At 35.6% G+C, this 131738-nt stretch overlaps 1 protein-coding gene across 1 annotated transcript; it reads right to left on the bottom strand.

Moving 5' to 3' along the window:
* Window positions 1-31635: 31635 nt before the first annotated feature.
* Window positions 31636-93575, bottom strand: ABCA5 (ATP binding cassette subfamily A member 5). Its single transcript, XM_079130265.1, is given in 41 exon segments — window positions 31636-31931; window positions 32528-32583; window positions 34114-34193; window positions 34613-34762; window positions 35913-36032; window positions 36749-36843; window positions 36967-37042; window positions 37446-37609; window positions 38354-38445; window positions 38553-38670; window positions 39209-39335; window positions 42507-42598; window positions 43548-43622; window positions 44301-44435; window positions 44819-44932; window positions 45900-46070; window positions 49263-49376; window positions 53403-53540; window positions 53926-54053; window positions 56252-56421; window positions 58718-58919; window positions 65115-65234; window positions 66898-67037; window positions 67220-67310; window positions 68419-68557; window positions 69414-69533; window positions 71733-71908; window positions 73112-73222; window positions 79600-79658; window positions 81544-81712; window positions 81949-81993; window positions 81996-82095; window positions 83367-83555; window positions 84825-84966; window positions 86720-86852; window positions 86855-86891; window positions 86893-86952; window positions 88969-89057; window positions 89947-90108; window positions 92284-92488; window positions 93459-93575. Coding segments are annotated over 41 exon segments (4914 nt in total). The 5' UTR covers window positions 93561-93575; the 3' UTR covers window positions 31636-31823.
* Window positions 93576-131738: the final 38163 nt, after the last annotated feature.

Below are 131738 nucleotides of genomic sequence, written 5' to 3'. Positions count from 1 at the left end.
CATAATATTCTGCTTATATTCCTCTCCTTGGAAATTAGTTCTAGTTTTAAAAGTAGTCAACAGTGAAAGATTAAGTCTTTTACATTGAAAACTGGCAAAAGCAAAGGTGATAGAGGTGTTTTAAAGGTCTCCTGGACTCTGGGGAAGATCACGCACATAGAATTTTGAATCAAAAATAGAACAAAAATTCAGTTTAAGTCAATTGGAACACAATTCAGTTTTCTAATTTTTTTTATTGTTACAGTTACTCTAAGAGCTTTGACTCCAATTTAGGAATCATTTTTACTCTGTCTTCCTTACAATCATATGAGTAATATTATTACATCTATAATATCAATAATTGCTTAGGTTAAATATATTTTCTAGTTTTCTTACTGTTTTGTAGGTGCTCTCTCTTTCTTGACCTTTTTATTCTGGCTTATTCTCATTTCTGGAAGATGAATGTGTTCATTTAAATGTGAAGATTTCCCCACAAACACTGACCTCATATAACACAAAGCTCCAGTTTCCGACTAGAAGGACAGTAAAACAGTGAAATGGGAACTAGAATAAACACCCAAACAAAAGTTCAGATCCATAGCCAAACTTCAACCAAGGAAGAAGAGGAGGGAGTAATGAAGATTAAGAAACAAAGAGAAGAAGGCATATACCCAGAAGCTAAAAATGAAAAAAGAAATTGAAATTCCCTTGAACCATGGGTGCATTATGGGCACTTGAACGGGCCAAGGATATATTGGACTAAGATCCAGGTCTCAGTGTATACTGTCCACAGGGACCCAGACTGGATTCTTGGCAGGTTGGGAAGTGGGAATCCACATCCCTGCTTGAATCCAGCAGCTTTGCAAGACTGTTCAGTACTAAAAATACACCAGAAAATTTCTGCTACTACTCCAGGGAGAGTAAGGACATATTTGTTGCCAAGTCTCTGTGGAATATGGAATGTGAGGCCCCTGAGTACGCATGCCAGGTAAAGGAAGAGGAGTGAGATCGCTCTGCTTCACCACAGGAAGGGTATCACCGCAGTCAGCATATGCACGCTGAAACCAAACTGGGGTTCTAGTCCTGGCTCTGCCATGCCCTGGCTGAATGTCCTTAAGCAATCTTTTCTTTCCCTCTCGGTTTTTTCACCCATAAAAATTGGGAAATAGAGTGTTTATTATACAGAAGACCTCTATGGGGATTAATTCATTAATGTAAGTATAGAACATACAACAATTTATGGGAAATTGTAAAAGCTCAAAACAAAGTGATTTAAAATTGTTAATACTCCTCCTACTACTACCAGCACTGCTGCTACTCCAGAGCCCCACCAGGAAGACAAACAAGTGTATGGCCAGAATCCAGGGCCCAAAGTAACAGACCTTTATAAAGTATTCCTTCCAGAAGTGAATCTCATGATTCACTAGTCACTGAAACACACACACACACACACCCCAGTGGACCAAACGAATGGAACTATTAGAAAACTCAAGAACTAAAGACAATAGGTACTATGAGAACCTATAACATAAATATCTCAAGTATTAAAGAAATAGTGAAATTAGCTAAAACAGGAAAATCACCTATTAGAATATAAGTATATATATGCATATGTGTGTGTGTGTGTGTGTGTGTATAATTTTTTTTGAGACAGTTGCTTAGTTGCTCAGAGTCTTGCTGAGATACTGAGACTGGCTTTCAACTTGTGATCTGCCTGCCTCAGCCTCCCCAAACCACTGGGATTACAGGCATGTGTCACCATGCCTGGCTAGAATACAGAATACACAAATACTTCAACAGTAATAATAGGATTAAAATCAATGGATAAATTTTACAGCCGATTAGTCAGAGTGGAAGAGAACTCCTCTAGTCCTTCATGAACTATGTAATAGATTACTATGAACTACAGTCCCAAACTGTGCTGTTGAACACTAGAATTTATTCTTTATGTCTTGAAACACGCAATTCATTCTTCCTCTGTTTCCCAACCCCCTCACCCTTCCCAGTCTCTAGTAACTACTCTCCTACCTTCAGATCAACTTTTTTTTATTTTTTTTTAAGTTCCACATATGAGAGAGAACACGTGGTATTTGCTTTACTGTGTCTGGCTTACTTAACTCAATATATGGCCTTCAGTTACATCCATTTTGTTACAAATGACAGAATTTCATTCTTTCTCTTTTAATTTAGTACTGGGGATGAAACTCAGAGGCACTTAACCACTGAGCAACACCTCCAGTTCTTCTTTATTTTTCAAATCTTGAGACAGAGTCTTTATAAGTTGCTCAGGACCTCACTAAATTGCTGAGGCTGGCTTTAAACTTGTGATCCTCCTGCCCCAGCCTCCCAAGATGCTGGATTACAGGCAAGCTCCACCATACCCAGCTCATTCTTCTTTACGGCTAAATAATACTCTGTTTTAATAGTATTCCAAATTGGCTAAATAATATCATGAAAAAGTGATAAATATATGCCACATTTTCTTTATTATCTGCTGATGGGCACCTAGGCTTATTCCTTATCTTGGCTGCTTGGAATAGCACTGCAGTAAACGGTTGCAGGTATCTCTTTGGGATGCGGATTTCATTACCTTCAGATATATATCTATAAGTGAAATAGGTGATTCATATGGTAGAACTATTTATAGCTTTTTGAGAAACCTCTAGACTGTTTTCCATAATGGCTATATTATTTACATCCCCACAGATGGTGTATAAAAGTTCCCTTTTCTCCATATCCTTAGCCAGCATTTTTTATTTGTTTTTTTGACAATAGCCATTCTTCCTGGAATGAGCTATCTCCTGGTTTTGATGTGCATTTCCCTGATGACTAATGATACTGAGCATTTTTTCATATATTTGTTGGACTTTTTAATTTCTTCATTACAGAAATGTCTATTCAGACAACTTACCCATTTTTTAAATTGATTGTCTGATTTTTTTGTTAATTTTTATGAGTTCCTTATATATCCTGAATATTAATCCTCTGTTAAATAAATAATAATTTTCACATATTTTCTCCCATTCTTCAGATGCAGATTATCTCTGCTTGATTGATTGTTTCCTTTGCTTACATAAACTCCATTAAGGCACTGAGAGGTCTTATTACAAATCTAAGTTGTTTTCCAGACAGGATAATTTATTTCTAACATAACAGACTAGAGAAAAGGATTGCAGAAGAGATCAGATGTGTGTGTGGAAGGGGGAAGAATTTGGGTAGAAGCAGGAGGGCAGAAATAAAGCAGTAGAAAATATGTTCTAAAAGTATCAGTTAAGATAAAGGAAAACCAGATTGCCAGGGGCTGAATGAATCAGTCCTCAGTGTACCAAAAGGGTAATACTTGAGTCTCCATGCCTGTTTTCTGTTTTCTAGCCTCAACCCTTGGGAAGGGGAGTTACTTCTCTGGTTTATTCTGTGACCTGATACCAATGTGATAACTGCTGATGCACATCAGTTATTCTTTCTCTTTCTTCACTGGTTCTATTTAAGTAGATAATTTTTCCCTCCTCCTGTGCCTTCACTTCTTAACTCGCTCTTCTAAACCTCTGCTCTCCTTTGCTCTCCCCTCTGTCTCCTCTCTGGTCTCAGCTCCACCCTGATGACTCTTGAAGTTTGCATCATCTCCTTCTACTTCTCTGAGCTCTTTTCTTACTTTTTAAATATTCTAAAGAAAGCACCTATTTGGGTGTAACCCCTCCTTCACTTAGTACTGAATCCAAAATTAATACCAATGCCTCCTCCAAATAAGCTTCTTTTATCAACCTTGTGCTCCTTGCAGTAGCATTGTGATTTTTTTTTCAATTCCTTAAGCTACAACAAAGAATCTTCTTAGGTACATTTCTCTCTCTTTTTTTTTTTCAATCTGTCATTAAAAATCACTATTCTTGAGAAAAGATAGCCTCTTCAACAAATGGTGCTGGGAGAATTGGAAATCCATATGCAACAGAATGAAACTAAACCCATATCTCTCACCATGCACGAAACTAAACTCAAAATGGATTAAGGACCTCGGAATCAGACCAGAGACCCTGCAGATTATAGAAGAAAAAGTAGGTCCAAATCTTCAACTTGTTGGTCTAGGATCAGACTTCCTTAACAGGACTCCCATAGCACAAGAAATAAAAGCTAGAATCAACCACTGGGATAGATTCAAACTAAAAAGCTTTCTCTCAGCAAAGGAAACTATCAGCAATGCGAAGCAAGAGCCTACAGAATGGGAGAATATCTTTGCCAATCATACTTCAGATAGAGCACTAATCTCCAGAATCTATAAAGAACTCAAATACTTTACTCCAAGAATTCAAATAATCCAGTCGACAAATGGGCTAAGGAAATGAATAGACACTTCACAGAAGAAGATCTACAAGCAATCAACAAACATATGGAAAAATGTTCAACATCTCTAGTAATAAGAGAAATGCAAATCAAAACCACCCTAAGATTCCATCTCACCCCAATTAGAATGGCAATTATCAAGAATACGAGCAACAACAGGTGTTGGCGAGGATGTGGGGAGAAAGGTACACTCATACATTGCTGGTGGGGCTGCAAATTAGTGCAGCCACTCTGGAAAGCAGTGTGGAGATTCCTTAGAAAACTTGGAATGGACCCACCATTTGATCCAGCTATCCCACTCCTTGGCCTATACCCAAATGACTTAAAATCAGCATACTACAGAGATACAGCCACATCAATGTTCATAGCTGCTCAATTCACAATAGCCAGACTGTGGAACCAACCTAGATGCCCTTCAATTGATGAGTGGATAAAGAAACTGTGGTATATATATACAATGGAATATTACTCAGCCATAAAGAATGATAAAATTATGGCATTTGCCGGCAAATGGATGAAATTGGAGAATATCATGCTAAGTGAGATAAGCCAATCTCAAAAAGCCAAAGGAAGAATGATATCGCTAATAAGTGGATGATGACACATAATGGGGGGAGGGAAGGGTTAGCGTTAGGGTTAGAGTTAGGGTAAGGGAGGGGGGCAAGAATGGAGGAAGGAAGGACTGTATAGAGGGAAAAGAGGGGTGGGAGGGGTGGGGGGAAGGGAAAAAATAACAGAATGAATCAAACAACATTACCCTATGTAAATTTATGATTACACAAATGGTATGCCTTTACGCCATGTACAAACAGAGAAACAACATGTATCCCATTTGTTTACAATAAAAAAAAAAGGGGGGGAGAAGACATCAAAAAAAAAAAATCACTATTCTTGGGGGCTGGGGTTGTGGCTCAGTGGCAGAGTGCCTAGCATGCGTGAGGCCTGGGTTCGATCCTCAGCATCACATAAAAATAAATAAAGGACCATTGACAACGAAAAAAATATTTTAAAAAATCACTATTCTTTGCCATCTGGATTTTCCTTTTTTGTTTATTTTTCTTACTGAATTCTTCGGATCCTTGAATGGCACTGGAATCTGAAAACGTGGTAGGAAAAATCAAGGGGTCTAGATACACAGAAGGTCAGAACTAACCATTGAAATCATTGCTGAGTTTGAATATAGGTGTTGGAATCCCACTGATGAGGATTTGACTAGTGGGACTTATTAATTTGTGAATGTCCTGGTATGTACCTTGATATTTTTATTTGCAACCTGGTTGTGATATCAACGTCAAAAAGCATTAGTGAGAATTAAATAAATTAATGTAAGGTAAAATAATAGTATGGTGTTTGTCACACTGGAGATACTCAATAGCTCAGTAGTTATTTCTTACCTACAAGTAAGGAACTAGAAGTATTAGAATTTAAGATAATCCAGGAAGCAACATAAAGCAAGAAACAACAAGGGCAGATAACAAGGAACTAAGCAAAGAGCACATCTCAAAGTCCAGAAGCATGTAAAAAGACAGGATGAAAAGAAAGGCATTTACCAGACATGAACAGGAGTTGAAATGTGCTGGTGTGGAGGGCTTGCCCTTTTGTACACTTGAGATTGAAAAAGAACAAGTTCAGCCAGCCTATTGAACCAAGAAGGATGACAGCCATATCAAGCAGGTCTGGATCCAACTTACAGGTTGAATCTAAGCCCAGCCAAGCCCTAGACAGATCTGTTGAACTCTGGCATGCCATTGACAAATTAGAATAAATGATAATTACTTGAGATCACTGGATTTTGGAGTATTTTTTTTAATACAGCACTTTTCTGGCAATAACTCACTGATATAAGCATTATAATGCTTATATCCAGGAAATCATAAGCACCATCTTTACTTCTTTCTATCGACATTATCTTAAAACCTGTTACAGGCAATTTGAGTACATGAAAGAAAAACACATGAATACATCCACTTTCTTTTCTAATCTAGTGAGTTTCTCTATTGATTAATGTATGATGTGGTAAATCAGTCACTTAACTTACTGGAAAGTTGACTCTCAACTACCCATCACTGTCATCGATCTCTTAAAATTTTCTCTTTCCCTGTAACATTTAATGATACGAAGTTTAAAAAATAAGATAAACAAGCTAGACAAATAAAAAAGACTATTGCTTTATAATTTCTCCCTTAGAAATGAAATGTCGGTATCCTCATGTTTATTCCAATAAGCGATGTTAGTTTCTCCACCATGGAATAATTTTTGTGAGCTAAATTGGGATTTTAACAAATTTATTATGTTAACTGTAGAGAAAAATGCATTAGAGAACCATAAACCCTGTGTTTCCTTTCATTTTCAGTATTTACATATTTGCATCATTTTGAAATATGGTGAGCTATTGAGATCACCAAAACAATTTTGATAACTTGTGGTATTAACTGACATTATTATAAGAGTCACTTGAGAAACTAATGACTGTCTATCATGTGCAATGCACTGTTAACTGATGGCAAAATAGCAGCCCTCCAGCCTGAAAAACTCCTCACTCTCACGGACCTTTATATTTTGTAGAGAAGCAGGACACAGGAGAGACATTAAACAAATCATTGCATAATCAATAATTTAATTACAATTGGGAAACTGTGCTAAAGGAAGAGCAGAGAAAAATCAGGGGAGGATTCTCTGAAAAAGTGACATTTATCCTGAGAGCTGAAGGCTGTGATCTTTCCTAAATAAAAATTGCATGGGGAAGGTTGAAGATGAAGAAGAAAATTGTGAGCAGAGGGAATAGCATATGCAAAGAAAGAGCACAGTACGTTGGAGAAGAGGAAAGAGCTCCTTGAAGAAGAGGCAAATAAATAGCGTGCAGCTGGGGCTGCGGAACTAGACCCCTTCCACAGTTCAGGCAAGAGATGATGACGGCGTGGACTAGATTTGTTGACTGAGCTAAAGAGAAGTACACAGATTTGAACTTACAATTAAGAGGCTAGATGATAAAGTAAATGTGAGGATTGGGCATAAAATCTTTACTGTTGGTCCTTTATAGAAAAAAGTTGCTGGTTTACTACTTGAAGTAGGGTCATTAGAGTCATCAGCACATAAATTATAACTAAAATTATGAAAATGAATGTGAATGTTTGGGGAAAGTGTATGAGATTGAAATAGCCAGAATAGAAACTTGCTGAACTACAGATTAAAAAAAAAATAAATAAAGTGGGAAGGTATAGTTAGGTAAGCTGGCAAGAAGACTAAGAAGGAATGACTGGAAAAGCATAAGGAAATCGAGTGACTCCTAGGTTATTTGATGGAAAGATCAAGTAAAACATGGAACGAAATACAATAAAAAGGTCAGTGGCTACTTGGCATGGCTATTGTTACTATCCTTAGGAAGAAACATTTTGTCAGTATGATAGAGACAGAGATTGTATTAGTTGAGTTGAGCTAAATGAAGACAATATCTAGAAGCCTAGCAGTTAAGGGAGGGGAGATATGAGTGGGTGGCTGAGAAGGTAGTGGAGATGAGGGAAGAAATCAATCATTTTAAATCTTGAAGAATCTAGAAGAAAGGGAGGGGTTGAAGAAACAGGAGAAAGAGAAAAAGCCCACAGTGCAACATTCTGATGGGGCTGGGAGGGATGGGATCCAGCCGGTGAGCTGAGGAAGGACATTGGCAATGAGGCCAGAGAAGGAAAAGATCAGGGCTGTGATGGGCAGGTCTGCGGCATCACAAGGTTTGCAGTGTGAAGTTGGAGGACATGACCTTCGGATAGCTTCTGCTTTCTTTTTTTCCTTTTTCCTTTTTTTTTTTCTTTTTTTTGCAGGGGGTACCGGGATTGAACTCAGGGGCACTCAATCACTGAGCCACATCCCCAACCCATTTTTGTTTTTATTTTTAAATTGAGGAACAGGGTCTCACTGAGTTGCTTAGTGCCTCACTGTTGCTGAGGCCGGCTTTGAATTCGCTATCCTCCTGCCTCAGCTTTCCGAGCTGCTGGGATTATAGGCGTGCACCACTGTGCCCGGCATGCTTCTGTTTTCTCTGAGAATGTGTTATGGTTTAGACATGAGGTGGCCCCCAAAAGCTCATATGTGAGACAATACAAGAACCTTCAGAGGTGAAATGATCAAGTTATGAGAACCTTTACCTAATCAGAGTATAATCCACTTGAATGGGATTAACTGGGTGGTAACTACAGGCAGGTAGGGTGTAGCTGAATGAGGTGGGTCACTGGGGGCTGCGTGCCTTTGGAGTGTATATTGTGTCCTTGTTGAGAGGAGCTTTCTCTGCTTTCTGATGGCCATGTCCTGAGCTGCTTTCCTCTCTCACCGTGATGTTGCACCTCACCTTGGGCCCAGAGCAAAGGAGCCAAATGTCTGTGGACTAAGACCTCTGAAACCATGAGTCCCAAATAAACTTTTCTTCATCTAAAATTGTTTTTGTTAAGTCTTTGGATCACAGAGGTGAAAAAGCTGACTAACACAGACTATGAGGCCAGGAATTAAACTGCCCATTCTAAAGCTTGGTGAGGTTGGGCACAGAGTACTAGCCCTCGGAGGCACACAGTAATTAGAAATCAGAACTCAGAGCAATCCTGGAAATAGAAATTCAGACACCAAGAAACTAAAGGAAAGATTCTCAGACTGGAGAATATAGAGATCAGGACTGAGATTCTAAGAGACTAAAATGTACAAAAGGATGAAATGACCAACATTCAGACTTTGAGAGAATGAGGTCCAACAACAAGGACAATTTGTGAGCTGAGAGAACTGAGGTAAGGGTACTGCCCTGCTATCTGACCTGTCCAGAGCAGCCAGAGCCTAGGGCTGACAACCAGGAAGAGCACCCCATGGACATGAAGAATGTAGCCAGAGGGTTCACACAGAAGCTGTGACTCAGGTATTTCTATTTTTTAAAATAAGATACCTATGTTAAGCTAATACAGAGAGAGTTTCAGAAGTTAAAAAAGAAAAAAAAAAAACTTACTACTTTACAATCAAGGGCCCTGAATTTGTCAACGTTCCGTAACCAACTTCTGGTTTGATGGCATGTGCATCTTACATATTCTGAGCTATACATTTTAATAATCTTTTAAATGCTCGATGGCGATGGTTTTTCAATGTTTTTACCAAGCTTGACTCTGAATTTAAACACCATTTGTCTACAGTCCCCAACTATTACCTAAATTGAAGACGATTCAACCCTTAAAAATGATAAAACTCCTTAATTATAGAATGCTAACCTGTATAATGGGGGTGAGGGTTGTGAGGTGAGAGAAGAATGGAGGAACTTTAGATTATGTAGAGGGAAATGAGGGGGGGTATGAAAAATGGTGGAATGAGACAGACATCATTACCCTACATACACGTATGATTACACAAATGGTATGAATCTACATCGTGCACAACCATAGAAATGAAAAGATGTACCCCATTTGTGTATTTAGGAAAAAAAAAAGAATGCTAACCCGAAGAGTATTTTTTAAAATTAACTTTGGGACAAGGAAAATTAACTTTCATCATCTAGAACAGGGCCCAGTCTTGTTTTCCCTACCTCAATCATACTTTCTGAAGTGGATTAAACCTCATTTTCACGATAGTAATAAGTCACCAGAGTACAGATCTCAAGGATGAGAAGGCTGTTTCTGAATCCCCCAACTAAATGGCACACCTTGGCACACTTACTATCCAGGTAACCACTAAGAAAAGCAAAGTTGTACATTATAGTCTTTCTTAGACTGCCTGAAAGCTAACTTTTTTTTTTTTTTTTTTTTACATTCTTAGGTTCCCATTTATGAAGTAAGTAGGTAAGATCATAAAGATGAAAACCAAAAATATCTGTTAGCTGTAGAGTAATTGGTTTGTAAACGGGATCCTTCTTTGAAATCCAGAGATAATCAAGTAGAATCACAACTATGGATAAATTCATTTGAATAAGTGGTGATATTTTGTACAGATTACAATGTTTAGAGAACTTGGCTATCTTTCCTTTTTTTTAATAAACTAAAAAGGCAGTTTCAAAAGCCAGCAAATTTAAAAACAGTATCTAACATCTAACTTGAGAAAGTAGAAAAGAAGCAACACCGATCTTCACTGAATGGACACAGAGGTCTATTGGAAGAGTTCTGTGAGCAAACCACAGACATTTTAAAAGAAAAAAGAAACCACAGGGAAAAGCAACTTGTTTCCTCATGCTTATTCATTCACAAGAAGTAAAACCTTGCAAATTCTCAAAAGGATATGCAAAAAAGTGCCAGTTTGACAAATAAATTAATAATATTAACACAGTACGTTTCTGAGTCTACTCATCTTTCATTTTATTGACACACTCAAATATGATACAACCGAGTTTCAAAAATTAAATCACTTATTAGGACTACAACTTAAAACATAGAATAATCTAAAAAATCTGAATCAACTTGTGATCTACTATAAGAAAATAAGATGTGCTGAGAAGGACCTTTGATTTACTGGTCTTTTTCTCCAAGAGTATAACTAAAAATTCTTCAAGGATTCCGCTACAAATGTTTGCTTTCTTTAAACCTATGTTTACTCAGTTTGGTTCTGAAGAAGGTGTGGTCTGTGTGGTGGGCTGACAGATCTGGCTCCATGGGAATGTGATAGGCCAGACTCTAAGGGAAATGACTAAATAGACTCCATTTTGCTCTGAGACTCCATGTTATGTAGGAAATAAGCTTCTCCCATGGGGACACCCCGCCTCTGTACCCATCATCAGTTACTTAGTGTGACACATTTAACAATACAGAATGATAATTCCTATGCAAAGAAAAATTGCTCTCTTTTGATTCCTATTGCTCCTAAACAATGTACCATGTGAACGGTGGTTGTGTGGATGTTAGTGACCATTCTTTAGTTTGTACCTAGGTAAGGTTCATTTTGACCTCATGATGTTAGTTTGTAAATTTGAATCATAGCAACAGACACATGACTGATGTGATTTTTGGTATAAGAACCCCTACCACCCTATGGTTGGGGCTGTTCTCCCAATAGACATTTTTTGGGGCATTGTGTGAGACAGTCAGTCGGCCGGCTTAATGAAGACTCTGGAATTTGGACTTCTCAGTGGTGATCGGTCTGTTCTTAAGTTGTGCCCCATAACAGTCTGTGCGTGGAAAGCCTACCTCACATTCTTCACTTGGTAAGGTGCTCAGTTTGGGTTTTCCCCACGTCCTTCTTCTTATTCAATTAGCTCTTCAGAGAGTGGAATAGGTGTTCGGTTGATCATGTCATGTGGTGTTTGTTTGCTGTTCTTTCTTTCTGACATCAACAACAACAACAACAACAAAGGCAACAAAACAATCAAATTAAAAAAAGAAAAACCCACAGACCTGGAGAGTTACACATCAGCTTTCAATAATAAAAAAATTGACAGCCCAGTCAAACAAAGAGTAGATTAAAAAGAAAGTTGAATGAACAGAGGGAGGAAAAAATGAGGTTCATACATCTCAGAGCTCAGAATAATTCGTAGGAGAAAGTTTCAGCTACCTGCTCTGCAGTTAAATGGCTCCTTGTACTGATTGATTCCTGTGTGTTAAAAAGTATCCAGAGGGTTAAATATAAACTTTCCCTTTTGATGCTTAAAGTAATCCAGTGTAACTGGTACTGTATTTACGGCATTTTACAGATTTGAAAGATGAGACTTAGGCAAAGTCATTGTCAGGGCAGAACAGCGTCTGGACTCCAAGCCTCTCACTCCTACCATTGCAAAAACCATGCCCATCAAAACAATCATATCTAATAACCATTTTAAACGTTTAATAGTTTACAATAGATGGGCACAACTTTAATGATTGTGTCACTTTTTTCAGCTCCAACTACATTGGATGTTCTCAAAATTATAAAGAACTACCTTTTATCAACACTTAAAAACTCATATTATTTTAACTATGATCAACACATTTCTGGGAATACATACAGAAGTTGATATCCATTCATGAAAGTGAAGGACCAAGGATGGGTAAAGGACTCAGACTATTCAAATAATTACCATTTTCATCAAGCATATGGAGTAAACATTTCCTTTGACTATTTTTTAAATTATTTTTACAGACTGCATTTTGATTCATTATACACAAATGGGGTCCAACTTTTCATTTATATGGTTGTGCACGATGTATATTCATACCATTTGTGTAATCATACATGTACATAGGGTAATGATGTCTGTCTCATTCCACCATCTTTCATACCCCTGCCCTCTCCTCCCTCTCATTTCCCTCTATGTAAATTTCCTCCATTCTTCTTTCCTCCCCCACTTCCCCACCACCATTATATATCATCATCCACTTATCAGAGAAAACATTCAGCCTTTAGTTTTTTGGGATTGGCCTATTTCACTTAGCATGATATTCTCCAATTCCATCCATTTACCTTCAGATGCCATAATTTTATTCTTCTTCATGGCTGAATAATATTCCATTGTGTATATACACAACAGTTTCTTTATCCATTCATCTATTGGAGGGCATCTAGGTTGGTTCCACAATCTAGCTATTGTGAATTGAGCTGCTATAAACATTGATGTGGCTACTTTACTATAGTATGCTGATTTTAAGTCCTTTGGGTATAAACCTAGGAGTGGGATAACTGGGTCAAAAGGTGGGTCCATTCCAAGTTTTCTGAGGAATCTCCATACTGCTTTCCAGAGTGGTTGCACTAATGTGCAACTCCACCAGCAATGTACAAGTGTGCCTTTTTTCCCACATCCATGCCAACACCTGTTATTGCATGTGTTTTTGATAATAGCCATTCTAATTGGGGTGAGACGAAATCTTAGGGTGGTTTTAATTTGCATTTCTCTAATTACTAGAGATGTTGAACACTTTTTCATATATTTATTAATCACCTGTATATCGTCTTCTATGAAGTGTCTGCTCATTTTCACAGTCCATTTATTGATTGGGTTCTTTGTATTTTTGGTGTAAAGTTTTTTAAGTTCTTTATAAATTTTGGAGATTAGCACTCTATCTGAAGTGCATGTGGGTAAAGATTTTCTCCCACTCTATAGACTCTCTCTTCACATTGTTGATTGTTTCCTTTGCTGAGAAAAAGCTTTTTAGTTTGAATCTATTCCATTTATTGATCTTTGCTTTCATTTCTTGCACTTTAGGAGTCTTGGTAAAGAAGTCTGGTCCTTTTAAGTTATTTTTATTTGTTCTAACTTGGCATTTTGTTTGTATTCTTTCTTGTTGTTGACATTCATTGTTCTGTTCTACTAAAATCATTGTTAAAAAAAAAATCCATGAACTGGAAAACACTAAAGATTTAATCTGGCTTAATCCCAGGTATTAGTTAATGGGTGGAAAAAACAAGTAAAATCATATAACACAGACATACACTCTTTTTAGAACTAAATTTAAATAATCATTTTCTATTTCTACAATCTTAAGGATTTCAATCTCCAGTCTGATACCCTTAGAAGTCTGAGACCCACATTGCAGACCTATCATTGGCTGTATCCATGGGACCAGGTTGTATAAAATCTCCAGGTCTCTGTGCCTCATTGCTAATAGTGTGGACCTTTTCAAATCGAAGCCTCTGTACCTTGATAATTATGCTGTTTTATTACAGGATTGAGTGCTGAAATTCTCCAGACTTGGAATTGCACACATCCAAGCCAGATTATGTTAACCCAGCCCCTTAAATTCTAATTATTCTCTGTGAGTCCTTGACCCCACTTCAGCACTTCTGCTTTCAGCAGATAAAAGTACTACATTAATGAAAACTCTGAGACCATTTGGTGAGGGCTTTCCTCATCATATCCCTGCCTCATCCTCATTTCCCAGAAAAAACGTGGCCATTGTTTTCTAACCTCAACCCCAGAGCTCAACCCTTCCATCAGATCCCATCACCCAAGCTAAAATCTGGCTCTCCCTGTTATCCCACTTAATTTTACTAACTTCTAACATAATCTCTCCTCTCCTCCTGCCTTTGCCAGACATGCCTAGTAATTACCCGTGGGGAAGTGTTTGTCACCTCCACCATTCCTAAACTAACTTATGACTAGCTCCTTTCACATTCACTGCACAAGTCACCACTGCATTAGTTTCCTAGGGCTTTATAACAAAGAGCCACAAACTGGACACCTTCAAACAACAGAAATTTACTCCCACAGTCCCAGAGGTCACGGGTCCAAAACTGAACTGCATATAAAGCCATCCTCTCTCTCTCTCTCCGGGCTCCTGGTGGTTACTGGCCATCTGGGGTCACAGCTCCATGACTAATATCCGTGTGGGAGTCACAGGGCGTTTAATGGGCCACTGAGGCTGCAGACAGTTTTCCGCTCTGATGCACCAGCTGTCGCATCATCCCCGCCCCTGCTTCCTTACATACGTGTGCGGGACCTCCTCTACCTTGGTGGCCATCAGGGTGCAGAAAGGATGCCTAGAGTGTTCGTTAAGGTGCAGAAGGAAAGACGAGAACGTCTCTTTACATTTCTTTTTCACCAAAAATGCTGATTGACTAAAATTTAGTGCGTGGAATGAAAAGATATTTCGTACTAGGAACGGCACACACGTGTGAGGGTTTGGATGTGTGCTTCTTTAGTTTTGTTATTGCTGTCAACCTGCTGTCCAAAACTGTTTTCGTGTAGCTTTAAGCAACAACATAAAAGAGTTACCATTTCCCTAAGATCTTGCAAATACTTTCCATTATAAGAACTGTTAAAATTTTGAAAATTGTATTATGAAATGCGAGTTTTGCATTTATAATTTGAGAATTCACATCTTTATATATTGAATTTTTTCTCCATTAATAGGATAAAACTTCATTTATTTGAGCCATTTTTATATCCAATAAAATGTTTATATTTTACCCTTAAAGTCTCCCATGACTTTTGCAAGATTTATTTCTAGATACCTTTGAGTTTCTATTACTAACTAAATAGGATCTATTTTTAAAATATTTCCTAATGAATTTTTGCTTGTATATAGGAGCAGTATAATTTTATATCAATTTGAATTTTACTAAACTTTCATTAATTCTATTTGAATTTTTTAAACAATAAATTCATTTATAAATAATGATAGTTTCATTATTACTGTTTCCAAAATTTCTATTTTATTTTTTGTCTTTTATTCTTATTCTTTTTAAGAGATACTGTCTCACTATGTAGCCCAGGTTGACCCCAAACTCCTGGGCTCAAGTGATTCTCCTGCCTCAGCCTCCTAAGTAGCCGGGACTACAGGCATGGGATATAACACCTGGCTTGTCATTACTTTTAAAAGCACACAGCTAAGCTATGCTCAGATTTCTGATCCACACAAAATGTGAGGCAATCTATTTTAAGATGCAAAAGTTTGGGGATGATTGGTTTGCAATAATAGATAAATAATACACCTTTTTTTTTTTTTTTTTTTTGGTGTCCTCCAACATATGATAAGCCATTTAAAATCAAGACTCTATATTGTTTACTTTTGACTCCTTGGCTCCTAGCCTAATGTTTAACACAATGTAGGAATTTAAAAAAGAAAGAGAGAGAAAGAGAAAGAAAGAAAGACAAAGAAAGAGACAAAGAAAGAAAATGTTGACTTAACCACGAAAGTCTGACTTACTTAGTATGTGAGGAAGCCCAGCCCAGCCTGGGTGCAGCGCTCTGTACACTGAGCTCACTTCCCAGCACTCCCGTACACCCTATTTCAGAATTTAAAATTTCCTTAACACAATAAAATTGGCTTCTAATTATGGGGTCTTCCCAAATGTCCTTTCTAAACTGAATTTCATTTTCAGGAGACCTTCTGGAAATGACGCTGAGTACTCCAAAGCCTGTTCCTAAGGAAACATTCCAATCCTTAGGCCACACACAGCTTCTGCTGGGAGGGCTCAGCCTTCTCTGCAATGTCTTCTTAGACCAGGCAATTCTGTTGGCTGGTTGCATTTGAAAGATCACCTCTCTCACTAATGCTGATTCTCACTTTTCCATTTGCTTCCCAGCTGATCACTTGACAAGACAAATAACAAATAGCTAACTCCAGGCACCTTTGGCAATGTACCTCTCCTATGTACATGGGAGCACATGCATCCTCAGAAAGCTACCCATCATACATGCTGCACTTAACTAATGTATTCAATATTTAACAAGTACCATAGGACAGAAGTCAAATGCCACAAAAAGCTAAGTGGTACTCTGTGAGATGAAATGGTCAGCAATATAGGCTATAAATTACATAATATTGCCTGGGTTCATATCCTATCTCTGTCACTTAGGAACTTGGTGTTTCCAGGTAGTCATTTAACCTTGCAGGTCTCTGATTCTCCAGTTCTAAAGTAAAAGGTTGAAAAAGAAAAATTCTTATTTTTTTTAGGGTTGTTATAAGGATTAACTGCAATTGTCAATACCAGTGGTTCTCAAATTTCAACATAAACAAGAATCACCAGAAAGATTTGTTAAAATGCAGAGGGCTGGACCACATCCAGCCCTTAGAGTTTCTGATCTGGTAGATCTGGGGAGAGCTGAGAATTTGCACTTTTAACAAATGCTCAGTTCATTTTGTTGCTTCTGGTTGGTGAACTGTTAGTATACAAAAATTGCATGGAGTAATGGAACACAGTCTTGCACAATGAATGTTAGTGGTTATTCACATTGAGTCTCTTCTAGAAGTGCAAGGAGTTGTTTTAGTTTTCAAATATTCCAATAAAATGACACTTTTATCTTGACACTACCAGGGGGAATTAGCAATGAAATCCTTAAATTATGATTTATATGCAGAAAAGACTGAATTATCTCTGTCAGTTCCACTAGTTTCATTATTTGAAGCAAAAGAACCTGAGGAAAACAGAAAGGTTGGAGAATGTGACTATACCTTAGTTAATAAAGATGCTATGCAGCATCGCCCCTTGGTGCCAGGTAGGGGTGAGGGAGTCCTTTCACCATCTTTGCCCATCCCTGCCCAGTTATTTCAATTATCAATAACATTTATTTTGGGGAGAAGAGCCCATAACAGCTAACGAGATTCTCTGCCTGCCTACCATTCAGAGTGTTGAGAAGTTTCAAATTCCATTTCTCTTTAAAGGGACCAAAGGAGGGATTCAAGATGGATGGTTTAGAAGCAGGCCTGGCTCTTGCCCCTTGATGAATGGTTGGGGCTGTCTTCTGCCCCACCCTACATTTCTTGTTCCTGGAACATTGAGAAATGCTCTTGAACCCTGTCACTTCCTATTTCCCAAGTGAACTAGCACTTGAGTGGCCCTTTAGCTGGGAGGAGTTCAAGCTCTACCTTCCCAGACTGCCTCACTGGCTTTGCCCATTGCTCACGCAGCTGAACCACCACCCTTACCCTTATCAGGTCTGGACTAGGAAGGGGCCCCTTTTACACCACCCTCTGCTGCCATCTGGTGGTCAAAGCGTTTCACATGCTTGTCTGCCCCGGCTCTCCTAGGGCATAGTAGGCACCTGAAGTTTAGCTGCTTCACCAGACAGGATTAGAAACTTGTCTCCAGGCTTCTGAGACCTTAGTAGGGGTATGGGGTGGGGGGCAGTGGACTTTAAGTGTAAGTTAGAAATAAAATATTTTCAAATAAATAACCTTGTCATTATCACTTTTCCAATGTGAGATGAATTCTCCCCCTACCCCCGGCCCCGCAGCACTGCTCTGATTTTAAATTGTAAATTTTGTTGTAAATTCTCTTGAGTCATAAATAGATAAGACCAAAATACTTCCAGTGGTTTTCTACACAATTCAGTTCTCAACTTTTCTCTCGGTGGTCTGCCAGGATGCTTTGTATCCTCAGCTGCATAGGAATGTCCATGAGGGCTAAGATTCTGGATTTGCATCTTCCAATAACAATATGTGTTATTTTAATAGCTATAACTCAAATAGTACAAGTAGGATTTTTAACAGGTTCTTTCTGTGAACTTCAAAGTGTAAGGAAGTTGTACGCACACAGATCTGCCACACAGTTTATGAACAGTTCGTGTTCATCTTGGGCACCTACTTGTACTGTTCGTAATGTAGACTTGTAAACAGTGATCACTCCGACCAAAAGTGAGTATTCCCAAATTGGGAACCTCATTAAGAAACTACTTTAAAACAGTAGATAGAAACAAGCCAGGCACAGAAAGACAAGTTTCACATTATTTCACTCATTTGTGGAATCTAAATATGTTGATCTTATAGAGCCGAAAGTGGAATGATGCTTACCAGAGGCTGGGAAGAGGAGAGGGAAAGGAGAGGTGGGGACAGGTGGACCAACGAGTACTGAGTTCAGTTAAATAGGAGCAAGAAGCACTGGTGTGCTATTGCATATTAGGGTGACCACAGATAACAATAATGCATTTTACACTTGTAAAAGCTCGAAGAAAGGACTTTTATAATATTTATTAGCACGTTAACTATACAAAGAAATATTCCTTTGCAGCATTTTCATAACGCTCATATCACACTTTGATGGTATTCACCCTCCTTATTGCCCTCATGCCTCTTTCCCCTTCCCTAGTAGTCTCCCCTTTACATTCATGTTCTTTATTTTCTAGATTCCCCACATGAGTGAAACATGTCATACTTGTCCGAGTCTGGCTTATCTCCCTTAACATGATGACCTCCAGTTCCCTCCACTTTCCTGCAAATCACATTCTTCTTTATGAAATGAATAATATTCCACTGTGTATATATACCACTTTTATCCATTCATCCAATTAATGGACATCTAGGCTGAACTTGACTTTTGTGAATAGTGCTGCAATAAGCATGGGTATTAATTTTAATTCTCTTGGGTTAAACACAGGAGTGGTATAGCTGGACAGTATCGATAGTTCTATTTTTATTGTATTATATTGTATTGTATTGTATTGTATTGTATTTGTAGTTCCGGGGTCTGGACCCGGGGTTCTCTACCACTGGCCTACGTTCCCAGACCTTTTGATTTTGTATTTTGACACAGGGTCTTGCTAAGTTACAGATGCTGGTCTAGAACTTGGTGATCTTCCTGCTGCAACCTCCTGAGCAGCTGGGATTAATGGTGTGGGCCACCGTGTCCAACTATTTTTTTTTTCCTGAGGGGGAAGAAACTCATACTGTTTTCCATCGTGGCTGTACTAGTTTACATTCCTACCAACAGTATGCAAGGGTTCCTTTTCCCTTGCATCTTTGCCAGAACTTGTTATTCGTCTTGTTTGTTTTCTTGATAATAGCCATTCTGATTCAAGTGAGATGAGATCTCAGTGAAGTTTTGATTTGTATTTCCCATAACATCTACAGATGTTATGCATTTTTCATATAATTATTGGCCATTTGTACTTCTTCTTTTCAGAATTATCTATTCAGATCATTTCCAATTCATTGATTGAATTATTAGTTTCTTTTGGTGTTAAATTTTTTGAGTTCTTTATATATTCTGGATAGTAATCCTCTGATACATGAAGAGCTAGATAGCTAGCAAAGGTTTTCTCCCATTCGGTAGTTTCTCTCCTCCCTCTGTTGTTTCCTTTGCTGTGCAGAAGCTTTTTAATTTGATGTAATCTAACCCTTTTTTCAATTCTTACCTGAGTTACATAAGCCCTGTTCAGGAAATCACTGCTTAAACCAATATATTGAATGCGTTTCCCCTATATTTTCCTTTAGTATATTCAGAGAGTCAAGTCTTACTTTAAGGTCCTTGGTCCCTTCTTGGGGTTTTCTGTACAGGTTAATAGATAGAAATCTAGTTTCAATCTTCTACATTCAGTTCTCCCAGTGCCATTTGCTAAAAAGTTGTCTCTCTTCCAACGTGTTTCTGGCTTCTTTGCCAAGAGAATTATCATCAGATTGCTATTGGTGTCTGGCTTTGTTCCTGGGTCCTCTGTTCTATTCCATTGATGCATGTGTCTTTTTATGACAATACTAGGCTGTTTTTGTTAAGTGACTATTACATGTTCTGAAATCAGGTATTGTGATATCTCCAGCATTGTTCTTTGTGCTCAGGATTGCTTTGGCTCTTTAGAGTCTTCTGTGCTTACATATGAGTTGTTATTTTTTTAATTCTGTGAAGACTGTCATTGGTATTTTTATGGAGATTTCATTGAATCTGTTCATCATTTTTGGTAGAATGGACATTTTAACAATATCAGTTCTCCCAGTTCATAAACATGGGATTTCCCCTCCCCACATCTTCTAGCATCTTAGGAGAAAAAAGATTTTGAAAGTTTCCACCAAAAAGAAATTGCTAAATGTTTGAGAAAATAGGTAAGTTTAACTTGATTTAAGCATTACACCATGTATACATGTATTGAAATACCACGTGGTACACCATTAATAATTTGTTTTTATATATCAGTCAAAAATAAATTTGATTTTGAAAGTAATAACTTCATATAAGACAGTCACAAAATATTCAAAAGATAATCAGAATGAACTCAAAACACCACCAAAAGCATTCAAATATGTACATATAGACCTTCAGACAATCTTTGCAGATATAGTCTATCAAGTTCTAATATATTTATTTAAAACTTAGAATTGCAGCTGGGAGAGGTAGCACATGCCTGTAATCCCACCAGCTCAAGAGGCTGAGGCAGGAGGATCACAAGTTCAAAGCCAACCTCAGCAACTTAGTGAGACCCTGTCTCAAAATAAAAAATAAAAAAGGTTGGGGATGTGATGTACTGGTTAAGCAACCCTAGGTTCTATCCCCAGTGCCCCACCAAAAAAGTCAGAATTGAAAAAAGTCAATCAATTCAATATGAATTGTTATAGTTTAGATCTGAAATGTCCCATAAAGGACTGTATGTTCCTCAGTGTAAACATGTTCAGCCACATGACTTCTGGGAAATGTTTGGATCTGAGGGCTCTGACCTCATCAATGGGCTAATACATTCGTAGATTCACAGCTGAATGGACCTTTGGGAGCTGATGGAAACTGGAAGAGGTGGCATCTAGTGGAAGGAAGGGGGTCCTTGGGGGTATCCTTTTGAGGACAATATCGTCCCTGGCCCCTTTCTCTCACTCTCTGCTTACTAGCTGCCATGAGGTGAGCGATATGCTTTGCCATGTCCTCCAACCATGATTTTCTTTCTCATCACAAGCCTACAGTGATGGGATCAAGCAACTATGGACGAAAACCTCAGAAACTGAGCCAAAAGAAATCTTTCCTCCTTTATCCTAGTTTTTCTCAGGTGTTTTGTCACAGCAAAGAAAAGTTAATATGAGTGAAGCAAAACCAAGAACTCACTTCCCTTTGAGCAGAGTATAAAACATTACTTGTGCATGGGGAAAAAATGTGTTAAAGATACCTTTCCCCTAATACTTTTGGGTTAATGATTCTATTTTCAACACAAATACATGCGTTAAATCAGTGGTTTCAAATAGAGACGATGTTGGGGATGCAGCTCAGTGCTTGCCTAGCATGTGCAGGACCCTGGGTTTGATCTCCAACATCACACACACACACACAAAAGTCAAATGGGAGTGATTTTTGTCCCCACCCTCTACCCCCAAAATATTTGACAGTCTAGGGACATTTTGGTTGTCACATGGGGGAGAGTGCTACCACCATCCAAAGCTACAAATATTTTGCAATGCACAAGAGGCCACAACACAGTATCCAGGCCAAAATGAATCATTTTGATGAAAATCAGATGTTCTAAGAAATCCAGCACACTTTGTACAGTAATGGCGAGATGGTAAAATGTTATTATTCTCAAGCAGATTATTATTTGTGTTAGATTTTGATACATCTCCTCTGCAGCACTCTCTTACCAAGGCCTCCAATGTTTCTTGCTCATGAAATTCATGATGTCCTCAGCAGAGCGGATGACTGTCATATTCTAAAATATCCAGTTGATCCAAGTCTCTTTGGAATATAATGACAAAGGGTAGAAAACTTTAATATAACTTTAGGACAAGAATTAAATGTGTACTTTTGTTCCTTATGAAATTAATGCAAATGTTTGATTCTCTTTCTGCTTGGAATGGAAAATAAATCATTTCCAAATCAGTGTTCCATGTGACAGAAACTCTTGGGAAAACACAGAACACCTATAAGCTGCTCAACTAGAGCTACCAGTTGAGTTTACTGATTAAGGTCATCCTCCAAAATCTGATTTTTAGAGGGATAAGAAGAGTGTATTAAAACGGAAGTATGATAAAGACCACCCTGCCCTGGCCTCATGAGGTCTTTAAGGGCAGCCCTGATTTCTTTCCACTTTTCCTACTCCCTCCCCAAATGAAAAGTTTTCATTTCCTGTCTTTATTGGAGGGAACCCAGTTTTCCCTCTGTACTGGGTTGAATACTGTGTGCTCAAAATAGTTACCATCCCTTTAGTCAATTCAAACTAGGATGGACTGGCTGGAGAATAGCTCTCGTACTCTAATCATTTCACCCCTGAGCATTCCTGCATTAGGAGGAGCTTTGCAGCACATCTCACATCTAAACCACAGCACCCCCCACCATGAGAGTTCCTGCCCCACAAACCAAAAAAACAATGTGGGGGCTGTGCCAATCCCCAGGAATCCCAATTACAAATTCAGGGAACAGAGATGTGAATATTAGATGAGTCTAGAGACCAATAGATTTACTACGTGTCTATGCTAGGATTTTAGTTACCTGGCCCTCAAATGTCCCCACTCTGCAGTTACCTGAGTTGATGCCACAAATTCCTTTGGCAGAGGTCTGAGGGAATAATGCTATACATACTTGCCGAGACGCCACAGGGCTCCTCTTCTTAGAGACACAACTTCTTTTTCTTTGAATGCGTTGTAGGCACATAAAATTGGCTCAGATCCAGAAACTACACAGGAAACGTGACCTATTTTATTGAGACAATTAGAGGCAACTACCTCCTGATCATCCATTATGGCTTTGAATGCAAAACCTAGGTACTGCCCTGTTGATGACAGTCATCTGGCCCCCAGGGTGCAGTCTTCTATTCACTATCCTAATGATTCTACAAGTCACCATCTGCACCCCTCCAACCTAGTTGTCAAAGATAAACATGGCCTGACATTAAAGCCATCAAAACAGACTACAAAACTTATAACTACTGACATTAGGGAAAAAGCTAAATTCCCTTCCAGTTTGTGTAGAGGTTGATTTAGGTGCTTTAAATGGAAAACAAGGTATGGGGGGAAGTGGAGGCACAGCAATCAGGGAAAAGAAAAAGTACCAAAGATAGTCATTGTACATGTGACAAGGACAGCAGTGTGTTGGCTAGCAGTTGTTGAAGTCAGGGGTCTATCCTTCTGAGCCCGGGAGACTGAGCTTCATCCTTTTTGATAATTACAGTTAAAAGGAATGGACAGAGAAGCTTCAGAGCTGCAAAAGACATATTTTCCTGGCAGCACTGAGCTTTCTGACAGCGTCTTGCTCCTAGCAGCCACACTGGTTTGGTCAAGTCTCCGAGCAGGGGTTTGAACAGAGCTGTTATGTGCCTTAAGTTCTGCATTTCTCCATGTTCATTACGAGAATCAAGTCCATATGATTTCTGGTTCTTAATGGCTGCCACCTAGCTTGTTATTTAGGGTTTTATTGTCCCTGTTGCCATCTGAGCCCAGAACCGTGATAGCATTACTTTGCATCAGCTCATAGGACAGCCGCTGCCACACGTAGAGCTGTTGGTGTGCTCTGACTAGTTCGCTCCTTATTGTTTTGAATTTAGTCGTCTACTTTGCTTTCCAGTCTCATATAGTACACCCACCAAAGCCAGCCCAGTTTTCTAAGTCTTCATCCTTTCTTACCTCACAAACCACAGCTTTCAGCATTTATTTGTGGCACTTTATACACAATGGCCATGTGTCACACATGGGCCATTGGTCCTGCAGCTGCTGAGGGGCACCTTATTCCTAATGGTCAGAAAGGGAGGTAGAAGCAGATTCCAGAATAGATCTTAGATTCTTAAGACTGCCCTGGAGAATTGAAGGAAGAAGTCTATTTTCTGAGAGCACCCTCAGTAGCTAAAGAAGAATGTTCTTTATTCATGAGAAAAATATTCTTTATTCGTGAAGGGGAATACAGATGATTCTTTACAGCACCTACTAGAGTCAGAAACAGGCTATTCTATGGACCTGGTACAGGAAGCAGAGGGTTTGAAGCAGTTTTGAAGTGGTTTTCAAACGAGGGCTCTCTTCTGTTGGTACACTGAAATAAAAGTTCTTTAGCGAACAGTTTCATGGGAGAACGTGATGGTCCATCTTCTGACTCTGTGGCACTGTTGAACTTTTGGTTGCCTGCTTTATTTCTGTAGGTCACCAAGCCTTCAGGGAAGGCTCTCTTCAAAGCTATCTTTTTATTCCTCATCAGGACTTCAAGGAAATCAACTGGTCCAGTGAACTTCACAACTTCCTTATGTGCAGCCCCTCAGTAGCTAGTGCTCTGGTCCACTGGATCTCAGACCTGTCCTCAGGACTTCCTTATTTTGGCTCAGGACCCTTACCTTTTGGCAGTGTCCCTCACTGTTAGCTGTGTCGTGCTGTCAGGACCTTACTGCATTTTACTCCACTGCTCAATACCTGCTGACACTCAGCTTTGGAGTGAACTCAGAGCTACCACTGCTTCTGCGGTTTCTTTCCTTTGCCCACTAGACACCAGCACTTGGGTCAACTCTCAGACAAGTCCTAAACTGGATTCCTGATCCTTTCCCCACATCCTCAAACTGCACATCTTTGTCTTCTTTGTCTACTTGATGATACTTTAGAACATGGGTTCTGAGAACATAATCACTGGTGATTCTACTCTTTTAGTAGCTCAGGGGGTAAAAAACTCAAAACCTTGGAGTCCTTGCTCCTTCTCCCACACCTCATTCCCTTAAAATCTCTGCCATCAAAACAACCAGAATTGCACTTCTTACCACAACCCTGACTCAAGGTAGCACCTCTTACCAAATCAAATGCAGTAGCCTCCTAATGAATCCCCCTTACTCCACCCTCTCAAATCCTGTTTATTTTCCACACATTCAGTCATTCCTGTTTGGATGTGGTGAATGATTTCACACCTCTATGCGGCCTCCGATCTCACTCGTAGTTCATAACATGTCCACAGGCAGTTCCGGTATCTCTCTGACCCTCTTCTACTCGATTCCCCCTTCATTTTGCTCATCTTACTAGTCCCATTTTGTTCTCAAATATGCACAAGCTTTACCTCAGGGTCTTTGTACTTGTTGTTCCCTCTGCTTGTAATTCTGTTTTCCTGTGTGCTCTCGCATGAGACCAGGGTGCTTTCACCTGCAACACTGACTCCAAGAGTCTTGATGTGCTTTTTTATTTCACCATCTAACACAACATACATTTTATGTAGGTAAGCAGCTTGTCTCACTCTACTATAATAAAAGCTCGGTGAGAGCAAAAATTTTTGTACATCATTTTTTAATAATGTAGACTCCCTGGTGCTTAGAACAATGCTTGATTTATATTAGGCACAGAATAAAACATCTGTGAACACATGAATGACAATAAGATGATTTTGGATCTGAACATTAAAGGCTGTCGGGAATGACCCTCTTAACATGAGGAAGAAGAATTCTAAAGCCAGCGTACTCAGTGCAACAGTCACACATTTTAGATTGTATTTCTTTAACCAGCTAAATAAAACTTGCATTTTCATGTTTGAAGACCAGAAGTCCCATTTGGGCTTTGCAGGAAGTTTACTCTCATCCTAGGAAGTAGGTCAGGATGACTTAGCTTTTATTCTTGAGTACTTTCAAATTTTCAACCATACTGCATGTATTACCTACCTATTAAAGAATTAAACATAAAAATAATATCTTTAAAAATTAACAGTGCTAATGCTAGAATTCAGGGTTTCCCACCAATTATAAAGCTTGACTTAGAATAACTCTACTCTCACTCAATTACAAACTTAATTTCACATATATTTATGTGAGTTTATAAATTAAGTCAACAGAAAATGACTAAAAAATCAACTATAATTACATAAAAATATAAGTAGTATAATTGGACCAAAGAAATTACTAATCATTACATAAGCAAGAGAAGTAGCACTCAATATCTTTTCCTCCAACTATGTGACAAAAATATATTAATAAATAGCAATTAGATAAGATGATCCAAAACAATGATATCATTCTGACAGTAAAATGATCATAGTACTGTGGTTAAAGACACTTAAAAGCATACAGTTCAGTGAGAGGGTGTGTGTGCTTGCACAAGGCCCCAGGCTGAATCTCAGTTACCATAAAAAAGAATAAATTACAAAACAATTGTCACACTGTATCCCATAAATAGGTGCAAATGTTATATGTGCTAATTAAAAGTAAATTTAAAAGAAAGAATTATAAAATAGAAAAGGAAATGAAACTGCAACCCAGGTGAGGGATTCATTTAGCTAGTATTTAAGAAGATTATACTGTGGTCAGAACAAAGAACTCGGAAAGTTCTATTACCATGAGTTTTGATGAAATATAACAATGAAATGAAGTGATACCCTGTTTTAAAGGAAAATAGTGGTTTACAAAAATCTGAAACTAGCCTGGATTGAGTTATAGCAGCAATCTCAAAAATCAAAGTCTGAACCTAAAAGTAGCACTACCTCAACAATTACCAGGTCATTCCTGGAACGGGACCCAGGCTCTACACCTATGAGAGCACTGAGTTTACACACAGGCCTGGATCAGTGCCACACATGATTTAAGCTACCTAATTAGCATCCATATTTTGGTTTCCAGTTATTGCAGGAGAAAACTGTGGTGCCTGATAGACATTTTACTAGCAAGTGTACCCTGGGAAGATACACTGTAGGTGAAAGAATATATTATGATATTTTATTAATGCAAGAATTTGTTATGCAACTGCCATAGCAAGTCTCACAATCAGGTAGTTTTGTATATGTTTTCTAGTTTTAAGATGCTTAAAACTTGATTTGCTTAATTTTAAAAGGCAAATTTTTTGATTTGCAAGAGTTCTTTAGGTGCCTGAGAAGAAAATCTATTCATTAAATTTAAAATATTGCCTAAATGTTTATAACAAATTTATTTTTAAAAATTCTAAGGAAGGCTGGGCATGGTGGTGCTCACCTATAATTCCAGAGGCTCAGGAGGCTGAAACAGGAGGATCTCCAGTTCAAAGCCAGTCTCAGCAAAAGTGAGGTACTAAGCAACTCAGTGACACCGTCTCCAAATAAAATATAAAACAGGGCTGGGGATGTGGCCCCAGCCACACTGCCTTGAGTTCAATCCCCGGTAACCACCCTACCCCCAAAAAAGATTCCTCTATATTTATATAAAATAGCTGAGATAAAACTATCAACAAATAAACTAGTTTATGTTTAAAGTCTAAATGTGAATTAAAATCAGCCCAGGTACCCATCAACAAAATTGATAAAGAAAATGTGGTACATAAACACAATAGAGTTTTACTCAATCATAAAGAAGAATGAAATTATGTCATTTACTGGTGAATGGATGGAACTGGAGAACATTATACTAAGTGACCAAATTATGCTATGTATATATATGAATATAGCACAGTGAATTTTACCTTTATGTAAATCTATAAAGCACCAATTTAAAAAAATACATATATACAGAAAGAAGACCAGTAAAATAAAGAAAGGAAAACAAGGGGAAGGAAGGGAGGGAAAGAGAAAGTACTGAGGACTGGAGTAAATTATATTCCACGCATGTCAAAATAAACCTCAAAATTATGTATAACTACAGTGCACTAATAAAAAAAATTTCCAACTTTAAAAAAACACAACTACTGTCAAAGTTCCTTCTATACTTGAACACTCCCCTTAATACTTAAAAAATAACAATTTTAGTGCCAGATTTTTTGCTTCAATTTTAATATGAGCCACTCATTCAGTTATCAACACTAAATAACAAAGAATCCATTTCAATACACAAAACAAAGTGTGTCTTAAATTTTCAGCTTCTCAAAGCTTATTATTAATAATATAAGCATATTCACTTTTCTTAAAGGGCAGCATTGAGAAATACATATAACACATTATGAATAAAAAAATAAGTAAACTTTTACCTTATAAGAATAGCTGATATAAAAATAATTCACCTGAGAATAAACTCTCATTTATGTGATAATGCTACTTCAAAACAAAATGAAAAATCCATGTTAGCGATATTAAAAATACATTAAGAATAAGCATTTCTAGTTCTAAAAAACTTAATGCCTATTTATATGTTACACGAAAATACAGGATGGTATTTTAACAAATTGGAAGCACAATCAGAATAAAATGTTTAGTGACCAACAAAACAGCAATAAAAACAACGACCACACTTACCCTAAGAATTGTGCCCCTAGGAAACACTGCTAGTACTACGAGCAAAGCATCTGACACATCACTGCTAGTTACAGAAGGATTGGCTTCCTATTAGATTATCACAACACCTCAGAGGGTCAAAACGGGTAGTCACCCTTCTATCGGAAAAACCTACTGCTGGCAACATTGCTGCGAAAGTGTTCACTGAATTAAATTACCCTCAAAATGTTTTAATGATTAAAAAACAAAATATTAAGATAATTTTTCCTCATTTTAAAAGTAAAAAATGCTATTTGAGAAAACCCCAGCTTTTTGCTAAAAATGAACTGGGGAAAAAAACAAATAAACAAACAAAAAAAACAAAGAGCCTGCAAAGTGAAATGTAAACTATACTCAGAGTGCTTCTCATTGCTACCAAGTGATGGGCTCCTTAGTGCTCAGGCAGAGGTCTGCCTACCCAGTGATCACAAAAAGCTCAGCCTTTCTTCTACTTTTTAAAAGAAATTTTTACATGTTGACAGACCTTTATTTTATTCATTTATATAATATGTGGTGCTGAGAATCGAACCCAGGGCCCTACATATGCTAGGCACAACCTCAGCCCCCTTTCCTCTACTTTCAGAAGCTGATCATGGATGGAAAATATAAAGTAGGCAGGTGATACTATTTTTCCATCTTCTATTTAACAAATGTATTTACTGACTTACTGGTATTAATATGGAAAAATTTAGAGATTAGTAATTTAAAGACATTTTAAAATATGAATATGTTCAAAACCATGAACTGTGTACACTATAAATAAAGATAAACTTGTTATTTGACTTTGTCTCCTTTTCAAATTTCCAGTTCACTTACTCTTGCTTTTCAAAGAATTAGTTTAAATATCTCCCAAATCAGAGATTTTGTTACTATGAACGAAGGAACAGAACATTGCTACAAATAACTTAATTTCTGACCAAAATATATTCTCTCTGGGTACATAAAAACTAAAATAATAATAATAATATTAATATTAATAATAACAAGTTAATTCTAATGTCTCAGGAGCATTTATTCATATACAATAACAGTAATTGAACACAACAGAGAAGACTATGGGTAGCATAATTTCAATTTTCATTTGCCAAGAAAAAAAACTTTTACTTTGCATTGATCACATATTCACAAATGAGAAGTCAAAGTGACCAACTCTGTGGAGAAGCAGGTAATGCTCTGTTAGTCATGCTCTATTTTTAAATAACACATTTCTTTTTTAGGGTGGTCAGGTTTTTAAACCAAAACTACCTTTTCTAGCAAACTACCTTAGAAAATGATATGTAATTTTGCTTCTTATATTGAATGTAAAAGTTCAACGCTACACATAGTTACAAAATCACATTCCATAAGAAAGGCCTCTGGGTACTTATATGAGTATTAAATACTAGAAGGTTTCTCTTTAAATTTATGGCACCATTTAGCAATGACTTATTTAGAAAATACAATGTGCTATTAATTAATCTACAAATGTAAAGATTTTCTTTGAAATGTGTCTTGAGTGTATGCATCGTGCAAGAGTCATTAGCCAGATGCAAAAGTAAGAGTCTCAGGCAAATAATCCAAAATTATAGTTTGGTATCATGAGGCAGGCTACTGCCAACTAAATCTTACAAGAACGATTTAGCTGTGGGTTATAAAATCTCAGCAGGGGCTTGTAATATGGCTCAGTTAGATTAGTTAGATTAGGATCTCTGAGATAGCTGGTCAAGTAGATATTTGTAGGATTGTGTACAGCAACTGCCAAAGCAATAGAAGAAAGTATTGATCATGTACCTTATACTGAAAAAGGAACACTATTTTAAATCAGCTGCTAGAGCCTAAAATCACAGATGTCTTATTACATAAAAGAGATAAAAGTTCACTAAGTCTTACCTACATTAAAGAATTAATAATCATTTCATTTTAGGATCTGGTTATTTAAAGTAAATCAGTACCAAATCCTCTGTTATTGTTCTTTAATTCTCTGTAAGGCATTAATCACACTCCAAATATTATTTTTGCAAAGCTCATATTTTCACGCATATAGTTGGAATTTAATATCAACTATTATTATTTAAATTATTTTATACCTATGATACCTATAGCCATACATGGGTTACATAAGTATTTTAAGATTACATTACCCATACTTTACTTTAACACTGTCATATAAGACAGAGAACTCTGGTTCTTATTTAAAAAATTACACACATTCCACCTCTAATCCTTAATTTAACCCCTAAGAGTTTATTTATATTCTACCATGTTTCAAACTGATTACTGTGAGTTACGAAATAAATCTACATAATGTTCTACTTAAAACTCTGTGAAGAAGAAAGAGAAGTCCAAAAAGTAAAACTTACCAATAGAAATGGTTATCCAACAAATAATGATACCCAAGAATAAAACTAGGGACTGGGGATGTAGCTCAGTGATAGAATATTTGCCTAGTATGTGAGAGGCCCTATGTTCAATCCCCAGCACCACAAAGTAACAACAACAAATGTGCTTTTTGCAAGGAAGACAATAAAAATTATATCTTCCACTGGAGGTTGGGGAGGAGGTATGGATTAATTTTTTCACCTCTAGGGGTATCTGTCATTCTAGCCACAGTGAGTTAAAAAATCAGATTATTATATAATAAGACTCTAGAAATGGTCTTCCTTTAATTATAATTAAAACAGCTCTGAAAGAGCAAAATAATAATAATAATAATAATTTAAATACCAAGTTTTTTCTATTACCTGTGTCTAAAATTGCCAGTAGGAACAAGGTCTCCTTTCTTTGTTATGACTGATGACTGCCACCTAGTGGATGCTACTTCCCTCCATTTCTACAGGGAGGCTTTCTAGGGTTTACATCAGCTTTTATGGATGCCCACCTCCTCAGCTTCTTTTAGAAACTGAAAAGTAGAAGCAAGAAGCTTTCACACTGCCTTATGTCACTTTTCCATGTATTAGTTATTATTAGCTTTTTGAAATTTAGACTGGGACATTACATAGTTACAGAGTAAGATGGTATAAACTTTAAAACTGAAGATCCCTAGTCAAAATACAGTTATTTATCACATTTCTTTATAATCTATTTTTGGAAATGAAAAATATGACAGAAAAACTACAGTTCAATATACTTCAGATACAAACATGCAAGTTGACTTAATTACACATGAATTTTATTTAAGGTAAAGCAAAACAACCAACACAGCAGTTCAATGGAGGAGCTTAGGAAAATCCCAATGCTTTCACATTTCTCTAGTTGCCATTCAAATAATAAACTTTCTAAACCAGAGTTAAAATGAAGTGAAGAAGAAATAAGCAAACAGACTGAGCAATACAAATTCAAAATACTACTCTGTCTTCCTGTGTTCTTTCCCACCAAAGTGTGCTGTTTAAAGTTCCACAGCTATTATCTTCTTCCTCTTGCTCTTTGGTGAGTTCTACAAAAACCTGAATGAAAGGAAATAAGTGAATGAAGTATCACACAGCTCTAAGACCTTTTAACAAAATGAGAAACGAGATAAGGTCACATCTAATTATATTAATCAGCATCAAAAGAGATTTATTGATATTAATACATTTAAACAAAATAAGTTATCTACATTAATTACGTGAAAAGACAAATGCTTGTTCAGAGGATTAATAAACTGTTGATAATATGTTAAGCAGCACAGTCATAAAAATAATGATAAATATTTAAATAAGATTTTCTAATATGAAATGCCTTTATCAAAGAGAAAAAACTGAACTATTCAAAATAAACAAATGGAAATTAGCTTGACTTAACTATTCCATATTATATATATGTATCAAAATATCACATGGTTCCCCATAAAGGTGTACAAATATTATCTGTCGATTAGAATTTTGAAAAAACTGAAAACACTAAGCAAATGAACCTACAGTTACTTAAAATTATACAAAATTCAAGATTATTCTACAATTTTCTAATATCACAATTTTTCTTTCTTCAATCTAAACCTAAATAATTGCTATTAGATACTTCATACTTTAAAATATTTTTTAAAAAATTAACTTTAAAGTACCTGTTCCAATGTTGCTTGAGAAAAGCTATATTCCTCAATGGCAAAAGTATGTTTAGCTTTTAAAATATAAAAATAGGATTTTAATTATTCATTTCTTAAAAGATAAAATAGAAATCACTACTAACATAGCTAAGGATCAATTTTAAAAACTCATGTAAACAACTCATTTAAAATTGAAGATCCCAAAATTTGCTATTGCCTTTCAGTCTTACTTCCTTTCTCGTCCCCATGCCAATTCCTCTATGATCCTAAGCACTTCATGTTTATTATTTGTCTTATTTCACCTTTACTAGTCTCCTGCTTCCCTCCCATATCCCCTTCTTCTTTATTCCTTTGATTATTTCCCATTCCAGTATACCCTGATCTTGTTTCTGGGACTAGATACTGAATATTATTCTTATTTCCATAAGCCTTTTTTTTTTTTTTTTGTACCAAGGATTGAACTCGGGGGCACTTAACCACTGAACCACATCCCCAGCTCTTTTTTAAAATATTTTATTTTGAGACAGGGTCTCACTCAGTTGCTTAGACCGGCTTTGAACTTGGGATCCTTCTGCCGCAGCCTCCCAAGCTGCTGGGATTATAGGTGCACCATCATGCCTGGCTCCATAAGCTTTTCTATATTTATTTCACATCCTTTTGCAATTTAATCTAATGCCATGAGAGCTACTATATTTGTTTCTTTAATGCTCCCAAAGTAGTTCAGGTGCTATTTTTTTTAATCATAAAGAAATCACCAGAAAAACAAAAACTTTACTTTTATACTCTTAAGTCTAAAAACGTTAATCCATATGTTACATGGGGTTATGTGGGGTATAAGGAAATCTTTTCTTTACTGAGCAGTCACATAAGAATAACCACAAAAATTCTATATTTATCATAAAAGATATTAATAATAACCTTTATTCACAGATTATTTCACAGCTTGTAAATGCTATAAACTAACCTATATATGAACATTTGCGCAATACAGGACATTGAACCTCTCTCTACTGCCACCAGCACATATTTATTATATTTACTGTACTTTCACTTATTTTTTAAATGCAAAATTTGACCCCCAGTATCACAAATAGAAAAAAAAAAGATTTAAAAATAAAGAAAGCTAGTCAAAATACAATTGGTTTTTAAAAAGAGTACAAATTCTTTCAAACTTCTTTAAAACTTTGGGGAATGCCCATCCTCCTGCACCATGAATTCTCCTATATCTCATCTCCTGCTGCCGCTACAGTACTAATGCCATTGCTACTTCCATGGCCCAGTAGGAAGTAAAGATTCAAGAAATACAACACCACTGGATGCTGGACAAAACCATGAGAGATAAGCTAGCTGATCATTTATACAGATGTGATAAATTATGCGGGTTGGTGTACACTGAAGATTCTAAAAGGTTTCCGCCACGATATAGTTGTTCTACAAAATCCTTAAAGCATTTATGTGTATCGTATCTTTCCAGATAACAATAAAAGACTATGCCCTTATTTGCCATAGTTTCAAAAATAAACTGTCTCCAGTTCTAAACTTTTTAAATAAAATTCTTTCATAATTTGAAAGCTACCTTATAAAATTTTTAAAATATTACTTACCTTCTTCCAGCTTAGAAAAAGACTGTGAAAGAGACTGAACATCTTCCTTGGGAATTTTATAAGCCAGAATAGAAGAAAAACTGAAAACAAAGATAAAATATTAAAATTTTTTTAAATTACAACAACTGTGCTCTAATGTTCAAGTTTAAAATTTTTTAAATTCAGAATTAAACTCTAATAATTTTCTTTGAAATTTTTTTGGATAAAAATTGTTTGAAATGATAAAATAACTCCATGCATAGTAAAATAATTATCATTACTACTAAATAATAACTTTTAAAAAGTTTACATACTATTAAATATTGAAAGACATTACTCTAAATAAACATAAAACTCAGATTTTATTAGTCCAGGATTGGTGATAATACGTGTTCAATGTAAGATACACAGAGAGATACAGATATAACCAATGACTAAAGTTTTTTTGCTAATCCTTAATATAACCTTTTATGATTATTACACTATTAGGAAATATAACTACATTTAAAAAATTTTTTACCTTTCCTGACGGATTGCATTTGGAAAAATATACTGAATTTCTCTGTGAAGGCGGTCTATTTCTAGATTTTCTATCCAGTCCTTTAACTTAATTTCCAAAAAGTAGCCTTTTCCAAATTTACTCTTTAAATGTTGTACTGTCCCAATACATCTAAAGTAATTTTTAAAAAAAAGAAATAAAATGACTTGACAATTTCGAAGAATGATTGCTCACTTAAATCTTTATCATTTTTTGAATAAAATTATGCTGGAGTACTTTTACATTTACAGAAAATGAAAATTGCAAAGATAATAAATACAGCATCCCCTTATAGTCCTTATTCAGTTTCAGCTCACCTAACAGTTTCATCTTATTTCCCATGGTACATTTGTCAAAATCAAGAAATCAACATTATTACACTAGCATAAACTGAACTGCAGACTTCATTTGGATTTTACCGGTTTTCCACTAATGTCTGTTTTAGTTATGGGATTCTATTCCACAAGGCACTTAGCTGTCATGTCTCCTTAGTCTTAGTCAGTGACAATTTCTTATTCTTGCCTTCATTTTCATGACTGGGATGGTTTTGACAAATACTGGTCAGATGTTTTTTGTTAGAAAGTCCTTCAGTTTGGATTGCCTGATAATTTTTCTCATAATTAGATTAGAATTTTGGGTTTGGGACATAATATCATACAGCTCAAGGATGCTTCACATCACATCATATCATATCAGGGGGTACATGATAACTGTACGAGATTGCTTAGTTAAGGAATATGTCAGGTTTCTCAACTGTAAAGTTATTATTTCCCCCTTTCCATATCTTATTTTTTAGAAGAGACTAGCTAAATCCAGCCTAAACTTGGGTGTGGGGTAGGGGAATATTAAGCTTCCCTTTATCAAAGGGTTAATATCTACACATATTGTATGGAATCATTCCATAAGTAAAATTTTCTTCTTTATCCACATTTATTTATTCAATTATTTATTTATGTAAGTATTAACTCATATCTATTTTATACTGTGTTGTAATCCAATATAATGCCTAACAATTCATTAAAATAACAAATATCATACCTGAAAATAACATTTAAAGCTACTGAATAATTAAGCCAATTCAAAATGCAAGTAGCCAATCTTTTTTTTTTTTGGGGGGGGGTAACATTTCCAAGTAACTCTATAGAAAACTGATTCAAGAATTCAAACAAACATTTTATATCATTTGAACTAATGCATCTGACTATAAGTTCTTGAAAGAATGACATTCAAAATCCACCACCCAACTCTCTTTCCCCAAAAGGCATACTGTGTAAACATGTACCTTAACTGCCCAGACACCATAATAGCCACTCGGTCACAGACAGCTTCTGCCTCCTCCATATAATGAGTGGTCAGAATTGCAGCCCGCTTTTTGTTTTTAAATGCAGTTCGGATTGCTCGCCTATGAAACATAAATAAAACGCAAAGAGGAATATCTGTTAATGAAAACAACGGGTGTTTTAATCTATCTGGTTACTTTGGTTACTTAAAACTTATCAAATATCAACTGCTGTTGCTATTATTTCCTGCTCAACTATGATCTATTCTAATTTATTTTCTCTTGGTTTTTGAAAGCTTATCAGATGAAGAGAAGTCTCATGATTTCAAATGTTTATGTGGGATAAAAGTTTAATAAACAATTATAAAAACTGATGCCTTTTCATGTTTTAAGAAAAGTAACCATAGAACTCAAACTTATATTTTATAAACATGGAAATCAAGGTTCAGAGAAATATCCAGCTATTAGTTCTTTAAATTACCAGGCAGAGTTACAACATAAATTGAAGACAATCTATTATTAGAGCAATAACTCACATGTTAAGTGCTTAAGAAAAACCCTTCTACAAACTATTTATATAGCAGAACAGTTTAATAATTACTCATATACTAATTTCTGCCCTGGAATATACAAAGTATTTATCTTCATGAAAAATTATATAGAATTTAAAAAGAATAAGGTGATCTCTGGAACTCTAAATATTTAATTTTAACCATTTTATTGTTTCCTAGGGTTTTAAATCAAGATGTACTGTAACTAAAAATTACAGTAAAAGAAACCACTTTTTCCCTTAACATCAGGCAGTGCAGGGTCTCAAGCGTTGTGTGCCTCATACTCACCACATGTGCTGTTTGGCTTTAGGATCCATACCTGTGGATGGCTCATCTAGCAGAGTAATCAGAGGGTTCCCCAGCATGCTCAGAGCAAAACATAACTAGATGGAAAGACAGGGAGAGGAGGGGGACTGCTAAGGCTTCACGGCGGGGAATTTTGTCAAGATAGCAATAGGCACTAAACTATCAATAAAATAGAAATATCTGTTGTTTCACGGAAGTACCTTTCGCTTGATTCCAGCAGGTAGTTTCTTTATAGTTTTCTGAAGATGTTCTTTTAAATCAAGGGCATTTGTTATTCTGAAAAATGGACAATATCAAATGAGTGTATCAAGATATGAACAAGTAAGTATAAAGTGTGTGTGATCACAGACACTGTTTTCTCTAAAACAGTTAACTCAATTGAAGCTTGGTATAATGAAGAACAAAAATCTTCAATCTACATCATTTTAAACAAATTACTGTCTTGATAAAATGATTCACTTTAAATGAAAATGTTTTGTGACAGTTATAGGTACACATTCATTCTATTAGAAAACAGGCCCTTTATTTTCATAGCTGTAACAATTTTGTAAAGAAAACAAAACCAAGTCATTATAATTTTCTGTGGAAACAATGATCCACAGAAATGCTTGTTAAGGAATTTTAAAAATGTGAAATATAAATCTCCCCAAATAACAAAAGAAACCTAAGGCCATTTTACCGACTTATTATTTCTTTCATGTCACTTGCACTCATTCCTTTCACAGCTCCATAAATTTCAAAATGTTCTTGTAATGTAATATCTGGCCACAGGGGGTTTATCTGAGGACAGTAGCCCATACACTTAATGGAGTCATCGTCTGAAGTATAATCTCCTAGAAATACCTACAGAAATACAAACCAATTTTAGTAAGTATTCTTTGGTTGATATCTATTATGAAGAAAGTGGAAAGTAGAATATTTCAAATCCCTTCCTATGATCAAGAGTGATATAAGGTTAGATTTTTTACTGATTTTTGATGACAGAAGGACATACATAACTAAGACAAAGGTTAGGTGACATGGCCAGAAAGGTTACTACACTGCACAGCCACGTAGGAAAGCAAGCCACAATTTTAACTAGGATGATCAGGGGGCCTCAATGGAAGGTGATATTTGTGCTAAGTGAAGTTAGCTGTTTGAATTTGTGGGAGATGAGGTATAGCCGAGACAGGAAATAGTTCAGGTAAAACCCCAAAGAAAAGAGTGTACCTGGTATTTTTCCAGGGCAACAATGAATTAATGTAGCTGACGTAAAGTGAGCAAATGGGGGAGAACTAGGGACTGTGAGCAGGATAGTATTGTGAAGTTACTACTAAGTGGTGAGTGACTTGCTTATAATCAAAGACTAATCAGTGGCAGAGTCAAGACTAGCTCCCTATCTCCTGAAATTAATAAAACTATCTTCCATTAATTAGGTAAATTATTCATGCATGAAATAATTATAAAAGCAAAATACCATATATGCATGTCTGCATCTATGTATGGAAATGTTCAGTAATTTCATCAAAATCCTAATGTCATTAATTAACTTATCTTAATTAAAAATTAAAATCCTACTTGACAAATTCCACACCCTTGATATCATACCTGGCCTGAAGTTGGTTCAATATCACCAACCAGAATATTAATAACTGTGCTTTTTCCTGCACCGTTTGGACCCAACAGTCCCAAGATCTCTCCTACAGGAATTGAAAAAGGAAAAAAAAATCATCACAGTCGAATGAAACTGAAAATGGAAATTACTCTTCTGGAAGAGATATTTAAGGAAAAATAATTAAATATCAACCTTTTTTCACAGAGAAAGAAATGTATTTAGCTGCCACTTTCTTTACTCTTCTTGAATGAAGAAAATCTTTCTTGTCATCATATTCTTTATGTAAATTGCTGACCATAATGGCTGGTTTCTAATAAAAAAGGATTCAAAAAGCAAGTTATAAAACAGGTATGGGTCATTCGTTTCATTTCATGACAGGCTACACTTTCCCTTATGCCCATAAGAATAACTTGCTAATAAGTATGAATTATGAGTAGTGCACAAGTAAACTTCTATTCATGACTAAAATCGTGGCTTATTCAAGTTAGTTGACAGAGCCAGGTATGGTGGCACACACCTGTAATCCCAGTGTCTTGAAAGGCTAAGGCAGGAGGGTGGCTGGTTCAAAAAGCCAGCCTCAGCAATAGCAAGGCACTAGGCAACTTGGTGAGACCCTAGTTCTAAGTAAAATACAAAACAGGGCTGGGGATGTGGTTCAGTGGTTGAGTGCCCCTGAGTTCAATCCCCCCATCCCCACAAAAAATGTCAGTTGACAAAAATACCTTTTCCAAGAAAAACTTCTTTCAGACTGATTCATAGTCAAAGAAAAATATTTTTCAGATTAAATTCTATACATTGGTAACTTACATTTCACATTTAATATGACTTAGACATAAAGTCTGAATTACCTCCTCGCAACACTGGCAACTCATCAGCTCTTTGACCTTTAGCCTCTCAGCTTTGACATCTTCATCTTCATCCTCATTGCTTGGTGGTTCTGGAAACTTCCTATGTTTAGACTTTTTTGAAAGGTTCCTAAGAATATAAATATAGTAAATTTTCAAATAAAATAGTAAAAAATTTGGCACTACATTGAGAAAAGATTTTTTAAAAAAGCACACCAACATGAAATCTAGAACTATCTCTGAAAGTTGGAATTACAAGTGCATTTTTCATTGATGGCTAGCATTTAAATATTATTATCTAGATCAATTCATTATCCATTCAACATTATTATTTATGACTAGTACGTGTCAGGTAACTAGTATGTGTCAGGTATTCTTTACCAGGAGATGAAAAAACTGGGACCCTTCCCCTCAAAGAACTTAAGAGTTTAGGTATAAGTGTAATTGTCCAGAAAGGGTAGACAGAGAGGGCAGAAGTCAGAACCCACAGGAACACCACTCTTGCAGGTAGACTGAGAAAGAAGTGCTTACAAAGGAAATTTTGAGCAGGAAGAGAGGAAAAAAAGTCAAACAGGTGATGCCAATATAAAAAACAAAGGAAAACAGAAAAATATGAGTGTGGGGGGGGCGATGTCAATAATGTTAAAGGCTACAGACGAATATGTTGGGCCAACCAGAGAAGACAATGATAAAACCATTAGTTACCTTACTGGAAATTAAAAAAAAAAGAAAAAGAAAATCAATGGAAAGGCAAGGGAGAAAATCAGACTGTAGGAAGTTAGGAATGAATGGGAGGTCAATAACTGAAGATGGAAGGTTTCTGGCTATGTAAGGAAAGAGAGATAATAAAGAGGTAGAGACAGTAAAGAGGCAGAGATGGATTCATATTCAAATGAGATTTACAGGTTCTTTTATATGGGAGAAAGGTGACACACACTCCCCAAATAAAGACTCAGAAGTAAAAGATACAGAAAGAGAAAAGAAAACTGATGGAATGACATTCATTAAGTGTTTGGACTAAATGAAAACTTGAATAATAGGAGGGGTATTTCTTCTTCTGGGATAGAAAAGGCAAAAATGAGAGCAAATGGGCAATTTTATAATTTATAAATTTAAAGGATTTTATAACTAAGTGCTGTTTTCTGAGATAAATGGCAAGACTTCACCTGGGAAACTGGAAGTGAGGGTAGGTGATTGTGAAGAATACAAAGAAAGCCTGGGGTAACTGAAATGAGAGCGATTAGAAGGTATTAACTAGGAAAATGTGACGCATTACCAAACTGACAGAATGGAGCTAAGCTGATGTGGAATAAGTATGGAGTACTACTAAGCTGTTCTTTTATTTTTCTTGAGCATATAATCAATTCACCAGCAATTATGATTTTTGTGGACAGATCAAACAGACACAGATGATGGGGGTGCTTAAAGGGGACTAAAGTGATGAACCAAGTGAGCAACACAGGAGAGGAGGAAGAATGAAAACCAGGCGAGCTGTACAGTGAGGAGAAGAGGGAAAACTCAAGGGCAGGACGCCGCTGGAGGCAACACCCAACAGGACTAGTAAGATGAGAGGGGTGGGAAGATGGGAAGTCACTGGCAGAGCCGGACACTGAAGCTCAGGTGTTCACAGTGCAGTCACGAGCAATGACAGCCTGGCTGCGATGTTGAGAACTGAGAGAACAGAACTGAAGCAACAGTAACAGTGGCTGGTTTGAAGAAAATCAGAAACTGAGTGGGCAGGGTGTTAGAAAGGTTTGTCTAAGTGGATGCTGAACTCTTACTGAAGAGTCAGCAGGAGTAAGGGAGAAGAGGAGGAAGGAGAGCCAGATACTGTAGTCCTCAATGGATGGGAAGCTGTCCAATGAGTAATAACCATTATACGGAATCAACACTGTCTAGTTTTTATGTACAATACTCGGCAAATAAATATGTGAGAACTGTAAAAAAGAAATTCAGAACTAATTTAGTACTAATAGATGTATTTCAATAAATAATTCTTTAAATTTAAAATAACCTCTGGAAAGAAAATGTATGGACTTGAGTAAAATATTTACAAATGATAAGTTGGATAAGGAACTTGTATCTAGATAGACAGACGGAACTCAATAATAACTCAGTTATTAAGATGTGCAAAGATCTGAATAGACATTTCTCAGAAGATTTCTAAATGACAATAAACACATGAAAAGGTTCTCAACATCAAGAATCATAAGGGAGATGCAAATCAAAACCATAACGAGACAATCTGGTGTAGATGCTTACTAGAATGACTGAAATAAAAAAGACAATAAGTATTGGCAAGGATGTGGGGAAAACAGAACCTTCAAACATTCCTAGCAGTAACATACAAAGGCACTACCACACTGGAACAATCTAGCAATTCCTCAAAACACTAAATATTGAGTTACCACATTACCCAGCAATTTCATCCTATCCATCTAAGAGAAATGGAAATACATGTTCACACCATCACTTGTACACAAATGTTCACAGCAACATTATTTACAAGAGCCAAAAAAATGGAATTAACTCACTTGAAAACAAAGTATGGTATAAACATAATGCAATGTTACTCTACAAAAATAGGTAATAAAGTAATGCTAAATGCTACATGACTAACTCTCCAAACACTATGCTAAGTGTAAAACTATATACTCAATACTAACTTATTATCCAAATCCTAACAGTTTTACAAAGGTACTTTCTGGAGAATCAGGACTTCCCAACATTAAAATAATGTGCCTACTATGATGAGAAGTAAGTAAATATGAAAGTTAATATATTTAATATACTTAAGAGAACCATTAGTCTTTTTTGGCTTAAGTTTTTCAAAATATATTTCATTATATTTCTTCTTAAAAATGTTTTAAGATGTACTATATAAATATTTAAAGTAAGTATGTAGTAGGCACAATGGGAAGGACATACACATCAATGCTAACTGTATACATTAAGGTCAATTTTGCAAATATAAGTATAGAAAAGTAAAAGAAAAAAAAAAACATGCTGAGTGAAAGAAGCAAGACCAAAAGAGATTAAATATATATATTTATATTATATAATTCCAGTTATATAAAATGTTTACATCAAGCAAACCTCACAGAGACAGAAAATAGCTTAGTGATAACCTAGGGCTAGAGGCATGGGAGGGGACCCAGGAAAGTAATCATTAATCTCTTAATTGGTATTAAGATTGTTTTTAGACAGTTGGAACTATTTCAAAATTATCTTATGGTGATGTTTGCATAATTTAATAAGCATACTCAAAATGTTAAAAACTTAAATACAGAAATTAACTGACCTGAAAAAGGGATCCTTTCTTATTGATCTGCCTCCATGCTTTTTCTCATAGTACTGTAAGAGGAAAATCCATAGTACACACTGCAGGTAAGGCTAAAAGAAGAACATGGAACAGCTCAGGACTGAATCTGATGGAGTCATTTTTTTTTTTCCCCTTCGCCAACAGAACCAAGACCACATGCACCAGCTTCCTTAACAACAACAACAACAACAATAACAAATCACTTTATTGTGCTTGTCATGATCAAAATAATTAAAAAATAAGTTTTTTTTTTTTTAATTTGTTGGCTGGTGTTAGGGATTGAACCCCAAGGACTTGAATATACTAGACACATACTCTAGCACTGAGTACACCCCAATCCTAAATTTTAACAAAATAAAGCAGAATCATTTTCAGTAAAATAATTCTTCACATATTTTTCTACCTTTGTAATGTTCATTTACTGTTGTTTTCACAAAATATAATCAAACACAAGCTTTGTTTTTGCTTCTAAGGGAGCCATTGTTATAATTAAAGAGAATTAATAATGTGGAAAAGCTAAGTATATTAAAGTGGACACAGTAAATGAAGGCTATTACCATTTAAGTACAGATTAGCTAGCATTAGCACACTAGACTTCCTATGCACCTTGTTTTTTATGCAAGAGGATAAAAAACTAAACATAGTTAATTTACAGAGATGGAAAGTAATACTTACAAAATGGATTTCTAAATTTGGCATTTATGTCAGGCATGATGGCATATGCCTGTAACCCCATATGCCTGTAAACCAGGGGCTCAGGAGGCAGAGACAGGAGGATCGCAGTTCAAGGCCAGCCTCAGCAACTTAGCAAGGGCCTGACTAACTGAGTGAGGCCCTGTCTCAAAATAAAAACCCAAAAGGGCTGGGGAGGTAGCTGAGTGGTAAAGGGCCCCTGGGTTAAAATCTCCAGTACAAAACAAAACAAAACAAAAAACAAAAGAAAAAACAGTTAAAACCAGACAACCAAGCCATTGTTAAGGTAACTAGCTGACACACAGAAACACTTTTGTTATTTCTTACCATTATAACAGCCACTAATAGTCTGTCCCATGGATTGTAAGTATTCTCATTTTTTTGTAAATTCTTCCAAGAAACCTAAGACAAAATGTTTTTAAAAATGTATATTCTGTACATGTAATAATATTTGGACTAAAATTTAAAAAAAACATTTTTTTCAGCAAATCTTTATTCTCTATAAATAAGTTAGCTATTCAAATTCATAGGCTATGCTCTGTACTTAAAAGCTTACTTGACCCAAAATATTTCTGAGAGTAGGTATAAATAAAACAAATTAAGCTGAAAAGAGGGGTAGTACTGTATAGAATTAATAGTAATTCTAAATCAAGAATTCATAATGTTTTTTCCTAATAAATGGAAAATTCTTTCAATTATTCAGACTTAATAAAACGAATTTGCTTTTGGAAAGAAAATTTCTTAACATTTATCTTCTCTCATCCCTCTATAATATACTACTTGATCCTTAAAAAACTCCTAAAAACAAATGCTGACTGAAACCAGGTCTTACTTCAAATTATGTACATAATTTTGAGCAGCAAAGAACATGTAAGAGCAGTCCTCCTCCTCTGACAATTTACAGTTAGACATCTTTAAAGATTTCATACTTCATTTCAATTTGCAGCCTTAATAGCATTTAATCAAATAGTAGCAGTTAACCTGATATATCTTACTATTTTCAGTTGAAGAGCTAAGATCTCAAAGATCAGGCAATATATATTTATATTTTTAAAGTATTAAAATATCTAACAGACTTACCTTTATGAAAGATATCAGGCAACCTAGAAGCGGATAGATTGGAACGGCTATGCAAAAGGCATAATGAAAAATAGCTGTAACTGTGTATCCCATAAAGAAAGTTATCTCAGTGATGGCAATACAAGCTAATGCTGTCTGAAGAAAAGAAATGAGAAAACAAGTGACAAGGTGTTTAAATCTTTCATACAAACTTACTTGTAGATGGGTGCCTTAGTACATTAACTATGTTCTCAATTCTCTAATAAGTCATGGAGCCAGAGGAAGCATCAGTGTGCTGATACTGGTTGTTTGTAGCTGGTATCTTGGCCACACTAGTTGTTAAATGCTTTTAGTATCATCCTTTTGTGGAATGGATGATACGGAAGAAAATATACATACAGGCAAAAAGAAGCATCCAGTTCTCTACCTATAAATTCTGATCTTAAAACAGATGTGACTTTTTTAGTATTAATCATGAAAGAATTTATGACTTTTAAATAACTGCTATACACAATTGAAAAATATAAAATGTGACTTACCACTGAATAGATAAATGACCAAAATTCTTTGGTATTTATAATTTTCTTATAGGTGAAAGAAGCAACATAGGTAAACAGAATAACTGATGGAACATAACCAATGAGGCAAAAAACCTGCAAAGCAGAAATGTTTATGTTTATGTAAAACTATGAACAGCCAGTAATACATACGATGTAAAATACCATAATCATACTAAAATATTAAGAAATAATTACTTCTCAAATTTTCTTCAATCCCCAGAACTTAAAGTATATGGCTTATATGAAGAGTTACCATCCATGATTTCTACTAAATCAATAAAAACCATGATTTTAATTCATTGTTAACACAGTCCTGAACAATCATTTAAACTGAATACCACTTATAGTTTTTTATACCAATTAAAATGCTGTCTCTTATTATTTCATTGAAGGAGCAAATATAGCTGGTTACAACTTTACCTCTCTCAATCAATTACTAGTTACTATTTAATATCACACTTAATAAATTAACATATTTTAAGAAAAACATTATTTTATATGGAAGAAATTCATATATAAGGCCAGCATCTTTGGTTAAAAAAAAAAAATCTTTACTTCTAGTATCAAACTCACCTCACTCTGTTTCCCCTTTTTCCTAATAAAAACTGTTTAATAAAAAGGTCCATTATCAGTTATTTACATGTGAATGTGAATGGGAATTAGAGCTGTCCTTTGTATTTTAAGTCATATTCTAGATTATAGAATAAAAGAGCCTTCTCCTTGTAAAATTATGCTCTGGCATAAGAACAAACAAGGAAGACACTTTACAGAAGGAACACATTTAAATATTCCAGATTACACAAAGTATGTGGTCTGTGTTAAAGGCCACCGCAATTTCAAGAAATCATTTTAAAATAGTAGTAAGTATATGTTTTTAAAAATCACTTGCAGTAGTACAAATTAAACTGATTAAATGTATCATATACAATAATTAAACTGGCTCCATTTTCTTTTTAAAAAAACTAATTTCCACATTACAAACCAGATAACTGTCATGTGTTTAATTTTTAAAATAACATTTTGTCTATAAGTAGCAAGAGAACAACTGATGTTAACTTACCACAGCAAGGAACTTTACGGCATAAAAATATAATTCATAATGAAATGCAAATAAGCTTCCTAGCATCAAAAAAAGAACAACAAAAAATAAGGGAATATCAACAACAGCTTGCCCGATCCAATACGCAGATGGCAAAAGACCTGAAAGTTTAAGTTGAGTATAAGCTTTGATCTGAAAGGAAAAAAAAAAAGGTTTAATTGTAATTTCCATTTTACAAACAAAAATTAGCAAATTATTATAGAACTCTTAAATTTATATCAAGACAGAAAAGTCATATTCCACGCCTACAGGTAAGAAAAGTACCCCTGACATTAAATAGAGTCCATTTAGCCCTTAATTTGACTCATTATTTGTGAAATATAATAATTTCAATGCATGAGATTTTTAAGAATAAGAATACTATAAAACAAAGCAAAAGAGGTCACATCATGGGAGTTATGTCTGTGCAAACAGTAAGGAGTCAAAGCAGCTGCTTCTGAAAATCTGTGGAAATGGCTGGAAATATATGTGTAAACAGGCAAAGGATTCTCATTTTTAAAAACTAACCTTTAATAAAAACACTAACAAACTTGACAAATACCCTCTGGATTCACACAGAGGTTCAGATTAAGTGTTTAACTTAGTACACAGAAAATTTATTTGAGAATCTTACATTAAAATGGTGTAGTACGTAATTGTAAGGTACTATTACTAACACAAGTAAATGGCATTTTTAGGTATGAGAATAGTTTTCCTCTTACGCCCTTATTACTTACTTTGATTTTTTTAGGTCTTTCACAAATTCAAATACCTAACAATCTTATTCATTTGATTTCTATCATCTATAAAAATATCTATTCCTAATAATTAATATATCATATGAACAGGCCAAAGAGCAAGACAGAGGAACCAAGAAATAAAACGATCAGTTAAAGAGGAAAAGGGGATGTAGCTGAGTGGTAGAGTGATTGCTTAGCATGTGTGAATCCATGGGTTCAAACCCCAGTGCACATATACACAAAGAGAGGAAAAGGGGGGTGGGTAAAAGGACAAATTTAATGTTCAATAAATCATGGGAGCATCAGATATATGTAAATTACAATATGAGTATAAAAACAAGAAATATCAAATACAATCATTTTGTACAATTCTAACTTTTGTCATTCATATTTGTTGGTTGGAATATAAAAAGGTAAATTCACTTTGGAAAATAGTTTGGTAATTTCTAATGAAATTAAACATCAGAATACAACCTTATGGGCATTTATTTTAGAGAAATGAAAAACATGTTCACACGAAAACCTGCATGTAAATGTTCAAAGGAACTTCACTCATAAGAGTGAAAACTGGAACATTTCAGTTGTGGAACACCAAGTAATATGAAAGCACGGACTATTGATGCATATGCATCTGGTAAACTTCAAAAAGCACTGGGGAGTTACGCTGAGTGAAAAATGCCAATTCAAAAATAAAAAACATACTTTGATTCCATTTATACATTCCTGAAATATCAAAATTATAAACATGGAGAAGAGACAAATGGTTGCCAGAGGGCACAAGGGTAATGCAAGGAGGTGGTCACATGTGACTAGAAAAGAGCAACAGGAGTAATCTCTGCACCTTGACTTAAACAATGTCATACTTGTGAAATTTTACTATAGATTTTCAGAATGTTATCACTGGAATAAAATGAATAAAGAGTACACAGGATCTCAGTGTATCATTTCTTACAAGTGAAAATGAATCTATAATTACTAAAAAATAGAAAATTTTAAAAACATTTAAGTTGAGCTGAGTACACTGGTTCATGCCTGTAATTCCAGCTATTCAGGAGGATGAGGATCCTAAGTTTCAGGAAGGCCTGGGTGAGACTGTCTCAAAATAAAATAAAAAGGGGTGGTGATAAGGGTCATGGTAGAGTGTTTACCCTAAACATGCAAGGTCCTGGTTTCAATCCCCAGAATGAAATCATTGAAAAGAAAAAAAAGAAAAAAAAAAAAAAAAGTCAAGGATCAACTGTTCTCTTTCATATGTGAAAACCTAGAGAGGAAAAAGGAATAATAAAAGGGGGATCTGTATCTGGTAAAACAGAAGGGAGAACAGTAGAGTAAAAGCAGGGAACCAAGGGAGAGGGAAGAGGGGAGGCAAAAGGGAAGAACTGGGGAATAACTTTGATCAAATTATGCCATGTGCATGTATGAATACATCACAATGCATTCCAACCTGACTCTAACCACAATGCACCAACTAAATACCAGATGGAAGACCAACAGAGAAGAGGCAGGGAATCAAGGGGAGAGAGGAGAGGAGGAGAAAAGAGGGGAGGAAAAAGTGATGATACTGGGGATTAAAATGGAGAAAACTATGTTATATGCACTTATGAATATGTCAAATGAACTCCACACAATAGTGGTGTTATTATAACTACAATGTACTAAATAAAAATTCTTAAGAAATGCAACTGTCTGATAAATTTTAGCTTTGAGTAGACATGTTACAGATTTTATCTTTGTTAACTTTTCCATATTTTCTAAATAACAAATGTACATATCATAATATAAAACTTGAATTTTTTTTAAATTGCCTAAAGAATCATGTTATATTTATAATAAATTTATTTTTAATTCAATTTTTATTAAAATGTACTAGAATACATTTTTATTAAATTTTTAAAGATGAGTCTAAACTCATTGGTCATCATAGTCTGCAAATTAATTTAGATAAACTTGTTTCCAAATTAAGATCATCCATCAAGAGAATAAGAATTTTTATTAGAGAAGATACAATTTCAGCAAAAAGAGTAGAAAACTTCAAACAGCCAAAAAACTACACAAGATAGGTAGTTGCCTGGTGGACAAGAGAGAAAGGTGCAGAGAAGAAAGTGAAAGAATTCCAAAGAATTTCTGTATAATTAGCAGTTTTTCCTGGGTCACGGTGATGACAATCAATTTTCGCTTTTTTTCATTTAACAAGAATGAAATGCCTTGTGCATTCAACATATGCCACTAAAGGTATGAAGGGAAATCAAGGTGTGTTCGAGTTAGGATCATGAAGATCAAAAATCTGTTCTCACATTCACCATGTAAACAAGATGAGTGAATCTGAGCAACTTCCATGAACATCCTGACCTTGATTTACTGACTTGTAAGTAAAATAAAACTTAGCTCAAAACATAAAGATTAGAGGATGCAATTTTTAAAGCACATAGTGAGTACTTAAATAACTATTATCACAATTATTACAATAATAAATGTATTTATTCTTCATTTATTTATTCCTGAAATAATAATTCTACTTAAGATTTACAACCATACAAAAAGATTATTTTTTGACAATTCTTATTGGAATATTATACCTGTAAATTTTTAAAAACTGAGTCATTACCTTATGATTCTCTGAATTTTCCATGGCAAAATAAGGTGGCATTGCAGTAACAATGATTCCAAGCAAAGCTGCTTGGAAATATAGCTCAATTTTAAAAACTATGTCAGTAATTTCCTGAAAGACATCCACAGAATAAAAAATGGCACTCAGAATCACATTATACCACTTTAGAACATTCTAAAAGAATATAACAGAATAGTAAAACCTCTGAGAGACTGGATATCTATCCCAGGTTTAGGCTATGTAAGAACCAGGTAGTAAGTTTATTAACAGGTGGTGTACTAGTACTAACTCTGCCACTAATTAATTAATTAAATACCTGTATGACTGTACACCCATTTTTTTTTAATCTACAGCACAGAATAATCTGGCATACAAATTAACTTTCACCATTTAATAAAAATAACAGGTATGAAAAGAAATTAGCATGTCCACCGATAGTCCTATGTGATGATTCTACATTGCGTCACAACCATAGAAACAAAAAGTACAATGAATTAAAAAGGAGTCTGTAAAAATAAAAAAGAAAAATATATAAGGATGATCTTTGGTGCTCTTCACTGGTTATGTGGAATATATGCTAACTGAATCTAAACTCAGCTTTCTATAGAACTAGGAACTTCACCCAAGCAGAGGAGACTCTACCTCATACAGACCCCAATGCCCAAGTAGAGTTAACTAACTTTCCCAGACAGTTCAGTAAATAAAGTGCAGATCACCCAGGATCAAAGGTGCTATATCATCCCCCAACCCCAACAAGGTCACTTTCCTGTCCTCGCTGTTTAAGAACATACCCTCATGAGGCAGAGAAGGCAGCTTGCACTAGCGCAGGACCCACACTATGTCTAGCAGATACTGTGGCCCTGGCACACAATTCCTTGGATGATGGAGGAACAGGGCATAACTGTCTTATTGACCTGGCCTTCTGAATTTTGTCTTGTAGCAATAAAGCCACTTTCTTAATTCATGTCACGGGACACCGTAGAATTTGCCTCAAACTCATATATATGACAGTGGAAGGACCGAACAGAACCCACAAACATGTGAACTAAGTAGTACAAGAAGGGGAAATTAGTAATACTACAGTTGGATTCAGTCACACAGAACCTGAGTAAAAGAAGAAAAGAATTTAGAACATTAGTAAGACATCTATGAAGAGTAACCTTTAAAAAGTTCTATTTCTTTCCCTCTGGTTTCAAAAATGGTATGGTTATATGACCATGTTTGATGAAAAAGGTGCAAGATCCTTTGTAACAGTTCTGAATACATATGTATGCAGTAACATCATAGAAACATATGGGAATTACAACTTCCGAACTGTGGTTGCTTCTATGGAGGGGAGAAGGAAATGAGATTGGGGTGGGAAAACATGGAATCTTAACTGTAAATTCGAAGTTGTATTAATTAAAAACAAGCATGACAAGATATTAACATTTGAAACATGCGGGGTGTAGATATATGGCTATTCTTGTTTTGCAGGTTTGAAATATTTCACAATTAAAAAAAAAAAAAACCCACAGGTGAGATTTACAAATTCCATATCATGTAGGTGCTTGTGATTTACAAATATTTACTTCCTATTGAGAAATCTCTCCAGATTCAAATATTCAAAATGCTTACTAAAACTCTCCCAGGAAAATGTCAACAACAAGGAATTCAGTAGGTAAAAATGTGTTTTTCCATTCCAACAAAACAAAAATTCTCTTCTTCCTGTATTCTCCAAATCACTAAATATTATTACCAAGTATCACATTACTAAAAACTGTACAAATGCAAGACTCTCCTTCTCACCTTTCAAATCCAACAATAAGCAACAGTGTTAGGAAGTTATGCCACTTGTTTGTAACATCCCTCTAGCACTAAACTCTAGAATCTGATGTCTTTAGCTTTCTTCTTCTATACCCCAACCTCCCTCACAGAAATCCCTCTTCACCCTGGTGTCAGTGATCTTTCTATAAATGCAAATTTGATATTTCTTTGTCTATATGTCTAAATATAACTATAACAAGAAAAGTAGCCAATGGCACAAGCCTGTAATCTCAGCAACTTTGGAGGCTGAGACAGGAGGACTCCAAGTTCAAGGCCAGCAACTTAGGAAGACCCTCAGCAACTTAGTGAGCTCTTGCCTCAAAATGAAAAATAAAAAGGGCTGGGGATGTTGCTCAGGGGTAAAGCATCCTGGGTTCAATCCCTGATACAAAAAGAAAAAAAAAAAAAAAAAAAAAAAAAGAGTATCAAGTTAATCTTCAATATAATTTGCAATTTAAGATATCTAAAGATCATAGCAAATTAAAAGTTGTTTGGGGTGCAGATTACCTAGTCATGATCATCTACATAAGTGGATGTGTTATTTCAGACAAAGAATCTCCACCTTTACAAAAAAAAACCAGAATGATCATACTTAAAAATGTGTCTTCTTCCACAATCCATGTTTTGCTTCCCTCTTGCCACAGTGTTAAGAGGTGCCTTGCCTCTGTCCACTCTTGCCTTCTTAGATCTAATTTTCCATTGTTTCAACCTTACTCTGTATTTTCCATCAGGATACAAATGAACACAAAGAAATGGAGGAGAGAAGGAAAAAAGAAAGAATTCCCTGATCCTCCACCTACTGTTTCACTGCCCCACGGCCCTGCTCTGCCTTTCAACCCTTCACAGCTCAACTTGAAAGCTTCTCCCCTTGCTCATCCTACTTCACGTCTCAGTCCTCTATAATTTGGATGACATTCCAACCTTTCACTCCTTAATGGAGGCGATCAATGATATCCTTGTTGATAAAGTGAACAGATACTTGTTCTTGTCTTGCATCTACCTCATCTGACACAGTCACTCCATCTTCTGCTATCAATCTTGATGAATAGCCCTGGCACTACCAGTACCCATTTCCAAGCCAAAGTATGGCTGTCATCCTCACCTGTTATAGATTAATAACCATCAATTCCTGACTTATTTTTCTCTTTTTGGTGGCACTAGGGATTGCACCCAGGGACACACAAATGATAGGCAAGCACTCCACCACCAAGTTACTTGCCCCATTCTTATTTATTTGTTTGTTTTGAGACAGGGTTTTGCTAAGTTGCCCAGGCTAGCCTTGAACTTGGTGATGCTCACTCCTCAGCTTTACAAGTAGATGGAATTCCAGGCATGCCTGGGTAAGTCCTAACATTTTCACTTTCCAATCCATTCATATCTTATATAACCAGTATTAGGACCTTAGTTCCAGTCACCATAATCTCTCTCAAGCCCATTAAATGGTCTCCCTCTCACTAGTCTTACCCCTCTGCTACATTCCCTGCAATACAGCTCAGGTAGTTTCTTCAAGCATTAATCCCTTAAACAATCTTCTTTGCCCTTTTAGTAGCTTCTATGATCATGTCAGAATGGAGTATAAATTCCTTAAGACAATACTCCAGGCCCTTCTTAGCCTAGGACCTGCTGAAACCTTGTTTCATGCCTGATCAATCTTTCTCTCTAAATTGATGTCCCTTAGGACATGCACTGCATTTCTTGTAAACTTTCCCTTTCACACTTCTGGGTCTTTGGACTTCCTATTACCTCTGTCTAGAACACTATTCCCATTTCAGGTTTCAGGTACCAGTTGTTCTTCAAATCTTCCCTAACCACTTCACTACCTGACCCCTATCCTATAATCACAACCGGGTTGTGCTTAATATTCCTCCCGTAAATGTTACGAAAAACTCTGTCTTTAACTGTGATATTGTGAAATACGCTTGTTCTCTTTCCTTGGTTCCTGATGCAGAGCTTCTAAAACCCTTAAAGATAGGGGAACTATGAGAATATTCTGTTTTAATGTTTAATTTTTTGCCCCAGTTCCTGACACAAAGCTCTTAAATCCCTTGGAACTTCCTGGGTGACAGGAGAATCTTTTGTTCTAATAAGCCAAGTCTTGGTGGGCTCCTGATAAACTTCAGAACTGAGACTGATTGCCAGGGGCATGGACCATGTGATTAGAGGGTTGGAATTTTCAGCCCTGCTTCCCATCTTTACTCAAGTTTTAAGACTAGGAGATGTCACAGGATAAATTTCTACAAATTTTTGTCTGCTATAATTGCTTGGTTTTTAATATATATTTTACACACACAATATACTTAAGAAATTTTATCTATATATGTGATAGCTTACTTGAAAGAATGGGGTACTCCAGATCTGGATGGTTTCAGTCACATTTAAATGATAAAGATAGTAGTTGCTAATGATATTCATCAATACAGGTAGAGAATAAACCATAGTACTGTTGAAAACAGCTGTAAAAACATAGTCCTATAATTAAAAAAGAGAGTTATTACATACTTTATATAAGTAGATAAATTATTGCTGCATGTCAAGCTTTTCTTACCAACTAACCTAATGCTAATTAACTGTACCAAATGGCTAATTCAACAAAAAGAAATAATACTCAATGCCAGATACAGATAATCCAGTTAGGAATGGGCAGATATTTTGATATTCTGGATAAAAATAAAATAAAACTCCTACACCTTTTCATATAGGTCATCAAGGCATAAAATATATCATAAACAGGTAGTTATTTCTAAAAGTACATTCTAATTTTCAACTACTGAGGTCAATTAAGCAAATAATTAATTTTACAAGAAACACTTCAATGCTTCATAACTCTTAAATAGGTAACATGTTGTATTCTTACCTTTTCTGAATACCCCACATTTAAAGCTGCACTGTGAGGAGCAGCAGACACATAGTCGCTGTCATTAAACATAGTCACCTTTATGTTCTGGTAGGTGAAAAAGTCAGTAAGATCACTGATATCTGAGTCTGGTATTAGAAAACAAGCAAATAAAAAAGAATCAGCTTAAAGAAGAAACAATATTTTATAATATTGACTTTTTATAATATTGGAAAGATCCCTCTCTTTTTAGAGAATTATTTCATCTTTATCAGCTAAGATACGATTAAGAACCTTGACTCTGGAGTTAGTTACCCTGGATTCAAATCCCACTTGTACCACTTGCACTATTTGTCCTTAAAGCAATTTACCAAACACTCTGGATCTTAGCTTCCTCTTTTGTAAAGTAAGAATAATAAGTATATCAAACTCTCAAATCCAGTGGTCATGAGAGTTAAAGGACTGAAAATAGCATAGGGTTTAGAACAGAACCTGGTATACAGTAACTGCAAATTTGACCTGCAGTTGCTGCTACAATTTTAATAACAATGAAAAGCTACTATAATGCTAAAAGCTATAATGCTATAATGCTAAAGTAAAATTTGGTTAAACAGTGAAAATAAAAATCTACTTGGCAATTTTAGGCAACAAGGTAACCTGATGAGGTTATAAAGGTATAGGATTTTTGTGTGTGCTCTAGGTAGACAAGTTTTATAAATGCCAATTGACTTAATGATGTCAAAATATTCAGATACATAATCAGGTCTCTATCTACATTCTCTAGATAGCCTGGAACCAAGGGAAGATTTTAGTCCTGTTTTGGGGTTTAAATCCATGTTGACATGTCTGATGAATTCAAGTAGCACCTGCTCTATCATCACAAAAACCAGGATCCAAGTAAGGACAAATGTGACTTTGAGAGAAATCCAAATCACACAAAGCAATATACTATCTGTAAATGAACAGTGTGATAAGGTGGATCAGATTCAGCAGTAAACCACAGCATCATAATGAATGGTGCTTTTAGGTATAAAGTGACTACCTTTCTCCTAACCTAGTACCTTAATGGACGTTTTATCTGAAGCATGTCAGCAGGACCACCTATGCTGCACAGAGCGCTATGCTATAACAGAAGTAGCTTTCAGTAGTTCCACCTGTGCTCTGCAAGGAGGTGAGAAATCATCCAATATAGACACAGTGCCCAGTGATTCCTAAAGGAAAAGGGGTTTTATTTTGGATCAGCAATAGGACCTAGGAAAATATGGGATATATAGGCAAGAAACTCTCAAAATACTAAATAATGATGATAATAGTAATAATGGATGAATGGAAGAAACAAACCTTGAAAAAAGTATAATTTCTACATATCAGTGAGAATGAACTCAAAGCAGAAAGCTAAGTGAAAATTTACAATTCCCCAAACTTTAAAAAATCATAGTATGAGGCTGCATGTAGTACAGGACTTTAACTATAGAAAATTTATACTAAACCTGAAAACAAGAATTCTCAATGAAAGAAAAAAATTGCAAAACATAACATTTTCTATTTAAGAATAACTGTCTATCCTAAATGTGTCTTCCTAAGAAAAAATTTGAAGGTTATGTAATATACTTAGCATCAAATTTTACCAGTACATGATTTAAAAAGTAACTTATAGTCTTTTCAAGAACCTTAGGACTATAAGCTGTCTAGGTACACAGGAGGTGTTGTAGGAACAATGATCATGCATGAATGAAATTTTGTATTAGGTTTTCATATTTTGAAGATCAAAATCCTATGTCAGTTTCTTATTTATCTGCCCAAGTCCACATGTTTAAAAAAAAACTTTTCATCTGAGTATGAAAGAATACCAACAGCAAATTCAAAAAAATCAACCACAAATTTAATATATCCAATTATACATATTTATATCTAGGTTTATTTTTCTTAGTTTTAACTAATTCTTCAAATAGTCCCTGAAGAATTGCTTAACTATTTCTAGGTATATATGTATGTGCATAAGCAGCACAATACTGTAACTCTTCCTAAAGAAAATTTCACAACTTCTCACCTTTATTTAGTTCATCATGAATGCTGAGGTAAAACATGATGCTAAGAACAATGTTGCAACTATTTTAAAAAGAAATTTAACGATCATAAGAGTACAGAATATTTTTAAAACTTTCAATTACACTTAAAATTTCATTTCTGTAATACATCACTCAGCATCGATAATGTACTTCAAGTGGATTCTGTGCAAATCATGCCTGTACCTTAATTATATTTCTAAAATCCAAATCTCAACTGCTCCACCCCTCAATCCCATGCCCTGGCCAACACACATTCACAGACCTTCACACACTCTCACCAGTGGAATTCTGAAGAAGAAGACTTGTTCTGTATTTATGAGGTTTATCGCCAGGTTTAAGGAAATATAAGTCAGGAACAAGTTTGATGGGAACCACAGCATTTTTAAAAGAGTGATGTACAAAAAACATAAAAAGCTGAACTGCAAAAAAAATTAAGAGCAGAAGCAACCTGAAAGGGGGGAGAAAAAAAAAAAAACAGGTTAAGGTATATCTGTTAAAATCTATTTTCTACTATTAAGGTAAACCTATTAAAATCTTCTTTCATATTTGTATTGATTTAAACCCCAGACGGTTAAAAGGTAATCATTAAAAAAAAAAAAAAAGCCAAGAAAAAAAGAAGAAATGAACCTTTAAAAAAAATTCTACTACCAAAAATGACCTCATGATAATATTGTAGAGAAAGCTAATACTGAATGACATAATTATAAGTTACAAAAGTAGAGACAGAGAGGGGAAAATAAGTTATGAAAGTGTTATTTTAGACCACAGTCACCCTTAAATTATTATAGGGTATGTAAACCTCTAGTTATAATTGTTAAAAGAATCAGACATTGCCACAAACATTTATGTCTCTATACTCCTGAAGGAACTACTTCCTTCCCTCTCTATTCGAGCCGTTTACTTTTCATATATTGACAAAAATATTTAGATATAGAAGAAATGTACAATGAAATTTTGATATCTTTGTTTTCATTCTAATCACAATTCAATCACATTAACTACTACCATCTCTCTCAGGTGGCAAAGCAAGATACAATCCACTGTAACACCCTCCTACCTGGAAGACAGTTCCTTGTCTACAAAGCATCTCTCTCCCTTGTGAAAGTGTCACTAGTGGCTGGAGAGCTCAGATCATCACACTTGATTTAGTTATTTATAATTTTCAGATACCCCATAGTTATTTTTAAAAAATCAAATCCTTAAGTTGTTTTAATTATACCTAAATCGGCATGTCCCAAAGCATACTGCATTTAAATGCAGCCCTAGGACAATAGATATTTTAGGTAAGAGGAAAATTCATGATCAAATATTATTTGGAAATTCCAGATTAAACAAAATTAAAGTTTCTTTAACTATAGAACCTCTCATGTGTTCTTATAGGCCGATGAACTATTAACTGAGAGAATACCAGGCGCAATATTTCCTAAATGTACTTGACCACAGAACATTGTTTATTTTGAAATGAATATTTTTGTCACCTTGAATTTATATGCTGAAGCTCTAGCCCCTAATCTGAAGGTATTTGAAGAAAGGAACTCTGGAAGGTAATTGAGATGAAGTCATGAGGGTGTATGTCCTTTATGATGGAATTAGTGCCCTATAAAAAAGACACCAGAGAGTGCATGATAATGTGCTCACTTGCATATTCTCTCCCCATAACCACTGAACAAAAAGAAGTCATGTGAGCACACAGTCAAATGGTGGCCTCCTACAAGACAAGAAGAAAGTCTTCACCACACTGGCACTCTGGTCTCAGACTTCCAGCCTCCAGAACTGTGAGGAAAAATAAACTGCTGGTTTTTAAGCCACCCAGTCTATGGTTTGTGATTATAATAATCTGAGCTAAAACCCTTACTGTTTCCAAGGGGTATTCATGAAAGTGTTGTTCAACTTAATAAACTGAAATGTGCTGATTTAAATAAACATTTTCTTTCAATAATAGTAACAGGAATAAATCAGATACTTGACTGACATTTGGTAAAGAATAAATTCAGTCAAAAAGGCAAATAAGGTCAGCATATTTCAAACACATAATAATCTTATTGTTGATGAGTAAGTTTTATTCCTACTATGGTTTTGGATCTAAGAAGATAAGAGTACAGTCTATGAAAGGAGTTGATATTATTCCAAGTAAGCCAATTTCTAGAACCCTTGAGAGAGAATACTGGGAGAGGTTAAAATTAAGCTGAGAAGATCTCATTTTGATCCCAGATCTACCAGTTATATAGCCTTCTTTACACTCCAGTTTCTTTATCTGATAAATAATTTTTTTTCCTAATGGTCTCAGTAGTATACCCCTGTAGCCCTAGCACTTAGGAGGCTGAGGTAGAGGATCACCTGGACCCAGGAGTTTAAGATTTGTCTCACACACACATGAAAGTTTCCTACTATTTACAAAATGAGTATAAAAATTAACCAATGAATGAAAAGAAATAAAAAATAAAATTGAAGATACAATGATAGCCATTCAAAGATTATATAATTACATAATATTATTTGTTAATTCCTTATTTTATAGATGTGACAATAAATGTTAGTGTTAAAAAAAGTAAAATTTTAGGGGTATTTGAACAAATTACTATAAGTACGATTTTCTTCTCTGACATTGTAAAATTATGATTTTAATCTTTCAAAACTATGCCTATTGCTTACAAATGTCAACATAGAAAAATTTAATATGGTAAATCCACTTTATATCCTTAAAAAGACAATTTCTCAGGCAGAAGAATGATAATTATACTTACACTGATCTCAGTGATTTACTCTCACGTTTCAAGGTAAGGAAATGAAACTTTGCTATTGTAGACACTTGCTGTTTCCAAAGGCTCATGGTGCTCACTAGGGAAGCTTTGGTTTCAGAAAGAATAAGCAAGCTCTGTTCCATTTCATCAAAAGATTTTGAATCCATTTCTTCTTCTGGTGGTTGCTGTGTAAATACACTATAATCTATTTGTCAAACAAAAAGAAAATTTGGGTATATTCCTTTAAAAAGATGAAAACCTTTTTGAAGCATGTCAATTAGAAGCACACATCTGGCAGTGGAATGAAACACTCTTATACTTTGGCTCTATCTATTAAAGCTAAACATATGTACATATCTTATTACCAAAAGTCCCCTTTAGGTATAAACCCAACAGAGGTAACCAAAACACATGCAGAAGAAGACTTTTACGAATGTCCTATCCAGAATACCCTAAAACTATCACAGACTGGTGTGAAACAACAAAAGAAAGTAAACAACAGTAAGCCATGTGACATAGCTAACTCTTAACAGGTGTGACACTGAGTAGATGAACCAGTTCAAGAGTTGATTTCAACTTCTGAACTACTCTGATTTGTGTAGTTCAAAATTAGACTGTATGCATGCTCATTCCTAAGATCGTAGATATTTGTTATGTGAACTTTTCCTTTTCTGACCATAACTTAACATCAGGCCCTCATCAAACACTTGACTTCTCTCTCTTCTCTCTGACAGTCCTCTCCTGGCTTTGCTTTACTTCTCTATTAAATTTAGTTTCATATTCAGATGATAGCCAAAATCTGCCCTTCAACTTCATCTTCAGTCTTTGGAGAGTTATGAGTCAAATGTGTACTTCAAGAAGCTCTACGTAATCACAGCTGATAATAATGTGATCTGACAGACATAATAAACTCAGTAATGGGAATGAAGTATGTCATTTGGATTTACTTTTGATATTTATTTACTTGCAATTGCATTTATACATTCTAAATACATTTGAACAAAAAATTATTTCTGTAGTTTATGTTGGAATCCTACCATTAAATATAACTGCATACTAATTTAATGGCAAGACTAAAATGCTACATAACTGATGATTGTTCATTTTCAATTCAAAAACATGAGCCACTGATGACTAATGCAAATATTAAAGAGTGCATACTAGTTGAAACTACTGTGGGCCAATATATATAATTTTAAAATTTAAATAAAGACACAAAAAAGAAGTTAGATTACATCATGCTAATTTTTATATAGTTGTTCAGCATACTAGCATTTATAATATTAATCAAAAACTTTTGAAGGCTTTGTTTCATTTTTAGTTATTTAATTCCACTAAGGCCACAAGACTTTCAGTAAAAAGTTTTATCTGAACTTTTCTACAATTTGTGAAGATAAATTAAAAGAATGCCAACTTTATCATTTCAAATGTTCAAAAGAAGGAAAAACTACAAAATCACATGTGATAACGTGCAGATTCACTCTTCTTAGTCTAGGACATAAAAACAAGAGGAAAATGGAAGATTCCAAAATGCATTATTTTTCCATAAACATGTACAATTATCACATGTTAACTAAAAAGAAAAATAAATTTTAAACAAAGATGTTGCTTCTCCAGTGACCACATCTGAAAGTGAGTGGCTGGTATCATCAATAACATGAACCAAGGAGCAATTTGAGTTAGCAATGCTGACTAATTATTGTTAACGTATGATAATTATAACCTTTTAAATCTGACTACCTAAACCAGGACTAATAAAATCCTAGTGATACTCTTTTCACGAAGCTGAGTGCAGCACGACAGGAGCCCATGTACACCGGCACAGCCATACCTTTACTCCTGACTTTGGTCTCAGTGGCTGTCTTCATTAGGACCTACCACATACGCACAACGTGTAAGAGCCTCAACACTTTGCGCCTGCGAGCCACCATTCCAGTTCCCTCCACTCTGATGACACCACTATCACCACTCCCCTAGCCACCACCCCGTAAAGTTTCCTTGACGGTAAACTACACAGCTCCAGCTCTGCTCCTTACCACACCCAGAAACTGTCAAGGTCACTACCGTATTCCATACTACCAGATCCCTCACTGTCTTCTATGTTTCCAAAACTAAACTTTCTTATTTTTCACAGTAACTGACAAATAACTGTCCTCTTACTCTTTACCCAAACACCCTGTTTTCCTAGGCCTATGCATCTGCATTCTTTTGTAAAGAAACAACAATCATGGCTCCTTCTTAGTCAGCCCTTCTTGGCCCCTTCATCCCAGCTAGGCATCAGGACTTACCCCTTTCCTCTGATCTAAATTGTCTTCCTTAGTGATTCCATCCAATTTCATAGCACCATCTCTAAGTAACTTGAAATGTATATCTGTAATTCTATTCCAGATACAGCCAAAATTCATCCTGGATTCCTTCTTTCCACAAACTGATGGCAATCCCAAACCTAGATCCCAACTTAAAAGCTTAAGAATTACTCTCTTTTTCTGATTTTGGAATCGGGTAGAACTCGGGGGCAGTCGGCCTGAGCCACACCCCTGGCCCTATTTTGTATTTTATTTAGAAACAGGGTCTCACTGAGTTGCTTATCGTCTTGCTTTTGCTGAGGCTGGCTTTGAACTCGAGATCCTCCTGCCTCAGCCTCCCGAGTCGCTGGGATTACAAGTGTGCACCACCATGCCCAGCAAGAATTATTCTTGATTCTTCGCTTTCCTGAATCCCTAACATTCAATCCATCAGTAAGATATCACTGTTAAAACCAATATAACTCACATCTGTTCTTTCCCTATTTCACTAAAACCCTATTTCAAGCTAAAATTAACTGTTAGTTTCCTAATTGGTTTTTCTGTGTCTACTTTTTTTTTTTTTTCCCCCAAAACACTCATTGTGGGAAGCTATCCATGTTTAGCAGAATCAGTTTTGGCTGAGCCATGGGATACAGAGGTCTGACACCCAGGAACTGGCAGTCATGAGAGACTTTCAGATAGCCAGGGAGCAGGTGGTCCTGTACTGAGTTGGCTCACCACTGAGAAAATGCTAATTGTCTAAGCAAATGACTTCCCTACCTCCTCCTCATCCTGTTTCTCACAGAAGCAGCCCCTCCCTGTCTTGGCCCCTTTACCTATGTGACTATAAATAAAGGTGAAGGTGGGCTCCTCCATCTTGTTGGAGGCCAGACCTTTTATTGCCTGATCCGTCACACCCCCTTCCATTTGAAAAGAGTATTACTGGCTCTTGGGTTTATTGATTAGATAAGTTTACTAGTAATTAATTTATAGCCAGCACTATCTTCCGACAGAAATCCCTTCCCTCCTCCACACTGGGCGTGGCTGAACCCCCCTACAACTCACTATTCCACAATTGGAATAAATTTTAAAATACAAATTAGATCGAGGTATTCCTTTGCTTTAAAACTCTCTGACAGCTCAAAAACACATCAAGTAAACGTTAGAGCAATACCTCTGATGAACACAAATGCAAAAACTTCTTAATAAAATACTGGCACATCACATACAAAAACATTAAAAAGACAGTTCACAATAATCAAGTGGGGTTCATTCCAGGGATGAAAGGTTGGTTCAACATGAGGAAATCAATAAGTATAATTCACTAGACCAATAGACGTAGACAAGAATCATATGATTATCTCAATAGATGCAGAAAAGGCATTTGACAATTTGACAAAATATCATTCATTCATATTCAAATCACTAGAAAACTAGGGATAGTAGAAACATACCTCAACATCATTCTAAATGGGGAAAATATGAAAGCATTCCCTCTAAAACTGAAATAAAACAGGGATGTCCTCTTTCACCACTTCTATTTAACATGTACTTAAAACTCTAACCATAGCAATTAGGCAAAAGAAAGAAATTAAAGGAGTACAAACTGAAAAAGAAGAGCTCAAACTATTGGTTTGACGACATGATTCTATATTTAGAAGTCACAAAAATCTCAACCAGAAAATTGCTAGAACTCATAAATGAATTCAGCAAAGTAGCAGATATAAACAGCCATAAATCAACTGAGTTCCTATACACCAATGATGAATCAGCTGAAAGAGAAATTAGGAAAATTATTCCATTCACAATAAACTCAAAAAGAAAAAAATTAAATACTTGGGAATCAATGTAACAAAAGAGGTGAAAGACCTCTGTAGTGAAAACTATAGAACACTGAAAAAGAAATTGAAGATCTTAGAAGATGCAAATATCTTCCATGTTCTTGGCTAGGGAGAATTAATTTTGTCAAAATGGCCATACTAAAAAGAAAATGGCCATACTATCAAAAGCACTATATAGATTTAATGCAATTCCCATTACAATTCCTATGATGTCCTTCATGGAAATAGAAAAAGCAGCTATGAAATTCATTTGGAAAAATAAGAGACCCAGAATAGCCAAAGCAATCCTTAGAGAGAAGAGGGAAGCAGGAGGCATCACAATACTAGATGTTGAATTATACTACAGAGCTACAGTAACAAAAACAGCATGATATTGGTACCAAAACAGACATGAAGACCAATGGAACAGAATACAAGACATGGAGACAAACCCACATAAATACAGTTATCTCATACTAAACAAAGACACCAGAAACATACATTGGAGGAAAGATAGCCTCTTCAACAAATGGTGTTGGGAAAACTGCAAATCCATATGTAACAGAATGAAATTGAACCCCTATCTCTCCCTCTGCATGAAACTTAACGTGGATCAAGGACCTAGGCATTAGACCAGAGACCTGGCACCTACTAGAAGAAAATGTAGGCCCAACTCTCCATCATGTCAGCTTAGGAACCACCTTCCTCCACAAGACTTCTAAAGTGCAAGAAATAAAATCAAGAATCAATAAATGAGAAGGCATCAAACTAAAAAGCTGCTTCAAAGCAAAGAAACAATCAAGAAAGAAAATGGACAGTCTTCAGAATGGGAGAAAATCTTTTCTACCTGCACCTCAGATAGAGCATTAATGTCCAGAATATATATAGAACTCAAAAAAACTTAACACCAAAATAATAATTATCATTATTATCAATTATCAATAAATGAGCAAAAGAATTGGATACTTCACAGAATAGTCAACAAATATATGAGCAATGTTCAACTTCCCTAGCATTTAGAGAAATGCAAATTAAAACTACACTGAGATTTTATCTCACTCCAGTCAGACTGCCATTATCAAGAATACAAGTAACAATAAATGTTGGTGAGGATGGGGGAAAAGGTTCACTTTATACATTGCTGGTGGGATTTCAAATTGGTGTAAATACTCTTGAAAGCAGTATAGAGATTCCTCAGAAAACTTTCAAGGGAACCACTATTTGACCCAGTGATCTCACTCCTCAGTATACAGCCAAAGGATTTAAAAAACAATATAACACAGTGACACAGTCACATCAGTGTTTATAGCAGCTCAATTCACAATAGCTAAGCTATGGAACCAACCTAGGTTCCCTTCAACAGATGAATGGATGATAAAAATGTGGTATATATACAAATGGACTATTACTCAGCCATAAAAAGAATGACTTGATGACTTCTGCAGGTAAATGGATAGATATGGAGACTACCATGCTAAGTGAAATAAGCCAATTCCAAAAAAACAAAGGCTGAATGTTCTCTCTGATATACAGACGCTAACACACAATAATGGGGGGTGGTGAACAGAAGTTCAGTGTATTAGACAAAGGGAAATAAAGGGAAGGGAAAGGAATGGGAATAGAAAAGACAGAGGAATGAATCTGACATAACTTTCCTATGTTCTATTCATATATGAACACACCACCAATGTAACTCCATATCACATACAACCACAAAAATGGGATCCTAATTAGAATAAGCCATGCTCCAAGTATGTATAATATGTCAAAATATACTGTCATGTATATCTAAAAAGAAAAAAAAAAGCTCTATGATAGCTTCACAATGTACTAAGAAAACAAACAGTATTCTTTTCCAGATGTTCAAAGGCAACATATGATTTGGTTCTCTGCGTCAGTGTGACTTCACCGTGTGTCACCCTCCATGGCTGTAGCCACTGCGAATTTTTTTGTCCCTCAAAGACATTCACTACTGAATTAACATCTCTGCAATAGCAATTTTCTTTATCTGCAAAGTTTGATCCAAAAATTTTTGCATACCTGATTTTTCATGATATACAGTCCTTGGTTCAAATATCTTCTCCCTAAGTCCTCCCAATATAATCTAAGTTCACTGCAACCCAAGAACATCTCACCACTTTTCTCTTAACTACTATTACAATACCTGTTAGTTACCTTTTTTTCTGTCTCTCCTTCCCTAAAATAATATAAACTTCACATGTTTATGTAATTATTTGCTTTATTAACAATCTATTTGGTTCACTGTCTGAAATGCTTTTTTAGTTCTGTTTTTACCTGCTTGGTCAATTTCTGCTTCAACTTCTAGCTTTAAAAATACATCTTCCAAAGTCGTCATGGATACACCATAAGAAATAACACCCAAATTTGAATGAATGTCTAGAGCAGAAAACAAACCTAAAAGAAAACAAATGACAGAATGGTGTACACTTAAGTATACTATCATGAATTATTCTAAAATATCATTTAAATGTAGATCATGACTAAGTTTATTCAGTTACCACAGTGGTTCTCAAACTTTTAGGTATTAGGTCACTTAAATTGCTAACAACCCCAAGGAAATTTTGTTTATGGGATTATAGCCATTATATATCTTTCATATTGTCAGTTCAAATGAAGAATTATTTTATACTATTAAAAATTAAAACAATGTTAACTATATTAAAAATTGAAATAGACTAGAAAACAAATCATTTAGATATTATTTTTAAAATAAGAATAAAATTACTGTTAACATAATTTTATTTTAAAAACCATATTTTTCAGAAAAAAAAAAATCAATGAGAAGAAGACACTTTTCTCCCTTTGTTGTATGTCATAGCAGAGGCAGATGGGTTCTTATATTTGTTTCTACATTCAATCTTTTGTGGTAGCACATGTCAGGCAGTCTCTGGAAAACTATATGGACAATCTGAGGGTCAAAAAGGAAAATAACACCTTGGCATGATTAGAAAAAAGGGCTGACCATACAAACTGCCTTAAGAAGTCTTTGGCCCATCCCCCTGGAATTCACAGCACAGACTTTGAAATACTGTGACATTTATCAAAGAAAATCAAGAGGCAACAAAGTGAAGGACAGAGTCCCAGAACCAGTCAGTCTTGGGTTCACAATTAAGCTCCACCACTTTCCACCTGGGTTACTTTGGGCAAGTTCAACAAATCTCTCTGTGCTTTAGTTTCCTTGTTTATAAAATGGAAGCAACAGCAGTACTTGTCTCATGAACTTGTTGAAATATTGAAATGATGAAATAAATGGTAAAAGGCACAGCCTGGCATCTGGCAGATAAGCTCTATATAAATGTTATTAAAGAATAGGCATTAGGTAGGTTTAAGAGGACAGAATGATAGGCAAAGTGCATTGAAGTGGCATATTTTCATCAACACCATTAGTGATTTCTTTTTTTTTTTTTTTGGTTTAGAAAAAAATCAAACTATTTTAGAAAATGGTTTTTCTAATGATGAAATGAATACTATGGGAATTTTGTACAACATACATACCTTTACCAGTAATATACTTCTAGCTACAAAATGTCTCTTACACAAAGTAAGAAGACTGAGTTTGAGTTCTTTATGATAAAGTTGAAAAATAATGCCTTCATTAAAATAATTATTAAGGCTAATTATTAATTAAATAATTACCATATCATTCATTTTGAAATTAGAAAATGATTTGAGAACATATACAAAGAAATTCACATACATACCACACATACATACACACATGCATGCCTTATTCCCACCCAGGAGACCGACAAGCAAACTCTGAGTAATTCATTTTTTTCTTGACAACAAAGTAAAACATAATTATTTTTATATTTTTGTTACATTAAGTATTTTAAGTTAACATCAGTTATGGTTTTCCACATACTGTTTGTAAAACACAAACACATATATTATATTAACATGTAGTATTCTAAGACTTCAAAAATAATATAACTGTAGTCACCTGGGAACACAGAAATATTATACAGAGATTAAATAAAAACAGGAAATCAAGAAAAAAAAAAACTATTCCTAATACAAAATCCCTGTTCAACAAGTAAGAAACCAAGAGTAATACCTGAAAATTTGTCCATGTCTTTGAAAGGCAAGCTATACACAAGCTGTTGGTCATTCTGTTGTAGTAAAGTAGCCCCAGGTATATGCTGTCTAACCAATGAAGTAAGAGACTCCGTGGCACAATATCTGTCTATGTACATGCTAGAGAAAACCAAATGTCATAATTTTTATGACTGCTCAATAAACAACTGAAAGTAAATTCTGAAGACTTTAAATTTAGCATTATAAAAGATGATTAAGGCACACCATAGCAATCTCTAAAAATAATAACAGTAGATGAAGAGCAAAAATAAATAATAATGTCAACAAAGAATGAATGGTACCTCAGGCGATAGCCGATCCCCCATTTACTTTTAAGGAAAATTGAAGAACCAACACATTTCAACATTCCCTGTGATATGACAGCTTTCCTATCTGCAAATAGAGATTTATATTTCAATTTCTAAGTTAATAACAGGATTAACAGTTGGCATTTATATTTTACAGATCATTATGAAGACAACTAAATATTATCTCACTGATCATAACCACCATCTTATGAAGAGGGTACTAGATTATTATTACTTATTTTTCAGATGAAAATATTGAGGAAATAAGAAAATACACTGCTTATGTACTTCACATAACTATTCCATAACAAAGCCAGGAATTGTACCCAGGTAGTCAGACTCTAGAGTACTTCAAATAGCTCAGACTCTCCCCCAAGGGTTTACTAATATAGGAGAGTACATGGGTTTCCTTTATAACCAAATGCACAAAAAAGCAACAGCAATAACAAAAACAAAGTGTTAGTTTATTGGACTTTTCAAAGGAATTGGAAGAGATGAACACTAAATCTAACTTATTCAATGATACTACAAGCTGAAAGAGGTTGATTTAGAATTTCAAACTCCTGAATCTTGTCATAGATACTAAAAATCATATGCTAAGCCAGGCATATGTTTGCCTGCATGTTTACTATAATAAATTACTCAAGAGGCAGGAATATTACAAGCTCAAGGCCAACCTTAGCAACTTAGCAAGATCCTATTTCAAATTAAAAAATAAAAAGGGGCCGGGGATGTAGCTCAATGGTAAAGCACCCCTAGATTCAATTCCTAGTACCAAAAAGAAAACAACAACAAAAAAATTTAGACAGTTTTTCACATGTGCGGCTACCACTCAATGCACTGTGTGGCTCTATTGGAAGGGACTGTGCCTGCTATCCTCCAAGATTTGCCCCATGTAACTTACCCTTTGCTAATTTCACTTTATATCCTTTTGCTATAATAAATTATAGCCCTAAGTAAGAGAATAGGCTGAGTCTACTTAGTCCTGTGAGTTCTCCTGGAAAATTCACACAAAACTGAGTGGTCTGAGAAATGCCCAACACAGAAACACATAAAGTTTTAAAAACCTTTCTGTATACAATGTATACCGTCGTATTATAGCCTCTCCATTTGTTCCTCAGGATTTAATATTTCTATGTCCATCTCTCTTTTGGTCCATGACATTATCCTTTAAAAATTAAGCAAAAACTCACCAGCAAGAATGTCAGCTTCATCCATGAAGTGAGTACTAAACACTGTCACCCGATTGGCTTTTCTGTATTTTAAAAGATTCCAAACAATATGACGGGAACAAGGGTCCATTCCAGCTGTTGGTTCATCCAGCAGTAGTATCTATGTGACAAGAGATGATTAACAGCAAGAAACTAAAATATTTAAAATTTATAGTCAGTGAAACACTCTCCATTTCAAGTTATTTTCAATCAGAAATACATTAGATCAGTTTTTCACTCATTTCTAGGTTTGTGTAATTTTAAAAAATTATGAGTTCCTTGACATACAAGTCTAGTGTCTATAACATATAAGACATTACTATTTACTCAGGTAAATCAAACAAAAACATTTAATACTGCTATTATCCTTAACAATTAAGTCTGTAGATATAACAAATTGCTTTTTAGAAAGTATGACAGAGAATAGCACAAAACCAACACATGCAAAATCAAAGCAGTAGCATAGTGACAAACTGACCTTCTCCTTTGCTTTTATCCTATTTAAATTTTAATATTAATGCTTAGACATATATAATAAAAGCAATAGAGAATAGTGAAGCAAAACTGTTTTATAGCCACTATTCAAGTTTAAGAAATGCTATTTTGGCCCTATTTTCTTCAGGTTTTTTTTTTTTTTGAGACAGAGTCTTACTACATTGCCTGGGTCAGTCTTGAACTTCTGGGCTAAGTGATCCTCCTGCCTTAGTTTCTCAAGTAACTGGGACCAAAGGCATGAGCCACTGAACCCAGGCAGTTCCTTTTTTTAAAGAAATAAAACACTGCAGACAGAAATAAGAGTCCATCCTTTCTGTTCTCCAGTTCAATGGCATTTAATATCATTGTCATACACCCATGAGACTGTACAGTGTTCCAGGTGTGTTTAAACCTTACACAAGTTATGATATATCTTTCCACAACCTGTTTTTTATCTAACATAATTTAAAGCAATCTCATTGGTGAAACTAATATTTATTTACCTTTGGATTCCCAAGAACAGCAATTCCTAAAGACAGTTTTCTTTTTTGGCCACCACTTAATTTTTTAGCTTGGTTATCTTTGATAGGCTGCATGTCTAAATCTAGTAAAACCTTTTGCACCTGTGAAAATAAAGTGTGAATAATGTTATTTTAAAAATCACATCATTTATATAATTACTAACATTAGTTTGTATGTATTTTAAGTTTTGAAAGTAATGTTTTTTAAACTGTTAAGTATTTGAGTATTTTTAAAATAATTTTAACATCAACTTTTAGAATATTTATTATGGAATTTCATTTGGACAAATATTTATTAACAATTTTGAAAACAACAAGTAGTGCCAAAAGTGCTATACAGATTCAATGCAATTCCAATTAAAATCCCAATGACATACCTCAAAGAAATAGAGAAAGCAATCATAAAATTCATTTGGAAGAATAAAAGACCCAGAACAGCAAAAGCAATCCTTAACAGGAAGAGTAAACCAGGAGGTATCACAATACCAGACCTTCAACTATACTACACAGCAATAGTAACAAAAACGGCATGGTATTGGCACCAAAATAGACAGGCAGACCAATGGTACAGAATAGAGGACAAAGAAACAAATCCACATAAATAAAGTAATCTCATACTAGACAAAGGTGCCAAAAACATACAATGGAGAAAAGACAGCCTCTTCAACAAATGATGCTGGGAAAACTGGAAATTCATAGGCAGCAAATGAAATTAAACCCCTATCTCTCACCCTGCACAAAACTCAAAATGGATCAAGGACCTAGGATTTAGACCAAGACCCTGCACCAAAGAGAAGAAAAAGTAGGCCCAAATCTTTATCATGTTGGCTTAGGATCAGATTTTCTTAACAAGACTCCCAAAGCACAAGAAATAAAAGCAGGATAAATAAAAGCAGGATAAATGGGGTAGATTCAAACTAAAAAGCTTTTTCTTAGCAAAGGAAATAATCAACAATGTGAAGAGAGACTCTACAGAGTGGGAGAAAATACTTACCACACACACTTCAGATAGAGCACTAATGTCCAGAATTTATAGAGAACTCAAAAACTTTACACCAAGAATACAAATAACCCAATCAATAAATGGGCTAAGGAACTAAGCAGACACTTCACAGATTTACAAGCAATCAACAGATATATGAAAAAATGTTCAACATCTCTAGTAATAAGAGAAATGCAAATCAAAACTACCCTAAGATTTCATCTCACCCCAATTTGAATGTCTATTATCAAGAACACAAGCAACAATAGGTGTTAGCAAGGAGGTGGGGGAAAAGGTACACTCATACATTGCTGGTGGGACTGCAAATTGGTACAACCACTCCGGAAAGCAGTTTATAGGTTCCTCAGAAAATCTGGAATGGAACCACCATTTGACCCAGCTATCCCACTCCTTGGTCTATACCCAAAGGACTTTAAATCAGCATACTACAGCAATGCAGCCACACCAATGTTTATAGCAGCTCAATTCACAATAGCTAGATTGTGGAGCCAACCTTCATGCCCTTCAACAGATGAATGGATAAAGAAACTGTGGTATATACATACAATGGAATATTATTCAGCCATAAAGAATAATAATATTATGGCATTTGCAGATAAATGGATGGACTTGGAGAATGTCATACTAAGTAAGATAATCCAATCAGAAAAAAACAAAGGCCAAATGTTTTCTCTGATAAACAGATAGTGGATGGGAGGAAGGGAGAGGGAAAAATGGAGGAAGGATGGATTATGTAGAGGAAAATGAGGAATGGGGAGCAGGCAGGGGGAAGGAAAGATGTTGGAATGAGACAAACATCATTACCCTATGTACATGTATGAATACACAATGTGACTCTACGTGTACAACCAGAGAAATAAAAAGTTGTACCCATATGTGTATAATAACCAAAAAATCAATCAATCAATAAATAAATGAAAACAAATAACAAAGATTCTTGAGAGAAAGATCTGGTTTTACTTGTAACAGGGAAGGAAAAAGAAGAGATCAGTGCAGAGGCACTGAGTGTGTGGGGCTTGGGGATATGAATGTGGGGAAGACAAGTGAAGAGAGGCAGAGAGATGAGGGAAGGGAGAACAAGTGTCCTTAAAATGAAATGAGGACTGTTTCACATATGTTAAAACATTTACTCCAAATTCTGTCTAATTCTTTGTAATAACTTTCTGTCTACTAGCTAAGAATTTTTTTCTAAAACAGGTTTTGTATTTAGATTTTCAAGCATAGTTTAATTGCATCAGTTATTATAAAAGGCTATTAATTTATAGGAAACAGTGAATATTTATACATGAATAACATACTTCTTGTATTATATTGTTGGCTGGTATTCCTTTGATTGAAGCCAAAATAGATAAATTTTCTTCAACTGTCAAAACATCAAAGTGTATGTCTAACTGTGGACAAATGCCAATCATTTTTCTTGCTTCAAACATTTCATCTATTTCTGAGACTCTGTGTCCATAAATAGATGCAAACCCTAAAAGCAAAATATATATTTAAATTATCTTAAAGACATTAAGTATTAAAAATGCATATGTTTTGATATATCCTAATAACTTAGGTACGTGGTCTCAATAGATAAGAATGAATATAAACCTGCAAGGTACAACACAACCTTATTTCCATATTACTGTAATATGCTTCCACTTATATTTTCCTTCATTTCCAGGTCATATTACATAGTTGAAAGAGCAAGGAAATACAAGCTGAACACAAAATATACATATCTACTGATGACTAGCTGTATTCCAATAATGATTTTCCTTCATTTCCACATACTGTGTATTCCAGATACTATGCAATAGTAAAGAGAGAAAAGAACTAAAAGCTTTATACTATCTATGTGGTCTTGAACAGATTGTTTAATGTCTCTGAATACCAGTTTTTTTTCCCCTCTATAAACTGAATATTAACATATCATACTTAAGAACTGCTAAATCAGTGTGATAATGTATGGAGAACTATAACAAAAATCATGTATCCTTAAATGAATGTAAGATATTACAACTAATATTGAAAAGTGGTACAATCAAGAATTAAACCAAACTAATTTTAAAAGTTAAACTATAGTAAAAGGTTAAAGTACAGATTAAATATACTTTGGCCCTTTTGTAAAGCAATGTGTACACTTCATGCCAGACTATCTGGTTATTATGGAAACATGGTGCTTCCATATTGAATTCCCACCTCTAATGTTGATCGTACCATCACAGATCAAAACTACACTTTTGAGATACTGCTCTTAAATTTTTTACTTTAGGAGATGGTGTTGTTATATATAATTCTTTCCTTTTAAACTGCTACTGCATATTTAGAAATTTGTGTTTATTTTCTCAGCCTGAAGCAGTCTGTAGGTCTGACTTAATTTCCAACTGGTTATCAACTTATCCTCCCTTGAAAATAAAGAATACACATATATGCACTATATAAATGTGATGAAAATCAGAACAAAATTAGATCCTTTTGACTTTATTAAACATGATGGACTCATTTATAATTTCTATTGAAAGACAAATGTATGTTATAAAGAGAAAACAATTACACAAAACAGAAGTGGGTTCCAAGTAACTGACAAGAATCACTTAGTATACACTTAAAGGGTGAATAATCACTATATATTGTGATGTTTTGGTTAAAATCAGTGACAAAACTTTTTTTTTTTAAATCAGGAAACTCTCACCATCAGAAGGGGGACATAATCCACAGAGAATATTCATCAAGGTACTCTTTCCTGTTCCACTATGGCCAAGAAGTGCAGTAATCTGACCCTCATAGATGTCAAATGACAAATCTAGGTTAGGAAGAAAGAAGACTCAAATGTGATTTTTATTTCTGTTCAACTATGCAAGTTAATTCATAATACTTGAATAATCTTAAAGTAAAGCAATAAAGACATATTTAAAGTTACCAGCATATTTTATAGTTAGTTAAATAGCTTCTTTGTTATAATCAAGGGTATAAACAGTAAGAAAAATAAAAACAAACCCTGTTTTGTTCATATAGTAAACACAAATATTGAGGAGTTTTTTGTGTACTGACTTTTGAAAATTCCCAAGGGAATTAAACAGAAATTTATCCCTAGAGGTATCATACACATTAAATACACTGGCAAAAAACACTAGAAACTAACCAAAAGTACAGAAGTGACAAAGTAAAACTTGAAAGGTCCAATTTAGTGAACAGGTATCGCTGTGAGGAGGTACAGATGACTGCAGGAAAACAAAGACAGAGATCTAAAATGATGAAGCAGAAATGAGTCAGTCAGCAAAACAGGCTAAGGCTGAAACCCAGAACAAGGAGGAAAAGGGCTCACATCCCAAACCAGTAACCCCACTTAAAAAGGAGGGGGAAAGGCAGGCAAAGTACCCTGTATCTAAAAGAGCAGTGCAGGAGCTGAGGGTGTGGGAAGAGAGTCATGAAAAGAACATGACTATGATTACTCAGAGGAGCAGAAGAGATGCTGACAAGCTATGTACACACACTAACTTGAAATGAAACAGCTTAATAAAATATCCTGTTGAGGTATAATAATTCATAGAAAATTAAAACCAAAGTCAGATTAATACTATGTTTACATATAAATAAACCCAGATGAGTTCTACCATCCAGATAAACACAAGGCCCATTTTCTGACCATCTTCTTTGTGTAAGAAAAAGAAAAAAAGTAATTGAACAAGGTATCTTGATGTAGTTACAATCCTTGGAAATCATGGTACATACTGAGTTAGGAAGAAAAATATACACGAGCCATGCAGAGGAATAAGCACCGTGTTTACAGGGTTCAGTACCTGTTTGGAAGACTCCCTTCTATCCCTCAGTCAGGTAATGGTTTTAAACAGTTATTCTTCTAGCACCACAATATCCCGCACACTAGTTTAGAATCTATCATTCTGAATACTGAAGACAGTAGGCTCATGGTGTCCTTTATCCCAGTAAATCTAACTTTGTAATTCAGAAATGAATAGTGAGTCTCCCTTTAGAGACAGTAGGGTGAGGCCTCCCAGCCAATGGCTCGGTTTCCCAACCATTCTTGGGAACTAACACCCTGACCTCACACTTAATTCCCTTCATGGAGGTCCGATACAAAAGAGAGACCAGTGAGGCCCAAATGGTTTATAGGACAAATGCTATAATCTTCTCTTTAGTTAATACATATAAAACTGTAATCCTCTGATCATAAGGAATGAAATTCACTCTTTTTATAATAGCTGGTAGTTTTATTTTTAACAAAGCTACTAAGATGTCAACTCATATGCTGTGGAGAATTAAAATACTATTATTAGGGTTCAATCCCTAAGCAAAAGGGCAAGAGTTACAACCACATACCTACTGGCACAAAAACTTCTTTGAATATATACATCATAAAATTCCCTTCAATCTGGGATCAGAGAAAAATCTGCCACATCTCATTATCCATGAAAGACTGGAATCAGGCTTCAGTACACAGCAAATTCTTTCCTTACTCCTGGGTAAAGATATAATAAAGGTCCCTATTTGGGGGTTCTTTCCTATACTGGGTAATCTGAAAATTCAGTATCACCTATTAGTACCACAATTTATATTGTTAATTCAAGTTGCTTGAAGGGTAAATCTGTCTACCTGAGTCCTTGCTTCCAGTAATGGCAGAACAGGCAGTTTAAACCAATTCTTCTTCTAAGAAAAGAAAAGCGGACCAGTTTTAAAGTAAAATCATCTGTTTGAAGGCCTTGGAAGGCTACAGCATAAAAGACCGTGGGGTAAAGGTATGAGGAAGGAGCAAGGCTTAGACGTCTGCCAATTCTAGTAGATAACAGACTGAGCAGAGTTTTGAAGAGACACAGAGAAGAGGGAACAAAACGTGGAACTCTGGAATGCCAAGCATGAGAGACTTCAGAAAACCTGAGGCTTCAAGTTGGGCCCTCAAATGACCACACGTAGGAGAGAGGGTAAATGAGCAGCAGCCCGGCCTTCACAGACCCACGCCAGGCTTCAGATCACTCCAACCCTGACTTGGTAGAGATGGAGTGAAGTCTCTGGCGCCTCCAGAGCTGCAGACCAGAGGCAAAGACAGACACTGTCTAGAGGAAGACCACATCATACAAATAGAAAACGACCTGGATACCTACAATTATGCATAAGCCATGTGTAGCATTCAGTCGAAAATAACCAGGAGAATTCAAGGTAAGGCCAAAATCCAAGAAAATAGGCAAGCCATAGAAAGAGATCTACTGGATATGCAGATATTGGCATATTACAAAGATTTTAAAATAACTATACTACCACATTCACAAGAGAATGTTAGGAAAGACCAGAAACTACAACACACACACACACACACACACAGTGGAAAGACAAGAACCAAAAGAGATAAGTGGAATTAAAATTTCTGAAAGAGACAGTTAATCAGCAGATTAGACCCAACTAAGGAAAAATTCAGTGATTGACAAGAGTCAGAAAATATATCTAAAGCACAGAGAAAAAGAGTAAGCAAATTAGACTGGAGAATAAAAGAAATGGAATAAACAAGAAGTTGTTACATGTAATGACAAGCCTAAAGTCAGAAGTAAAAGAGGGCAGAATATGGGAAAAGAAATGGCTAGGAATTTTCTAAAACAAGATATCAAGTCACAGACTCCAGACACTATACAACCAAAGCAGAATAAATGTAAAAAAACAAACAACGAACAACAATGAAAAACAGAAGCCATGCTGTAATGGACTGGGAAAATGTACATGCCAACAACAGAGTAGTAGTAAAACTGACAGCTCTCTGCAACCAAAACAATACAAACGAGAAAATGACAAAGTCATATTTTTAAGTGCTGAATGAAAGTAACTGCCAAGCTTAAAATTATACATTCACAGAAATATCCTTCAAATTGAAGGTGATAAGATATTTTCCAAAAAATTTAGGCAATGTTATCACTGGCACATCTGCAATAAAGGAAATACTAAAAATGTCTTCATGCAGAAGAAAAATTACCCTAGGTGGAAAATCAGCTGCAGAAAATAATGAAGATAAATGATATGGTAAATATATAGGTAAATTGAAATGAACTGTCTTTTTAAAAATAGTATTATTTTTGTTTTAAAATAAATATAAGGATTAAAATACATGAAAACAATATTAAATTAGTTGGAACAAACATAAAAGTAAGGTTCTGGTCTTATGTGGAAAAAAGTAAAGCACTACTTTGTAAGTCAAAGATATATAACATTTCACTAATTATTAAAAAATGAAAGTATGTATAACTAAGAAGTAAACAGGGATGGTATAAAGCAGAATAACAAAATATGTTCCAGTGCTTCTGGCATAGCTAGCCTGTTGAAGGATGTGAGATTCTGGGGAAGAGAGGGAAATAACCCTGCCTGCAGCCACTGAGGCTAATATGAAACCACTATCCAGGCCACAAAGTGACTATAGAACTTCTCGGTCAAACCAGAGACTCCTTAGGGCATACCAAAATAGTGACTGCCTAAGCCACTCATTAAGCTTTGGGATAGTTTATAATGCACAATTAGCAGAACAAATTATTAAAACTACAGTGAGATTCCATCTCACTCCAGGAAGAATGGCAATCATCAAGAATACAAGTAACAATAAATGTTGGTGAGGATGTTAGGGAAAAGGTACACTCATATATTGGTGGTGGGACTGTAAATTGGTTCAATCACTCTGGAAAGCAGTATGGAGATTTCCCAGAAAGCTTGGAATGAAACCAACATTTGACCTAGTTCTCCCTCTTCTTGGTAAATATCCAAAGGACTTAAAATCAGGATGCTACAGTGACACAGCAGCTCAATTCACAACAGTTAAGCTCTGGAACCAACCTAGATGCTCTTTGACAGATGAATGGATAAAGAAAATGTGGCTTACGTACACACAATAGAATACTACGAAGCCATAAAAAAAGACTTGATGCTGGTAAATGGACATCTGCTGGAGACTCTCATGCTAAGTAAAATACGTCAATCTCCCCCTAAAAAAAAAACAAGTCAAATGTTGTCTTTGATACGTAATGCCAACACAGAACAAGGACGGGGGTGGCAGGTGGGGAGAAAAGAAGTTAAATGGATTAGACAAAGGGGAATGAAGATGCAGGAGGAGGATGGGAATAGGAAAGACAGTGGAATGAATATGACAGAACTTTCCTATGTGTATATACGAACACACCACCAGCGAGACTTCCTATCATGTACCACCACAAGAATGGGATCCTAATCAGAGTAAGTTATATCCCATGTATATGTCATATGACAAAATACACTCTACTGTCATGAATACCTAAAAGAATAAATGAATAAAAAGCAGAAAAAAATTAAACACAAAGAAAGCTATAACATAAAAACAATTGAGATTAAAAGCAAATTATGATGGAACAAATCACAATGACAAAAATTGACTCCTAAAAAAATTAATAAAATTAATAAACATACTGCAAGTCATATCCAAAAAAATTAAAAATGACAAAATATACAATGAAAAAGGGATTATGATTAAGGGTATTAAAAATATTTTTTAAAAAGATTATTATTCAACCATAAAGAATAATATTATGGCATTTGCAAATAAATGGATGGAATGGAGAATATCATGCTAAGTGAAACAAGCCAATTCCAAAAAACCAAAGGCAGAATGTTTTCCCTGATAAGTGAAGAATGATATACAATGGGGGTGGGGGTGGGGGGAGTGAGAAAAGAATGGGGGAACTTTAGATTATGTAGAAGGAAATGATAGGGAGGGGAGGTAGGAAAAATGGTGGAATGAGACAGACATCATTACCCCATGTACATGTATGATTACACAAATGGTATGAATCTACATCACGCACAACCAGAGAAACAAAGTGATGTACCCCATTTGTGTACAATGAATCAAAATGCAGTCTGTAAAAAATTAAAAAATAAATAAATAATAAAAGATTATTAAAAACAACCTTAACCAATTCTAGCAATTTAAATAAAATCATAAAATTCCTTGAAAATAAATTTATTAAAATAGACACAGTGGTGGAAATTCACAGATGATGCTGAAATTTACTTGGGAATGCAAAGAACCCAAGATATAATATTAAAAGTTATCAAGACTAAACATAAGGCTTCAGTAGTTAAAACAATGTAGGAACAGGGATAAATATAAATCAGTGGAAGACAATGAAGTTCAGAAGCTAAAATACACACGTATTATCATTTGACTAATTTTGTAAAACAACATTACAGACATGTTGTTAACGTCCAAGAAACTGCATATGGCAAGTTTTGACACGCTATCACCACTATCAAGATATTGAATATATCCATCTCCCACAAAAAGCTTATGGAGCCCTCTTTAATATTTCTTCTCCTCTGCCTCTTCCACCCCCTTGCACCCATCTCCAGCAACCACTGATTTGCTTTTCTTTCACTGTGGATTGTTTCTCTAAAATTTCATATAAATGGAATTATACAGCATATGGTCTTTATATCTGGCTTCTTTCACTTAACATAAATATTGTAAGATGCGTGTCATAGCATGTATTAACGGTCCATTCCTAGTACTTCATTATATTCATATACTATATTTGGTTTATTCAGTCATCTGCTGACAAACATTTGGGCTATATCTAATTTTTGGTTATTACAAATCAATTTGCAATGAACATTCATATGTAAGCATTTCTTTGTGGACATACACTTTCATTTCTTTTGGCTAACTACCTAGAAGTGGAATGACTATGTTTAACTTTCCACCAAACTGCCAAACTATTTTTTTAAACCAGTTGTACAATTTTATATTCCCTTTCAGCAATGTCCGAGTGTGTCAGTTCTTCCATATCCTCAGCAACACATGGTGTGATCAGGCTTTTTAGCTTTCATCATTTTAATAGTTATGCTGGTATCTCATTGTGACTTAATGTGCATAGTCCTAATGAGTAATGATACTGAATATCATTTCCTTATGCTTATTTGTTATTCTTTTTCTTCACCGGCAAAAAATCTGTTCAAATATTCTGTCCATTAACTAGATTGCTTGTTTTCTTCTTATTGAGTCTTGAGACACCTTTATATCCTCTGGATACAACTTACTGGAAACATGATTTACAAATTATTTATTCCAGGTCTGTGGCTTGTTTTCTCGTTCCCTTAACAGTGTCTTACCAAGAGCAAGATTTTAATTTTTACTGACCAAATACTAGGAAAGCTACTTACTTCTCAAAGCCTCCACATTTTCACTTTTCTTTCTGTATGTCTTCTGAATACCACTTATTCTGAAAAACATAGTTTTCTATTTAAAGTATTTAAAAAATTTTGTGTGTTTACACATATAATACTTTCATTACTGCTGTCTTATTTTAAAATGTATTTTATAAAATTTGAATTGGAGGGCTGGGGATATAGCTCAGTTGGTAGAGCGTTTGCCTCACATGCACAAGGCCTTGGGTTCAATCCCCAGCACCTCAAAAAAAAAAAAAAAAAAAAAAAAAAAATTGAACTGGGCTGGGCATGCTGGTGCAGCCTCCAATGACTTGGGAGGCTGAGCAGGAGGATTGGACGTTGGAGGTCAGCCTCAGCAACTTAAGGCAAGACCCAGTCTCAAAATAAAATACATAAATAAATAAAAGGGCTGCGGATGTGGCTTAGTAGTTAAGGAACCCAGATACCACAAAGAAAAGAAAACTGAATTGGATGTATATTTCTAGCAATACAATATATTTAATTATCTCCATATTTAAATAATTATTTAAATTTTGCGGGTTTTTTCTTTTTTTTTTTTGCCTGCAGGAATATTTTATGTTCATGTGTCCAAAAGAAGAATTTGCATTTTTGTGCCAAAAGTTGAAAAGGAAAAAGAAAGGCTGTCATATTTACTAGGAATAATAGTAACATAACTTCCTTCTAAAACAATGAGCCAAAGAAAATTGACAACTATAAAATTAAAGAAGCTACAAAGTACAGTATTCATCTCCATTTTTAAAAAATGATTCATTCTTCATGCTAAGTCAACTTCTAAAAGTAAGTGAAACATCTGATTCAAGCAATTTTTCATCTCTGGTTAAAGCTAAGTGGGATAAATCAGATGCCATTTCAGGCACTCATATCAAACTATCTATAAATGTGATTGTCTCACTCCATTTGAAACTTTTTCAAGAATTACTGTTTTTTAAATCAGTTTAAATTTCACCTTTGAGAAGGCTGACCACTGACTCCACCATCTTAAGTATTTTGACTCTTGTTTTTATACATGTTTCTTAAATTTAAAGAAGCATATTATAGTTCACTTTTTTTTCAATTTGTTACTTTTCTTTCTCATTTTTTAAAAGAAGTTGGTATGGACTAATATGACAAAGACCAATAATGAATTTCTTTGGTTATTAAATAATAATATTCTTAATAATGTCACAGAACACTGAAGGTCTATGAAATTAATAGGTAACAATTTAATATGTTACATTAGACAATGTAGCATAAATCGAATTACAGAATTTTTACTCCACTTTAGTCTACATAATGGGAAGAGTTTTAAACACCTTACTCATATAAACACTGGGTTTTATTGCTTTTAAAACTTTTCAATAGCCAGGCATGATGGCACACACCTTTAATCCCAGCAGCTGGGGAGGCTGAGACAGGAGGGTTCCAAGTTCAAAGTAGTCTCAGCAACTTAGCAAGGCCCTAAGAAACTCAGCAAGACCCTGTCTCTAAATAAAATATAAAAAGGGGCTGGGGTTGTGGCTCAGTGATTAAGCAGCCCTGGGTTCAATCCCCAGTACCAAAAAGCTTTCCACTGAAACATAAAAATTCAAACCTAGCAACAACCTCATTGTACATGGCTATAAAGCAAATAAGAACTAAAAAGAAAAGTAGCTCTTATTAAGTATGTTTTAAAACATGAAATGGGGCTAGGGTTGTGGATGAGTGGTGGAGCGCTTGCCTAGCACGTGTGAGGCACTAGGTTCAATCCTAAGCACCACAAAAATAAAAAAGTAAATAAAATAAAGTATTGTGTCCATCTATAACTAAAAATATTTTTTTTAAATATCATGAAACATCTACCAAATCTAAGCTACCACATATACAAACATATTTAAAAGGTTTCAATGAGGCAGCTTCCATCAGCAATTTAGACCTAAACTGCCAAACACTGAATCATACCTTATGGCTTCTTTGCCTATAAATTCTGAAGAAACAGGCTCAACAATTTCACTAAAACTAATATTCCCATTAATGTTGCCCTCTGACAATTCCTTATAATTTCTTTTGCTCTTTGACCAATACGATGGTTTTAGAAAATACAAAGATGATCTCCGTAAGCCAAATTCTCCTGAAAATAAAATTAAAAAAAAAAGAATTACAAAGTTATTTCTGAAAACTCTTTTAAATAATAAAAACAGTAAATGAACTGTTAATTAATTTAATTTTAACAGCCACATGGGGCTAGCAGTCACCACATAAGACAGGTTGACCCTTGTTAGCAAAAAAAAAAAAAAAAAAAAAAACCAAAAAAAAAAAAAAACCACTAAATATCTTAAAAGTAAAATCCAATAACCAACTGCATACCTGGAATGACTTGATCAAGATAGACAGCCAGGAGGACATAAATGTACTATTAAGTGCTAGCATGATAAGAGTAATAATTAGAGGATATGGGCCTTCGGTCAAATTAGAAAATAAAGCACCTTCATGATAATCTTCTAAATGCATGACCTGAAAAACAGAAACAACTTTATTGTTAAAAAAAGAAAAAAAAAAAAAAAAAAAAAGATAAAAAACAAGTTTAAGCTAATACTACTCAGCACCACTCATTATATCTAAAATGACTTGGCCTTTTTACAGATTAACTAAATTAGTAATAAGACTTTATAAGGAAAATGAGACTTCACCAAAATATAAATTCATTATAATAATGCTGTCAATTTTTTTTTCTTAGTGCTATGCTTCATAAACTTGGATGTATCAGCTCCTGAGGCATATATTCTAATGTAATGACTATCAAATGAAATAAAGATAAAGGGTGATGTTAATAGTAACCAGGGAAAACAAAAAAGTTATTTTCACAAGAAGTCAAATAAATTATCAGAGGATAAAATTAAGGAATCTCTCTAATACTGAAAAGGGAGAAGCTATTTTGATTAACCAATACAATGATCAAAGTATTCTAGCAGACACAGGGATAGAGCAGAAAGAGAAATGTATTGGAGGTTGAGGTCTCATTTACTGAAAGGCCCTGCCACCCACAATGACATCATAAATCTACAATTCCATTTTCCTAAGAAAACAAGGACTCAGTGGACTTTTAAAAAGTTTAACAATAGGTCCTAATTAAAATTTAACTCAGTATTTATAAATAATCTTTTTTAGTCTTGCAAACCAGAACATTCTATCCCAACATGAGTAATATCTTATACCAAGAAATTATATATTTTTGTACAATAACCAAATTTATGTTCTATTATATAAAGTCATTTCTTATAAGATTTTTTTTCCACTTAGAACCTGACTACACCTATAAGGATAAATAAAAATCAAATTTATAAATTCAGCATTATTTATAGGAATGACAATTCCATGAATTCATCAGGCCTTCTTATTTCACTACTACATTCATGTCAAATTTGTTTTGCTTCATGCCACAATTTTCTGCCAAGCATTGTACCATTTATATATGGTAGCAACAGAGCAATCTAAATTACTTGAAACTTAAACCAGTGACTTCTACCTGAGTAATTACACCGAAATAGATTCTTAAGATATAAACAAAGCAAAAAGAACTTACAAAAGAACATTTAACTGAAAACTTAAAACTGAAAAAAATATAATAAAACTAGATAAAAAATATACTCAGTACTCAAATATCATTTTTCAAGTTCAAATTTTAAAGTAATTTTATTTTGCAAATTGAAGATAATACTCATAGTAATATAAGACACTGGTTGGAACTGGAAAGAGGTATTTGTGAATGCAAGATTATAACCTACCTGTGCAATACCAATCAAAAAAGTACACTGACAGAAAGGACTTAAAAGCCACACTAATGATTTTGGAAAACTTTCCATGAGGACTATCAAAAGACCAACAAATCCAAAAGCCACAGTGATAAAAAATTCAACTATTCCCACATGTTTTGATTTTTTAAAAAGAGGTGTCAGCATCAAAGCAAAAAATATCTAGAAAATATAAATATTAGGTTAGTTAATATATTGTTCATATAACACCAATATAAAAACAAAATTAAATTTGCTTGTGAAAGGAACAGTCTCATTATCATTGGAAAATACAATTCTCATTTATTAAAGCTATGGTAAGATATTTTATACAACTAGTAACATTTTAAAATTTTAAATTTACAAATATTAAAGACTGTATTTATGTATATTATAGGAATATGTGACCACATCTACACTATAGAAATCATAAAATAAAATCATAAAGAAACATGTAAAATATGCAAACAAAATAATAAATCAATAAGCTCTTATAAGACCCATCTTTTAAACAATGTGGTAATATAAAACCGGGAACTTATATAAGAAAGTACATGAGTATTTTTTAATTTATTTTTTTTTCCGTTGTAGATGGACACAATACCTTTGTTTTTATTTATGTGGTGCTGAGGCTCGAACCCAGCACCTCATGCATGCTAGGAAGTAAGTGCTATTACCACTAAGCCACAATTGCAGTCCCTGTAATATCATTCTAAAGAATAGAGGTGATAGTCAAAATACTTAAAAACTGGTACAGATCAGTTTATGAACTGACCAGATTAGAAGCTGGAACCACTTAAAACAGCAGCTGGACATTATGCCCAGTATTCATTCAATTTACCAAATGAATGTTAATTCTGCTAAAGACTTATATTTATAAAAACATCTTTTTTGTTTTGTTTGGTTGGTACTAGGGATTGAAGACCAAAAAGACTCTACCACTGTGCTATATCCCTGGCTGTTTTTATTTTTTTATTTTGAGACAGAGACTCATTTAGTTGCAGAGGCTGGCCTCAAACTTAACAATCCTCACACCTCACCCTTCCCAAGTCACTGGGATTACAGGTATGAACCCACCACAGCCAGCTACAAAAACATCCTTGAATAATCATAGCACAAACTAACTTTGTTTCATGAAGACAAAGTGCAGTTAAAAAAAAAAAAAAAGTGCAGTACTGACAATCTTAATCACACACAATTACATAAGATTAGAACAGATAATATCAGAGGAACCGTGAAATATATAAAACAAGTTAAATTTAATCTGCGACAATTCTCTAACCTTCCTAAAAAATGGAAGTACAATAATGCCACATCATTTGTTATTAATTTATCAGTAACTTAGTAATAACATTTCTTGCTATGAGAAATTGACTATAAGTAAACCAAAAAAAGACTTTGCTATATTATCATATTTTGAACATTTCTTTCATTTCAAGTTAAAGCACTTACAGATGATAATCCATATAGGAAAAAAAGGAGAAATATCACAATGCTGCTACTTTGAGGGAACAACGAAGAGGCTGTTGCAATGACTGCCATAAGAAGGGACATAAGAAAAATCAAACTTGTATACAGAAGAACCCAGGAAAGCCTAAAATGAGAATACAAATACATTTATGGTAAATGAATAGGTTGTAATGGTTAAAACAATCATCTGAAACAAAACTTCAGATTTAGTCATCTTATTCTTAAAATTAAGTCAATTCATCTCCATGAATGCTAATATATTGAAAATTAAAATACGCAGCTAAGAAAACTATATTACTGTACAGGTAAAAAATGTACTCTAATATAGAGGTAAAAAGCTATCACTTACAAAACCAAAAAGCTTTAAAATTAATGGCAATTCACATTAATTTAAATCTTATACTATCAAAAGTCCAATAGGGCACAATGCTCTGATTTTCTTACAAGAATTTGAGTCATATAATGTTTTTCTTTATGGAATGTGCTATAATTAAACCTCTAGTGTTTTTTTTTTTTTTTGAAGAGGCAAGGGGGTGCCAGGGATTGAGCTCAGGGGCATCAACCAACTAAGCCACATTCCCCTATTTTCTGTATTTTATTTAGAGACAGGGTTCACTGAGTTCTTAGCGCCTTGCTTTTGCTGAGGCGGGTTTTGAACTCAAGATCCTGCTGCCTCAGCATCCCAAGGTCAATGGGATTACAGGCATGCACTACCACACCCAGCCTCTAGTAGTTTTATTACTATAAATAATAAAATTCCTTACCAATCAATGATGTAATTAACTATAGTTATAAAATGTATGTCAACAAGAAAAAAATGAATCACTATTTTTACTCAAGATTTCTCTTCAAATCAGGGCTCAATGGAATTACTAAGTATTTGATTTCATTTTATCTTTATTTCCCAGTTAGCAATTATGATTTAACTTAGGATACAAAAATCATTGAATTACAGCTAAAAAAAAAAACAGTTAAGTGAAACAAACTGAATCCATTGTTTGTGTTACAGAGGCAAAACTTAGGTACTCAAAGATTGATTTGCCTAAATTCATCCAGCTGTTTCCCCACAAAATACCTTCATATACCAACACATCTTAAAAACCAATCCCTTCTAAAATAACAAGACAAAGAAATGTTATACACAATGATTCCATCATGTAAAGTGTTATAATTATTTATTAGATAGGCCCAGTGGAATAAAATTTGTAAAATAGATTACACAACAACTTACACACACAGTATTAACCTTCACCCCAAATGAACTTAAAAACAAATTTTCTTACTACATAAATGAGAAAAGTTAAGAAAACATACCTAGATATATTTATAAATATGCATGCTTCTAAAAAATTACCATTGCATAAAAATGCTGAGATTAAAGTTCACTGGTGGAAACTTCTTCATGTTTCTTTATAAATTATATGTATATTCCTCATCTTAATTCACTCAAATAACTGAAGTTTTCCAAGAGGAAAAAGAAGTCCATGTACTACATATATATCCTTTAAGCATCTAAATTTTCAGTAACATGTACATCCTAAGATACTAGGGGAGGCCCATGACAAGCAATTAATTTCTAATTTCTAACACCTACCTTCTATGCAATGAAATACAGAGTAAAAAACACGGAGCATGCCTCATGAATTTGAACAAAATGTAAAATAAAATGTAAATGTGTTATCAACATAAGCTTTCCATAATTCCTATTTCCTATTTGAAAACAAACCAATTAGTTGCTGAAGGTTATTGACTAGGCTGAAATTCTATGATAAATGGAATCATTGTAAGAAAACAGGATTAGTAGCTCATCAATAAAATAATTCTGAAGATCTGTATGATATTTAATACATTATATCAAATAATAAACTTTTAATAACATACCAAAGGCAGCATCATGAAGTCCCATTATCTTTAAAAATTCCTTTAACTTTTTTTCTTTTTCTGCTACGATATGAATTGCCAAAAAGTATCCAAAAGGTGAAAATGCTATAACTAGGTATAGTAAAATTAGCCTCGAGAAAAGGTAACTATTTCTATAATAGCAGTTTCCTCCCATGATAACAGCTTTAGTTGACTCCAGCTCCTTCCAAAGAGAAACATTGGTCTTCAACTACAATTAGAAAATGTAAATGCATTAATTTAGTTCTGACAGTTGTCTCTAATAAAATGTGACAATTATAAGTCCCAAATTTAGTCAATAACCTGATACAAATAAAATCCTCAAAAAGCTATTAAAACAAGTGACTACAATATCAAGACTAAAGTAGAATACTGCTTTCAATTCATTCTGGAAGTATATGATAAAGTTTAAAGTTTAAAAATTGATGAATTTTAATTAAGTAATTTATCAAAGAAAATAAATTCATGCAATTATCATCTTAAGCAATCATATGCATTTTAACAAAAATATACATCTTCAAAATTAAGGCTCTTTGGAAAAATTATTAGTGCCAGCTTTCCTAATACTAATTTTAAAAGTTTCTTTTTACATAATGCCTTTTCATCTCTTTAAACTACACATATGAAGTAACCTATGAATGGAATAATAAAAATACTTTTGTCACATGATACTTCTAACATTCGAGTGAGATTTGTCTTGCCAGTTGATCTTGTGTGGTCTAGGCTGTGGATGGCTAAAGCGTTTGGCCAGGACACAAGTAACTGCTATAATACCATTAATGTGAAACTCCCATATTCACTATCTTTACTGTAAACATCTGTTACTATCAAATTGGTATGATACTACAAGTCCCTAATGCCATTTACACCACATTGTAAAAAGTTTACAAAGAAATCTACATATATCATATCATCTGGTTCTTACAACCACCCTGTCAAGTTATTATTGTGTCACCATTTTACTACACAGCTGTCTAACAGGACTACTGTTTAAATCTTGATTCCAATTCTATTCCTATTCATGCACATTCTTAAACAGACATTGTAGTAGAGAACTGCTGACATGCATTTTTGAAGTCATAATATTTATAGTACAAATTTCAAACTAGAAGAAGCAAACAAAAAAACCAGATCCATAATGAACATAAAGGAATGAGATGTAATTAATTCTAACACTTTGAATTTTTTTTGGCTTGTTTGTTTTCAGTGCAAGGCATTGAACTTAGGGCTTTAGATATGCTAGGCAAGCACTCTATCACTGAGTTACACTCCAAGACGTAACAGTTCAATTTCTAATAAAAGAATTTCATCATACTGCTATCGAACCACAAAATTTAAGATTTTAAAATAAATTTCAGGGTTAGTTCTTCTGCTAAAATGTAAAACACTAAATCAGGTACAAGTATGTCTTTATAACAATTTAAACATTTATACACAATACTAGCAGAAGCAAAGTACAGTATTAAAGCTCAGATTTAGGAGTCAAAAAGCCACAGCTTTGCCGGTGGCAGTGGCACATGCCTATAATCCCAGCTACTCGAGAGACTGAGGCAAAAGGATTGCATATTCAAGACCAGCCTCAAGAATTTAGGCCCTTAGCAAGTTAGGAAGACCCATTCAGAAAATAAAAAAATAAAATAAAAAGGTCTAAGGTTGCAGCTCAGTGGTCAAGTGTTCCTGGGTTCAATTCCCAGTACCAAAAATAATCCCATAATATGAACCTCTACTTTGCTACTGAGTTTTGAAAAGTTACTTAATATCCCTATATTTCAATTTCACATTAAAATCAAGATAATAGCATGAATCTCACAGGGTTGTTAAACATTAAATGGGATAACATTAAAACACAATTTAGAAACAGTGTTAAATAGTGACAATCTTTGTTGAATAAAAAATAAAATCTATGATTATGACTAATATAATATAGTCCACTTTCTCTAAGTTATTTGTATTCCAGGGGGAAAGCTTAAAAGCATTTCATAAATATTACTTATGGTCAATATACATATAATATGAATATATAGTATGCTGAATCCTTTGCTTAAAAATACCACATTAATGTAGCTTCAAAAAGCATTAATCAGAACTATAACTTCCACATCCATATCTTTTTTCTTAAGGAGTTGTTCACAAGTTACATATTTGGCAGCAATCTGATCAAATCCAATCGTAAAAAATTATGGAGTAATTAAAATATGATTTGGTTTTCTGTTGTTACCATATTCACCTGTATAATGGCAGCATCTATGGATGCCTGTAAAACTGTGAACCCAGAGGACCAGTACTGGGCAGCCTCACACGATTTTGAACAGCCAGCTACAGGGAAAAAATGTGAGACGTAAGACTGTGTTCAACACGTGTAAGTGCTTTCTTCTAAAGATGACATGTGGAGGGTTACCAAAGAAACAATCAATCTCTACAACAACCAAAACAATATACTACTGCCCTTCAAAGGCAAATCATATCCATAAGATTTAGGACTGTTTATTTGAAATGTTGAAATTAAACAGTTGCATGTGTTAGGATAGTGAAGGATAAATTAATAAAAATGTAAAGAGAGACATTAAATGTAAACATAGCTAAAATAGGTCTTTTTTAAAATTTTAAGGCAGTCATTCTACAATGATTTTGTTTCAAGGCACCTCCAGATGCACAGCCAATTCCAGATTTTAAAAAAACAGAAATAAGAATTTTCCAGAAAGGCTTTTTGGAATCAAGTCACAAATTCAGTACTTGGCATAGTGACTTGAACTATTGCTCAATGAACATTTATGGTTGACAATATTTCTTCACAGGTTCAAACAACTGAAAATTGTTTTTCATTGTTTAAGTAAAACATTAGCGGGAAACCTTAAGGATTTGTACCATAAGTAAAAACAATAACATGGAGAAACGAATGCAGACTTACAAGGTCACATAACTCAAGATACAATTTTGCTTTATGCTACTATAATTGACAACTATATCAAAATGAAAATTATAAATATATTTCATATTACATATATGTAGGGAGATAAATAGATATTTGGGTGTGTATGTGTGTATAAATAAAAATATATATTTATGCTAAAACTGAGTGTTTCTATATGTACAAATGAGTACAGCTAAAAATACCAATGTTGGAGTCCATCGAATTGTGCATATACACTGCAAGCAGTAAGGACATACATTCCTTGTATGACAATGATTATTTAGAGCTACTTACCTCTTGAATCCATATAAATAGAAGATACTGGAATCATATCAGGAAAAAAACGAAGTTCATAGGACATGAAATCTTTGAAAACCACACCTACAAAGTTGCTGGGCTTAGAAAGACTGGATGCTAGCATTTCTTTTTCATTTGCATATTCTTCTGTAATTATGACTACAAAACATTAACAATATAGTTAACTCACAAGTTAAAATAGTTTACTATGTAGTATATCGATTTTATAATTATATTTGATGAATGGAATATTTTATAAGCACTTTTGTTTTATTGTCCAACTTCTTAGAAAATGAAGATGGTACTAATAATACTAAATAACAAAGAGTTAAAAAATGGTAAAAATTTATAGGGACCAAGTTGTCGTATGATTACATAAATTGTGTCAGTATAATATATGTTATAAATATAAAATAGGAAAACAATATGCAGAATCATATTTCATCAAGATTATTTCTTAAGAAATTGTACTAAACTGCACTGTAATACTGAACAGTTCTGTTATCATCTACACTCTTTTTAAAACCCACTGACCAAGAGACTTACTTTTCAGACTCTGAAATTTAAAAATTTCCAGTAGCAATGAAATTATAAAAATACAGTTCATTTATCTACCTGAAATTAAAACCAACAAATAATTCCTGGATAAATGAAAGGATATTTTTAACTTAAATACTTCTTCTCATGAAATGAACTCTTTAATCCTCCTCAGAAGTTAGGTATGTATTTTGGTTACTATGATGTAACTCTTTTTTGAATAAAATTGCCACTTAAACCCAATATTTCTTATTCCTTTCCCAGAAGATAAATGGAGAAAATACTGTAATCATTCTTTCCCATCAGGTAAGACAAATTTTAAATGTTTTCCTGCAGCTTTGTTTACAAGCAATTTCATTTCAGAAGCTCTAAAATATGTGGTGAAATGGAAAGAACATAGAATTGGTACATAACGTCATCATTCATTAGCCGTGTGAACACAGGTAAGTGATTTAATAACTCTTCAAACTTTAATATTCTCATCCACCGTATCCAATTAATCACAGCAGGTTGCTGTGAAGACCAAGAGAAGTAACAAACATGAAAATGCTTTGAAAATTATTATTACTTAAATGTTAATTAACATGATTTTCTAGACTTATAAATTAGATACAAAACTCCAGAAATGACTTCAATAAAGAGGATGTTAGTTCAACACCCTATCAGTGTGTTATCACATATGTACATATAACTCATTTTCAGATAGTTCTGTCATTAAAAGACAGAACTTTAAAAAAGGTATATATATTTTCACCCATGCTTGTGAATAATGGTAGCCCAGCAAATACATAATATGTCAACAAGATATATGTTGGATAAAAATATTCAACAGTAATAATCTGCAAAGGAAACTAAGTAGAAAATGTTACCTGGTTCCTTACTAACCAAAATCATCCATGCAGTGACACACTACTCAATATGTGATAATTCATACTAGAAGTTAATTAAAACTATTTTATATGGAATAAAAAATGCTAAACTGTTATTTTCTATAGTTCAGCATTTCATTCTTTCATTATTACAGTATAAACATTTAGTATCACCATTTTCCTCACTTTCTCCAGTTCTCGCTCTAGGTTCCCTCAAAGCTACTTAAAACTCACTGAACCTAGCGCAGTGGTGCAAGCCTTTAATCACAGTGACTTAGGAGCATGAGGCAAGAGGAACTCATATTCAAGTCCAGCCTCAGCAACTTAGTAAGGCCCTAAGAAACTTAGTGAGACTCTGTCTCAAAATAAAAAACAAAAAGGGCTGGGGATGTGGCTTGGTGTTAAGCATCTCTGGTTTCAATCCCTGATACAAAAAAAAAACCTCACTAGGACATCATTGTTTACACTATTTTCTCGTCCGCTTCTTTATGAGATATAAAACAGACCTAAGTACTTAGCCACAGTCATAGTCTCCAAAATTAAGTACTTATTCAGTTTATACCATATGCCTCCATAAACAGGTGTGACAATCTGAAAATACTACTGCTTTATGTATTTCTAGCTTCTCAGTTATGAGTCAGAATCAATGGAAAATATTACTTGTAATCTTTTATGCCATACAAATATTCTTAAATTATTTTATAAATGGTCTAAGAATTAAATTTAAAATATGAAAATACATAAAATATGCATCACCAATAATATAATGTTTCCCAAGAAACATAAGGCAGAATTATTTTTGTAACATTATACTTTGTTGGGAAAATACATCTCTAAGAGTTTAAAGAATGTTAGTTACTCAGTAAAGCAAGCCAATACACACTGAAGCAGTTTTATGTCACAGAATACATATATAAGGTCACAATACCATCAGGAAGGTGGTCAGCAGACACTCTCTGCATGATGCTGCTTGTGATATTAGTCACTGGAGTATATCCAAGAATTAGATTAGAAAGGATAGATTTGTCCATAGGATTAAGTTCTATATCAGGCACTTCTTCATATTTCTTATTTGGATGCATCATGCTTATTAATATTAACCAAAATAAAAAAAATAATGGAAAAAGAATTTCCTATAATAAAAGAAACAAAGCAATTACAAAATATAATACTGGCAGAAAAATCATCAAGATTTCTATACATATAATACAACCAAGAAAAAACATGAAGAATTGGTAATCCTTTCTTCTGTACAAAAAGTAAAAGCAATTCTATACCAGAAGAATTACTGTAATAAGATCTAAACAAATCTAGTAGGCATAGTAGGTAAATTTTCTTTTACATTCAGTTTTGCTGAAATATTTTAAGACTCAAGTCACATAATAAATTAAAGTGATAAAAATAGTAACATTTAAACATCTTAGATCACTGATATAAAATATAAATTATTTACTCATGATTTTAAGTACTTACCAAACAGCCCTATTTATAGGAATAAAAATGTCTTTGATTCTGAATTATAAATCATACTTTAATAAAACCTAAATTTATACTACTAAACCTACACTCACATTTCATGGTTAGCTTTAATGGGAATGAACTATCATTTCACCTTTCTGTTTAACTGTTCTGCTGGATTCAGGAGAAGATATTTCTACCCTTTGAAATTATTGCTAACTGGTTAGCTAGAGTTCTTTCTTTTAGAACAAGTAACACATGCTGAAGTACAAAGCTGTGACATAACTTTAGCATTTTGGGGCAATTCAATCCAGAATATATGTATTCCCCAGAGAGGGGAATAAAATTGTGGAATAATATTCTACAAAGTTATCCATGAAAAGGTAGTTTGTGAATGTTGAGAAATGTACTTGGGTTCAGAATTAAGTATTTATGTTTGAAATTAAAGTGAATAATAATGTTTAATATTAAGGAGCACTAGGTAATTCAGTTTTTCTCTTATGGCTTTTACTTTGCAAGCAAATGAAGAGAGCAAAAGAAATAAATTATAATAAAAATGTATCCAGCAAAATTATCTCTTAAAAATAGAATATATAAAAACAAAATAAACTGCAGCAAGGCATAAGAAAGAGTATTTTAACTTACCTGAACACTACTTTTTTTAGTCCTACATTTAATTAGGTAATTCTTCAACAGAAGTGTTCTGGTCTGTCTCCAAACTCCTACCTCCCTAATTGCAGTGGCCATGTTTTCTGGACTAGCCTATTAATAGGGAAAACAAACAAAAAAAGCGAATCTTAGAACCACACAGTAAAGCACAAGTCATTTTTAATGGCAAAACCAGATGATGTTTCAGTCACAATAAGATGAAATTAAGCATACTTTAAGTTGTCTCTCCTATTTGAACAGAATACATGAAGCAGCAATTTTGAGGATGGTCAAAAGCAAATCACAGCACATGAAACAAGGGGAAAGCCCAGAAATTGAAATAGCACCAAACTAACAGGAGCTTACCACTTTTCCCCTTAGAATCCCCCAAAATGGCACCAGGCCATAGAGCTCCAGAAGGAGGAATGGGAAAAGTTAATCTCAACTACCAAAGAGAAAGCAGAAATACCGAGGTCTTTTTTCTTTTCTGCCTTTGCATGTGTCCCACCCCCAAGTAATTCCACGGTAGCAGTGCCAGACTGCAGTAATGAAAGCTAATGTGCTAAAATTGAAGCAGTGAATCGATCCTTCCTCACCACTCAGTGCAACTATGGCTCCCAGAGAGCTGGGGCAATTCCCATTCTCTTCTAGATGTAGTAGTTATAGTTGCAGAAATGTGTGGCACAATAAGGCTTTATGGCTGCAGGATGCAAAGAGAAGCTACAAAGGAAAAAAGTAGCAGGGAGGTCACATAAAAAGAGAAACTGAACAAAGCACCCAAAAATGTTGTTTATTCCCTCCTTGATTAACTCCCAAGTTGGGCGTATGTGGTTCTCATCCTAAATGTGTTAACAGTCTGGAGGAACTGAACTGACACAGATCAGGCACCGAGGTCAGATCCAAACCACACTGAAAGTTTCCAAAAACCATACTGAAATAACAACCACAGTTCAAAGCATGTGGGTGGAGACTTAATACCTGAACTCAACTGGGTTGACAGCTACTAAGAGAAAATATCAACATTCTCCACAGTGAGACAGTCAGAGAACTCCACCCAATGGGGGTGGAAGGGAGGGGAAAAAAAAAAAAAAAACAGGACCGCCTTAAGATTAAGAAAGTCAAATCTCTCAGGGCCAACCCAGTTCTCAGTCTTACAGGGTTAAAAGACACATCAGAAAACTAGGAATTAAAAAGCAGGCCAGTCTTCAAGGACACTGAATTAACACTAGGAGTCAGAAGGTTGGGAGGTCAGGAGGTCAGCTCAGCCTTCTGAGACTATGTGGTCAGTAGAACAGACTAAGTCTCTAAAATCAAAAGCACTGAGACAGGACAATGGTCTGTCTGTCCTGTTCTGAAAATAATATTAGGGACTTAACCAGATGATAAGGTACAACTCCAGGTGATAAGGGGCAAATGCAAGCATAAATAGTCACCAAAAAAAGGGTACAGTCATACATTTTTGGTTGGACTAAAACTTGGTAAATCATCTTGGAAAGCAGTATAGAGATTTCTCTAAAGACTGGGAAAGGAACAACCATATGACCCAGCTATTTCGCTCCTCGTTATTTATCCCAAATCAGCATACTATAGTGATATATGCATACCAACATTACAGCAGCACAATCCACAAAAGCCAAGTTATGGAACTAGTGTAGGTGTGTCTGTTATTAGGTAAATGGATGAAGAAATTATGGTATATATACACAATGAATTCTACTCAGTCATAAAGAAAAATGAAATTATGTCATTTTCTGGTAAATGGATGGAACTGAAGAAAGTCAGACTCAGAAAGTCTAGGGCCAAAGTTTTCTCTCATATACAGAAGCTAGAGGAAAAAAAAGCGGGGGGGGGGGGGGGGGGTTAAAAAAAAAGTTGGGGGAACCCAAAACTAGAAGGGAGATTAAGAGGTTTGGAGAGAGAAAGGGAGGAAAAGGGGAAGAAATGGGGAATCATGTTGACCAAATTATGTTATGTGTATGTATAAAGGTATCACAATGTATTCCAATTTTATGCATAACTATAATACACAAATTTAAAAAATGAATAAAGAGAAAGATAACCAACAGAGCAGAGGAAGGGGACCAAGGGAAAGGAGGAGGGGAGGCAATGAAGACACACAAGACTGAAATGGAGCACAGTATGTTACATGCATTTATGAATGTCAGATTGAACCCCACTTTTATGTAAATGAGCTAATGAAACTATAAAGTCTAATAAAATCAAAACAAAACAAAAAGAATAAAGAGCCTCGTTCCCATCCCAGGTGTGCGTTTTTCTGATTTTTCTGATAAACAGTACAAGAACACATTGTGCCAAAGGCAACAGGATTAAAACCCAGAGTTCAAGCAAATTAAAATTTCCTGGCAAATGATGCATGTATATAAGAACAACTATAAGAAAAATAACAGATGCCAATGTCAAAATGATGTGAATTTTGAAATATCTGATAAATACTATAAGTAACTAACAAGTGCTTCAGTAAGCAATGGTAAGTACTCTTGAAAAATAAAAAATCTCAAGAAAGAAACAAAACATAAAGTAGAACCAATAGAAATTTTAGAACAGAAAACACAATAACAAATAATAAAACTCATGGAGTGGGTTCAAAAGCAGAATGGAGATTTTAAAAATATCAGTGAACTCAAAAACTGATCAATAAAAAAACTCCCACTTGAAAGTTGGATGCTGTGGCAGACGCTGTAATCCCAGCCACTCAGGAGGGTGAGGCAGGGCAAGCTGAAGGCCAGCCTGGGCAACCCTGTCTCAAAATTGAATTAAAGAAGAACTGGAGAAGTAGTTAAGTGGTATAGCACTTGCCTAGCAAGCAAGTTCAATTCTCCATTCCTCAAAAAGAGAGAGAGACAAGCGAAGGGAAACAGGGAAAGCAAAGGAGGGTAGGGGAGTAATCTGGGAGAAGGGAGGGCCCAATCTGAACATCAAAAAGAATAAAAGATTTTTTTAAAAATTAACAAACCATCAGAGAACAATGAGACAACAACAACAACAAAAAAAAAACCTAAATTTCATATAATCACAGTTACAGAAGGAAAGAAAAAGTAACAATGCTAAAAAAAATTAAAGAATTAATGTCTGAAAATGTCCCAAATTTGGCAAGAGATATAAAACTGCAGGTTTCAAGGAGTTTGGTGAATCTCAAAAAGGTCAACTGGAGAAAATCCATGTACATACATGTTATACTCAAACTGCTCAAAATTAAAGACAAGCAAAAGTCTTGAGAGCAGTCAGAGAATGATGCAGCATACCTATAAGAGAATAATGATTTGAATGAGTAGATTTCCCATAAGAAATTACAGAAAACTGAAATACACACTCAGACAGCTTGGCAGTTCCTTGAAAAATTTCCTTGAAATTTTCCTTGAAAAGTTAAACAGGGAATTACCCTGAGACCACAAGTTCAGTCCTAGGTAAATATTCGAAAGAACTGAAAACAGGAATTCAAAGCAGTACATATTCACACATGTTCATAGGAGCACAATACATATTAGCCAAAAGGTAGAAATGGTCCAAATACCTATCAACAGATAATTGGATGAATTGTGATATATAAGTTGGGCATGATAGCACATGCTTGTAATCCCAACAACTTGGGAGGCTGAGGCAGGAGGATGAAAACTGAGAGGCTAACCTCAGCAACTCAGCAAGGCCATAAGAAACTTAGAGAGACCCTATCTCAAAATAAAAAATAGAAAGGACTGGCAATGTGGTTCAGTGTTAGAGTCCTTGGGTTCAATCCTCAATAGCAAAAAAGAAAAAATAAAAACTTATGACACATATACATGATTAAATATTATTCAGTCACCAAGGAATGAAGCACTGATATATACTATAATGTAGATGAACCTCCAAAATATTATATTAAGAGGTCAGATGCAAAAAAAATCAAATATGATTCCATTTCTATGAAATTTCTAGAACATAAAAATCCACAGAAACAAAATGCAGATTGGTGTTTGCCAGAGGCTGGGGGAAGAAGAAAACAGGGAGAAAAAACTCAATGGGTGAGGGGTTTTACATGAGTGGTATAAATAAATTTCACCTCAAAAAAACATTTTAAAAAAACAAAACTTTATGATCTAAATCCCTATCCTATCAAAGATCAGTGCCCCTCTTCTGGGGTATGTTTAGCCTGTCTGAAGGCCCTTGGAACTTTTTGCCCATGGACCTCTTTTGGAGCTGTCTCAATTCATCACAGGTTGACTCAGAAGAGAGTGGCTAGAGTCCTAACTATAATCTCCATGGTCCCTATTCTAAGTTGCCCACCCCAGTAATCCAGCATCTCTGCATACCACAGGTGTTGTAAGGGCACCTTGGGGGAGAAACAAAAAGGTCCTGTAAAACCTTCTTCCACAGCAATTTCCACTTCTTTGTTTTATATTAACCTACCTAATGGACGCCACTGATTCCTCTCCAAAACAGGGACAATCTGTTCCAATCTTGTTGGCTCTCTCTACCTAGATAAAAAAGCAAGCAACTTTTTAGAGACAGCTTTTCGTCTCTAAAAAAGTAAATATTGCCATCAAATTTGGCTTCTTTATGTGCACAAAAGACTAGAAAGATACTTTTTAAATTAACAATGGAATTATAGATAACTATTGCTGTCTTTGTACATTTTTCTATTTTTCAACATATACCATGTAATAAAAATGTGACTCAAGAACTAGACATTATAAAAATATTAAATGAGGAAATTAAAAATAAAACAAAAGCAGTCAGCAGTCAAGAATGGACTGATAATCATCTCTAGGCCAAAAAAAAAAAAAAAAGAAAGAAGGAAGAAAAACCACATTTAAACATGATTTGCTACAAAACACAGAAACACTAATCAATACAGCATGAACATTCTCAAGTTGACTGCCAAAACATATTGATTTAGTAGATACCACTGAATTATTCATTCAAATTGAATGCTAAATGCTTAAATTTTCATGTTTAGGTAACAGATCCCTCATGGAATAGCTGATGGAGTCACAATATTTTTCCTTCTTTGAGAACTGTCCCAGAACTTGAGGATAAGTTGCCGATGGTCTTGTCTGGAATTAAACTGGACTCCCCATACACCACCCCAAAACACACATCACCCACAACTCCCTCTCCACTTCCACCACTACTCTTGAGCTACAATGGTTATTTCCTCTGGCAAGATGGAAAATGAGTTACATTGATAAGAATACTGAAGAAAACATACATTCTGCCACTAAACTTTTTCCTGAGGGGCAATACTATGCTCAAAATATGATTTTTCTTCCTTTGAGTATGTGAAATGCCCTATTATCTCCCCAGTACATTTTCATTTTCACTAAGCTTTCTAAAATCAGATTCTACTTCTTGCAACCAAAAGCATCTTAACCAATATAAGAGGCACCAAAGTCAACAAACACAGGAACTAATGGTAATGCTTGAAATGGTACAGTATAATGGTTAAGAATATGACTTTTGGCCAGGCCCAGTGGTACACACCTGTAATACCAGAGATTCAGGAGGTTAAGGTAGCAGTATTGCAAATTTGAGGCCAGTCTTGGCAATTTAGTGATACCCTGTCTCAAAATGAAAAAAATTTGAGAAAAGGTCTGGCAGTGTAGCTCAGTGGTAGAGCATCCTGGATTCCATCCCAACAGTGAAAAGAAAAAGAAAAAGAAAAAGAAAAAGGAAGGAAGGAAGGAAGAAAGGAAGGGAGGAAGGGAGGGAGGGAGGGAGGGAGGGAGGGAGGGGAGGGGAGGGGAAAAGAAAAGAAAAGAAAAGAAAAGAAAAGAAAAGAAAAGAAAAGAAAAGAGAAAAAGAGTATGATTTCTGGAACCAAACTGACTAAACATGAATCCTGCCTCTACCACTTAATAGCTGTGAGACCTTGGACAAGTTATTTAACTTTTTTGTGTCTCAGTTTTCTCATCTGTAACATAGAGTAATAACAGTACCCACTTCTCTGGGTTGTTAAAATGACTAAAAGAACATGTAAAGCCCAAAATGATGCCTGGAAGAAGGCAAGTAATTATACATATTGATCACTACTGTACATTAAAACAGTATAACTAATATCTACAAAGGAGTAATAGAGAATATCACATTCATTAAAAAAAGCAAAGCAATTAAGGAAAAATTAAAGAACTTGGAAATAAAATAACAAAAGAAATTTGAAAATACATAGTTTTGATTTTGAAAAAACTAAGACAGTCCCATCATTAGTTCTGACCTGTTAAAAGCAACATTTAAAAAAAAAAAAATCCGTCACTTACTTAATGTTACCATATTTCTGTCAAATGTTTTTAGTTAATAAATCACAACACAGCACTGAAGAGACACTAAATATTTTGAGAATAAACAATCCCATTTTGTTACATAGTAGGTAACATTGAAATTTTAATTTATTTTTACTTGTACAGAACCTAATTTTTAAAAACTGTTTACTTCTATGAGGAAAGAATCAAGATTACATAGCCCAGGGCTGGGGAGATAGCTCAGTTGGTAAAATGCTTGCCTTGCAAGCACAAGGCCCTGGGTTCAATCCCCAGCACCGCCAAAAAAAAAAAGGATTATATAGCCCATAAAACAAAGAAACTGAGTTATCCTTATGTTCAGATTCATCTTAGTAAGAGATGTGGTCAATAGCCTTCTTACCATCCTTAAAAGAGTCTCAGAAAGGCTCTTAGCTCAAAATACATTCTCTACCTTCAAAAGATGAATGTCACTTCTGGTCTACCCAAGCAGAGTTAATTATCATTCCTTTGTTCTACCTCTATATACAGTACATAAAATTGCAGTTACCATACTGTATCCCCAGTATTCGCTTATATGTCTTAATCTTGAACGTGTCTATAAGCTCCTTAATGTAAAAGATTGTCTTGGTTTTATTTGCTTCTCTATCACCAATGGTAATATTGTAACCAACATTTTCTCATTGAAAATTTCTTTATCAAGACTTCCTCAGAGTCCTTATAGCTCAAGGGCCTGCAAATTAAGAAAGAGGAGGGGACAGGGACTAAACCCAGCCCACAACCTGGTTTGTACAACCCATGAGTTAACAGTGTTTCTACCTTTTAAACAGTTGGAAAAAGTCAGAGAATAACACTACCTAGTGACAGGCAAATGTGATATGAAATACAAATTTCAGTATCTATAAATACAACCTTATTGGAATATACCATGATCCTTCATTTATGTATTATCTATCGCTACTTGTGCTACAAGAGCAGAAGTAAATTACTAAGACAGACACAATACAGTCTGCAAAAGCTATAATTTGTACTACCTCATTCTTAACCAAAAAAGTTTGCTACTTCCTATTGTAGTTTAAAGAAGAGAGAAGGAGAAGAAATGAGAAAAGTGGCATGTTCATTTAACATTTAATACGAGACTTGTGTATTGAACATTTTAGGGCAAAAAAAGTGATACACTGTCATGACTTTGCAGACAGATAATATTTAGAAAAGAGTGAAACAGAATTTCCAGGCAGAGAAAAAAAACATGGAAAATCTATATTTCCCAAAGGGATTGACTTACGTAAAGAACAGAGATACCTGCAATATGGCAGAGGCATAAGGCAAAATGAAATGGGGCAAATGGAACTGGTGTTTGCCCTTGATGACACTGTAAAAACAGACACTGGAAATAGATTGTAACTGGGGATGCAAAATGAGACGCCCTTATTTTGTGCACCCACAGCTAGTACCCTCTATTTCTTCTGTTGTACTTTTACACCTAAGGGCAATTGTTTAATTTCCTTGAAATCATATTTCACTCATCCATTCACTAGCCTAAGCTTCAAACCTCCTAAACTTCTATAGGTGGCATTATTCTCAGATTGTAACTTTGACCCCTACTACACTGAGAAAACAGAAGCAATCAAAAGAAATTTTCTAAAATCTCTATTATTTCTATCCACTTAACCTACATCTGTACCTGAAGGAATATCGTACATTTTAACAATGTGTCATCTCACCCTAAATTGAAGACTGTTTTCATTAGAACTCTAAACCACAAAAGCTTAAATGCAATCTGGTATTAGCAACTTTTCAATTAAGATTTATTTCTTGGAAGGAAAGGTTAAGAAGCTATCTGGCACATAACTTGAAAGAAATTCCTACCCAGTTACATTACTGGCTTCCCAATTTATAAAATAAGCCATTTAACTTAACAGGCCTGCTACACTACTAGCTTCTCAATTTACAAAATAAGTCCTTTAACTTAACAGGAGATAAGCTATAAATGCTTTCTTCTCTAATGTTTTAAAATTTACAGAAGGTAGTGTGAAAATAAGATTGTTGATAAGATTTAAGGTAAATTTTACGTGTTCCTTTTTGAAGGAAATTAACAATGCAATGGTCATCTCATAACTTTTCTTATATATTATTATATAACAACATAATTATTTTATATTTTTATAATTTTTATATTTTCTTATATAAGTTCCTAAAAGCTTGTGCTTAAAACTATTTTTAATACAATTAATTCACCTACTCATAGAGATTATGATCTAGTAGAATATTATGAAACTCTTATATAATCACTCAAACTCAAGGGCAGAGATTATAAATTAATTGTATTTATCTTGGTATTCTTGACACGAAGAACAGTATGTGGAATAGAAATGACACACCACAAGTTTGTAACTTACTAATAAGTTTGGTCTCACCCTGAATGTACAACTTCCTCATATTAGATCCCCTTGGAAGTCTTACACCTTCAACAGCACATGCACTTAAACTGCGAATATTCAGATTAATACCGATTTTAATGCAAAAATACTCCCAAAGTCCTAGCTGCCCTAATAATGTTCTTTCCTATAGTGTTTTCCCTAAAAATAAATAATACTGATCTCTGGACAGATATAAAATACAGTAAATAAATAAATAAAGCACCAGAATTAGGAGTCGGGCATCCCTAAATTAGATGGGGCTGAGGCTCCCCCACCTTTTTTACTAGCTGGGACCTCAAGCAGTTTCTTGCAGACCCATTTCCCCCATCTGCGCCACTGGTATAAACACCGCCAACCTCACAGAGCTGCTGTCAGGACCAAGCCAGGTAACCCTGAGCCTGGCCGGTAGCTGGAGTGCAACAAATACTCCTTTGCTCCCCTTGGAAAGTCCTCAACTGCAAGGAAACGCGTTTGGTTTTTGCAGAATTGCTTTCCAAAGCGCGAGCGCAAGCCCGGGGCGCCCCGGGGAAGCCCTGCCTGCGCGGCGGCGCGTCCCCAGCCCGGCCCGGCCCGCAGCCGCTGGCCCTGCCGTCGGCCGAGACGCGTCGCGCCCGCAGCCGTCCCGTGCGTTTCGGGGACCCGGGGCTCACCCCACCCGCACCGTGCAGGGCAGCCGCGCATTTTCTCACGCAAACTCCTCTCCGCACGCGCGCCCCCCGCCCCGCCAGGAACGGCGAGGGCTGGTTACCGGCGCCCGGGAGCGACGCCGACTTCGACATTTCTGCTGCTCCCCGAAGGCGGTCCGAGGAGGGACGCGGCCGCGGCCCGCCAACTGCGGCATCGCGGTGGTCCCGGGATCCCACCCGGCGTCCGCACGCCCGCGTCCCGGGGGCTCCACGGGCCCGCCACGCAGGCAAGCCGCGCTCGCTCGGACCTGCGGGAGGGCCGCGGCGTCCCTCCGCTGGCCGCCCCTGCCCACCGCACCCCGCTCCTCGGACGCCGAGTCCAGCCCTCACCCCGCCGGCCCTCCGCACCGCGCCCCCCGGACCCCGCGTGCCGCTCTCCCCGACAAGCCTACAGCGCCGGGGCCCTCGGCCCACTCCTCACCTCAGGGCCGCAGCCGCAGCGCCGTCAGGCCCCGACACGCTCGGTCCGTGGAGACCGCGCGAGTGACGGAGCTCGGAAATGTGTGAGAGGGCGCGGCCGCGGCTGCGAGAGCGCGCCCCCCGCCGCTCGGCCCCGCGCGCCCCGGCGCAGGCCGGGCGGGCCGCGCGCCCGCGTGGGGCTCTCGCGGCGCCCAAGCCACGCCCCGCCTCCGGCTGGACGCACCTGAGGGCAGGGTTCGAAGGGGGCGAGCCGGGTCCGACGCGCGCGCTCCCGGCGTACGCAGGGCACCTGGGGGCGGGGCCCCGAGGGGCGGGGCCAGCGGGGCGCGCCGCCGCCGCCGCCAGTGCCCGCGCGGGTTCGCAGGTGCAGGATCCCCGCGGGCCCGGCCTCCTGATTAGCTCTCTGGAGGTCCGCGCCTGTGCCGAGCGCTCGCCGATCTCCGCCAGCAAAAACAACGCGCTCCCAGTCAGGGCTTGGATTTGAGTCGCGGCCCAGCCGCCTCCTAGCGGGTGACCTTGGTCCTCCGCCCTCACATCCTCCTCCCTGGTCAACTCCAGTGTAGGGATCCTTTCTTATCTCTGATCTTTTCTGCAGGGACTGTGCTTTTGTGTCCCTTAAAAGCCGCTCCTGCCTTCCGCCTGGGCATCCTCATTTCCATAACTCCTGCCTTCCCGGGAATCACGTAGGACATCCGGACACTGAGGATGCTTTTAGTACCTGAAGGGCCCTCATCAACGTCTGGGAATGTTGCAGATTTTGGTTTTCCCAAAGGACCCGAGTGTGGCATCTGTCGGAGATTGCATCCCACGCTTATTTTTGCTAAAAATGCAGTCTGCTGATTGGAGTTTCATTACCTAAAGTGGCTTGAATGGTGGTCAAAGTTATTGCGGGGGAAAAGGAAAGTTTAGAACATCAGCATTACATATTTTCTATTTTCTTGCCCATACTTCATTGTAGTTATTTTTCAAGACTTCAAATGCAGTGAATCTCTGTCTACGTATGTTATCTTCCTTTTTCTGCTTCTTAAGTCTAAACCAAATCTCAACGTTCATTCTGCTTTCCAAATTTATATATATATATATATATCAAGGAGTCAAGATTATTTCACTTATCTTACCCAGTATGTATTAAATAGAAAATTCAAAGAGGTCAAGGTAAATGATGACATATTTTCTCAAAATATGATATATTCTGTGTCCTCTTCGAACATCTAAGACATTTTTGTTACAAATTCAGAAGAATGCATTCTCAATGGCCTAGGATATTTGGGGAAGTAAATAAGCATAGGTCAAAGATAAAATAAGTAAAAAATGTAACTGAATTCCCCCAATTCTCCAATAGTACTTCTCACTAGTAGGCTTAACTTGGTCTAAATTCTGAAATCTACTCATCATTTCAACCACTGTTCCAGACATGGGTTCCCTGAGTTACTTATTCCATCAGAGACTTAGGAATGATTTCGGATTGCAATTTTAGTCTGATTTTCATTGCTGCTACTAATATTATTATTGCTACTATTGTTTAGATTGCAACAAAAAGAATTTCAAGTATTTGATCTCTTGTCTTTCTCCAAACAGAAAAATTAGTCAAGGAGATTGATATCTGAAGAATGTAAAGCCAAATTTGATATTTAAAACTCAGCCACCCAACAAGTGTTTATCAGTGTCTAGTATTCTTGCTTAAAAAAATAACTCCAACTTTCCATGTGAACCAAAAAAGGGTTTTTAAAAAGGTAAAACAATAACTTTTTTTTAAATTTTTTAATTTGTTCTAATTAGTTGTACCTGTCAGTAGAATGCATTTATACATTTTGATAGCTCATATATAAATGAAGTGTAGTCTCTCACTTTTCTGATCATTGTAGGATCACAGTCATATATGTACATGGTAATAATGTCTCTTTCACTCTACTATCAATCCTACCCCCATACCCCTTCCCCTCCCTTCACTTCCCTCTACCGAATATAAAGTAACTCTATTCTTCCCTATCCACCCCCCTCATTGTGAATTAACATCCACATACCAGAGAAAACATTCTGCCTTTGGTTTTTTGGGTTTGGCTTATTTCACTTAGCATGAGTGAATGATTCTCTAATTGTGCCTATTTAACTAACGAATGCCAAAATTTCATTCTTCTTTAAAGCTGAGTATATATACAACATTTTCTTTATCCATTCATCTGTTGAAGGGCATCTGCGCTGGCTCCTTTTTTTAGTTGAACTGCTGTAAACATTGATGTGGCTGTGTCACCATAGTATGCTGATTTTAAGCCCTTTGGGTACAAACTGAAAAGTGGGATAACTGGGTCAAAAGGTGGTTCTATTTCAAGTTTTCTGAGGACTCTCCATACTGCCTTCCATAATGGTTGCACCATTTTACATTCCCACCAGCAATGTATGAGTGTACCTTTTCCCCACATCCTCACCAACATTTATTGTTGCTTGTATTCTTGATAATTGCCATTCTGATTGGAGTGAGATGAAATCTTAGAGTTGTTTGAATTTGCATTTCTCTAATTTCTAGAGATGTTGAACATTTTTTCATATATTTGTTGATTGATTATATATCTTCTGTGAAGTGTCTGTTCAATTCCTTAGCCCATTTATTGGTTGTGTTATTTGGTTTTTTGTGTTTACGTTTTTGAGTTCTTTATATATCCTAGAGATTAGTGATTTTTCTGAGGTGCATATGCTATGGTAATAAAGACAACTTGGTATAGGCACGTAGACCAATGGTACAGAATAGAAGACACAGAGACAAACCTACATAAATACAGGTATTTCGTAGTAGACAAAGGTGCCTAAAACATTCACTGGAGAAAAGAATAGCTTATTCACAAATGGGTGCTGGGAAAAATGGAAAGTCATATCTAACAAGATGAAAATTAACCTTTATCTCTCACCTGCACACTCAACTTACAGTGAATCAAAGACCTGGGCACTAGAAGAAATACCCTGTGACTACTAGAAAAAAAAAGTAGGCCCAAATCTTCACCATGTCAGCCTAGAATCTGACTTCCTTAACAAGACCCCTAAAAGCATAAGAAGTTAAATCAAGAATCAATAAATGAGATGGACTCAAACTAAAAAGTTTCTTCTCAGCAAAAGAAACATAATGTGAAGAGAGAGCCTACAGATTGGAGAAAATCTTACCACGTGCACCACAGATAAAGCATTATCTCTAGGATATATAAAGAACTCAATAATTTTCTGAGAAATCAAATGATAGTAATTAACAGCATCAAGCTGAGCAGGTCCCAGCACTCAGGAGGCTGAGACAGACCATTTCTTGAGCCTAGGAGTTCTCTCTCATTCATTCTATCTTCTTAAACTTCACCTTGCTTCGAGATGAAATGACCAAAATATAATTCTTCTCTAAAATTATCATCCCTGATCAAAGATCTCACTCTCTTCTCATCTGCTCACATGCTACCATCCTGTTTATATCACTTTACTTATGTGCTATCTCTCCAATTAAATTGTAAATAACCTGAGCTTTTCCATATACAAATTTAATTCCCGGACTTATGCATCACAGTATACCGTAAGCACTGATAATACTATTAATGAGATAAAGTAGTACAAGAAAGAGTATGCAAATATTACCACTATTATCCCCACAAAATTTCACTACTCACTCCACAAAATCTACCTAGTCATAGAAGATGTTTAATTCTTCTTATAATGTTGTCACATTATGACAGTAATCAGGTTGTAAGAATAGTAAAGAAAAAATACAAAGGACCTTTTAATTAAAAATACTACCAAATAATGCATGGGCCATGTCATATTTTATTGTCTCTTTGAAAAGATATTTGACTTGTGTTATCAGACTGCTGATATCTTGTAAACAAGTTAGACACATACTCTCTATCTAAATTTCCATACCTACCAGGTTTAGTGCTAAATAAGCAGCTGGAGAGAAGATGTTCCTTTCTGGTTTTCTGTATCTAGGAAATAGAAACACGCCATCCTGCTTGGTTGTCATGGCGGCAACCCAAATCCCCACATCTCATTAGTAGATCTTTTAGACAAATAATAGCATGGGAATACATAGATCATAGAAGTTGTAGCTTGAGATTTAACAAGTTGCCTCACTGTGCAAAATTAACAGTGAACTGGAATTTGACAGAATTAATATGGAGAAAGAGAATAATCTTGTTACCTTAAACACCAAACTGCAACCTTAACTCCCACAGGTAAACAATGGATTCTACTTTTTTTTTTTTTTTTCTTGCTAAACACCAAATGAATTTGCTAGGGTCATTTTTGCCAAATTAAGGGCAAAGTTACTAAATCATTATAGTAACTTTTTTCTCATGTTCTTGGTACATTATTTCCCACGACTAAAATATACTGAAAATTATGTACTCCACTTTTAAATATGGCATGATTAAACACTATTATTATTTGTTTTTAAACACCATTTCTATAAGCAAAGAAAAGTGACAAAAAAAAAGTCATGTTTCTAAATTCAGGGCTTCATTAAAGTAGGTATAATTTCAAAGAATTTCAAATTGGTACCTTGGTCTAGACAGAGGCAACATAAAGAACTACAGACTTGGTTGACAAAGTAAGAAGGGAATCAAGCACCTTTAACACTAGAATTCCAAACTACCACAAAAGCAAATGTGGCTGAAATCATAATTAAATAGATTAGGGAATGTTTAATGATGAGTGACGGTTTGGTGGGGTAGAGAAGGGAATGACTTCTGATCATAACTGTAGTTTGATTGTCATTGCTATTACAAATATTATTATTATTATTACCATTGTTTATGTTGCAACAAAAAGAATTTCAAGTATATGATCCCTTGTGTTTCTCCAAACAGAAAAATTAGTCGAGGAGGCCGATATTTGAAAAATGTAAAGCCAAATTTAATATTTAAAACTCAAACACCCCCTGGGCTCTGTAATCCCAGGGGCTCAAGAGGATTGCAAGTTCAAAGCCAGCCTCAGCAATTTAGCAAGGCCTTAAGCAACTTGGTGAGACCCTGTCTCTAAATAAAAAATAAAAGGGGGCTGGGGTTGTGGCTAGGTGGTTAAGCACCCCTGGGATCAACTTCCAGTACTAAAAAATAAATAAATAAACAAGTCAACCACCCAACAAGTATTTATCAAGTATCTGATATTCTTGCTTAGTAAGAACTCTGACTTTCCAGGTAAACAGAGAAAGAAAAAAAAAAAAAAAAAAAGGAAAAGAAATCAATGATTATTCTGAAAACCCAAACAATAGTACCTAAAAGCAACCTGCTGGGCATGGTAGCACACACCAGTAGTCCCAACATACAGGAGGCTGAGGCAGGAAGATCTCTTGAACCCACAAGTTTGAGACTAGCCTGAACAATATAGCAAGACTCCATCTCAAAACAAAAACAAAGCATCAAACAATGGAGATTATATTTGTTTGTTAAATTATATGGTACAATTTGTGAAATGCCGTAGAGAAAACAGTGAAAGCAAGATTTGCCTAGTAACTTCAAGAGGAAAAGTTGAGGAGATGGGCTTAATTAGAGTGGACAATAGATAAGAAGGCAGAGAGAAGTGAGCCTGCCTGGGTTTTTATCAACACAAAGTTAACAGTTTACCTAAGAGCATAAGTTAAAGGATAAGGAAAGACATGACTCAATGTCTGTTTTGTTTCCTACTTTGGAAAAGAAAATGGACTTTAAATTAGTAAAGGTCAAACAACATAGAAAGTGAACTGAAACTCAAGACAGATGAGGAGGTAGTAAGGGAAAACATATCTGTTTCAAATAAGTTCGTGTTTCCAGGCACAAATTACACCACCCAGCTGTCCTAAGGTACACAGGTAACCTAAGACCCATGGCTGGTAAGATCTGAGAAACTGTAAAAATGAAAAAAAAAAAAAAGACAATGGATCACTTGCTTTTAAAAAATGGTTAAAAGACACTGAAAACTTTAGAAAGAAAATTAAAAATTCTAGATACATCATTAGTTCGGTGGTCACTAGAACCAAACTAAAATATGCCAAGACAGGAAAAGTTCTAGTTTCTCCACATTGAAAACACATGCAGACGTTTTAGTGTCTGCTAAGATTAGTGGAGTTAATAATGCATCACCAGCAGTAGGCAATTACACCTGTAACTTCCATTTGAAAATACTATCCTCACCTTGCCTCTTTCTTCTCATTCCTTGCCACTGTTTGCCTTCAAGCTCACTATTTCCCTAGAATAGGCAGAAAATCGATCAAACCAAAATGTCCATATCCTAATCCTAGGAACCGCACAATTGTCACCTAAGGTAACCTAAGATCCACTGCTGGTAAGTTCTGAGAAACTGTAAAAAATGAAAAAGACAGTAAATCACTTACTTTAAAAAAAAATGTGAAGATGTTGTCTTATGTGGGAAAATACAATTAACATTACAGTAGGAATTAAGGTGACTGACCTTCAAAGAGGGTGATTAGCCACGATTTTCCTGGTGGACCCAATATAATCACAGGGTCCCTAAAAGTGGAAGGGGAATGTGGAAAAAAAAAAAAAAAACACTAATTCAGTTTACCTTCTTGGAAACTAATGAAACTAACGTTAATTAGAGGATTGGAGCATTGAGAAGAAAGGGCACAACCTTGAACTTCAAGTAATCCTCGTTTTTTAAGGTTATCCCTCAGGAGGAAGAGCCCAGGATGGTTCATTGTAAGAGCTCAACCCACCACTGTTGGTGAGAAGGGAACACAGATTCCTCTAGAAGCTGGAAAAGAAACAGCCCCTCCCAGATAGTCTCCAGTAAAGAACAGAGTCCACTAATGCCTTGACTTGACCCCAGAGAGACCCGTGTTGGACTTCTAACTTTCGAAATTGTAAGGTAGTAATATTATGCTGTTTTAAACCACTAAAATTGTGAAGAAAAAAAAAACTTTTTAGGCAGCAATAGAAAATGAATACACTTCTTATTTAATTTCATTCTCTGTATTGGAGCACTATGATTTTTTTTTTTTTAGCATCCAAATGTCACTTATTTTCTTCTCTTTCCCTAGGTAAGCGACATGATATCATGGACAGGACAACGAACGATTATTTATATATTTGGATTTAGAAACTAACTGATATGACTCCAATTTCACATGTCCTTCAGCTCCTTAATTGTTAGTTTCCTAGTTTGTAAAAAAGCCTTGTAAAATATCTGCCCCTTCTGACTGGGTTGCTTCAAAGAATTAAGGAAATGAAGTGAAAAAATAAAATCCAAGTATTCAGCACAGAATAGGTGCTACACACTGCTCTGTATGTTTTATATGTAGTCTTTTATTTTATCTCTTTAACAACAATGTGAGTTATGTACTATTATTTTTCTGGCACTGAGGTAGAGACTCAGTTAAGGTAGAGACTTTCAGAGTTAAGTACTCTGAAAACTAACTAAAAAGTGTCAGAGATTACTAATCAATGGACATCATGCAGGAAACCAATATACAATGAAGAAAAGCATTTTTCTACCAAGTTGTTCCTGGAAATATCTTTCTTTTTTTCACTTAAGCATTGCTGATACTTTCAATATTTGTACTTTGTACGTTTCTTTTTTTCTCTTCATTCCTCTGTCCATTCATTCTGTAAATCTTGGTGAAGTACCTATGATATGTCAGATACCATTCTAAGCGTTTGGGATGGAATAGTGGATGAAGCAAACATGGCACCAGCTGTTAAGTCAGGGTAGACAGTCACTGAGGGCTGTAAGACAGGCAGGCAGTGGCAATGGAATGTGGTCACTAATATCATAGGATAGTGATCTGTAGGAAGACATTAGTGGTTCATCTAATGCAGATCTGAGAGGGGCAGGTCAGGCCAAGGAACGATGTCCAGAGGAACTCACAAGATCTGAAGACTAAGCAGGAGTTAGGTGAAATAGAAGGAAAGAACATTCTAGAAGAATACTAATGGCGTTGGTATTTCAGCCTGGTCCTCATGTACACTGCTTTTTCTTAGTTCTCCGTCTCCAAACTCAAGTATATCTTGCTTCAAAATTCATTCTCGAAAAAAAAAAAAAAAAATCTGCTGTTAAGTTCCTGATATTAAACTCCCAAATACTTTTTAATTACTAAGTCTCTTACCCATAACCCATTTATTATCTGATCCCATGTTCTTTTAATACACTAATCCATCAATGTTGTTGCTTTAGACCACTTAATTCCCTTCCAGTTAGAATATAGACCTCCATTATTAGTAAACCGTAATATAAATAACAAGTGAAAAACAAACGTAAATATTTCTATAGAATTCATTCTTGTGGTTACCTTCTTTTGCCACTAGATGGTACTTGTATGCCTAGGAGACACAAAGGCTGATGCAGTTTATCTTCTAGAAACGAATTACCAATCAGATCAGGACACTAAGAAAAAACTGCCCAATCTGAACTTTAAAGTGATCCTAGGTATCAAGTTTATCCTTAAAAATTAACATAGCACTATGCTTTCTCTTTGGATAAATACCACAGCAAGAACTTTAAATCAAATTACCTTTAAATTCCTGCCCGCCTGTACCACCCCACTCCCACCCATGCTAAATTTTCATTTATTTTCGTTTTCAGTACACCATCTTTCTGTAATCCTAACCTGGAAAATGGGAATAGCACGGCTGGCTCTTTTCTGGAGGCCCTCTGTCCTCCCAGCTCCTTACCTAAGCTAATGATCTCCCTCTACTCCTTCCCCTCCAGCATCTCTTCCCTTGTTACTTCAGAAATTCCAATCTTTGTGTTTTTTGAGTTTTTTTTTTTTTTTTAAACAGGGGATTGAACCCAGGGGCAGTTGACCACTGAGTCACATCACCAGTCCTTTTATTTTTTGAGACAGGATCTCATTAAGTTTCCTAGGGCCTTACTAAGTTGCTGAGGCTGGCTTTGAATTTGTGATCCTCCTACCTCTGCCTCTGAGCCTCTGGGATAACAGCACCACCATGTCAACACCAATCATTCTTCAAGCTCATTTCAAATAGCAGTTTCACCCCTAAGTTTTCATTGACTTTACTACACAAAAAGTCTTTTCATTCTTTTAAATAATTTTAACAATTTGTTTGACAATAAATGTAACATGCATTATTCTCAAAAGCTATATATATGCATCTCTGTAGCACTTTCTCCTTATTATTTATGAAACTTGTTCAATATTTGTACTATATAGTGTTTGCCTCTTGTGTGCAGAGACTATTTAGTCATCAATATATCCTGAAATATTTTACACAGTATTATTTATTGAACTGATTTTATCATAATAATCCATAAAGCTACTGCCAAAAACTCTAAGAAGCAAAGAATTGAGAAGATGATTCTTGGTGATATTCTCTTATATAATTTGGATGAAATTCAATAGCTAGACCTGTGAAACAAAATTATCTTTCTGCATAAGATGACAATCATGGCATGCAACTGCTGCTTCCTCCAGTATGTATCTATAGTGGACATAGTACAGTATTGTTAAAATACAAGCTGAACTTGATTTAGAGAGAGCAAGACTTCAGATACCACAAATGCAGAAAGAACAAATTCAAAGTCACAGTAGTATGGGACAGAGGTTGTGATTTTGAACCCCATTTAGGAGCAAAAGATGTGGTCCTAAAGCCACTTCTGAGGAGCTGGCACTAACATTCATGCATGAAGTAGGACCCTACAGAGACTTTAACTTTTGGAAGCCTCAGGAAATTGCTGAGAAGCTGATTTTTTAACCCAATGGTCTAGGTCAAGTGGGAATGGAGGTAATGGTCGCCATGAAAATTGAAAATGTCAACCTATAGAAGTCCAATTTTATAATAGCATTCAAAAATAGAATCCCAAGATTAAAAACAGAGAAACTTCCAAGTCCCTGCAGAAGCAAATATAAAAATCCTTGATAAGGACATTTGTACAACTCAGGGCACATATGAATACCACAGAGTAAATCACTTTCATTAAAGAAATAAAATTTACATACCATATAAGAAAACAATTCATCACAGGCAGAGTAAGCAGACACAGCAAACAGAAAAATCTGTGTCCCCCAATCTATCTTTTAATAACTTGAGTTAATAAAAGAATCTGAAAATAACTACCAAAGAAAAATTCATAAAATGACTAAAACCAAAAAGGGAATAAAATTAAAGGACAAGATAAAGTGAAAAAAATTGATGCATTTGAAAAAGAGTATTGATTCATCAGTAGCTTTGACAAATGTTTATTGAATATCCATAAAGTTCTATAAGTGTTCTAGGCACTAGAAATAAAAAAAATGTGATAAGACATACAAATTTCCTACTATCATACAGTTTATATTCTATTGAAAATAAAATTAAAACTTGACAGATCGACTAGATACAATGGAAGAGATAACTGACAAACTGGAAAACATATCTGAGGAAATTATCCATAGTATAGCACAGATGATTTAAAAATGGAGAGTAGGAAAGTGAAGTTATCTTATTTCCTTAAGGATTTAATAAGAAGATCCAATGCATATGTATTAGGCAAGTTCCATGAAATAGAAGAAATAATGGAGGTGAGGCACTCTTCAAAGAGAAAATGGAAGGGAATTCCTCAGAAATAAAGACACAACCAATGGAAAAATACAATATATCCCTTACGGGATAAACATTTTTATAAAGAGATCAATATCTAGATATTTCTAGTGAAAACTAAGAAGCACTAAAAACAAGGAAAATGCTACAACTGAAAAACAAAGAATACCCATGAGGAAACAAAAATAAGACTGACAAGAGAAATCCTGCCAGGAAAAATAAAAATTGAAATAATGTTAAAGGAGTTCTGAAAATTCTATTCTCAGCTAAACTGTCATTCAAAGAGGATGAAAGAAGACATTTTTGCAGATAAAGAACAACAGAGTTGAACAGCATTGTAGGTGGATAGAACACTGACAGATATACTTTAGAGAGGAATGGAGCTGGGTGTAATGGCAATGCCAGTAATTCCAGTACCAGCGATTCTAAGAAAGGAAAATCCAAGGTTCAAGGTCAACTTGGACAACTTCGGGAGACCTTGTCTCAAAATAAAAAATGAAAAAAGGACTGGGAATGTAACTTGGTGGTAAAGTTTGGTTCATTCCCTAGTACCAAAAAATAAAAAGCAAAGGAGGGTGTTGAATCCAATGGGAAAGAAACAAGGTATGAGGAGAAATGAAGAAACTGATTAAAATGTTGGGAAAACTGAACTACTGACAAATAAATAATACATGATGGCCACTAAAGTTAAAATACTGTAACATGAAAGAAGTCAGAGTTCATACATATTATGTTACTAAATTCTATTTTTTTAGGGACTACTATAGTTATTAATTTTAGATATATTATAAAAGAAAGTATGCATGTTAAAAATTTTAAGAGTAATCATTTTGCATGTGGATTGCTGAATCATTTAAAAATATTTGATTCTGAAGTGGAAAAATGAAAGAAAGGTGATTAAGAGATACACAGTCTAGGCATGTTGGTGCAGGCCTGTGATCCCAGCTACTTGGGAGACTATGACAGGAGAATGGCAAGTTTGAGGCTACCCAGGGTCTCACTAAGACTGGAGCTGTAGTTCAGTGGTAGAGCACCTTGGGTTCAACACCCAATAACACACACACATGCATGTCCACACACACACACACACACACACACACACACATACACACACACACAGAAAATAGAAAAGGAAAGAGAGAGACATAGATTTGTTAAATACAAACCAAGCAGATCACATAGGTAATTGAATGCACAGAGAAGCAGGGTGAAGAACCAGGTAAGCACTAAACACTGTGAGACAGAGGGGGCATCAGATATTCTTGAGGACCCACTTTGGCCCTGTGTGACCTCAAAAAATTTGGATAATATCCCTGAGTGCTCAGTGAGGTACCGGTGTTGAATTACTACCATAGGCAGGCATACCAGTCCCTGAGCCTTTCTGGGAGAGAAAATACAAATTGGTTCTAGAACCTTCTGTCAGCTGAACCTTCTTAGCTCACCCTCAACTCTAGTCATTATAACCACAATATTAGCAGGAAAATGATATAGAAGAATAGATAAATGAAAACTTGATGATTTTCTTCTATCCGGTAATTTGATTCTTTAATATGAGGTGTACCCTTTCCTAGGTATATTATTAATATTCTCTTTCCCCTTGCATCTTGCTCTATACTTTAAATGTTTCAAATAAACAGTGTGATTTCGGCATCTCACTGTGAGTTGTGAACTTGTCTAGGCCTCCCCACTGAAGTAGATTAGGAAGCTACCATGGCATCAAGGTAATTTCTGGGTGATATACCATGAAAAGTAGAGAGATAGGACTTGTTAATGTGTAAAAGAAGAAGGAAAAAATTTTTCAAATGGAAAGCAAGAAAGGACTAAAAACAACTTTCAAAAATGACATTTTTAAAATAAGTCAGACTTGAGGAGTACATTTTATTTTATTTCAGGGGTGGACAACTGATTGTTCTCTAACTGCCTCCTCACATAAATTTGCCATTGGCTGTGTGCAATACTAGGTTAGAAAGGTTTCTAAACTTTAGGAAAAAACAGTATTTCACCTATCAGTTATGTCTGCCCAAAGTCACTGGAAATGAGGGGAAATATTAGAAACATGTATTTTTCTTTCTTTTTTAAATTTTTTATTTGTTCTTTTTAGTTATACATGACAGTAGACTGTATTTCAACATGTTATACATACATGGAGTGTAACTTCCCATTCTTGTGGTTGTACCTGATGTGGAGGTAGTTATCTTTCTTGATCCAAATTTTCGAAGCTTAAAAAAAATCACTACCAATCCCCAGGGCTGTCAAAAAGTCAGCCATGCTTTCTTTTATATATGTATATTTAAAGTTGGTGCCTTTGAACCTAAAAATTCTAATAATTTTATATATCTGGGAAAAAGATACTTTATATGCCACTAGTTCAAATATGAATATTTACAATATCGTCAACCACATCAAAAATCATAAGATCCTTTTTTTTACTTATATAGGAAAAAAGTTACAAATCACTAGCAAGAAATTTCAGAAAAAGAAATTTCAACTGAACTCCACAAATGGTCATTCAGCTTTTATTGTGATGTGTACAAGGCACTCTGCTAGAGGTTACAAAATTGAAACACTATCCTGCCCTCAAGAAACTTAAATAATAGGGAGATATCTATGTGTGTGTTCAGCCAACTATAAAATAGTATGGCATCAGCAGATCCTACCTCTGGCTGGACATCAGGATTATGCAAGCAGCTCTCATTTGCATATATATTGCTATTGACAGTCAGAAGCTATCTGAGATGGGAAAAAGAATCTCTAGGTTATGGAATCTGGAAATCAAGAGATTTTAAAGGGCTCCCTCCTGATTTCTGATTCTTAGCCAGATTTGAGAACCACTGCGATAAATATATTATTAATACTCAGTAGAAAGGGGCTTGTGTTACTTTCTAGCAGTTTTTTCATAACCCTAATTTTGAAGGAAAGGGGTATGACATGAGCACATTTTCTTGGAAAATAAACTTAACAAGGATCAACTGGTGAAATAGGATAACATAGGAAGAGCCCTGTCATACCGGAGGACTGTATGAATGCATTTGATGCAGAGGAAACGGTGGTACCTAACATAACATCCAAGATGTTGTGTGTGGGGTGTGTGTGGGGGTTAGAGAATACAGGATAGTAACCTTTATAATTGTGCAATGAGACCGGGCCTGATCCTTTCATTTTCTCTCTATTCTCTCTATTTTGCTTGAGGGCTGATACAGAAGGGCTATTAAATTTGAAACTTCAATTTAAAAAAATAAAAAAGACCATATCTGTGTGCATTTGTTTCCTAGATTGCCAAACATTTTGAAGTCACTGCAGTATTTTTTTGCCATTTTTTAATGTAATTTTCTAGAAAGAAAGTCTAATAGTCAGATGGTTGGTGTTTTAAATAGGACTTACTGTGTTATTGATTTTTGTGTATGTGTCGATTTTTATTTTCTTTAAAATTTTTTTTATTTTTTCAAATTTATTTTTATTGTTGTTTGATATTGTTGTTAAAATGATTTAGTCATTCTTTCATTAAACCAAGAGAGAGGGGACACTATAAATATAAAAGAAATATTTTAATGCTCTATGTTCTGATACACATGATGTAGCATATTATTTAGGAAAAACTAATAGACCAAATAGACTTATTGACCCCAAAATGTGCAGTAATTCAAACACAACTGATATTTATTTCTTACTCGTATGGCAGACAGTTCAAAGGAATGTCGTAGGTGTTATTGCCTAATTGGGAGGTAGATGTTAAAAAGTCACAAAGACAGGAGAGGCTCCCTTTTAGCTATGAGGGTCCTGCAGAAACTGTTATCACCTAGGCTTACATGCTTTTTGTGAGTAGTAACTATGGGCTCTTCCTGGACCTCAAAGACATGTTGTTCCTGGCTGTATAACTCTTTCCAGCAAAATCTCCAGAGTGAAGAGACAACTCAGATTTTAATAACAGTGGCTATGTTCTTTTCCTTAAATATTAAAGAGAAATCTTCCTTTCAAAGTGTCTAAACCTAGCACTTGATAGAGTTATAATTTATTTTTATTAATTTTTTTTTTTTTTTCGTGGTACTGGGGACTGAATCCAGGCCCTCACATATGCTGGGCAAGTAAGTATTCCATCACTGAGCTATGTCCCCAGCCCAGGGATTTTTAACTGACAAAAACTTTTTTACTCTATTGCTATTTGTCTTAAAATGTGGGGGGTATTTATATTCCCACCAATTGTCCATTTTATCTAAATTGCCTAATGCACTACTACAGACTTGTGCAACATATTGCCAGATAATTATCTTAAAATTCAGTAAATCTCTAGCTACATCCATTTATTTCTTGAATTCTAGTTCAGCTAACTAGTCGTTCTGTTAACGTTTTTAATGAAAAATAATTGGATTTATTTATGGATTTTTCTGATAGATTTTTGGAGTATTGAGTTTTGCCTTTGTATTCAACTATTTTAGCAATAGTCTAGGAATGATGTGCTTTCTAAGTGCTCATATGTTTAAAACTCATTCCTTTGCCTTCACATATGATTCATACTTTAGCTTGGCACAGAATCCTTGGGTAATATCTTTTCCCCTGACAACTTTGTAGACACACACACACCCACACACACTAACTCACACACACAGAGTTCTTATTTTCTGAGCCATTTGGGAGTCAGTTGTATATATCATACCCTTTTGCCCCCTAAATACGGTGGTTATTTTCTAAGGACAATAGTAGTCTTGTCAATCAGAAATAAAATCAGACTGGTCGAGAGAATAAAGAAAATGATTTATTTGGGAAACACTGATGTAAGTAGCCTTGAATGGTGCTCTAAGGCTCAGAGAAAATGGCAGTTGTATTTAAAAATAAAAGCACAGGAGAGTTAATCGTGAAAGCTTCCGCTTGTCAAGGACAAGTTAAGCTGTCCTATAAGAAAGAATATGGTAAGGCCTCGGCCTCTGGGTAGGGAAAGGGGCCCATTGTATAGATCAGCACAGGTTAGCCAACAATGTTCTAGCAGAACAGAGGACATGTCAAAAGTTCACCTTACAGGTGGACGTGGGCGTCGCCCTTAAGAAAAGAAGGACTATAACCTACCATGTCCTGGAATGCCCCCTTTATCTTTCCAGAAACCGAGCCAAGTGAAGGGAATGCAGAGAGCAAGCCTGGGCCAGGATGTTCAGATTCATACTATCTTGAAGGACATGCACAGGGGGAATGATGTCAAGCTAATGTCATCTTTGGACAGTTGCTCCTTGGAGTTCTGGTCAGACAAGCAAATTAAGTAAGCTAATGATGATGTCACTGCTTCTGCAGCCTAATGTGTAAAACTTCCCTCTCAGTGGTGACAGGTGGAACTGAGGGCTCTGTGGAAAGGACATGTGTCACTTGCCCAGCCGGTCACCACTGGACAAAGCACCAGCAGGGAGAAGAGGCGCTGTTGGCAAAGCGCAGTGAGGGACGGTGGTACTTCTGTCCCTTCAGCCTGTTGCCACTGGACCCTCCCCAGAAGCATTTCTCAGTTAAGCCTTGTGCCTCATATGTTATCTCCAGGTATTTTCTTTGTCTCTTGGCAACCTAGCCCACTGCCCTGGCACAGCTGGGCTGTGGATGTGACAATGTGTGTAGAACCTTATCTAAAATGTAAGGCCTCCTGACTCTGCCTAAGTGCCCTGAGCCAATGCTACCCCATTTGGTTTCCTTTCCTGACAGTCTCCAACACATATAATTATTAATTTACTAATTTTAAATCTCCTTTATAAGAATGTGGTTCCATAATGGCAGGAACAACTTCTTTCTTGATAATCGCTATTCTGCTCAGGGTGTAGAATATTACTTTCATTTACAGAATGGGGGTAGAAAAACCTTTTCTGTAAAGGGTTAGAGATACTGTATTTAAGGTTTTGTAGGCCAAAAGGTAAAAATCGAGAATATTATATAGAAACTTATATAGCAAGAGAGAAAACAAATTTCCGCATTTTTAAGATTGTTAGACTTCAATATGTAATGACAATTGAATACTTTTTTTTTATTTCTTTTTTTTTTTTTTTTTTTTGGTAATTCTGCTGAGCTAGTTTATGGAGGAGCTAAAGAGAGGTGGACAACAAGGGTTGGGACAGCAGAAAATAGTCCAAAAGAGGTTGTTCTTCAGGAGAGAAGATAAGCAGGAGGAATGCAAAAGAGAAGCTGTTGAGGGCAGTCCCACCAACACCTCCAGACCTAACCGGGTACTGAAGGGCTCTCCTGCCACCAAGCCGACTTCAGGATGCTTTGAGTCCGTGGAAGTCTGGGGAGGGGAGTTAGGAAAGAGTTAAAACGTGTAAATGAAAGAGAAGAGGCAAAAGGCGCAAAGATTAGACCTGACCTCTAGAGCCACCACACAACTCTGCTGTTGAAGCCAGTAAGCAGCCACAGAGAATACATGCTGCATTCCAATCAAATTTTATTCCTGGACACTAAAATCTGAATTTTGTATAATTTTCATGTGCCACCAAACAACATTTTTTTCTTCAGCACTAGAAATGCAAGCATCATTCTTCGTCAGTGGGCTGTGCAAAAGGATCTGGGCTGGATCTGACCCTTGGACTACACTGTCCATCCACCTAATAGGTGCTCACATAGGAGGAAGGCGTAAAGGAAGTGCTAGAGAAATTCTTTTTCTAAACTTGTGAAATTGTGACTTATATACAAATACAAACTGAATATGTGAAAATTTTTGTCGAGTTCTTTAAGTAATGGGGGAAGCATTAAGATGTTGTTAGGTTGGAGTTCAGGGGTACCAAGATGGCAGAGGCAAGGTGCACAAAAAATGGTGCTGAAGGACAAGACAGTGACATGTATCGTGTCCCTGTTACCATGACAACTCTCACTACTGAGGACTTACTGCCCATGGCAACTCCTGCCATGGGTTCAGTATTCTAAAATAATCAATGGGGGTAAAGGGGACAGTATTTTAATTAGGCATTCTAAAGTACCAATGGGAAAAATTGGATAGCATTCTAATCAGGTATCATAAGGTAACCAATGGGAGCAAATGGGGTAAAGTCTTCAATCAGTTCCACATAGGAAGAGACTGCCTCACAGCTCAGCATGTAGAATAAGAACTCCTAGACCTCAGGACCTTGAGGGCCCCTTCCCCAGCACTCCACCCTACCTTATGAAGTGCTACTTTCACCTTTACCTTCGATAAATGTGTGCTTTGCCTGTTACGTCTGTGTGTCTTGCTCAGTTCTTTGTTAGGGACACCAAGGACCTGGACCCCAATCAGACACCCCAACAATAACAATATTGCAAATGGTTCAAAGAAAACTATAAATATGCCCCCCTGCTCGCGCGCGCGCGCACACACACACGCAGGAACACTGAAGTAAATTTACTAATGAATGCAAAGTTGGCCAACATCCACAGGGTAATGATCAGTTTTATTCGAGAGATAATACTCACCTGCCTTACCTCAACTTTTTTACATCTTTTTTATAAAACATTTCAAAGATAGGGAGAGGCTCAAGACCCTCCTTTCATAGCAACATTAGTAAAACTGGGACCACTCACCAGGCCTCTCAATCATAAAATCAACCTTGATGAAATCACAGCATGTACTGGTTTCAAAATATCCAACCTTATTGCTGCTTTACAGGGAACGCTAAAAATAATAATAATAAATAATAATTTGCATCCAGTTAGTTTATAAAATGTCATAACATCTCATTAATATGAAAACCACAGAAACATTCCAGCATCTCTACCACAAGAATACTTGTGGGTAGACCTTAGAAGATGAAAAGACCTATATTTTTGGGTAAGCAGAACTGATATTATTGAAATGTCCATACTACCAAAAGCAATATACAGATTCAATGTAATTTCCTTAAAAATACCATGACATTCTTCACAGAACTAGAAAAAAAATCCTAAAACCCATTTGGAAGAATAAGAGACTCAGAATAGCCAAAGCAATCCTGAGCAGGAAGAGTGATGCTGGAGGCATCCCAATGCCTAATCTCTAGTTCCATAGAGCTAGAGTAACAAACCAGCATGATATGGACACCAAAATAGGCGCAAAGACCACTGGGATAGAGTAGAAGACACAGAGACAAATCCGCATGCTTACAGCCATGTGATACTTGACAAAGGTGTCAAAAGTAGATGTTGGAGAAAAGATAGACTTTTAAACAAATGTGCTGGGAAACTGGATATCCATGTGTATAAGATGAAACTAGATCCCTATCTCTTACCCTGCATAAAAGTCAAATGAAAATGGATTAAAGATTGAGGAATTAGACCAGAAACTTTGCAACTGCTAAAACAGAGGGTCAATACTCCATAATATTGTTGCAGCCACCAACTTCCTTAACAAGACCTCTAAAGCTCAAGAAACAAAACCAATAATCAACAAGTTTGGCCATCAAACTTAAAAGTTTATGCATAGCAAAGGAAACAATTAAAAACATGGAGAAGCTATAGGATGAAAGAAAAGCTTTGCCAGCTGCTCCATTAACAGTGGATTAATACCCAGAATATATAAAGAACTCAAAAAACTTAATACTCCCAAATAACCTGATCGATACTTGAACAAAAGAACTAAACAGAACTCTCTCAAAAGACGAAACATAAGTGGCCAACAAATATATGAAAAACATTCAATATCTCTAGCAATCTGGGAAATGCAAATCAAAACACTAAGACTTCACCTCACTCTAGTCAGAATGGCAATTATCAAGAACACAAATAATTACAAGTGCTGGCAAGTATGTGGGGAAAAAGATACACTCGTGCATTGTTGGTGGAACTCTGGAAAGCAGTATGGAGATTCTTCAAGAAACACTAGGGGGCTGGGGAGATAGCTCAGTTGGTAGAGTGCTTGCCTCGCAAGCACAAGGCCCTAGGTTCAATCCCCAGCACCACAAAGAAAAAAAAAAGAGACACTACCACATGACCCAGCTTTTGCACTTCTTGATATTTACCTAAAAAAACTAAAATCAGCATACTATAATGATACAACCACTTCAACATTTATAGCAGCACAATTCACAATAGCCAAGTTATGGAATCAGCCTGGATGACCATCAGTAGATGAATGGATTAAGAAAATGTGGTATATATACACAATGGAGTTTTACTTAGCCACAAAGAAGAATGAAATTATGGCATCTGCTAGTAAATAGATATAAATGAAGACCATCAGGCTACGTGAACTAAGCCAGACTTAGAAAATCAAGGGTCAACTGTTTTCTCTTCTATGCAGAGGCTAGAGTAAAACAAGGGGAAGAAGGAAGATGGGGAGGGGTTTTGATATCATAAAGATACAGGGAATAGCAGAGGTAGGGAAGAGAGACTGGAACAGGGAGGAAATGGGGAGTGAATTTAACAAAATAGCGTTATGTGCACAATTAATTAATTCACAGGAAACGTCACCTTTATGTGTGTGTGGAAAGCACCAACCAAGGATGAATAAATGAATGAACGAGGGGAGGATCCCTGGAGTGGAGAGGATTATGGGAGGGAAGGGAAAGGGACTGAAATGAAGAGGATCAGACTCTGCGCACGTATGATTTTGTCAAAATGGATCCAGCTCTTACATGTAACGATAATGCTCTACTGTGCTTCCTGGGTGAGCCCAGCAAACTTTATGCAGGGTCAGAAGTAATCACATGTCAAGATTCAGATTTACATAGTAGCCCCAACACCTACTGGTGACGTAATCCTGGGGACATAAAAATTAACATTTCTCATTCTCAGTTTATCTGTAGAACGATGACGATAATAGTAACTACTTTTACAGAGCTTGTTATAATAATCAAATGAGGTAATTCAAGACATAGCTTAGCATATAGGCTGGCACAGAGTAATCACCCAGTATTGTTATTATTTGTCCTTTAGTTCAGGGCTTGCTACCCTTTAATTTGTCTAAGGCTTGTCAACATACATATTGGTTTGGACAGTCTTGATAAAGCTAATTTACTATTTTTGTGTCACAGTTGTATAGTTTTAGAAAAGGTTCCCTCTTGGGGGTGGGGATGATGTAGGACAGAAGAAATAAAAATAAGTCACGAAGGAGACACCAAGGAAGAACAAGGGGACAATTTTTTAAATTCAGAAGTTCCGCATACTTTTCCAAGCCTGTCATACCCCAAGCCAGTCTCTCTTCTAGTTCTATAACTGAATTCCTGGGAAATCTGTAAATCTACCTGGGTACTGTTAATTAACCCCCAAATAAAAAGACTGAACAGACATAGATATACTATCTTGTGGAACCTATAATTTAGGGAACCTTCCAGTGCTATCTATTGATCAGATAATGAAGACCACATCAGTCGCAGGATCCTGAGACTGACCAGACCACCAGAAATAGTCCAGAGATCACTGCACTGATATCATTCCTACATATCTTTCCATAACCACCCCTCACCAAGTTTCCTTTAAAAGAAGAACTGAAAGTCCCAAATCCACATCTCTTAGTCTTAAGATTGCCCGAATGAGTATTCCTTGCTTTACCCGCAAAGCAGGCTCTCTCCTGAGATTGCCCCCATTCTTCCTTGACTTTGTATTTATTTTCCTAAATAAACTTCTCTCTATGGGTGACTGGCAAGTGCTGAAATTCTTTTTTGTCACATATGCCAAGAATCCCACTGGTCCTGAGTCAAGTTCCCCTTTCTCTCTGGGAACTCCTTGGACCCTTATTTGGAGATACCTCTTTTCCCTTGACAGGGAGATACCAGTATGTTCGCTTTTCTGCATCCTGGGTAATGTGTAGTGACATGGAATTGCCATTGCTTATCTAGGGTATCCTCTGTTGCTGTCAATCAGAGGGGATACATTTTGGTCAACAGCAAGAGGGGGAACACCATCTACCTGAACTTCTAAAGAATCAACATGTTCTTTGAATTGTACACAATTCTTTTCTAAAATTATCCATGGAAAGTATGCGAAAATGATCTCCCAATGTGCATTCGGTTTTCTTAGATCCAAATACAAAGAAATATCATTTCTTGTAAGACTTGGCATTTTTCAGACTACAATGAATACAAAGGAAGAATTAAAATTTAAACTAATTTCAACCTTCTCTGAGTATAAACTGAGATATGAGGGAAATTAGAATTGTATACCTGCACCTCTAAACTGAACAAAAAAAAAAAATAAGACTTTTTTTTTTTTTAGAACCATAGAGGTATTTCTTCCTGAAATATAACATTTTTCCATATGAAGAATTGGCACTTTTATTCCATACCCTACCCGCTCATCACTGCCTAAATTATCATTCCAGTTCCTCGACTCAGGGGTTTGTTGGTTTTTTTTTTTTTTTTCTTTCTTTCTTTCTATTTATGGTAGATGAAAACCAGCATAGAGGCCATAAAAATAACATTAAGATGAAAACTCAAAGCCCATAAGAAAAACATTGTGGTTTGAGGACATTTCTGCCTGGATTTTCCATAAAACGAACGTCTGTTAAGACTGACTTTTGACATATCTTTTGTTTGACATTGGACTGCCCTCTTCTGCCCATTTGGTCAGTACAGGTGATTTTAATTTTCTCCTTTCTTTGTTCTATTATCAACTCTGCAGGCCCCTCTGCCATAGAGACTCACTCAGCTTTCAGAGGACCCAGGAAGACAGAATGGGCTTTGAAATGCCAAAATGGGGAAAACAGCCTGAGAATGTTGTGAGGCAAGACAGACTGACGTGAAAGATATTTTCATCTCTGTGCACTTGGTGCCAACTCAGGGCAGAGTTAGGAAAACAGTGCGTGATGTGCTGTAAAGTAATACTGAATGGAACAGGTGAGTCAAGAAAGAAGTAAGAATGGAAAAGTGAGTCAGACCCGAAGTCACACCATTGTGTGACTCAAGATAATTGTCCTCAAGATAATTGTCAATGGCATTGATTGGCTGATCTCTGTTACTATCTAATAGTAAAAGAATTTATGCTATAAACATCTGCATTTTGTGGAGAGTACAGTAATTGTACTGTGCTCTTTGTACAAAACTTGGTGAGGAAGTGGAATCCAGTTTTAAATTTCAATCTATCTTAAAAGTCACATATTTCTATGGCAAACTGAGGAATAGCAAACTATTGTGCATGAAACAACAATTTAGGGTGCTTATTAAGGAAAAGAGTGTTTGTTACTCTTACTTTTGTGCACTCTCTCCCAGGTGAGCTTTTGGGGGACACCTCACATCTAAACCCTAAGGTACCTTAGGTACCATTGGAGTGGTTTATATTGATAACACCTTTCTTAAAAAAACTTTCTTAAAAGTGATTTGTCAACAGGTATCAACTTTTAAAATGTTTATGTTAGCCTATTTAGACTGCCAACAAAATAGCATAGACTCGGGGGGCTTAAACAACAGACACATTTCTCACAGTTCTGGAGGCTGGAAGCCTAAGGTCCCGGTGCAGCTGATTTGATTCCTGGTGAGGGATTTCTTCCTGTCTGGTAGGTTGGTGCCCACTAGCTGTGTCTTCACTGGGCATTAGTGGGAAGGAGAGGGAGAAATGCACTTCTCACCTGATAAGTCTACAGTCTTATTAGATGAGGGCTCCACCCTTTTGACCTAATCTAATGATCCCATCTCCAGATACAGTCACTGGGGGCTAAATCTCCAGTAAATGATTTGGTGGGGGAGAGGCTACACATTTCAGTTCATAGGAATGTTCAGAGCCTTTGATCCATCATTCAGCTTCTAAAAATTTATCCCAGGTGTATGGCAGGTGGGCCGTGAAGGGAGATGACCGGAGTGTAGCTCCAGACGGAAGCTCGTGGGTATTCATTGTCGTGATCTTGTGGTGATTGTTATTATTTCGGGAGCTTGGAGCTTTGCTATGTTGCCCAGGCTGTCCTCCAACTCCTGAGCTTAATGGATCCTCCTGTCTCAGCCTCCCAAGTAGTCCACACAGTGGACACATGTGTGCCACTGTCCCCGGCCACATTTGTATCTATAACTTAAAGTAGGGAAGCAAACACAGTGTTCAAAACATACTCATAATTGAGTGCTTTATGATACAACAGAGAGAGAAAATTAGATAACCAATAAAAGTGTTCTTTTTCAGTTTTTTATTTTACCAGGAGAAACCGACGTATGGTATATTTTTTAACGTAAACAAAATGATTTATGTACTGTGATATCAACTAGGCAAAACAAATGTATACATTTGATGCCTAGAGAAAAGCTGTAAGGAATCTATAATAAAATATTAATATTGATTATGCCCAGGTAGCAGAATTATACATTTTTTCAATTATTCTATGAAAAGCAGAGAGTATGGTGAAAATACAACAATTTTTTTTTTCTAAGTGAACTAATATTTAAAAGTGGGGTAAAGCTAAGATAAGAGAGAGAAATGTTTATCATCTAGGAAACTTACTGGGTATCATAAGGATAAGATGAAATAAAGAATTCATAATAAAATCTCGGGTAAATAAATTTGGGCTTCCTTTTACTTTTTAACTTTTTTTTTTTTTTTTTTTTTTTTTTTTTGGTATAAGCCACAAAGGGGCTTCCTCCTTTAATATGCCCAGAGATCGACATTAGAGTTAGAAAATTAAGGAGGAATGCTTCTGTTTCTGATTTATTTCCTCGTAATGGATTAGTCGAATGACAATATGTAGATCTAACTTAAGGTAGGGTTCTTTCAGAAGGGCCTGCTGAATGAAGCACAGAAATAGCCACTTTTTGTTTTGTATCCATCATTTTATGATTTGCTTTATTTCCAACAGAGGGATCCTCAAGTGTTCTAGATAACCCAGTTCAATTCCAGGCATTGGTGGAAATAAGAACGAACAGGATCTTATGCCATTACAGAAAGCTCCTTCCTGCTCTCTACCTTTAATTTCCATGAAAATAAATCCACTCACATTAGAAAAAATTCTGCCTGATACTTATATATGACTTGTGTTTTTGCAAACTGGTTTCCCTTTCAGATTACACCCCTCCTGCTCATCCCTTCTAGTCTTTCTGTATGAACGCATTTAGAAAACGACCTATCAACATTTGCAGGTGTAAGAGATATTTACAAGTATCTCGTTTTAAGCTATAACTTTATAAGATTTAACAATCAGTCTTCCTACTTTATTATTTAGTTACGAATCTTCGAGTGATGAAGTATGTATGTTGGCTCATTCCTAAGTAGACATAAAACAGAGAGCTAATATGAGAGGGTCCTAAACTGAAGTGTTTGTAATTGTAATTTACCTTTCCATATATATATATATATATGTATATTTTAATTTTTTTTAATTGTAGATGGACACAATACCTTTATTTTATTTACTTTTTTATGTGGTGCTGAGAATTGAACCCAGTTCCTCACACATGCTAGGCAAGTAATCTACCACTGAGACACATCCCCAGCCCCATTTTTCTATATATTTAACCTCTATATAGTCAGTTAGCTATTTTTCCCCCTGCCATTGAATATCGAATCAAGTCAATTCCAAAAAAGTCAATGACTTTAGTAGTTTATCATTGGATCCAGGTTGAACACAGCTAATCCAGGATTTTCCATCTCATTTTCTCTAACGTCTGTTTTATGGTTTGGGGTACAGCATTGCAGAGGTTAGGGGAAATCATACAGTTACACAGCTGTGGGAAGGTCCAGGTCTGTTTTCAACCTCAGGGGTCCTCTGTCATTCGTTGAGACTGACAGGGTGTCATCGATGTCACTTGGTGTCACGATTCTGCCATATGCCCCTATTGTCATCTGTTGAGACTTATTAATCAACTGGTCTGTCACTGACTTCCTGTTCATGAAGGGCAACCTGTGCTCTTGTCATTCCCTATAGGTTGGTGGACCTTCTTCCTTGCACCATTTAATTGTCTTTCCCTTAGAATAGGATGTGTCCAAGTTCCATGTTGGAGTCAAGGAAGACCTTGGACGCTCTCTGCTCAGATTCCATAACATCATTATGCTTGGATAATCTGCATTTGCTGGGTGGGAAATAGTCCGGTAGTCGACTTGCCACATCTTGAACTTCACCTGGAAGTGATGTGAGTCCTTTCTGCTCTCAAGATGTCCCAGCCCAGAACACTATCATTCATAATCTACTCAGGAGCAAGTTATGGGGACGACAGGAGAAAGCACCCTTCCAGGACTCCCTCAAGTCTAGACACACCTCCTCCCTCTTTCAAAAAGACTCCTCCCACACTTTGGAGTAGGAGGTGATCAGGTTGAGGGCGGAGGACAACATATTCTGACTATTCTCTATTTCTATTTATTATGTATTCCATTTTCAAATTCAGATGCATTTGGAACTCCAGATGCTATTAGCTTTTGGAAAAACAAGGTCTGAAAGCTAAATAAAATTCTAGGTTTTCAAAAACATTTTCTTGGGTGTGGGACTGCAGCTCGGTGGTAGAACACCTTGACTTATTAATCAACTAACTTGACTAACGCATGTGCAAGACCTTTGTTCTCCTTAGCACTACAAAAAATAAAATAAAATAAAATAAAAAAGGAAAAGCTTACCTGTGTATTTCAAGAGCTTATTTTAGAGACCAAATGCCACGAATTTGACTTCTCCATCTCTATACTCAGCACACTTAGTTTCATACTGTAACTGACAGAGGATGGAAACAGCCTCAGTAAATAAAGTTTTGTCTTGGTACCCAAGACCTCAACTCATTTATTCAACCTACAACCTATATTTATTGAGCACCTGGTAAGTGCCAAGTACTGTCCTAAACACTGACACACACACTTCAAAGGACAGAAATGCAATTGGTTTACATAACACAGTGTTTTAAAATTCCCTGAAACATGTTTAATCAGTGGTGACCTAGATAATAGTTGTACTAGATTAATTCATCAGTGGGTAAAAACTGGACAAATGTACTCTGGGGAGGTAGGCAAGGATTGTGGGTGTTTCACCTCCTCGAACCATGCACTAGGTACAAAGGAAGAATCCCATTAGATTTCCAGATTGACATCAGTTAAATTAGACAGTGTGATAAATCTAACTCAGGCAAAGACAGAGATTAATGAACTAATAAAAAATATTTTAAACTAGTCACAAACTAGGGAAGTTTGAAATATAGAGAAGAAAGGTGAAATTTGCATAATTCTCCAAGTTTGGATTTCAGCATCCACCAAAACATCTCCTACCTTGTGTCTGTGGACTTGAGCTGAAGGATAACCTCTTTTGACAACAGTGATAAGCAATACTATTTCAGGAACAAATTAAGGAATACCTAGCGCTGTTAGGAATTAAGATACTAAGTTCTAAAGTATATGGATTTCTCTTTATGCTTTCTTTGGCTATTTGCATGGCTTCGACTGTTATTACCTCAATCAAGACATAAGCAGTCAGTAATCCCAATGACTTGGGCGACTGAGGCAGGAAGATCGCAAGTTCAAGGCCCATATGGGCTACTTAGTGAGGCTCTTGCTCAAAAAATAGAAAGGGCTAGCAGATGCCTGTCAAAACATGAGTGGGTCAAGAAAATGCAATACAGATACACAACGGAGTTTTCCTCAGCCATAAAGAAGAGTGAAATTATGGCATGTGCCTATAAACCGATGGAATTGGAGTAAAAGAAGCCAGATTCAGAAAATCGAGGATCAAATTTTTTTTCACACATGTGGAAACTAGAACAGAATGAGGGACAAAAGGTGTTTGGAGGGCCAGACATCATAAAGATAGAAGGAAGATCGGTGGAATAGAAGGAGATTGAGAGGGAGGGAGAAAGGACAGGAAAGGGGAGGAAATGTAGAATGAATTTAGCAGAATCATGCTTCATGCATGAATAAGTACAGCACAGTGAGTTCCACCTTTATGTGTGTCTCTAAAGCACCAATCAAAACTACATACATAAATGTGCGAGAGGAAGTTGAGTAGAATAGAGGAAGGACAACAGAGGCGGAGAGGAGGGAAAGTCCAGGGCACCGAGGACTGAAATGGAGTACATCAAATTCCATGCGTGTATGGCTTTGTCAAAATGAACCCAACCATCATGTGTAACTATAATGCATGCATAACAGAAAAATGAAGAGTTAAAATTTTTAAAAATTGAAAGGGTCAGGGATGTAGTTCAGCAATAGAATGTTTGTCTAGGATGTCTGAGGCCCTGGGTTTGGACCCCAGTACCGTGGTGGGGGAAGAAAAGACCATCCAAAATCTGGACATGTCTTCCAAATACTAGCGATGCATTACTAACCATTTTCCCCCAGGTTTCTTTTTCTTTTTTTTTTTTTTTCTTCTTCTGTTTGTTTTGCAGTGCTGGGGATCTGACCCAGGGCTTTGCACATGCCAGGCAAGTGTTCCACCACTGAGTTATGTCTCTGGCTCCCCCTGAGTGTTTTGAAACCTCAAACTCATGTACCAAACAGAAATTATCACCTTCCTACTCAGTGATCTCTCTCTCTTTCTCTCCCTCTCTCTCTCCCCCCACTTCTCTCTCTCTCTCTCTCTAGCATCACCCCACTACCACCCCTGGCCAAATCGCCTGAATTCAAAACCATAGTAAAAGGGCTAACTGAAACTGATTTTAAAAAATTACACACGATGTAGGTGTTAATGTATTAGATCCACACTACTCTCCTATATTATGTATGTAATATGTATATTGAATAAAATATATATTAATTGCCATTAGATACATACTAGCTTACCCTGGTATAAATCAATTTCATATAACAAGTATAAAAGCTTTGTAGAAATCCATCATCTGGCTTTTATCTGAGTTCCATACATAACGAGACTGCTATATAAATAGTTGCATTAAAAAAACACTTGTTTTATATAAACACATACCCACACTTCCTCTAAAAATATATGAATTTCCCTGCTGAAAAATACAGGAATTTCTTTCCTATAGGTTTGGATGTGGTCGATTATAATTTCACATGATATTAACACAGATACAAGAAAACAATTTACAAATAAAGTCTGAAATTGATTTGAACACGTTGCATAGAAATTACATTTTGCACTTCGTCATGCTATCCTCTGCTGCAGGAAGTAGGTTAAGGGTACTGGGAAACCTAAAGGAGGGCTGAGATAAATGGAAACCGGACAAGTTTCCCGGTGCACCTGTGCTGAATGCAGAGACCAACAGACTCCATGGTTCAG

This window comes from Sciurus vulgaris (genome assembly GCF_902686455.1).
Source record: "Sciurus vulgaris genome assembly, chromosome: 3".
In the NCBI taxonomy this organism is placed as follows: domain Eukaryota; kingdom Metazoa; phylum Chordata; class Mammalia; order Rodentia; family Sciuridae; genus Sciurus; species Sciurus vulgaris.
This window is presented reverse-complemented; position numbering and strand designations above follow the sequence as displayed.